The sequence below is a fragment of the Rhipicephalus sanguineus genome, chromosome 1, assembly GCF_013339695.2.
Source record: "Rhipicephalus sanguineus isolate Rsan-2018 chromosome 1, BIME_Rsan_1.4, whole genome shotgun sequence".
In the NCBI taxonomy this organism is placed as follows: domain Eukaryota; kingdom Metazoa; phylum Arthropoda; class Arachnida; order Ixodida; family Ixodidae; genus Rhipicephalus; species Rhipicephalus sanguineus.
In genome coordinates, this window is record NC_051176.1 from 70448200 (window position 1) to 70592378 (window position 144179).

The 144179-nt window shown below is 46.9% G+C and overlaps 2 protein-coding genes, 1 long non-coding RNA gene and 2 other non-coding genes across 6 annotated transcripts in view; 1 reads left to right on the plus strand and 4 right to left on the minus strand.

The window, feature by feature from the left end:
* Positions 1–444: 444 nt before the first annotated feature.
* On the minus strand, positions 445–63702 carry LOC119392863 (uncharacterized). 2 transcript variants are annotated; one of them, XM_049414684.1, is made up of 3 exons: positions 63391–63702; positions 1304–1652; positions 445–543 (listed from the first exon to the last, which is right to left on the minus strand). In XM_049414684.1, the coding sequence occupies exons 1-3, from the start codon at positions 63533–63535 to the stop codon at positions 474–476; spliced, it is 564 nt and encodes a 187-aa protein (XP_049270641.1). In that variant the 5' UTR covers positions 63536–63702; the 3' UTR covers positions 445–473. The 2 variants fall into 2 exon arrangements, with proteins under 2 accessions (XP_049270641.1, XP_037515728.1); XM_037659800.2 differs by lacking the exons at positions 445–543; positions 1304–1652 and adding exons at positions 54778–55410; positions 56393–56741.
* On the plus strand, positions 38984–39056 carry Trnaa-cgc (transfer RNA alanine (anticodon CGC)). The gene has a single exon. It is a non-coding gene; the product is annotated as a tRNA-Ala (tRNA).
* A 24899-nt stretch (positions 63703–88601) lies between the features above and the next one.
* Positions 88602–89738, minus strand: LOC119397216 (uncharacterized). Its single transcript, XM_037664679.1, has one exon. The coding sequence runs from the start codon at positions 89736–89738 to the stop codon at positions 88602–88604; it is 1137 nt and encodes a 378-aa protein (XP_037520607.1).
* A 26850-nt stretch (positions 89739–116588) lies between these two features.
* Positions 116589–116660, minus strand: Trnat-cgu (transfer RNA threonine (anticodon CGU)). The gene has a single exon. It is a non-coding gene; the product is annotated as a tRNA-Thr (tRNA).
* Positions 116661–124035: 7375 nt separating this feature from the next.
* The window catches only part of LOC119385758 (uncharacterized), a 22453-nt gene continuing 2309 nt past the window's right edge, over positions 124036–144179 (minus strand). Inside the window, exons 2-4 of the long non-coding RNA XR_007414978.1 lie at positions 143408–143502; positions 129451–129558; positions 124036–124433 (exon numbers count right to left, since the gene is read on the minus strand). This is a non-coding gene — a long non-coding RNA (uncharacterized LOC119385758). The remainder of the gene's footprint in view (positions 124434–129450; positions 129559–143407; positions 143503–144179) is intronic.

Below are 144179 nucleotides of genomic sequence, written 5' to 3' on the forward strand. Positions count from 1 at the left end.
CACTCAAGGTATACGAAGTTTCCGGCGCATCCTTTTTCAGGTATGTTTTTGTAGTGTCGTTCAAGGGACGTTGTGGGAACACAAGCATGGTGATGTTTACGTTTGTTGTTTGTCACGAACAATCTTCGAACATCTCTTTTGAACCACATCAGGCGCTGGTATCTTCGTCTCGCATGAGACGAGTTAGTTCAATATTATAAATGTATTCTGAACTAATAACTTCAACTAAGTACGGCAGCAAGTCGCGCGTAGAAACAGTCAATTCGCGACGGGCGCATAATCTAGGGAGCAAGGATGTGTCGATTTGATTACCACAAACATTTTGTTCCAAATCTGCGCACTGTAGCAAAGATGCGCAGTCTATGTCGACCTCGTATCTGAGCCTCCGACGTTCGCTGGAACCGGCGAAATTTATACGAAGCGCGATATCAGGGATGTCACCTGGTAGAGTTGCGGTGTTGTAGAGATCTATTTCAAACACACATAAAATGCTCATATCCATCGTTGCTTCCAAAATTGATGCGAACCTGTAAAGAGAGATTTCTGCGAATTTCAGTGGAAACCTGTGATTTGAACCATGTAATACGTAAATTTCTATATTAATTTATACAAAGCATTTGATGTAAATGAAATCCATAAAACGTTTTATCATTTAAAAGCGCGAAAAAAGGATAGACAAGGCACTAATCGCGTAAGTGAAAATTAGGTGGTCCTTTTATCGTTTCGACTGAGAAATGAGGGTAATAAATAAAACGAAAAATTGCAGAGCACATCTGGTATGACCAGAGCTAAGTATTTGCAGAAACATCCAGTATACTGCAATTCCTGCTGACACGCGTACTCTTCATTGAGAACGCGTTTCCCTAGCTAAAACACTTACACGTCTTATCACAAGGTACACGCCACTCCTGAACCAAATAGAACCTTCGGGAGTGTTGTCGAACGTTCTGATCAGATTCTGCGCACAATGCGTGTGCTTGAGTTCAATATAGGAGTTGCGTGAGGAGCTGCGATAACGCTGGAAGGTTTGCTAACGCTTGTATAAATGCCGGCGGTTTCACCCGCAGATCCGATTATAGTCGACCGGCGACCTTGCTCGACGCTAGCAGTGCATTGCAAGCGTTTCGTTTTCTGGGCGCAAGTTCACCTACTAAACGTCGCATTTTCACAGGTTGACTGTTGCATTCTTCACCGTCGCAACCGCGTGACTATACTTAGTCGAATTCTCCATGCAACTGTTGCTGAAAGATATAACCATGCACGTTGCTACTTGGTCACGAAGAAAGAACAAAGGAGAGGGTACCTGTTATCGTACAGTTGTGGTGAATCGTCCCTCCTCAGATGTTCTGTGCACAATTTCTCACGCGGATCGAGATGACCGTTCCCATTGATATTATAAACCTGTATTTCAGTCTGATCGGGATTTCTCAACCTACACAGATGACACATGAAGGGCAGCATAAAATCTCTGTACGGGTCAGTATATGCGGACACTTCAACATTGATCCGCGCGATTCCACTTTGCAAACTGATGCTCTGGTAGAAGTGCCGAGGTGGCCGTCTGACAGCTGATATGTGAAGATTCAGGACCAAAATGCAAGGGTGAAAGGTCAACAGGGCCCTCGTGAAAGTCTCCCATTCGGCAAGATGATCTGCGTGCAAAAGTGGCGCATCGTTATACATAGTATTGATATTGTGCTTTCCTACATACACGTGATTATTTTATAATCTCGCGAACCCTAAAAGACAGTTCTTTCATTGGCTACCAAAGACACGTAGTTTTTTTAATTCAGAAAAGTTATCCATGAATAGGGAGCAGTGAGCCTTGCCGATATATCATTTTGCTGTGTGTGGTCAAGAATCCTAAGGCAACTGAGGAAAATCATCCAAAGTATCGATCCAAAGGCATCGTGCTCCGTTATTTCACATAAACAGTGAAGAAATGTTGCATTGCTTGCTCGCACTCACGAGCATTGGTACTGCTTATAAAACATTGGCGATGGGCTAAATTTAAAACTACAATCTTAAGGGGCAATACGCTGTAAGTCTACGCAAGTTGACTAACGCTATGGCGACTCGAAATAGTTTGACCGTACAAATTCCAACGTCAAGCCAAGAGCAATGTCCACCTTTGTCAACACAGTTTTGCCTGGAGGGCTAGTTAGGAGAACAGCAGGACAAGGCAATTTTACGTGTGTGGTGGGCTCATACTTCACATAAAACAGTGTTAATGCGCACATACCACTGCTACTGAACACCTAACGCGTCGCTCGATCGATGAAGGCCCAATTCAGAATTGAGCAGGCATGTATAGGAGAATGAGGAGCTACTTTTGCCATATAAACAGCTATTTTCTAGAATACTGCACGTTGTCATTGTGATGAGGGACGTGCGCGAGTGTTCAAAGTGCGCGACATCACAAGGTCGAGTAGAAGTAGAGGATGACGAAACTGGCACGAGTGCTGGAAGATAAAATGACAAAGAAGAGAAAGACCCAATTAGAGAAGGCCACAGAGACCATGGAACGCAAAAATAAGATCGCCTGGAGACAGAAAATCGCCAATAGTGAAATACCACGGGATGCGCGAGGAAGAAAGGGCGAAGCGTTGGTGGCGAGAGGGGGCGGACGAGAGGCGCAGCGAAGAAAGCGGGCCATGCTCTCGGCTGTCGGGTTCCAGACCCGAGCCTTGGTGATCCGCTGAGCCCGGAGGGACCTGCCACGTACAAGCAGGCCATGGCGGCGCGTCTCTGACGTGTTTCTGCGTGACGTCCTGTCCCCGTTAACCCGCTGAGCTTTCGGGCTTCGGGCGCGAGCTCTGGCGTGGGTGTCTGGCCGGAACACGGCCACGGCGTCAGTGCCTCCTTTTCGACCAGCAGCCTTGGGAGGCTGTTTCGACCAGTGGTCTTCGCGCTCCACTCGACGGCTTGTCCACCATCAAGCACCTTGGTGAGACCAGCGTTTGTGACTCCTCTCTCCGATAGACGTAAGAACTCCTAATTTGGGACTGATTTCATGATTTAGTTGTATATTGTTATTTTGGGTTTCTGTCAGTGTGATGCGTGCTCGTTTTCAGTGTATATATTAAATTTTGTGTACAAACGGCCTCGTCCTTTCGTGGGTGTCTGTGGTGACGTCTCGGACACCCACTGAATAAGAACCTGCACGTTTGGAAAACCATAACTACAACGTAACAGTCATACTCCTTTCAGCAACAACTGTAATGTATTCAAGCCTTATTCATCCGAAATAATGAATTAGCAATTGCAGTCACACGACACATTCTTAGACACTGTTCATGGTTTGTGATTCATTGTTTGTTGTCTTATAGCAGGGCTTGAATTAACGAATTGATGCCCCTCTTAGAAGTGTCCACACCTTGTGCTTGCGGTATTGCACAAGTAATGGCGTGCTGAGCTAGCATCGGGGCAGAGAACACAGAGATGCTCCGAGCGCCGAGATGCAGGTTGTCTCTATTTTATTCACTGACTGTACTGCTGTTCAAAATGCATCGTGTGAAAAAATTCCTTTATCTCTTTCACAAGACGTGGCCTTGTGTTCTAGGTGCGGCGTAATAGATTATCTCTATAGAAATATTAGGTAACCCTTTCAATAATGTATTTAGATAGTATATATACTGTATAAAAATGGGTATAAAAAGGGAAGTCAAACTTATGTTGCTAAGAACCTCAAGTAAAACAACGTTAGGGCTTCTTCGAGTCATCGGCTGTCTCTAGGGGCTTAAATTTGCATAAAAAAATCACAGCATATCCACGTGGTGAATGATGATGAGTGGGGCGAAGCGACCTCGCGCTGCAGCACGGCGATGGCATTGGCGCGAGCGTGGTCCTTCTTGATGGAAGATATTGTGACTAGATTGTTTGAGAACCACAATCTGTTGCACACACCGCAACTATGGCAAACTGTTATCAAGGAAGTCCCGCTGGAAGCGCGCGTCGGCGCCTTCGGGCAGAGCCCGCCTGATGTGTTTTTCAGCCACTTCACCTGCTCGCACAGCCTCGGGCTCTGCCTGCCGGTGCGCGCGCTTTCTCGCCGCTTCACGGTCCTTCACATTTTGAAGATCCGATTCGCGCCGCAGCTGTGCAGCTTCGGCCTAGCGGGCTCGAACGGCGGGGTCTTCGCGCCGCAGCCGTGCAGCTTGTCGAGCAGCTTCGGCTTCGCGGGCTGGAACGGCGGAATCTGCTTCGCGGCGTCGACGTGCAGCTTCGGCCTCGCGGGCTCTCACCTCAGGATTCTGTCGGCGAGGGCGCGCTGCCGCCGCTTTCCGTGCCCTCCGTTCCGCAGCCTTGTCTTCCATCTGGCGACTCCGAGCTAAAGAGAAAGCGTGCCAAGAGGGAGCCTCATGGCGCGTCGTCTTCTTCTACTGCATACCAGAACGCGCGCTTCTCACGGGCTAGAGGTGGCTACTACAACGCTACAAACGGAGGATGGACAGACCCACGGCATAAGAACATTCGCCCCTAAAAGACAAAATACGGTGCTTCTGCATGCATCGTCGACAACTGCACGTAATGTCGAAGGGAGCCGTTGCCATGAATCGACGACGCCATTCACTGACTGCGCTGCCAGCTGCTTCTCCTCTATTCACCTCCGATCCAAATATTAGCAAATCGCCATCGCCTATACGCACAGAGAAACGACTGCGGTTACAACATTATACTTAGTTGAAAGCTAAGCCTTTAGGAATATGTGATACTACCGCCACCTTTGAGCTATGATGAACACAGAGCTACAGGGATTTTATTGCGTCACGTGCTTGCGCTACTCCACGACGGTATTGTCTTTTCCTTAACACTCTGCCCCAACATTGAACATTTATCAGCCATACATAATGTTTTATTGCGACAAAACATTAATTAGAACGAACAGACAACAAAGCTAAGCAAAGTATAGCGGAAGTCATTTGTACTAGTTATGAAGTAAATAGGAAGAAAGTACAGTGGACGAAAAGATAACTTTCCGCCGGCAGGGGCCGAATCTGCGCCCTTCGAATAACGCGTCCGATGCTCTACTACTGAGCTACCGTAGCCGCCGTAGCTCAGTGGTACAGCATCCGACACGTTATTCGAATGTTGAAAGTTCGGTCCTACATCACGGTATTACATCACTAATAAAATCCGGTGGGACGACGGAGGACAGCGACGTTAAAGCACGAGCAGCAACGACCGTTCCTCTGAGGAAGACGACGTTGGAGCGTCTGCTCTTGTGGTCTCTCAAAACAGACCTTGTTTTTCCTTCTCGCAACGTGGTCCTCTGCTCTGTCCTTACCGCGTTACGACATTTCTGGGGCGATAGCATCAGGCTTTGTTCATCAAAGCGCTCTAGGAGAAGGCGAAAGTGTCTCTCGAGCACTTTGTCTATGGTGCTTGCTCCGATAATGCCGTCTGACAAAAACTAACGGGCACATAGCATCGTCTATACACAATTGAAACATTTGTCAAGCCATAAGGCATGCAGACAAGATTCGCCAAATTTGGTTAAAATTTCTGTTTTCCGAATACGTTTCACTGCGCCCCACTGGATATCGGTGGTACGAGTATTGAATTTTCCGCGTTCTGTCTACTAGAAGAAGAAGACGAGCATTGTGCCAGCGAGCGCGTGAGATCGTTTAACCAAGTAACCAAGGAGCCATATTAAAGTTCTGGGCTCATGCGGACCCTAATAAACGTCTGTATGAGTTTCCTAAGCTCGTGTCAGCTGTTCTGTTTACCATTTATTTTACATTTGGTGCCGAAACCCGGGGACGAACCAGGGACATTTAAATGTTACGAAGACGCGTTAGACATGCTGAAAAGACGTTTCGGTGACAAAAAGCACTTGCAGCCAGAATTGACCGAAACGGCTGGAAAAAAATAGCGCTCATGATGTTTTAAGCCTGGCTTCATGCCAGTGAACCGTATGTCATAATAAACAATTTGGTGCCGTTAAACTCGAAAGGTGGCAGCTGGAAGCTGCCGTAAAGGTACATTGCTGGTAGCTACCGACTGGAAACAGCAGCGAATCACGGAGGCCTACAGATCAGCTGACCACCATGGACAAGCTCAAGTTGAGAAGGACCACGCGAAGGGCCCAAACAACAAACTAATTTAAGAGACAAGTGCGCCACTTGAGAATGATGACGCGACAGTGCGGCAGATCGAATCGATTTACGAGAGGCTAAAGAACAACGAGGAGCTGAAGAAGATTAACGATGAGATAGAGAGTCACATAAGTGACGAGGTATTCGAGGAAGGGTACGCTACCGTCGTTGATTATGAGAATAACGCGACCCGCATCTTCGCCGAGCGACAGAGCAAACGCCGCCAGCATAGCGAAACATCTGCAGTGTCATCGCCTATCGAAGTTCGCGACGTGCCGGCGGCTATGGGACCTGCTGAAAGGACAGGAGCCAAGTTACCGAAGCTGACAAATAATGCCTTCGCTGGTGACGTGCGCAAGTTGAATGAGTTCAGGGAGCAATTCGATCAGGTCATCACCACGAACAGAAATCCTACAACTAGCGACATATTTAACTACCTGAAGCTATTCTTGAAAGGAGACGCGGCGGCAGCTATAGCAGGTGTGAATAATGGAACAAGAATTTGTGAAGGACGACGAAGGTGCGGCGCCGGACGCTTGCGATTGGGAGCCAGGTCTGCGCGTGAGGCCAGCCAATCAGCTGATGACCTGTGAGGGTCCATAGAGGTGGTGTGCCACGATTGGGTCACGTGTGGAGGATACGTGGCTAAGTGCTTGGTGGCTGGCGACGAGCCGCAGCAGCGGCAGACGGAAGACAGCGGGCCGAAGCGTCGGACGCCGGCGATCCAGGTTCCAGCCAGGGAATGCGGCCGTCTGCGCTCCTGCCGCCGAACCACCACCTGAGGCGGCGTTGCCAGCACGTTGCCAGCACGAGTACTACATCTAGTAGCGTGGCCTGGCCTCCTGTTCTACCCCTTGCCGATAAAATCGCGGATCCCGGCGAGGCGTGCCCATGGTCTGCTGCTCAACCAAGAAACGAGCGTGGCCTGGCTAATAGCAGAGTCAGTCAATGCTCCTTATGGTCACGAAACCATAATAGTAATAGTAACTATAGTTTCATATAGAGCCAGCGGCCGCAGCCAGAGGCGCAGCTGTGCTTGAGAGGCGATGCGAACGTTGTTATCGCTGGGGTTGTGTGTGGGACAGCCTCGGTGTTTTAGCCTTCTAAACTTCCGCAACGGTCGCTTTGCTTTCACGCTTTTACTTTTAGCACTCAGCATGCATAAATACATCCCTGAACGCGTATTCTGTTTTAAAATGATCACTCGCGGGAGGAAAAAAAACCAGCATTGGACGCTTTATTCGAAGGTCGCAGGTTCGGTCCCTGCCGGCGGCAAGTTAGCTTTTCGTACACTTTACTTTCTTCACATTTATATCCCAATTATTACAAATAACATCCCCAATACTTTCGTTGGCATTACTGTCTGTTAGTTCTCATTAATATCGTGTCTAACAAAGAAAAACGAGCACTTAAAAGTAATTTTCTTTCTTCAGCTGAAGACATGCAGCTCGTGGTGGTATCAGCCGAAAAAATACGAACATTCGGGGATTAACGAAAGAATACCAAGATATAATTACGAACGCCATAGCGGGGGACTTCTGAATTATATTTGCCCCCTAGGGTCCTTTTAAATGTACCTAATTCTCAGCGCACTGGTGTTGTTGCATGTCGACCCCATCAAAATGTGGCCGCTGCGGCCTCGCAAGCTCCATTCGTCTCAACACTACGATAGGCACAGTTTTTAACATTTCCGTCAAATTAAACACCGTGCATTCGCAGCAAAGTGCCAGCGGTGCCCGTTGTAAACATAGGCAAAAATACGAGCTGTTACACGCCCATTCGTGTGGCTACGATGCGGTATAAACAGGGCGTCGGCGATGCTCGGAGCTCTTCACAGGACGACTCACGTGGTCGTTTGCATGGTGGTCGCATTGCCGATGAGCGAGATCGAGGTTTGCGCTTCGTGGAGATACGAAGGAAGTCCTTCAAAAATCCTTGGAACGGCATGAGCCTTCAGCGTTGGTTTGTCACATTTCAGGGACACGGAGTCGCCGTTGATGTTAAAGTCACACGCAGCGACAATGTCCGAGGCGTCGAAATGGTTCTCACATGCACGTGTATACTTCGACTCAAAGATAAAATCGCCACTTTCCTGCAGCGGTATGGCCCGCTTCCCTTCCTCGCGCTGCTGCTTGTCTAATGGTAAAGAAAACAATGACACCTTTCTCGTTCCCTTGTAGGCGGAACGGCACCCCGGCACGCAACATCTGTTAGGCATCCTAGTCCTGAGATAACGTTTTCGCTAACTTAAACATATCATATTCAGCAGCTTGTCTCGCACTGCGCGAGTATTTCAATACGCTGACGGCGCAGACGATCGCCTCTGTGGCGCAGCGGCGGCGCGTTGCGGCATTTTCGAGCAGCGTATGAAGCTCGCCCATAGCGTGACGGCGCAATTTCGTGGCCATAAAGAGAATTGAATGACTCTGCTAATAGTCACGGTTGTGCCGAGCAAAGCGACCCGAGCGCATGCTGTCCGCTGGGCAGGCGGACCATCCCTGCACGGAGCATCGCGTCTCCGATGTGGGTTGACTGCTGTCGTCATGGCTGTCGTAGTCGGACCCACGCTGCCAAGGTGCATCATCGCCGCAGCGTCGCACATCGAGACGCGCCCCGCTGTTCATCGCTTTTCGGCTGCCTCCTGTCCCTGCACCTCAGTGTCCGTCGTGCCGACCATCGCATCGTGAGGTTTTCGGTCTTCCATTTGTGAACTCTGATTAGTTTCCTAATATAGCTTAGTCTGTGTTTTTTCGTGTACCTTAGTGTTTATTGTAGCTTTTCTTCTGTGTTTTGTCATAAACGTCGCGTGTGTTTTGCCTCGTCGTCCCCGCGTCCATTTCCTCTTCGCACGGCACGCAGAACAAGCGTGACAAATGTTAACACTTACTTTACAGCGGTGCTGCCTACCACCGAAGCGTGTTACGCGGGCGCATTAGACATCCTGAAAAGACGTTTCCGTGACACAAAGCGCTTTGAGCAGGAGTATTTCTTAAGGCTTAGTCATGTGAGTTCTATGAACGAAGTGACCCAACTCCGCAGGTTGTACGACCTGCTAATTCACACGGAAGCGTTAGCAAGTCGTCTTTCTCGTCGCTGCTATGTGACGTTCTTCTGAGGGCATTGCCACATGACATCGTCGTAGCCTATCACAGGTCTTGCGCAACACAGGCTGCAATTTACACAAACAGAAACGTTCAGCACGTCAAGGAACTAGAGCGACTGCTTCACTTTGTCTTTATTGAAGTGGAGAGCCTTGAAAAGAGCAGATTCCGGGAACAGAAAGGATACGATGAGGCGACTCATTCTAGAGACAACGAGAGTCCTCACTTTCACAGTGTTGTCCCAACGTAAACAGTGCCGAGTCGCTTTAACTCCATCGAATTCGAGCTGCAATTTCTGTAAATCGACGCAGCATTTGACGGAGTCATGTAATATGAACTTACCGCTACCAGGGAAGAAGAGACTTCTTTCTGCCGATATGCGGTGCTTTCGATGTACCAGTAAAGGTCAGCGAGCAAGATATTGCAGGCGGAGAATTGCGTGCTTCGGTTGCAACGGTCAGCATGCGTCAAGTATGCCGGCATGCGTCCAGTGGTGAGAGAAGCTTCGGCAACTGAAGAAGGAGATTGAAAGGTAGAAGGCTGACTAAGGCACCTCAAAGACGCATCGAGGAAGCCGAAATCAACGCGTACGGAGATCTTTTGGAGAATGAAACACAGAAAGCGCCCAACCGTACTGACAAGAAACCACTGCGCGGCCGGGAATGTGTTCAGTTTCCCGCGTTCTGTCTACTTGAAGAAGAAGACGAGCTTCGTGCCAGTGTGCTCGTTCAACCAAGGAACCAAGGAATCATCTTGAAGTTCTGGGCTCATGCGGACGCTAATAAACGTCTGTTTGAGTTTCCTATGTTTGTATCGGCTGTCCTGTCCTGGACGAACAGGCAATGACAAAAAAAGGACAAACAACGCCAGACGAAGGCATGTATTCAAACTGACGCCGGGTGACTTCCAACAACTTCGCTTTAGGCCTCTATGGAGCGAGAGCGACAGAAAGACCGATGGAGGTGACATAATGCGGCACGCAGTGTTTCATCAGCAGCTGATTATTCCGAACATTCCTGTGTTGCGAATACTCAGCAATCGTCTTGTACTGCGCTTAGACCAGCCGGTATAGAGGTGCTTTTTTAGGAGCTTGCTCCTTATATACTACTTCTCATTGGTCCCGCCAGAGGCGCAGCTGCGCTCTCTCCGGTGATTTCAAGAATGCTCAATAGATGGCGCGCCGCCTCTAGTTTGGCGCTCGCGTTTGGCGCGCTTCCTTTCTCTTCGCCGGGAACTGTTATGCCAGGGCTCCCAACCCAAACTTCCTTGCTTCGACAAGGCATTCAAGCTGGTAGAACGTCCGACGCAACCAGCGTCAACACCCGCTGATGCAACGAGGCAGGAGTCTTACGCAATCCACGGCAACTCCGGCGATGCGGCTGACGCAACCAGCGTCAACACCAGCTGATGCAACGAGGCGGGAGTCTTACGCAATCCCCGGCAACTCCGGCGATGCGTCTGACGCAACCGAAGGAAATCTCTCCCGCAACGTGCGGCAAGCCCTCTCATCCGCGGATTCGGTTCGAGCCAGCGACCAACGGCGGTTCCTGATTGGAGGCTTCGAGCTCCTGGCTGATGCAAGCGATCGTCCAGGGCTATAAAAGAACCAAGCGGCGCGGAGAGAGAGAGACAGCGAGCGAAGAAATTCCCGGGTCGTCGTCGCACCTCTGTGCGAGCCCAATAAGCTGTCGGCCCCAGCGCCGAATATGTAACGCCTCTGTATGTATGTATATAAATTTGTCTTAACTCACCGTCGCGTTGATCGCTCCGTGTATCAGCTCTGCGCAGAAGCAGTCGCAAGCTGAGACACCTGTTACCCAACAGAACTCAGTGAACAGAGGGCTGCGCCTGGTTTGGCGCTCGCGCTTGGCGCGCTTCCTTTCTCTTCGCCGGGAGCTCACTCAGTGAATACTCTTCATTGCTGCTCCGCAGCATGCGGTGGGCTCGCAACGCAGCAGCAGCTCGGGCTCGCCGCCAAGACCCTGCGGTGAGAGCCCGGGAGGCCGAAGCGGAGAGGGCTAATGTATATATAACATTGTCTCGTCTATGTATGATGGTAGAGGAATGTGTAAGGTGGATTCGCGGGTAACCCGATCATCTCCGAGCAAGCTCCTCTAACGTCAATCACTTCGTGGATATGGCGGTGATTCTTTTAGATAATACAAATTGTTCATAAAAGTCCTATGACAGTAAAGACGATGCCTCGTTTTTCTTAGTTCGACACGATATTAATGAGAACTTACAGACAATAATGCCAAGGAAAGTATAGAGGATGTTATTTGTAATAATTAGGATAAAAATGTGAACAAAGTAAAGTGCACGAAAAGATAGCTGGCCGCCGACAGACTCATTTCGCTTTTGCACACGAACTCTACGTCGAGGTGGAAATACTTCGCCCCAGCTGAAATGAAACTATTGCGGTTATTTCCGAAAAAGGAGGTAATTAACTTTTTAATTATTAACTTCAGGGCAGTTGATTATATTAGAAAGTTGTAGTGCTTGACAATTTGTGGCATACCCATTTGTTAGAATTCACAAAAGTTGCGCGTAGTTCGAGATATTCATCATCGAATTTTAAGGGCGATATTGAAACCGATCGCGCCCAGCGCGCACGAAACGCGACCATTTTCGGTTCGAGTGAGAATCGAACCCAGTCCGTCTGCGTGTCAAACAGGCGCTCTACCACAGAGTCCCGTCATTGATTAAAGCAGCTTCGAAAAAAACACTATGAATGTCTTGTAGTGGGAGGTGTCTCCTTAACGAAGATAATATTGCGTGGCAGAAGCGTAAAATCGCTCCAGGGGTCAGAACATGTTAACTGCGCAATGAGTGGATGCTTTCAAGGCCCAGCCAATACAAAGCGCGCAGACATATTTAATCATTATCATCAGCAACAGCATCAACAAAGTGTGCAGCTGTGTTGGTTCGCGTGTTGCTTTCGGACTCTACGCTCATCCGAAAGGGAAGAATTATTGCTTAGTGTGCACTGCGCAACGGTGCTTTCAGTAGGCATTCTAGGGTAGTTTGCAACGACCAACGTTACGCGCACAGACGTTCGTTTCCGTACAACACGGTTCAGGCATCCACCAAGAACCGAAGCCCGGCTAGCAATTGAGGCGATGCGCACTTGGCCCGATTACGCTATCGCGTTCTACTCTTGAAGGCGAAGCTCAAGCGTCCTCCAAATGTTTTACATCAACTTGGGAGGCACAATTATTTCTCGTCTTCTTTTACGCCTGAATGATGCAGAGCGACAAGTGAATACTTCCCACCTACTTGAATAGAGACGTAAAGAATGTTTGCCTCAGCGAAGCAAACATATTGCTGCCGACGCAGCAGTGATAAGCACGATTAACGCGAGGCGTTATTTCGAGCAAAATCTGTCAATCGCTTCTTGTATAAATGAAACTGCTTACGTGGGTCTTCAACGGCATCCGGCGGAGCAGTGGCGCCTTGCTTGTTGGCACGCTGCAGATCGAGGCTGCAGACGTCTCTGATGACTTCTATATCAGAAGGAAGGTGCACAGTTCTGGTTGCTACTTCTCGATAGCCAACTCTCATCCTTCGTGCATATAATCCAACCACGCGTTGCAAAGTATCGCCGGTGGTATATGCGCGCACGTTCTCAGAAACCCCATGAGCGTCGCCTTCAGTTGTCTCCGGGGCAGAATGCTTCCGGCTGAACATTCCGGAAGCGCTGCTGGTTTCCTCCGCCTGTAGACCATCCGCACCCTAGAGAAGCAATGTGTTCGTTGTTTTGTGGTTACCAAGATGTGGTTAACAAGATTTCTTGACAGAAGCACAGTGTCTTTTGACATTGGCATTTAGTAATGTCGCTAGGGCGTTTAATGGCGGAGGACAGAGCTGCGACTCCAAGGCCGCGTGCAGGGCCCTAATTGATTTCATAGTTCTTCAATCATAGCAATTTAGAAAGTGCATTCCGAAAGCCGGACATGTCTATGAACAAAACTGCGAAAAGTAACGGACCGATGCGCTACCTCGAAGAAACGATAGAAAATACACGTCGTCGCGGCAGTCTTCGCTGTCATTGCGCTAGTTGCCAAGGCGAAAATTAGACGAAGTTCTTATAAGAAATCCAAAGTGTACTCAGGCCGTGTTTCGCCTGCGAAAAGCAAGCCGCAAACTTGAACACAATGCTGGTTGCATTAAGGTCGTGTCATAAAAAAACCAACAAAAAAAATTAAGGCAGCTTCGCATTATTGGTGCAAGCCTGAAGAAAATGCGGAACTTGGGGGCCTTCTTTGTTTGTGTTTATTTTTCTCTTTCTTTCTTTCTCCGTTTTTCTTTTAACACGAAAGTGTTTTATGCCGGGGTCCACTAAGTACATCCGTCACGGATATGACGTTGATAAAATGGACGCCAACGGGCGAGAAAGAAAAAAATCAAGAAAAATATCCCCCGCTGAGAACCGAACCCACGATCTTGCGGCCGCGACGGTAAGCACCCGACGCCCTACCGACTAAGCTAACTCGCCCGACGCTAGACACGGCGCGAACGCGCCTTATACCTTTCACACATTCTCCTTCGCACGGTGCTCCCTGTTGGCGGTGCAGGTAGGCGGCGCGGATCGGGGCGGTGCCGCCGTCTGTGAGAGGTGAAAAGAAGCAATGCTCACGATCGAAACTTACTAGCGCTTTCTCCGAGATTGCGCGAAATATCGAAGGTCATGGTTACAGCGTCTCGATACCAGCGAGGTACACTGGCCGCGCTGGCGTCACTGAGGCACCCTTGACGCAGTTACGTTGGTTACGTTCTTTCTTTGTCTTCCGCTTCGTGTTAGCGTGCGTCGGCTCATCGGAGTAGTGCAGCTTCCACATGCACCAACGGGATTTCTCCGCCGCCAACTGCTTCGATTGCGAGAGCACCGACTAACAAAACTGCTGCAATACGCGTTGCAGAAAGGACGCGATTTCGACGGGCGAATGTCGTGCCTTGGTGGAGCGAGACTAGCGCCTGCGAGACAGAGCACAGCGGGACGCACGCGTTTGCGGCTCAGGCTACGTTTGCGGCTCAGGCTACCTCTACATCCCGTGTTGCTGAAGCGTAGTGTGTGGTAGTGTATGCATGAGCGCAGGCGTCGGTCACCGAAAGCGCGCACCGTGCCGTTTCTCTCCTTAAAGGGGTGGTGCCATCAAATTTCGAGGCTAATACAAGCCTGTTGTTGGTTTCCTCTGTATGCAAGGACATTCCACACGAAGGGTCGGACACAGCAAACGTTTAGAATATATTTTAATTCACTGCCAAAGTGTACATAAATGCCCATTCTCCCGATCGAAACCCATCGCGAGCGCGCCTACACTGACGTAGATCTGTAGGATAGGCAACGAAAGTTGTAGTGACGTCACACCAAATCTGCTGTATTAACGTGAGTGGCCTCCGGACCTCCGCCACCTCCGCAATGTATGTACCGGCTGTAGTTAACTAGAATACATTCTAGTTCACTGTAGTACCGGCAAAGCATCGGTTGCTACATCACTCGCCGAGTTTCGATCGCTTCCTGGCTATGTGCGTCACAGCCTTGTGCGGTCACGTGACCACGCCTCCTACACTTCTACGTCACTGCCCAACCTCGGCGCCCAGAAACCGAAACCGAAAGTTGTCCGCATCAGAAGGCGATATCAAATTATTTAGCGAGAATACATGCATCTTGGTGCGTGCATCATGCTTCCTGGAGCTATAGCAAACGCCTACAGCAAAGAACTCGCAAGCCACAAATTTGGTGGCACCACCCCTTTAATTGACGACGCTTTGAAGAAGTGCATACCGGGTACCAATGTTGATTATGAGCTTGTTGATATCATCCTTACGCGGGATTCACGATTTGCTGCGTCCAAATATATGGTCACAAAGTCAGCTACCACAACGGTTTAATCATGATCATGGGCGTTAGTAGTCGCGATAGAGACATGCCGTCAACATGGGTGCACCCACGTGAAAACGGTGCTGTAGCTGCCAAACACGAATAGACATTGTACAAGCTCTCATATGTCACTGCACAATAAGCCCTACTTCTGCGAAGACACGTTTCACTTTCGTGTTATACCGATTCCTATAACGGAGGGATCAGCCATGATTTTTGTCTCATCTTTCTTTTTCCTGTCTTTTTTTTTTTTCTCTGCGTTTATTTATATATCGTTCTTGTTATGTATTTTTTGTCTTTCCCACTCTTTCTACCTTTCTCTTTCATGGCCTTCTTTCTCGCTCTCTCAATTTCTTGCTTCTTCTTTCGTTCTATGTATTTCTGTCTCCTACTTTCTCTTTACGTCTTCCCCTTCTTTCTCTCTTTCTTCCTCTCTATTTTTTCTTTCTTTCTATGCTATACTTTACTCTCTTCCCTCCTCCTCCCATTCACTTCTCTTCCCCTCCACCTTGCTATACTATACTACGCAAGGCTATGCTATGCTCTGCTAGCGTGCCTGGATAGCCGAGAGGTTAGGACGTTCGCCTTCGGACCATGGGTAGGCGGCTTCGAATCCTGCCTCGCCAAGAAATTTTTTTCGCCAAGAATTTCTTCTTTTCTTACTCTCCCTTTCTTTCTTTCTTTCTCTCTCTGTACTCGTTCTCTCACCCATCAGAGTTGTTCAATCCCGCTCCGGAGAAATTGGCGAACGTGTTTTTGGGGCGAAGCATAAGATGAAGAAGAGGACCGAGAGGAAGAAGGGGACGCAGTGCCGATTCATGATGACCATTGTCACTACCCGGCGCAACAAAAAGCTTTAAGGGCTCCACTCTTAAAGGTATCTTGGATTAGCGTGTTTCTCTGATGGCAGGTGGCGCTGCAATCAGCTCACATATGCTATTATTTTTCGCTTTTTTATTCTTTTTTGGCAAATCATGAGTGCCGTACCACCCCGTACAACGTCGCTAGTATCGTTGACCACGGGGTGAAGAGTATGCGGCAGTTTTAAGCCGTTGTAAATGTATGAAGGCTTGCGCAGGCGGCCGGAAAACGAGATTGCCGTGGCGCCCACCTTTGCGCTTTGTTCAGGTATTTTGGAGTTTTTTTTTTCACTTTTGTAGTCTTCTTTGGTAAGTCGCAAGTGCGGCGGGAACCACGTACAACGTTGCTAGTAATGTTGACCACGGGGTGAACAGTGTAGGCGGCAGTTTTGAACCGTAGTAGGTATAGGAAGGCTACCGGAGGCCGCAGGCAAGGAAGATTACCGTAGGGCTCACCGTTGGCCTTTGTTAAATATTTTGGCGTTTTTTTTATCAGTGGAGCTGTTTAAGCGGAGTGTTAGTCCGTCCGTCGTGGACCAAAAACCTCGCGGAGCGATGACATCACCTCGCATTGTCTAGCAACCCCTGCGCACCTGTGCATAGCTTCGCGCTTGCTTCGCTATCTCGCTATCTAGCCCTTGCGTGGCAAGGCCGGCTACTTGGCTCAAAAAAAGCTGGGCGTAGCGTGCACTAGTGGCGCAAGGCGGAGATGATCGGCACCTAGCTGGTTCTAAGCCGAAGCTGAGCGCTACTGGCTACCACCCGGAAACGCTGCACTCGTCTCTGATGCGGGGGCACCTACCGAGGCGGAAGGCTAGCTTAGAGTTATTCGCAATGCCCATAGACTGTCACGCCATCAAGCGGATGTTAGGAGGAGGGTTAGCAGACGACAAATCGGCAGCCACTCCCAGGTTCAGCTATGCTAGCCCGATTGTCAACGCGTTGGTTGGAAAGAAACACTATGACTTTGCATGCTTCGTGAATCCATGAACAAACCGGGCCGTCCATGACAAGATACATTTGATCCTTTCTTGCGACACGCGACGTTTTCGTGAAAGTACCTGGTGAAGCACCTTGGGGCAAGTCGTGGACACAGCGCACACATTTCAGCTCCGCGAAGTTTTGTGGCCACGCAGGTTAGGGAAATGTTAGTGTGTGTCTTTTTCTGTCGAAACTCGGGCTATTTTGCTTGTATATCATATCCGTCGGTGTGTTTATAGTGTATGTAACCCATAACATTATACGCGGCGCGTTGCGTGAGCTCGCGATATCCTCTTCTATAACTGAATAATATCAGGGCCTTCGCAATAATTAGGTGATGCACTAAACTAAAACGTTTTACATTTTGTCAGAAAAGAGCTGTATGAATCTTGCGAGCGACCATTCAGTCATTCGGGGCTGCGCTCGCTCCACGGCTATCGTTAGCTACGACCATGTACCGGCCGCGTGGCGGGCTCAATCTTCTCCTCAGCTAACGCATTCCGACGGAGATTAAAGAAGATTGATTGATGGAATATGTCTATATCCACGTTAGTGGACCCCAACTGGACAAATTTAATCGGCAGCCCCACTCTCAACGTCGTCCTTCATCCGTGTGTTGCTTTCATAGCCAGCGCTTCCCTGCATGTTTGTTACTTTGTTGATAGGTGGCAGCATACTGCAAGAAAAGTGTTCTCTCAGCCCACAACGCGGAGAACGCGAGGCAGCTCTCGGCGGAGGAAATTCTTTACATCGATTTTGACAGTGATGTTCAAAGAGACCGTGTACCGTGACGACGAGTATTTTTCACTGGGCATTGAAGGCTGTGAAAGTACCGATAGCGACAGCGTCGATGGAGATCCTGCAGGAGCGATTCTCTTTAACGTACTTTGCTAGTTAACCATCTGTACAGCAAGCTTTTCACAATCGTAGTCACTTTGAATGTATTTCATGTGTAATAGTGTTAAGATCAAAATGAAAGCATACTTTTTCTGATGCGATGCACGTAGCGCAACTTCTGTGGCCGCATGCTGCCACCAAGCTCGATGAGCGGAAGCGAAACGTGCAATCGCGACCACAAGCCGCGCCGCTGAGTTGTCAAATGAACTTGACCATTACCGTCCGAACGGCGTCGTTGTCTAGAAATTCTTCGACGTTGCGAAAAGCTTGTGTGTGTATTCGTTTCGAGGTGCTCATCAAACATGTGACATCCGATAGAAGTGAACTGTGCACTCCGCGTTCCTTGCCACACAAGTAATGATGACAGAGCAACATGTTTAAAAACCATTGTCACGCTAAACATGCGGTCATGTGCAGCAACGATGGCGTTACTCGCAAGCGGTCTCTTACTAAGGCAAATCCTACACGCAGGCACGGGATGTATAATTAGACTCCAGTTCAATTCATACGTTTTCTACAGCGCGCACAGGATTTCGTAAAGCATCGTTGATGCACTGTAACGGAGCCGAAATAGAACCTCTCACACCACGGTAAATAATGAGGTAGCAAGCATTTCGCGCTTCCCACGGTTTGGGCAAGTATTTTGGCCTGATATCCAATTCAGTGCAGTTCATGACCTCATCCGGTGAAAGTGGCATGGGCCGTACGTCCGTACGTCATATCTGTTCCTTTGCTAACAAACAGGTTGACCCTCCTCCGGACGCCACCTTGAATCGCACAGCATGCCACCTATAGTTCTTGCGCATTGCGAATAGAGTGGGACCTGGCGAGTCTGGGCATCACCTCAGAATACTTTGCAACACTTACGAAAAACTTAGCAATGCCTAGCAAAATTTAGTAAAACCAGAGTCATTCAGTTCTTTTTATGGTCGCGAAACTTCGCCGTCACGCTATCGGCGAGCTTCATACGCTGCTCCAAAATGCCGCAACGCGCCGCCGCTGCGCCACAGAGGCGATCGTCTGCGCCGTCCGCGTATTGAAATACGCAGTGCGAAACAAGCTGCTGGATACATAGAGTTTCCTACAATACTTACTAGAGGGAACTCTGGCGCTAGTGTCTATGGGAGCTGCAACGCATGACGCATCAGCCAGCATGAGAATGATGGGTAGTACACAAATTTGTCTAAACTTTGTACTTTAAGCTTCGTTTGGCTCCGCGTCGGCTGCATCCGCTTTGTCAAAAAACGAAGTTCAGCAAAAGTCAGCAGTTTCACTTCGCCACTTTAACTTCATTAGACTCAGCGATTCAAATCTGGTCACGAAGTTCACAACGATCCATTCTTTTATCCGAAAGAAAACCAAAACATAGCAATGAACAAAGCCACAAGTACGTTTGAAGTCGCAAGCACGAAGACTAGGCAAATTTGTGTACTACCCATCATTCCCATGGTAGCTGAACCATCGCAGCGCCAGAGTCCCCTCTAGTTAATTTTAGGAAACTCTATGGCTGGATATGATATGTTTAAGTTAGCGGAAACGTTGTCTCAGGACTAGGACGCCTAACAGATGTTGCGTGCCGGGGTGCCATTCCGGCTACAAGGGAACCAGAAAGGTGTCATTGTTTTCTTTACTGTTAGACAAGCAGCAGCGCGAGGAAGGGAAGCGGGCCATACCACTGCAGGAAAGTGGCGATTTTAACTTTGAGTCGAAGTATACACGTGCATGTGAGAACCATTTCGACGCCTCGGACATTGTCACTGCGTGCGACTTTAACATCAACGGCGACTCCGTGTCCCTGAAATGTGACAAACCAACGCTGAAGGCTCATGCCGTTCCAAGGATTTTTTAAGGACTTCCTTCGTATCTCACGAAGCGCAAACCTTAATAATAATATCTGGGGTTTAACGTCCCAAAACCATGATATGATTATGAGAGACGCCGTAGTGGAGGGCTCCGGAAATTTCGACCACCTGGGGTTCTTTAACGTGCACCTAAATCTAAGTACACGGGCCTCAGACATTTTCGCCTCCATCGAAAATGCAGCCGCCGCGGCCGGGATTCGATCCCGCGACCTTCGGGTCAGCAGTCGAGCGCCGTAACCACTAGACCACCGTGGCGGGGCGAAGCGCAAACCTTGATCTCGCTCATCGGCAATGCGACCACCATGCAAACGACCACGTGAGTCGTCCTGTGAAGAGCTCGGAGCATCGCCGAGGCCCTGTTTATACCGCATCGTAGCCACACGAATGGGCGTGTAACAGCCCGTATTTTTGCCTATGTTTACAACTGGCACCGCTGGCACTTCGCTGCGAATGCACGGTGTTTAATTTGACGGAAATGTTAAAGAGCTGTACCTACCGTAGTGTCGTAGTGTTGAGACGAAAAGCTTGCGAGGCCGCAGCGGCCGCATTTCGATGGGGGCGAAATGCAACAACACCAGTGCGCTCAGAATTAGGTACATTTAAAAGGACCCTAGGTGGCAAAAATCATTCAGAAGTCCGCCGCTATGGTGTTCGTAATTATATTTTGGTATTCTTTCGTTCATTCCCGAATGTTCGTATTTTTTCGGCTGATACCACCACGAGCTGTATGTCTTGAGCTGAAGGAACAGGATTACTTTTAAGTGCTCGTTTTTCTTTGTTAGACACAATATTAATGAGAACTAACAGACAGTGATGCCAACGAAAACATAGGAAATGTTATTTGTAATAATTGGGATATAAATGTGAAGAAAGTAAAGTGTACGAAAAGATAACTTGCCGCGGGCAGGAACCAAACCTGCGACCTTCGAATAACGCGTCCGATGCTGGCTTTTTTACTCCGGGGTGTTCATTTTAAAACAGAAAACGCGTTCAGGAATGTATTTATGCATGCTGAGTGCTAAAAGTAAAAGCGTGAAAGCAAAGTGACCGTTGCAGAAGTTTAGAAGGCTAAAACACCGAGGCTGTCCCACACACAAACCCAACAATAACAGCGTTCGCATCGCCTCTCAAGCACAGCTGCGCCTCTGGCGGCGGCCGCTGGCTCCATATGAAACTGACGCCGCAGTTTCGTGACCATAAGAAGCATTAAATGACTCTGCTATTGTAAAACATAGCATAACGTTGCAACACTTTGCAAAACTTCGCAATGCCCAGCCAAACATGGCAATGCCTAGCGAAACTTAGCAAAACATAGCATAAGCTCGCAAAATTTAGCAAAAACTCGAAAGGTGAAGACCAGCCAGGTACCGATCAGCTCCGCTGCGTCTTTAGCCTTGCGGCACTAGGGCAAGCTATGCCCAGCTCTTTCACGGCCAATCAGAATTAGACTTCCTTAAAGATGCCGGCACATTGAGAGTTATTTTTCAGCGAGGGTTGGGCGAGCGACGTATAGGCAAGCACAGACGGTAGTGATCTAGCGCAGTGCAACGAATGCAAACGCTGGTGCTATTTGGACGAGACAGACTTCGCGAGTTTAGCCGATGCTGAGAAGGCTAGCTTCGCGTGCAGACTGTGCGAAGGACTGAGGGCGGCTGCATGGAAAGGGGATACGCAGCTAGTGTTAATGAGCTGAGAGGGGAACTGCAAGTGGAGCGAGAACAAATGATTGGGCTCCAAACATAGATAGGAGAGTCGCTTGAGCTGAGGAGGCTAACGAGTACCTGCTAGAGAAAGTGGCGGTCGAGCTCCGGGAGGAACGGGAAAGGCGGGACGAGCTCGAAGAGCGTGTGAAGTCGCTATTGGCACGTGACCCCAGTTGCGAACCACGTGAGGCAAAGGGAAAGGACAGCACGGAAGCTCGTGCAGAGACAAGTAGGAAGGGACACCTAAAGGCCGTAGTAGCGCATACGGGAACTGGCGACAGCACGAGGGCTGCGCAAAGCTACCGTGATGCACAGCGGCAGTCTTTGGGCGGGGCGGTGCGGGGTGTAGCAGGCTCGTTGCCGCAAGTGAATGACGCACGGTGTGCCCAGGAGTCGCGAACCGGAGGGCAACAATCGCAAGCTGGAGGCGACCGCTTGGAGCATGGAAGGGTCCTAGGCGCTTCAAAATTTCGGAAACATCTCAACTACTTGAGTAAATAGAAAAATCTACAGAAGATGTATATAAATAAAGGTTATTGAACCAGGCTAGAAGTGGATAAGGCAGTGGAACATATGAAAACAACGAGAGTACGAAAGGGCAGAAAAGAGGGTTCCTATTAGCATCATCAACAAGTCCTTATGGCATCCCAATTATCCTAATAAGGAAATTGTACCCAAAATCTGAGCAAACACTAACAGAGGCAGTGAGCAAAACAATAAGGGATGGTGAAGCACACGATGGGGGGAGACTAAGCATGATGTCTATTATCTATAAGATAAAGGTGGATAGGGATGACGTGAACAACTAGTGCCCAGTAACAGTAAAATCAGTGGTTTACAGGTGGTGATGCAGTTTTTAGATGAAAGACTGCAGACATGGTTAGAGGATGAGGTGCTGCTGGGAGAACTACAAAATGGGTTTTGGAAACAAAGTAGGTTAGATGACAATCTATTTTCATGGACTCAGTGCGTCGAAACAGCAGAAAAGGCGCACAGACCTCTACGGCTGGCCATTCTATGTATTAAGGGAGCCTAATACAGTGTGATTCAAGAGGAATTGTGGGGAATACTGGATGCACCGGATATAGAAGATGGAATAACTAATATTTTAAAATGTCCCTATTGAAGTAAAACGGTAGGCATAAAATGTCAAAAACAGGTATCTGAGCCTATCGAGATAGAGCAGGGACTTAGATAAAGCTGTCCTCTGTCACCTTTGCTATTTATGCGTTACCTAAAAGTATTCGAGGACAAATTAGAAAGGAGAGGACGTCAACCTTTCTTTTGTCAAGCAAGAGAAATTCATTGAACAGTCATTACCAGCACTGATATATGCAGATAATATAGTATAATAGCCGACAACAAGTAAGATTTGCAAAGATTGATGGACACTTGCGGTCAAGAGGGAGTTGAGTTTAGTAACGAAATTGGCAGTCATGATTTTTAATAATAAAGACGGTGAGTACAGACACAGAAGGTCATGCTGGAGGTAGTGCAAAAATGCAAATATAGCTCGAAAGTGTTATTCCAACGTAATCAAGAAAATTAAAGTTTGTCGAAATTTCACATGAAACTGTCAGTTACGGCATTACATACTACGGCATCAACAAAGCATCTGGCATCATAGGTGGCTTAATAGTTAGCTATCCAGGACGACTAAGAAATCCCCCTGGTTAGTAACGGCATAATTTACTACCTTTACCAGCTCCTGGCTTGTCGAGGGATGTCGCGAATGTAGTAAAGTACTCTCGAAACTAATAGATACATGCGTTTACTAACTGTTTACTACTTTTTTTAAGGGTATGATGGCGTGCGCCGCTTCCATCATTCATGTAAGTCCGGGTTCAAAAATCAAGTAGAGGATTGAATGTCCAAAATATGCTAAATCTGCTGTTATCGCTTAACCAGAGCATCTGCCTAAAACGCGAATCGAAGAACCGTGTACTGTCGCGTGCAAAATTCTAGAGACCACGGGAGCGCGCTCCAAACTGCAGCGCTGCGCCTTCTGACGGCTCCACGGCTAAGTAAGAGAGTATGTAAAGCGCATGTGCGTCCTGTGGTCAGTCTGCTCATTAACTTGCTTCAAGCAAGTGCGCACCGGAACGTGGGACGCAGTGCATGGTGTCACTTTTGGATTCGCCAGAAAGTAATGCGGAAGCGAGGATATCGTGACCGAAATACCTCGTTTCACCAATAGTGACCTCCGCGATTAGCTCCGGCAACACGCCGTTGTTACGACCGTCCCATTCGGCGCGTTTCCAAGAGAAGAACTAATTTTGTCAGCGCTTTACACACCGCGAGGTCGTGACCTTAGGCCACACCTCACTCATAGCATCCATCCATATTAAAGATAGTTCTGGCATGCTCGCCTGGCTGTAACACCGCGTTCGGCCCTTACACTCACCCCGTGAGAAATGACGGCCGGGTTACAGGGTTGATGCGACGCGCGTCGCGTTTCCCTCTAGCCTGGCCGTGGCGTGGTTTGTTTTAGATGCGAAGCAGTTTTTGGTCCGGGGTTGTCCGTCCCTTGGCTACCGTACGCTTTCTACCACCTAGCATGGCCATCTGTAACATATTGAGCGCGCGCTCGCGCCAAGGAGAAGTCTTCTTACTCTTGTTCTCCGACCGCCTTGATAATGATACTTGCAGAGCAGTTTAGGGCCCGGGCTGCCGTATGCTGTCCTAGCTTGGCGTAACGCAGGCAAAACCGTGTGTGCTGGCACGCGCTAGCGCGTTCGGGCTTGTGTAAGGGGCTGGGTCAGCGCCCTCTAGAATATTTTCAGGCCTGCTCACTACTCCGGGCATGGCCTCTGACGTCAGTCATTTTTGACCTTCGTCTCCTGCCGAGTGGACGTGTGCATGCATGCTCACGCCGTTCGAGAGAGCAGGATTGCTAAGCCTGACGAAGCCTGCCATGGTATACTGGTGTTTCTTTTGGCGTCTGCTTGAAGACCGTGGTCTGCGTTTGTGAAGTGCTGCGTGGTGATGTGATGTGCTTCGTTGACGGAATGTTGTACAGCTGCAAGCTCTCCCAATGGAGCAGTGCTGTGGGCCCAAGTGTCGCCGATATTGGCGATGTACCGAAGGTTCCAGTGGTTTCATTCTCCCAAGGCGACCAAAAAGAGAAATGAGAGCGTGCCGTTCATTGGGATGACATCGATATGCATTCTCTCCGTGATTCAAAGGTATGTGTAGTCTATGCTACTTACTTTTCAGATGTTTTAAAGGCACCACCTCTAACACGTTCAGTTATTTCAATAAAATAATGTCGTGTGCACTTCTGACTTGTTAGCGTAAGCCTTGACATAAGGCACATTTAGCTGAGCGTGGCAGACGCTCACCCCCGCGATGATGTAGCGTCTCTAGAGAGTGCATAGATTTCCCGTTTTTGACGAGCGCGTCATGCCGAGACGCAGTGAGCTTGTCTGCAAAACGACGGCGAAACGAATTAGACGCACCTTCATGCTCCAATCAAACGATTTCACAAGCGGTGCGAGAGATGCGTTTTGCGTTCCGCTGTTCGCACCCCGAACTCATAAAAATTGAGCAATTTTTTTCCTTCAGGGTCGGTAAACATTTCGCTATTTGCGCGTAGCACCGCGGGCTTCTTATGACTGAGAAAAGCTAAGGAGTGTCGGTGCGTGGCGTCGTGCATCTGTTTTGTACATAGTATTTCTTACCGGTGCTCCGACCACTTTTTGCGGTATTTTAATTATGCGCCAGTCACGCCAACACCTTCGCCTAATTTGTTTCCTTGAAATGTGCACTGCTGCAAGTCAGCCGAATTGGGATGCCTGTAGACACCTCATAGAGTTTGTTTTGTAACTGAGCAAATAAGGAGCACAGTGGAGCGGAAAGCCTGTGATAAACCGCTTTCTTAAATGGTTTTCAGGTGTGTGAGCTCGATTTCAAGCCAGAACACTTAAGGACGACTACCAAGTACACCGGTCCAAGAGCCGGCAGGACAGAAGTAACTCCCACGGGGGCTACTCGGCTGACTCTGGACCTCTGGACGCAGTGCCGACAATTTTTCTCTGTTAACCAAATGAATAGGAAGAGTTTCTGCGCATCTTATGGACAGTGTGGCGTGAGTGCGTGTGTGTGTGTGTGTTTAAAGAATGAAGTATGAATCAGTTACCTTATTTATTTCGTCACTTTTCGGGGCCATCAACCTTCGCATTTAAAAAATCGATCACATTTTCGATAGCGCACAATCTTTTCTTATTTTTAAGTGGAATATTAAGTCGCTTACAGACCAATCACTAAAGACTCTAAAGCGTAACACATTCCTTAAGCCAGCGCCAATCCCGACGCAAAAGGCAAAATAAAGCTGTTACGCATGTAAATCTAGCCGCGAACGCTTTATAATTTCATAGGAGACGATAGTGGCAATGGCTTCACTAGCTCCCGCGCGTTCGCTCGCTCGGTCAAGACACGTGACGTCACGGCGGCAGTGAACAGGCCTGAATTTTTTTTCTAGGTGGCATTGGCTGGGTAAGACGCTGTGGCCTCTCCCCCTTACACTCTCTCAGCAATCACGTGATGGCGTCGGGGAACGAGATTCTGCTGTCGCGCGATGAACTCGCGTGGCGTGCTCCAACAAGAGTTCGGGACGAGTAACAGCAACAGCAACTACAGTGAATTCATGGTGTGCTCCATTTGCAAGGACGCGTTAACATCGGGCAAGGTGCTCATGAACGGAACTTTAAGTCGACCCATGCGCTGCTTCGCACCCCCGCATGGTTCCCTTTTGTGGGAGATGGTGTAATTTTTTATAACTTTTTAACTTGCCGCGGTTGGGGACCTTAGCCCAAGTTCTGCTTCCAATCAACGACGCTCTTCTGGCTGTCACACCGCTTTCTCTCATTACGCTCTTCCCGTGCGAATGGAATTGTCTGAGCAACGGCGGCTTGCCAGAGCTGATTGTCGAAGCCATACTAAAAAGTGAACTGTTTGCGTCACGATATCAGCGCTTCCACACCGACTGCAGAAGCGGCACATTGCGCTCCCTCCCGCGTTCGGATATGCGCGCTGTTGAAGCACGTGAAAGAGCAGACTGGCAGGAGCAAGACGCGCGTGCGCTGCACATGCTCCCCGACAGCGAGTGGAGCTGTCAGAAGGCGCAGCGCAGCAGTTTCGTAACGTGCTCCCGTGGTCTCTCGAACATTGCACGTCACTTTACGGCAACTCCGCAGATGCAGAACTATATGCGGTGTTCAGTGCGTCATAATAAAAAAATTGTGGCTTAGCTCGGCTATGCCCGGATATACGTAGCGCGAGCTAAGGTTCAGCTGATTATTCTTAGCTCTCCTGGTTGTCCTGGAGTAGCTTCATTATCATGCTTACTGCTGCTTCAATGACACACACATGGTGTACGCATTATGTGACACATGTATATTTATTTTTTGCTCAACGCTATTTCTCTACTGCCACAGAGACGGCTCGATGGTCAGTGTAGTAACACGCTGCCGTCTATTGGCCCCAACGCCCGTCGCAGCGCCGGCGTTGGGGCCATAAAGACGGCAGCGTCTCGTGCCCGGTCTCAACTCCCGGCGTAGCGCCGGCGCCGGGCGTTGGGACAGGGCAACGCTGCGACGGTTATGACGTCACTCCTCTGGAATGCGCAAATCGACGCGGCGGCTTCGGTGCACCAGCTGTGCGCCGTGTGAAGTCACTGCTCCTCGCGCATGCGCCGCACGGATCTTGTACGTGCACGCGAGACGGCTCCTGCTCGGTCAGTGTAGCTAACGCTACCAAACACTAATGTCGAGGCACTCTGACGCTGTAAGGTAGCAAATCTGGTGCAGCAAACGTCCACCTTCTCATCTTGCAACCTGAACTGCGAAGGTCTGTTTTGGCTGTGACCATCAGTAGCAAATTATTTTGTGTCGTTTGCTGAAACTGGTTATGCAACTACAGCATCGTGTCAACATCGCAGCGCGCGAAATACCGTCACTTATGTACCCAAGCAAACGCAGACAGACAGGGCGTATATGTTCCTTGAGCACGCTGCGATTTACACGCAAATGGTTACCATCTCTCCCGACTTTTTATTTTTACTGGAATTCGGCTTTGTGGCTTCGAAGGCTGTGCGATAACTTTCGTGAGTGGCGCGACTGCAAATTTTGCGCTTATAGTTCTCATGCTTGTCAAGATGTATTGGTCGTTATAATTCATTTTACATCTTTAAGACGTTGGACCGTGCAGGCAAAACGAAAACTTTTAGGTGCGGAGCACTTTAGGGGCCCGGATCACAGTAGAGCCGGGCCCCTCACAGTAGAGCGCTCAATACAAGCCACAAAAAGGCTAGCAATGCTTAAATACGGGTTAAAATTAAAGAACAAGGCCTAAAATAATATATTTAACAGAAATAACCAAGAAGTAATTGCAATAATTTACTTAAAATCACCAAAAAACGCTTCCGAATTATGCGCTTCGGAAACTCCTGTGCCGCGCAATACATGGCGCCACCGCCTCGCCAAAAGCACGATTGCTCTTTCCACTGGCGTTCTCCGGCGCATTGTCGGGGAAACAGCCTGACAGAACTCGCTGCATGCGACACGCATCTCAGTTGCCGTAACAAACAGGAAGTCGATAAAGGTAGCGCGTGTCGCACACCGTCTTTGCGAATCACCTTAAAAAGACTACTCGTGTCGGGGAAGCCCTATATGCCTACCTCAAAAACTGGCGTCATCGAAAGTTTGGTAAAAGGATCAGTGGGAACTCTACGAACCAGGGGCGTAGCCAGAAATTTTTTTCGGGGGGTTCAACCATACTTTATGTATGTTTGTGCGTGTGTTTGTTTGTGTGCGTGTATATATAGGCAATAAAATCGAAAAATTTCGGGGGGGGGGGTCTGCACCCCCCCCCAACCCCTCCCCCCTGGCTACGCCCCTGCTACGAGCGGAAATCGCTGAGTGCCCGTGCTATGTAGTTCTTCAGGTTTCACAGTAGTGGAGCTGCCATAATTTTTTTTCATAATTGCTTCCGATGCACGGTAAAAAGTAACAGTTTCACCACAAAGGCGAAGCAATGAATGAGATAGCAACAAATTGTAGTGTCATACGAAGTGAGGCTGGCAGTTAACTGTTTTGTATCCAGTCTCGCGTAACTACAAAACGCTGGTGTAAGAGAATACGGCCGCTCCAGTGAGAGATACTCTGTCCGCATAGTCGCTTCGCGTTGACAGCGCAGCACGTAGAAGGGCATACGAGCCGCCCGCTGTGATGGCTGTCGAGATGGCGCGCGCGCCAGCGATCGCAACCGCGCCGTTAGATTCGACGTTACTGCTCGCGCGACCACCCCCCCCCCTCCTCGCGCCTTTTCATGCTCAATAAAGACAGGCGGGGCGTTTCTTGTCTGCTTCGACGGCAGGCCTCCCGAGCGGGGTGATGTTATCGCATGCACCCTCCGAGCGACGGAAATGGGCCGGCTCGTTTGATCTCTGCTTCGGCCGCGTTCGTCGCCCCCGCACGCGTGCTTTTACCTGCGGTAGAACATACGATGCGCGGGGGGATCTTATCAATTTGGACTTCATACGGGACATAACGGGGACGGCAAAAACCCTTCGAGACTATCCATATAATTGCTTTCGCAATAATAAGAAAAACGGTAAAGCAGCAGGATCCTCAGTAAGAATAAAGAGAAGCTTGCACAAAAATCGCAGGATAGCGACCCGTACACTGAGCCAAATGAGCGTACTATCCGACATCTATGAGATAGCAAGGGGTAACAAATATAGACACTCGCCTGAGCATTTTCTAACCCTTCTGCGAGCTCACTGTGAACTGCTTGAAGGCGACCTTGTTCCATTGCGTTCCGTGATTCCCAGTCTGTAATAGTCGTTAGGGCAGGAGACACGCTTCCTTCAGTGCCCTAATAAAACTAGATACGTCGCTAGAAAGACTGCTACGGCGCACGCCTTAGAAGATGTCACGTGCCAGAGGAACTGTGACGATGCCTGAAAAGCCACGTGCGCGCTTGTTGTGAAGAACTGAAATAATATACCACTGTTCACGAATCTCTGATTCGGGTTTTGAAGCAACGTAATCTGTCACTGTCTTGGTGTTGACCAAGGCTCGGAATGTATACTGCGCTCGTGAGATTTTTTATCGCAGCTTATAGGCTTGCGTGCCCCATCCAACTGCGTTTTTGGGAATTTCGCGTGACAAAGGTGCGAAAACTACGAACAAAGACCGAGACTAATCTCGCAGGCCGTAGTTTACGTATAATCAATATTTTGTAATAGCTTAACAGATCACGTCGTCTTGGCAAACGTATTGGAGGATTAGCACGAAACCTAGCCGCGAGTGTGACGTCATATACGCTATCTCATTATATGTAGGAACTGACTTCGTTTTTGTGCGAACAAAACGCGTATTTGTTTGTGAGCATGATGACTGACACGGGGATTGACTGTACACCCGAATGAACGCCTTGATATATAACTTGTTTCTTTATTTGTACGTTCGGTAATTTCATTCAGTGTGTTGTTTTCTTTCCGTAAGCGCAACCCTAACGCTCCCGGCTTTCATCTGGCAGTTTGGTTATTGTTAAATATCTACACGGCGATTTTGTCAGGAACAAAACCAGGGATCGTGACACTTCTTGTTACCTGAAGAAATAAGTTCCTGTTCATTATGTTTTCTCCTGCTTCATAAGTATGCACCAGGGGTATCAGACACGCGGGCCGCATGCGGCCTGCGCACCTCTGTCTAGCGCTCCTGTACTGCCTTGAGGCACCCCATGGGGTCACCATGTGTTGAAACATAACCTTGCCACGAAAACTCCACATTTCTGCATTGGTGTCCAGATTTTAGTCATTCTGGACATCGGCATCGATATGTTTCTCGAGTACTGAGGTCCGATCACTTCCAGAAATGACCCATATATGGGATATGGGAGATGCTTTATTTAAAATGCCAACGTTAGCTCACATTTTCTCCAACTCTACCCTCCCTCTCAACCTTCTTCATTCTCCGGGCCCTAGCGGAACTATATTTCGTCAATGCGGCCCGCTAGCTGAGGTTAGTTTGAGACCCCTGGTATACACAATCTGGCTAGTCAATGCAATTCGAGGTAACAACGTTGTGCCATTGCGTATTGCATTTTCGTTTATGATGCGCTAAACCTGACTTGACGATGTACTCACGTGAATGCCTAACTAAATGACAACGCACGACGGGCGGCAAAGTGTATCAATGATATATTAACCCATATATGCCCAAACTCAGAAAAAATGACAAAACAAATATTTTTTTCACAAAAAGTGTACTTCTACCCTCAAAAGAAAGCACAAGCTTTTTATTTACTGCCAGGTAAAGGCAACACTGTTTTTCAAGCCGTCCTATACATATAGGCCACTGGGCATTAGGGGTGCTATATGCGGGTGTGGTAAGCCTTGAAACATTTCACGTGCACACCGACATTGCACTTATTTCTCTCCATGGGTGCTCTGCAGAATGGCCCGAGTTTGGCGAAACTCGGAATCTTTCCAAGCTCTGGCGACGCCCCCTTTTGAACCAGCTAACAGTAGGAGAAGGTGAAATCCATCCCTCAGCGCGCGCTCCGTTCCATTGGTTACGATGGAACGCGGCGTCACGTCAAGGGCGCTCGAGAAGGTTGAATGGTGTCTTCAAACTAGAGGCACCTCCTTTCATTTGTTTGTCGTTCCACTGAGTGCAGAAGTGCACCCATGCAAGAAAAGTGGCAGAAAGCTCTACTAACTATATTTTTGTGTGTGCGGGCCGTTTGAAATCACTTTCAAGCGTTTAACATCAGCACTAAGTATCCTTTAGAATAATTAGCCCCGTGCTCTCTGAGATTAGTTCCGACCGAGAGCCTTACAGCACAGCGGTTCGAGCTAATCGCCGAAGCCACGTGTATAATCAGCATGGTCGGCCTACACACTCTAGCACGTTGCTCGGCCGGCGCGCGCCCCTCTTCGTCCTCTTATTAATCGTCTGCTCGCTCCCCGAGCAGGTGCGCCCGGACGATTAGCTAATTGGCTGGGCGGTATACTTAGCTAAGTATGGACGTGCTGTGACGAAGGTGATTATGCCAAGTCATGCTGAGGCCGAGCTAATTAAGTCACGTCTTGCTAAGACAATGCTAATGAAGCCGTGTAAAGCTAAGAACAGATTAAGATCATGCTAATTAACAGGACTCTAATTAAGAGCGTGTAAAAAAACAAGATAATCAAGACCTTACTCACCGAGATCGTGTTAATTAGGATAGTGCTAATTAGGATTATGGTATTTACATCTCTACTATTCAGGTTCCTGCAAATTAAACATGAGTAATTATTGTCCTGGTAATTAGGACATTAACAATCAACACAGGACTATTCAATATCATGTTTGTCAAGACCCAGGTAATTAGGGTCATGCTAATTGACAGGACGCTAAGTAGAAGCGCGCCAATGCAAACTAAGCTAATTAAGAACTTCCTTACCAAGTACGCGGTAATTAGCATCACGCTAATTAGCAATATCTTAATTACCTTCGTGCTAATTAGGACATTGGTAATGAAATCTGAGTAATTGATGTCGTGTTAATTACAACTTTACCAATTAAGTCATAACTATTCATTGCCATGTTAATTGAGGCCTAGCTAATCAATAGTGCCAATGATGAGACCGAACTGAAACGGTCATTACTCCGAAGCAGACCGAACATACTCAGTACACGAGCCACGTAATAAGCTCGAAGAAGCTAGGTGACCACAAGCTCCTCCGATGGCCTCAGCCTTGTACGAGTAGTGCAAACTGACCAAATTATTTTATATGCAAAGAAGCTGCTGAGTGCTGTCCACCGCATGAAAAACTTGACAGGCACACCGGCACTATGACAGTCACGAGTTGAACTGGGGTCTTTTCAGAATCAAAGAGTTTGTGCCCGAGTTCGCTCGTCAATCTATTTGATTGACAGACGTCCGCGGCGACAATCGGGTTCGCCTACCGCGTTTGCCCTTGCCGAGGAGGAGTGTTCACGGCGCAACGCTAGCGAGCGGCACGATTCATCTATGAGCTGAATCGCACAGACTATGCGCACACGCACGAATAACTAAAGGTTATATTATCACGTCGCTACAATGTCTCGCATTCAATTTCACCGCGCGCACGACGTACTACTCACATTTTAAACTGTGATCACAGCGCAAAATAAGACACAAGACAGAGAGCAACGAAGACGAGCGCTGACTTCCAACTAAAATTTTATTTTGAAGAACAAGCAATTTATGAAAAACGACATGCGATAAAAACCGCATATGACAAATGACACCCCCTCCGAAACACGAAGCCAACATGATCAAGCACTCTAAAACAACAAAGCGGGAACAGCCTGTCAAAAAGAAACCTAGCGCATGTGTGTGTGCAAGAAAGCAAGTTCCTTATCAGTCAAAGCTATCGAAGGCTTACTAACAGAGCCACCTTCAGCGTTTGCTGCAGCCTCTGTGATGAGTCTTGTATTCTCGTTGGGATGCCTTGCTAGTATAGCCGTCTTTTCAAAGAACGGAATACAGCCGCATTGTGCGCAATGCACACCAAGAAAGCCCTCTCTCCCTCTCCTCACTTTGTTGTTGTGTTCCTGCAGTCGGATATTCAGGCATCTACCTGTCTGCCCTATGTAGGACAGACCACAAGACCGGGGTATCTTGTACGCTACCCCTTTTGAACAAGGAACGTACTTCTTGTTATGGTTAATACTACATGGACTACGCGCCTTGGCAACAGGATTAGTCCTAACACAAAGCTGTGAAAGTTTCTTAGGAGCCGAAAAGACCACGTCGACACCCACCTTTCTTTCTATTTTTTTCAGTTTGTGGGGTACGCCATGAATATACGGAAGAACGGTTATTTTTCTGCGGTCATGTACTGCAGGCTCGACGCTCTGGGGTCCATCACCTGACCTACTGCGCAGCTTTTCTGCGCCTGAAACCAGAAGCTTGTCAGGATACCCGGCCGCCTTCAACCGAGCGATTTGCGAACGGAAACTTAAATCAATTGAATGACAGGATTTTACCAAAGCATTATGCAAGCCGCCGTGACTTAAAGAAAGGGTTCCATGACGTACGCGACAAATAGGAAGTTTTAGCTTGTAACGTGTACTTCTTTACGTTACCGTTACCGGATTACGTTTACCGTTTTACCGGGACTCGAGTTTCAGTAAAGTTTTTTAGCTGCCCAAACGTAAACCTTTACGTGCGCACGTAATCCTTGACGTTTGCGCAAACCACTAAATGGCGATGATAACAGCATTTAAACTACATTTTTTAGATAATATTGAATTACGCTGCGGCAGAATCATAAGAGAGGTTTTTAGCGTGTGCAGTATTCCGGTATAAGCGAAGGGATGTAGCAATACCAGGTTACCGGTAAAGCCCCTTGATGTTGGAAAGTAGCGGCGCTCCTTTATCCACACCGCCTCACACTCGCCGCGCCGTCAACCTCCTCTTTTTTCACCCTCTCTTTCGCGGAGCCGGCGTATCCGCAACGCTGAATGGCTGAGACGCGCGATACCTTCCAGTCAGGTGACCCTGACGTCACGAGAAGCGAGCGTAAGCAAACTTCGCGCGCTTTCAGTTGCTGACCCACGCCATGAACCCTCCAGGCGGGTGTGTGCAGGTGTATGCGTGTTTGTATGTGTGCATATGTGCACCTGCGTTTGTATGTGCGTATGCGCACGTGTTAACGTGTGAGTGCATGTGCGTGCGTTTGTGTATGTGTCTCCGCGCGTGTTAGTGCGTATATGCACGTATGTGTGTTTTATGTGTGCGCCTGCGCGTGCGTGCGTTTGTGTGTATTCGCGCACGTGTATGTATTTGCGTGCGTGCCTGTATCGCGTGTGTATGTATGCGCGTGTGTGCATGTATCGCGTGTGTATGTATGTATGTATGTGCATACGTGTCTGTATCGCGTCTGCATGTATGTGCGTGCCTGTCTATATCGCGTGTGTATGCGCATGTTTATGTAAGTGCGTGCGTGTCTGTTCTGATATGTACGCACTTGTCTGTATCACGTGTGTACGCGTGTGTGTATGTATGTGCGTATCTATATCGCGTGTGTATATGCATGCGTATGATCGTGTGTATATTATGTACGTGCGTGTCTTTATCACGTGTGTATGAGTGTGTGTGTGTGTGCCTGTAGTGTGTGCGTGCGTGTCTGACAGCGGCATTGACACAAAAAGGCTTCGGGCCCACTCATTTGGCCCAATTCAGTTTAAGTAAACCACCACATTCCTTCTTGACTGCCTTCTTTGAGCTCATCAAGGCCACAATTATGAAAAAAATTCTCGCCTATACTTTATGCTGGATACATTAGATGCGCTTAATACACCCCCGCGTTACGGACAGCCGAGGCGGCGACGGAGAGGTAAACCGCTCAGCCGCCAGTTAGTATACTAATTTTTTTTCGAAGCGCTTATTTGTTTTTATCGAAGCGTCTTAAAAAATATATTTGTCACTTCGTTCTATCAGAAGCCCACTTTCGTGATTACTAAGCCCACTTTCATCATGACTATTGCTTAAGAGACAGGTTCTCATTTAATGCTTCAAGAGGCCGATTAAACAAACGCGCGCAGTGATTCTAATGCGGCTGCGGCGAGCCAGTGGAGGGTTCAGCGTGCCGTGCGCACCGCGCCGGCCAGGGGAGGGGAGAAATCCGAGGAGAATTGAGGAGGAAAACGCGCGCGCGGAGGAGAGTGTCGCTACTTTCTAGATCAAGGGGCTTTAGTTACCGGGCGATGGTGTCGACATCTTGTGACGCTTCTCGCAACCACAGTCATGGACACGTTTGTTTTCTCTTGGTGTTCTTGAGGGGAAAAATGATTAAAAAGGCAACTCAATTGTAATAATGCCGCTGCAAGGCATTCGCACCGGGAGTAGAATGCCCGATGTTTCTGCAATAACAATTTTGTGCTCGCCTGGTACACTTGCCCCGCTAGATGGCGCCACCTATCCAGCCTGTCAGCGTCTTTAGGCCTCTCACGTTTGCGGACTCGGTATTCTAGGTCGCTCTAGCCTCGGTAATCCGGCTGAAATAAGGTGATCGTAAGTGGCGCTCGCACTTCGGCTTATTTTGACTCGGCGGCTGGAGTCTCCGCGAAGCGAATATCGCGAGTAGCCACGAACGAAGGTGGATTTGCGAGATAGGGCCGTAAACGTAAAGCCTATCCGGCGAGTAGTTTACGTTCCGTAAAGGTTCGCGCATGCGCAGATTCCATCCGGTATCCGGTAGCACGGTAACGTAAAGAAGTATACGTTACAAGCTAAAACTCCATAATATCTCATGCTATTCTGCAAGCCTGTTCATCTTGTCCGCCATACACTAATGCCCTCCAATGCAAATTTTGGTGTCTTTGAAGTAAAGGAGACGATCACGAGAGCGCGCAGACGTAGGCGGCTAGATAGATAGACAGATACGTAGATAGAAACGGCCAAAGTGCCTTTGGTTCGCTAAGAAATGCCTCGCATTTAACAGCTTACAAACTTGAGTTTAATAAAGCGATTATGGCAGCTTCGCAATAGTGTTGCCAAGCTTGAAGGAAGAGCGGAAGCGCCCTTCCTTCCCTGTATTTTTTTTCCGTATACCATATCTTTCTCTTTCTCTGTGTTTCTTGTATCTATATTGTGCCTGTTGCTTTCTATTTCTTTCTTTCTCTTTCTCTTTGCTTCTTTCTTTTTCTTTCGGTCTTGCTCTCTCTTTTTTCTATCTCTTTTTCGTGTCTGTTTCTTTCTTTCTCTTTCTGTCTTTCTGTATTTTTATATCTTATTTCCCTTTATTTCTCTCTATTTTATTCTTTCTTTCAATCGCTTTCTTTCTCTCTCTATGTTCTCTTTCTCCTTCTTTCTATCTCACTCTTTCACGTGTTTCACGTGCTCCACTTCACCGAGTAGTTTTTGTTTAACGCTCGCACCTGCTGTACTCGGTAGTGGGGTTTGCTAAATCCTGTGGCGCATACCCACCTGTGGTTTTCTGCGGACACCAAACTTTTTACGGCCGGCTAAAACAGCTCCGCTGTTGAAATCCGATACAAACCAGTTCGAGCCAGTATCCAAGCCAGATATTGTATTCAAGTATCGATCAAGTATTGTATTCTAGCACAGAGCGACGCCACTGCTCGAAACTACTTTCCAAAAAAATGTTTGGCAAAGAGTCAAGTTAACAGATTTTATATTGCGTGGCAGAATCGTAGAATCGCACCCGGTGCCACACCAAGTGAATGGCGTATCGAGTTCGTGGTTTAAAGCTACTAACCCCTCACAAAGGGTTCAGCTGCAATTCGTCATAATCATTATCATCAGACAGTTCATCTACAACGTGTGTAGCCCCGCCACGGTGGTCTAGTGGTTATGGCGCTCGACGGCTGACCCGAAGGTCGCGGGATGGGATCCCGGACGCGGCGGCTGCATTTTCAATAGAGGCGAAAATGTTTGAGGCCCGTGTACTTAGATTTAGGTGCACGTTAAAGAACCCCAGGTGGTCGAAATTTCCGGAGCCCTCTACGGCGTCTCTCATAATCATATCGTGGTTTTGGGACGTTAAACCCCAAATATTATTATTATTATTAGTTACACTATTATCTCCGGAGCATGATCTCAATTGACCGCGGTGTCTGTGGATATATATAGAAGATGCGTTAAATATTCACCTTTCTTAACCTCCTGCAATGCTGGCAACCATCTATAGAACGAACACTAACAAAATACAGCTAGTAATCGAGGAACGCCGTGCTGCGCGAGCGAACTGTAAATAAAATGCAAAAGCCGAATCCCGCTGCTTGCGTCACCGGAGCCCTGTTCGCAGTGCCGCCACCGGTAGCTATAGAGTTAATATACTGACTCTAGAGAAAAAGCTGGGCCGCGAGACCTATAACCACAAGAACGCTGACATCTTGGAACGTTGTCATTCTTGCCATCACATATCAATCCTAAAGAAGCATCTGCACAATTAAAAACTTGCGGATATTGTTTTGTGTTTATTTTGAATACTTCTACGAAAGAATACGACGAATATTTATGCAATTTACTGCGCGCGGAAAGGAGCGTTTGCAGGGTGGTTAACTGGATGGCACCACCATATCAACACTCGCGAGTACGCGAGTGTGTGCTTGCGGCCGATTGCGCCGGTTTGCGCGTCGTGTTAAAGCCCCTGAAACTTCGTTCGCGTCGTGTATCTCGTAGTTGTCATAGTGTCCCGTTGTGTGCGTTTTCTGTCGCCGCATACCACTCAACTTCATGTGACAGCCCTTTTTTCTTTCAAGCTGGAACTTCAGTGCAAACCAGGACGGACGGCAAAGAAGAGATGAGACAAGCTCTGAAAAAAGTTATGAACCAACTAGGTGCAACCAAAGTTTTTTTTTACTCTTTTTAACGGCGATAAAGCTTCGTGGGCCGTATAACTTTCTTTCGATTGAAGCTTTCGGGTGATGTCTCACTCACATTCGCCGCTGCATGCTGCAATCGACATTGTTCTGCTTTATGGCACTCTGCGCTGAAGTACGGCAGCAATGAGCTGAAAACGAACGTGGATGCAGGTGTCTCGCCATTGCAAGTCGAATCAGCGCGCGACCACGGCCTACGGACTTCGCTTCGAGCTGCGAATCTGTCGAGTGACCTTTGTGCCAGCGAACGGAGAAACTTTGGTAGGGAGTGCCTAGTAAAAACCATGCACAAACAGGTGGAAATTTTAACTGTTATCAACCGGACCAGCTGTACAGACAACCGTACACTAACACACGGCTTCACGCATCAAAACACAGCTGATGTTCTCTGAACAGCGCGTAGCTAGCTTAGGTTGGTAGATTAAAACTGATTACAACCGTCAAATATAGCGAGCATCTCAGGGTCTGGCAACGCTGGCAACGATCGTTTTGTTCCATCATGGCGGAACCCATGCGGTTATAGGTTTCAATGCATGGGCCCTATGAGGAGCTTTTGCTCTAGAGTCAGTATATTAACTCTAGGCCGGTAGCACGCGAGGCGAACACCGTGGGAAATACGCGGAAGGATAAACGTGTTACCGATTCCGAGAAACACGCACGCGGTGAACGATGCGGAAAAGTGTGGGCAGAAGGCAAAGGCCCTCAGAACGGAAGCATCAAGGAAGTGGTGTACGTAGACGCCGCGAAATATCGAAATGCACGAAAAACCTCTGACGCAAACAAAGATGGTGAGGGAATTATAAACACCGGCGGCTCATTACAAACGCAGAGTGCAGAAACGGCAGAGGAATCACCAATCGCGTTGGCAATAGCTTCAACGTCGCCCTAACAAGTAATGTTAATGAGCACTAACAGACAATAATGCCAAGGAAAGTATAGGGGATGTTATTAGTAGTAAATGTAATGTAAATGTGAAGAAAGAAAAGTGGCCGAAAAGATAACTTGCCACGGGCAGGGACCGAACCAGCGACATTCGAATAACACGTCCGACGCTCCTGGTCAGCTGCCAGCTCCCAATAAGTTCACGTGCTATATGACGCCAACAGGGGGAAAAAGAGTGTCCCATACTCCCCATCATGGCCACTGGCGGCGCTTACTGACGCCCCCCCGTTTAAATGAACATATATACCCTATAAAGTGGACAGGGAGATGGCCGCCGCGGTAGCTCAGTTGGTAGAGCATCGGACGCGCTATTCGAAGGTCGCAGGTTCGGTCCTTGCCCGCGGCAAGTTATCTCCACTATTATTGAGGTAAACTCCACTATTATTGAGCTCACGCAATCCAACAACATGGCTTCTTATGGCGAAATATTTCAAAGCTTGTTGATGTGTCTCCAGTGAGAATAACAGGTCAGATCCTTAATTCAGAGCTACTGGTGTTGCCAGTTGGATAGATTGGCCAGACCAATTAGATTGGTTTGACCAATTAACCTAATTGGTCAAACCATTTGGATGATGTTTGTGCTAGCAATTGTTTAACTTGGTTAGGCCCACTGAACACAACTGAGAAATCTAGTTGGAACTGTATGCTTTTTCCAATGGTTGAACTGGGTTCACCTACTAGATTAACTGGTCAAACCATTTAGATTTTGATAGTGTAACCAATTAGTTATATTGGTCAGGCCTGCTTAAAACAAATGGGATGACCTATTGGACCCGCTGGAATTTTCCGATGGGTATCCCAAGACACAATTGGAAATTTCCAATTGGTTTGGACAACTTTTTCTTTGACGGGGATGTTTAGCTATGATTACGCATTAATGCCTTTCAGCAGTATCTTCGTCCCCATAAAGCCCCCGTGCTGCCCAACGTCGGTGACGCCTACACGCCAATCACAAGCGCGCCGACAACGCGTCCCTCGATCAGCGGACGTTTTCTTTATGCATAATGATTATGCATAAGGAAAACAAACTTCGGATATCAAATTACTGTGCAGTGTTCCACTGATTTTCAGAATTCACAATGTTGCACACTTAGTGAGACAGAATGTAGTTGCTGGTCAGCAGATATTAAAATGTATAGTACAGCATTTCTTCCGCTATCCCATAGCCATTTAGGACAACCTTTTGGGTGTCTAGCCACCAGTAGTGGGCGTCACATGCACAAGCACACACTGGCGACTGATGTCAGCTGAGCGCATATGCATGGCATTTAAACACAAGTAACAAGGCTTGAATGGTGGAATTTAACTTAGATGTGGGCATCTAGTGTTCAAGTCCAATGCTCATTCCACTTCTCCACAGGTGCATGCCACATCAGGTGAAACAGAGCGCCTTTAAAAGGAAACAATGAATCCGCTTAGACAGATAAATTATTATCTGAGCACGTTATCCTTGTTGATTCCGTTCGAATGTTTGTTCATTATTAAAAGAAAACATAAAGGTCGAAGTTTCAGTTCTAGATTACGAACTGAAGTATCTGCGCATGAATTTTAGCATGACGTCAAAGGATTCAAAGCGTGTTTTTTTTTATTTTAGGCACGTTCGCTACAAAATGCGCTGAAAGTTGACATGTCAAGTCTCTGTCCCCTTAAAAGGACAAAAAAGTGCGTATGCATATATAGGCTTCCTTGTAGCACAAATAAAAGACACGACAAATGTAGGCACACATGGACACAAAGGGCGCTGCAAGGAAGCCTACTGAATGTGTGTTACCAGCAAGGCCGCATCGCAACCCTCGTGAACTAAAGTGAAAGAATTAGATTAGGCTGATAAATTATACTTTCAAAATTCTAGTGTCATCAGTTTCACCAGCATAGGTTCATTAACAGATCAGAAACTGACTGTCAAAATTGTCATTTTTGTATATCCCGCAGATATCTCCGATGGTGACATCACTGATTTAAAAGTGTTTTTTCGTATTTTGGCCACATTGCTTCAACTAAATTTTCTGAAACTCGGCATGTTAAGTCTCTGGCTTCCTCAAAAGACAATGTACTTCATTTTTTACTGATTAGCAACTACGTAGGCCTTAGTAGACGGCGTCAGAATTTATGACGTCATGGCGACTGATGCGGGAACTTTATTGTGGCGTCGCCACCCGCACTCTTTTTTGCGCGTTTTCTCGCTTACCAAGCGTCTTCTCGCAGGAAGTGTGGTGTTTTCGGCAATGTGAAAGAGTAAATTACTAATACGATAAAAATTGTTTCTCTCTTTAGTGTACCGTTAAAGGACAATGTACTTCAATGTGATTATTTACAAACTCCGTAGGCCCTGGCAGGTGCCGTCAAATTCTAGGATGTCACGGTGAATTGGTGCGGGAGCTTCAATATGGCGTCGCCACCTGCATTTTCTTTTTGACTGCTTTTTCTCTTACCGATTGTCTTCTCGCTGAAAAAGTTATGGTTTTGGTATTGTGAAAGGGTGATTTACTAATACAAGAAAAATAGCTTTTTTTTTCCTTTGTGTCGATTTACTAATGATTTACTAAGCAGAGTTCTTTAATAGTTTACTAATATGAGCTAAATTGTTTCTTTTTAATTTAGTGCCGCTGAGAATGTCGTACATGCAAGCACATGTGCTGAAATGTCTGGAGCGCATTTTTACAATGCTTGCAGTATGTTGTTGAGTCACCATTCAAATGAATGTTGGTGCAGGTAAGCACTTTGAAACACTTCATCAACAATAGAGAGAGAAAGAAGGATAGACACATTTCACACCACACACACAGTGCCAAGTTTCGTAGGCGGTCGCTCAATGGAGTTGCTTTCAACTACCGCGGGAGGGCTCGTGTGGCTTTCTGGGCTGATGTGCTGCGCGACCAGGCTCCTAAGATCTTTCCTTCATTAAAGGGCCGATTATCGAGTCTATTCAAGGCCCACTGGAAAGTCCGGCGACCTTCATCAAATTGGGGACAGTGGCACAAGAGATGTTCAATAGTCTCTACACAGTTGCAGCTTTTGCACATGGATGAATCTGCCATGCCAATGCGATGGCTGAATGAGTTGGTAAACGCTACACCGATCCACAACCGGCACAGCATTGTAGCGTCACGTCTAGAAATCTTGGATGGCAGTTGTAGCTGGAGTAACGATTCAAGGTTCTGTGGGCGACGATTGGAGTTAAGCGGGGAATTCCAGTGCGCAAGCGTGGCATTATGCGCGATCTGACTCCCCCTCCCCATGGGTAGGGTAGAAAACTGGACGCATAGTCTAGTTAACCTCCCTACCTTTCCAACGTTCCTTCTCTCTCTCTCTCATCAACAATAATGTCATATGCATTGATGGTGACAATCACTCTTAGCAGTAGGTTTGCTCTGTTCTGTTGTTCAAGAACTAGTACCAATTAACTGTATCTACAAAATGAATTAGGCTAATATCGCAAGCTAGCCATCATACATGCTGTTCGTACAATGTCAATTATTGTGCAGTGTGATCACTTGTTTGGCCACAGAAACAGGTATAAAAATCAGCAATGTGCTTCTCAGGCACACCATAATGTCTCTGCGACATTAAAAGTGATGTAAGCGATCTTATGCAGCATTATTTAAGAATTACAACTTGTTTATCATGCCAAAAATGTTTCTTAGGTTCTATTTAACGTTCTTGCTTGCTACATTCACTGCTAACATATTTTCGCATATAGCCCGCGCAAAATATACAGGTTTTAACTCTAAGCAAATTTAAGTGCGCACTGTTTCATGGTAATGCAAGGAAGGCAGCTTCACGACAGTATGTGGGGTTCGTTTCGTTATTAGTTATTTTTTCTGCCGTTTGTGGTTGGGGTTGCGGGTAATGTGTAGGGGCGAAGTTAAGACGTGAAGTTAGGAAGACCACATGCTTATGAGACCCTTACGTCTGGGTCCTACATGCAGCAAAAAAAATCTCAATAATATCGTCTGCTGCCACACTAGTTACTTGATGATTGGAGGAGATACGACGGTTCATGTAAGATCAGGACTAAGAAACACAAGAAACACATGCAGCTTGTACACACCTGTACATATGTTTCGTTGTCCTGGCCTTATTTTGCACGTTAAACTTCTTCAAGTCATTACCACATAATAAAAGCACACTGTCATGGGGGACTCCAGAACTTTGGTTTCTTTAACAAGCCCAAATTTGCTACAGCAGACGAGGGGCACATGATCAGTTTGACATTAAATGCAGATGGCACGCCTTTATTTTCATCCAGCAACACATCAATTTGGCATATACAGTTATTGGTTAATGAGGTTCCCATTATGCAAAGAGCAGACAAACTTGTGTTGGCTGCTCTTTGGTTTGGAAAGAAAAAAACAGACATGGGAATCTTTCTAGATGCATTTGTTGCAAGAATGGAAGATTTATCACAGAATGGCTTTATTCTAGAGCACGAAGGGGAGTCAAAGCTATTCAAGACATATTGCATTTGCTGTGCAGTTGATTCGGTGGCAAGGGCCCCCACGCAAGCGGTCATGCAATTCAATGCCTATTATGGCTGCAACTGGTGCCTGCAGAGGGGGGAACGTATTGCACGCACTACCAGGTCCCCAGTAGAGAAAATTGAGCCACCAGAACGCACCGAAGATGAAATTCTGGAAGATGCAGAACTTGCATTGCAAAAACAGCATTCTGAAAGAGGAGTGAAAACTGTCTCTCCACTCATAAATTTGTCACAGTTTCATATAGTCTGGGGTTTTGTCCCCGATTATACGCATTGTATTTTGTTGGGAGTGGCCAGACAATTTTTGGAAATGTGGATGGGTGATGCAAAGTGTGACTGCTATATTGCGAAGCATCAAAAAACCATTGATGAAAGGCTGGTAGCACTTGCTCCCCCTAAAGAAGTGCGGCGGTTGCCCAGGGCAACAAAAGAAAAGAAGTGGTGGAAGGCAAAAGAATTTGAAAATTGGGTGCTCTTCTACAGTTTGCCAGTGCTGCATGGAATTTTGGATAAATCCTGCATCAGGCAATGGGCTTGCCTTGTTGAGGCATTGCACATACTGCTATCGCGTAGCATAGCTTCATCAGACCTTCTGCGAGCAGAAGAACTCCTTTTGGAGTTTCATGTCATGGCAGAAGTTATTTATGGAAAAAAATGCATGACGTTCAACATGCATCAACTTGTGCATATTGCAAAAAGCGTGAGGCACTGGGGCCCACTCAGCATTCCCGTTCGAAGCTGGCAATGGTGCACTAAAAGCAGTGGTAAAGGCTGCCAATGGAGTACCACATCAGATTTGTAGAGTGCGTCAAGTTGAGGGCTTGGTTGACCAGCTAGCGAGTATGACGACCGAAACAAAGGTGCTTGAATACTGCATATCTCTTGACAAAACTGTTGCACAGAAAAGTGTTTGTGTTGCAGAAGGCATCCGTCTCTTTGGTAGAGGTGTCCCGTATAGCACAAGTAACAATGGCGACGTTTCTATAGATCTTGTGCAATACTCTAGCATGTTCAGGAAAGGGACAATATACACAAGCCGTAGTTACTCGCCAAAAAGAAAGACGAACAGTCCACCATCCAGCTTGCTGACCAGTCATATGCAGTAATAGAAGCTATCCTTTGTAAACAAACTATTGAAGTATACGTTGCAGCCAGGCACCTCTATTGCTCAGCAGTTAAATATGACACCTTGGTAATGGACCACTTGGTGAAGGTCCAAAAAGAAGCAGCAACTACAACTCTTGTATCAGCTTCAGAAATTTTGAGTGTCTGTGCACACATTCAAGTAGGACCGAACGTGTTCATTTCTCCTGTGCCTAGCTCATTCACTTTGTAAATTTTCATATCTCGTGTGCAGTTTTATGTGTAGTGTAGTCTAGAGTTTTGTTGTTCATTGTATCCTTCCCTAGAATGCTATTTTCGTGCAGCATCGGCTCGTCAGCATCTTAAACGGCTCCATGGCAGGCATATCCTATGACCACTGAAATTTATGTTTGGCATCAAATATTCACAGAATTTTTCTGATGTGTAGTGCTCCATGTCTGCTTAGTATCTAGTCTAGCAGAGTACTTTTTCTCCACCACTAAGGAATTCAATGAAGCCTTCATAAAACGTTTTCTCGTTTTATATTTGTTTTGCACTGTAGAGACTCATTGCATTCATTTGGTTCAGATGGGTAATGGATGCTTACGATGAAATTGACATTAGATTGTACTGGTACCCCATCTTGGTGAAGTGCTTGTTCTTGCCACTTTTTCTGTGGAACTCAAGATGGAATAGGGCACTTTATGTTAGCCTTTGAGTTTTTCTTTATTAATGCTTGTATGCATATTGTCGCTATGTGATTGCAACATTGTAACTCTGTCATATCATGTGTACTTTTTTTTCAATACTCATTGTATAAGCACCGAAAAGAGAAATGAGTGTGTAGCCCAGTGGTAAGGAGATTCACTTTCGGAGCATGGGGGCTCTGGTTTAAACCGCAGTAATGGAGTGAAAATTTGTATTAGATGCGAAGCAGCTCTTTGACTAGCCTGTGTAGCGCTGTCCATCCGTGTCTCCGTTCCGCTCCCCTCGCCGCAGGTGTTGGAGTGGTGCCAAGTAGGTCACGCCCCCTCGCAGTGCGCGGTGACGTCGCTCTCTCCCTCGCCTGCCCCGTGCTCGCCGCGTGTCACCTCGCTCTCGCTTCACCCTCTCCACCGCTAGCAACGCTCGAGCCCACATCGAGTGAGCACTCTTTCGGCTCGTTTATCTGCGATGGAGAGGACGCCGGAAGTAGACGCTCCATCGCCCGCCGAAACGTGCGCCGAAGCGATTTGGCCTAACCCGGCCGTCGCCGGCGTTGCGAGGTTTAGCGAAGCCGATCGCGTTTTACGAATGGCGACGTCGCGCCTACAACACCGACAAGGCGCGAGCCAGGGAAGCCGAACGCAAGCATCGGCAGTGGAAGACCAACGGCACCGACGAGGTGCGAGTCAAGAACGCTGATCGCGTTCGAGAATAGAGACGGTCCTAATGCATTGTGCATTGTCCTTTAACAAAACTAGCGGTAATCACAATGAAGCAAAGACTTTTTTGCACTGCTCTCACTATCCTGAGGCATGCAAGCTGCACATTCACTTCGTTGTGGCGTGTGCATGGCAAAAAAGTATATTAAAGAGGGCCGTTCATCTCAAGTATAGTTCAAAGCACGCCACCTGCTCTACTTTGTCCTTGTGGCTTTCGCGTGACTTTATATGTTCTTAACAACTGCCATTAGCATTATTTAGCCTACTGATGGCTATGGATAAAGGCGGAAGGGGCACACGATGAGAGACCAGTGGATTTTGGGGTGGACCAAAGAGGTACATGCAGTGCCAGAGTTGGCTAAACAAGCACAAAATGAGACGGAAGCCAAATGGCTTGACGGATTCTGACATGGCATTTGTCTTTATATGCATCGTCAGTAAAGCTTTCGCGTCTTCAGATTGGCTTAGCAATAGATATAATACACCCTTGGAATTGAAAAGAAACAGTTAAACTTGGCTCAAGTTTGTTGACCAAACTGTGCGCACCGATTTCCAGTGGAAGCATATAGCCTGATTGAAAGCAACTGTTTCTAGTTGAACCATTTGACAATTCCAGATTTTCATTGGCCCAATTGGAAACCCCAATTGGGAGTAAGCATCCATTTGCCAATTCCATTTGTTCCAAATGGGCCAGGTGGAGATTCCATTTGGCCCAATTGGAAATCACTATTCCCATTTGGACCCGTTGATGTTCCCAAACGGTTCCAATTGTTCTTTTTTTACTGGGGCCTGTCAAGTCGATATCATAAAAAGAGACTGCAAGCATGACGCGAGAGCCGAAAAAACGAGGCGAGCAGTTCATCTTGCTTCACAGTGGTAAAAGCTCAGCTAGCTGCCTCGCGTCTTAATCGGTTGGTGATTCTCCAGCGGCAAGGAGGACTTGACTCTAACCTTCTCAGGAAGCAGTGCCATGGCCGTATAATCTTGTTTTCGCACGCCGCAAACGTTTGTTCACGAAAGTACACGGCTGCTACTGTAAGCATGCCATATCAAAACAACTATCATATGATTCGTAGTCCACGCCGCAGAACATCGATAGCGTGTACGGCTTCATTTCGGAGTGCATGTGGACCATTATTCATCTTTAACATGACAGAATGAGACTTACCTCGAGGTATACGTCCTACACGGTGTAATCGCGACTTGGGAAATGCATTTCGCTTTGAGTCGGGCGTCGTTGTCGTCGATCGTCTGCTCTTCACCATTAACGTGATTGAGGAGCCTTTCTCATTTTATCAAGTTCGCTTTTCGGAAGTGGCAGTCAGGCTTGAAAATCCTTTTGAAGCCGCACTGCAAGCGGTACATTGTGAGGCGCCGCAAGTGCACCGCGAGAGCTCTGCACGTGCACAGAAGCGAGCGGCAACGCGGTGGAGAGAAGGGAAAACGCGCGCTGCTTACACCCCAGTTTCTCTTTCTCTGCCAGAGATGGCGCTGCCTGTCAAGAGCAGCAGCGCTGCTAAGCGTTGCTTGGGAAGCCTATATACAAATATTGGTATGGCATGACATGAGTGCGTGACGAGCATAACTGACAGGTGATATATCGTATGTGCCAGAATATACGTTTCATTAGCATGGTATATACCATATTATACATGCACGCATGCATGGTTGGCAAATATGCGATATAGTGGACTAGATATCATAACATGAATGACTTCATTTGCCTCAAAACAAGTAAGGCGATGTATGCAGATCTTTTCTGGCTGCTTCACATTACATAGATTCCCAAAGTTAGTGGGATCTGCCGGATTTTTAGATCTAAGATTGTTTTTATCAAATGACCATGTATGTTGGCAGTACGAGCCTCGTGCAAACAAACCTCTGCTACCTTTTAGTTCGTCCCACTCTAAGCTCGTCCAACATGTGCCTGCTGAATGCTTTTAAGAGGTCCTGCCCACACAGAGCAACAGTTAGTTTCCGCAAGCAGGTTGACCGCCTAAACGAGGCAGGCTACCCGCAGGCCATTCTGGTGTCTGTTGCAGAAAATATGTTGAAGTCGCGAAACTGCCAAATGGACGAAGCGCCGCCTCAAGAGAATGTAAAGCTAGCCGTGATTCCCTATGTGCAGCGCGTGTCCCATAATTTTAAAAAGACCGCTAAACATGCTGATGTAAAGGTGGTCTTCTCTACACCGTTAAAGCTTTCCAGGCTCTGTAGGATGACCAACCCGTGTCTCCGAAGAGCTGTGGCTTGCGTCGTAAATCACAAAAACAAGTACGCCAGGTGTCAGATGGGTATGGCCTACGAGATCCCCTTATCGGTGTGGGGGGAAGTACGTAGGCAAAACCGAGCAATGCCTGACCGATAGTCTGAGACAGCATAACAACAAGGTTAGAAATGGCAGAGAAGGCCACCTCGCAATTCATTGCCGTGATTGTCGATGTAGTCCTGACTTTCGCGCCTGCTCTGCTGTCGCCAGAAGCCACGATAAATGGACAAGGTTAATAATTGAGGCGAAGAAAATCATCGAAGGCGGCGATAAGTGTGTTAGCGTGGCTTCAATCGCACTATCATCAAAGCAGTTGTTTTACTTGAATGCGACTGCGCATTAATGATTAGTGACAGCGCATGGTGTGTATGCATATATATTGTGCTGATTTCGTAATAAACACTCTTGGAAGTGGCGCTCCGTCCGTGTGTACTCTCTCTTTTGTCCGTTGCCATCGTCGCGCCTTACACTTCAGATATGACGTGACTAATAACAGTCACACGACAAATGCCATCGCTGAGCATGCGCACCAACATAATCATATCATTGACTGGGATAATGCCACTGTCGTCGCCAAGGAAAAGAACGTGTCGTTCCGCCGGCTTCTAGAATCACTAATCAATCAGTCGACGCCAGCTACAATGAATAGGAACACAGGGACTATGTCTGCCGTTTAGGCACGCTCGTTGCGTCACCTCCTGGCTACATAATTGACAACGACTTCCAGTCCAGCTCAGTGAACAAGGAACCCGTAAGTGGTTCCCAAACGTCAAGTAACTTCAACAGACTTGGTCAGTGACCGTGTTTCATCTCATGCAATGCCTGTCCAGACAAACGTTCGTCAAACTCTTGACTATGTTCTTTTAACCGATATATAGTAACTACAGACCGGGTTTTAGGCAAATGCCTATTGTGTTCATTGCGCTTCTGTTGCCCCACTTTGACATAGGAGTATATATTTGAGTTGAAGAAGGGCTTCTATAGTATTTTTAGTGCCTATAAATGCCTATTTCAACGTGTGTGCCTACAGATGGCTATCAACGCCAATTTTCAATATCGGCGCCTACATGAAGGCTATTTAGTCTCAAGTAATGCGTTTGCGAGCAGTTTGCGACCGTGATTCATGTTACGGGGCAACATTGACTGTTCGGAACTCCATGTGGTTCAGCCTAGTCCTCTGGTTCAACCAACTTCGGGAAACAACCGCTAGCAGCAGTGAAATACGACGCGCCGGACAGCGTACGCCGCCGCGCTGACAAGGCGCGAGTGGTTGGCGAATGCGGAATCTCAGCGAGCCGGCAGAGAAAGGAGAGTGAAGGGCAAAATAAGAAAGAAAAATGTGGTGTGAATGCTGCGTTTTAAGGTATTCATGGCCAGGGAAGAAGTTGGCTGTACGCCATTCGACCAGAGGAGGTATCCCTCCATTCTGATCTTTTAGCGGTCTGGATATCTGCTCCTAACCTGCACTTCTCACTCATGCCGAAAAGAAAGGCACGCAGGAGAGTGTTGATTGGACAGTGGACACTTCACTCACCACGCTACAGGTTAAACGGAGAGACCATGTTCAGTGAACCGTGCGGGACAAAGGACAACTGCGCGGCTATGTTCAACTGCTGGCACCTTTGCGCCATTACAAACATTTTCTTTGTTTTCCTCTCGCAGATCGCGGTCGCGCACGCCTTCGTTCGAAATTATTTGAATTTATGTAAAAAATTATTTCGCCTAAATTTCCGATGTTGGAGGCCTAAAACGTTGTTCTGCATGCTTATTTTTTGGCGCATAAAGTGAGCTTTTTTAAAGGAGTGGTGACACAAAAATTCAGATACAATTTGACTGTTGAATCACACTAATGGGTGCATATAGGTGCCATCTGTACAATATCAGCCACAAATACAGCCTAAAAAGTATTTTAATTGAGTTTCGAAGTTCGTGAAAGTGCCGAATTAGAAATAGAAGCAAAAGACGATGAGGTCATCGAGCGGATACCACGTATGTCACAAGTGTTCGCCGGGTTACCGGAGGCGTGTACGAGGCGGACAACGCTGGTAGCGACACCTGATGATGCATAGCCTAACCAGAGACCTACAATATAACATCGCAGCGACTTACCCACTTACTGATTCTGTGTAAAGCATTAGCAGTGAGATAGTTAGCAACTCACAGTATTCTCACTGCTTCTTTTTCCCGACAAGAACAGCAACGCGACGGAAAAAATAGAAAACAAAATATTGTAGTTAGACAAAACGCCACAAGATGTCGCTACGGGCTCCGCAGTTGCTGCTACTGCTGCAGCCGTCCACAGCTCCGGTAACCAGGTACCCGCAAACCTTAGGAAGTCTACAGACGAACTAAAGCTCTCTGCTGCCGGGTACACATTGCGTAGTGGACAGATAACTGCTTCGGCCCTCCGACGTGCGTACGTGGGATTGGTATGCCTTGAGAACGCGGCGTGGCCCGATATAAATACGAGTCAGTAAAGCGTACATCACGTCACTTGTATGTTACGCATAAACACTGTTACAGAGCGCCAATGTTGTGATTTCACTGCTTCCTTCGTCACTTCTCATCCAGCTACTTTAAGAATGATCGGAGCGAAAATATTTCAGCACGTCTAATGCTGCGGCTACTCCAAGCCTGGCGGAAAACGTCGCCTCAGTTGGACGACGACGACAAGAACAATATCGCAGCTACCGGCGAGATTCGCAAAGAGAATCGAGCTTTTCTTACTGATTTTTACACTCCTCCCAGCTCTTTCGTCCATCGCCGCACTAGATGAGCAACGTAGTTTGACGATCGAGGAAACAAGCATTCGCAACACTCAACACCTGCTCAACATAGCAGACGAAACAGCAGCGCTGACAACGTGGCAGAAGCTGGCCAGTGACGTCACTGACTCTCGCGGTCACCTGATCGAGTAGGCCGGCTACGTCACGAGGCCCCCGAGTGCTCTTCGAAATCGAAACTGCCTCCGCTCTTAAAATACCAGCATGTAATTAAACATTCGTCTCGCGCTGGGGCAAATGAGTTTCGTTGCCGCTATAATCGAGTCAGTAGACATTGATTAAGAGCAAACAAACAGAGGTTCACAGATTTTCTGTCACCACTCCTTTAGTGCCTAAAAATCCCGCCTGTAAACAACTGGCACTCATTCAAGAATACACATCCGCATCCACGCTACAAGAGATGATACCCTGTTACAACATTTTGAACTATTGCAGCGGCTACTGGTACAGCCGACATTTCTCAAATAACTACCAAAATAAAAGATAGTGCTGAAAGGGAGTGACAATTCGGCAATTTTAGGGCACCTATTTTTTTTTAGCGCAACGGACAGCTAACTGGTCAGAGTGTCTAGCCATAGAATGTTGACGTGGAAAATGCCGTGAAACATTCTTAATCAGAACTTTTTTCATTTGCGGCGAATATGAAGTCTTATAAACACTTGACAACACATGCTTCAAACAGTGAGCGCGAGAGCGGTTCGTGTTCGAGCGCGGCGGCTTGCTGCGCATGCGTGCACTCCGTGCGCACGCGCCGCGGCTCGATATGGGCCACTGGCGGCCGCAAATAATAATAATATCTGGGGTTTAACGTCCCAAAACCACGATATGATTATGAGAGACGCCGTAGTGGAGGGCTCCGGAAATTTCGACCACCTGGGGTTCTTTAACGTGCACTAAAGCTAAGTGCACAGCCCTCAGACATTTTCGCCTGCATCGAAAATGCAGCCGCCACGGCCGGGATTCGATCCCGCGACCTTCGGGTCAGCAGTCGAGCGCCATAACCACTAGACCACCGAGGCGGGGCTGCGGCCGCAAAGGCAGCGCCGCTTTGTCACCGTGCAGGTCAGAACAGAGCGTTCTTAGATAATAATATACATACTCTAACTTTCAGGACCAATTATGGCGTGCATGACAGCATCAGACTACGTGACTACGTACAGTAAAGTGACCGACTTCATAATCCAGCTTCAAGGCTCTTCCGCTAGGCTGCGGGACCTACCGGTTTTTCTTACTTTTAGGCACGATTTAAAAATATAAATCCTACTCACAACGCGAAATGAATGCTGGAATCTGTCACTATAGTTTACGGTGTTTTCATTTCTACCAGCATCTAATCACACGTTCTGCCCAGTTGTCGGTCCCTTTAACGCTAAGTGGTCACTATTTTACGAATAATTTCGCTGCGTACTATTCGATTCAGAGCGCTAATGTTTTCGACCACGAGAAGGCCTAATTGATTTAAACATTGCTGAAATTGTCAAGGAATGACCCGAAACAGTTTTGGGATACTAGTAATGGAAATACGATTAAACTGTATCTTCAAAACAACTACGAGGGGCGTTCAATAAAGATTTCCCCTGACTAACTTCCATTTATTGCAGGATGCTGAAACTGCGCATGTGTAATGACATAAGTCACTGTAGGTTACGTGCCAATTTGCAACTCTAAACTAATAACGGTCTTTCTTTTAGAGGTGCTGAAGTGGTGTGAGGTGTGATAATGGATGCAGTGGAATACAGAGCAGCAGTCAAGTTCCCGTACTTGAAAGGCCACACTCCAAGGAAGACGTTCGATGAGATAAAAGAGGTTTATGGGGAGGATTCCCCATCATATGATGTAGTGAATAACTGGCATCGCCAATTCAAATATGGTCTGATTTCCCTGGAAGCGGCTCCGATTGCAGGGCGACCCCACTACGCTGTCAATGAACACACCATCCAGCAAGTGAAGGCCGCCATTTTGGAAAATCGCCGCATTAGCGTTCGAGACTTAGCCCAACATGTCAAGATTAGTGTGGGGTCCATGGAAAAAATCATTCAGGACCATCTTCATATGCGTAATGTACCGATCGCTGGGTTCGCCGGCTGCTCACACCTTTCCAAAAGCAGGTACGAGTCGAATGCTCCCAGGCTCTTTGGACCATGTGCCATGGAAACCAGCAGGACTTTTTCAACAGACTGATTACACAAGATGAATGCTGGGTCCATCACTATGATCCGGAGACTAAAGTCCAGTCGATGCAATGGAAGCACTTGGACTCACCGCCTCCAAAGAAAGCACGCACCCAGCCCTCGACGGGCAAGGTCATGCTCACAGTCTTTTGGGACCAGCACGGAGTAGTCTTGATGGATGGATTTCCTAGCAAAGGGTGCCACGATTACTGGGGCATGCTATGCTTCACTGCTGCGGAAATTGCGAGAGACCATCAAAAACAAGAGGCGTGGCATGCTCAACAAAGGCGTCCGCCTTCTGCGAGACCATACCCCAGTTCACAACTCACATGTTGCCCAGACGGAAGCACGCTCCTGCAGCTTTGAAATTCTACCGCATTCCCCTTATTCACCCGACCTCGCACCATCGGACTTCCACCTCGTTCCAACATTGAAGTCATATTTGAAGGGCAAGCATTTTCCAGATGATGAGACTCTGATTTCTGAAGTTACAACATGGCTTTTGGAGTAACCTGTCGACTTCTACAAGTGAGGTGTTTATAGTTGCATAAAAAGATGGGAGAAGTGTGTGTCCCGGGGTGTCACCTATGTAGAGAAGGACTAATAAATCTGCAAAGTTTCGTTGCTCTCCGTCCACAGGAAGTGGGTCAGGGGAAATCTTTATTGAACGCCCCTCGTAAGCATGCTTACGTGTTGCTATGCTCCTCTCAACCACATTACCAATAAAGCATTTGCACCTTCCGTGAGCATCGAGTCCTAACAAAAATACAGCACACGTTATTAGAAAAGCAAACGTAAAAATTATATTGCTTCTCCAGCGCACGGTGATACATCAACTCACGTGTGTTGCAGAAGATTTCGCGCTGATAAGGTAAGGCATGCACCAGTAATATTTACTCAGGCTTCTCCATAGTTTTTCCTTTTCCACGGTGGGGGAGAAAAACGAGAAGGATTCAAGAAAGGCAGAAAAGCTAACCAGGGATGATCCTGGTTCGCTATCCTACACTTGAGAAGGGGAAAAAGTTTGTGAAGAATGAATGGTCACCATTGTCCTTAGGGCCGCTGAACATTTAATTATCACCAATAGGCTGACAACTGACTCTCGAGGACAGAGCTCCCTCAGTTTCTTTTTTTACCTTTATGAGTTTATACGCATGTCGTCATTAAAATAATAAGCGTGCAATAGCGAAAAATTATTTAGGAAATCCGGTACGACTGCATTCTGTACCGCACTCATTCGGTACCACACATTCGGTACTGCACTTGATCTAAAGCACAATAAAAATCGGGCAGAAAAAGAGCCGCTGACAATACAGCGTGGATTTTCTAGGCAAACGCAAGCGTTTATTGTCACTTATCGCTGTACAAACATAGAACACCTACAGTAGAGCTGTGATCTGGATCAGTTAGTACATATTCTTGAAGATTGGAAACAGCCAAAAAAACGAAGCACAGAGGAAAGAAGTGGCTCGCATCATGACTGGAGTAAAAACTGTTAGTCCAGTCGTTGTGCTCAGTGCAATAGTAGGTCTCTCTGCTGTGCTTCGCGTTTTGGCTGGTTCAAATTATCAAGAATAGATATATAAAACGGAAGCGCGATGATTTCAGTTACAAGCACATTTTATGACGAGATAACCATGTACAGAAATTAACCAATAAAAATGGCTAGGTGTGTTGAAAGTGTTCAGTATATGTAAGCAGAGCACACGAAAATGATATTGGATGGCAGGCGAGGTTTCGCGCGCACTAATACAATGAGGTAGATAAAGCAATCAAGGTATAGATTCAGGCCTATATGTTCTGATCACAGTATATTTTACAGGTCACACAAGGAGCGCCAATAAAATAAATATCGTCCTTATCAATATCAGTAATATTCCTTGTGGTGTACTACATCGTCTCTATAAAATCTACTAGACTGCATAATCCGTGACTGAAGCGATACAAATGTACACTATATAACCACTCAAACTACGCGGCCTTTCCGGCGCATCCTTTTTCAGGTATGTTCTTGTAGTGTCGTTCAAGGGACGTTGTGGGAACACAAGCATGCTGATGTTTACATTTGTTGTTTGTCACGAACAATCTTCGAACATCTCTTTTGAACCACGTCAGCCGCTGGCATCTTCGTCTCGCATGATTGAAATTAATACTAAATTATAAACGTAATCTGAGCTATTAACTTCAACTAAGTACGGCACCAAGTCGCGCGTAGAACCAGTTAATTCGCGACGGGCGCTTAATCTAGGGAGCAAGGATGTGTCGATTTGATTACCACAAGCGCTTTGTTCCAAATGCGCGCACTGTAGCAAAGATGCGCAGTCTATGTCGACCTCGTATCTGAGCCTCCGAAGTTCGCTGGAACCACTGGAAGACACTCGAAGCGCGATATCGGGTAAGTCACCTGGCACAGTTACGGTGTTGTGGAGATCTATTTCAAACACAAGTAGAGAGGGCATATCCATCGTTGCTTCCATTATTGGTCCAAACCTGTAAAGAGACATTTCCGCCAATTTCAGTGGAAACACTGTGATTCGAACCTTGTAATACATAAATTTGTAAGAATGGCAGACTGGGCATGTTGGTTTAACATATTTGAAGTTATAGGGCGCGAATAAGACACGGACGAAGAATAGGAACACGCACACACGGAGCGCCACTTCCAACATAGACATCTATGTTGGAAGTGGCGCTCCGTGTGTGCGTGTTCCTATTCGTCGTCCGTGTCTTATTCGCGCCTTATAACTTCACATAAATTTGTATATGAATTCATAACAAAGCATGTAATGCAAATAAAATCAATGAAACCTTTTATCATTTAGACGTGCGAAAAAAAAAGAATAGAGAAGGCATCAATCATGTAAGTGAGAATTAGGTGGTCCTTGTATCGTTTTCCACTGAAAAGTCAAAAGAATAAATAAAACGAAAAATTGCAGAGCACATTTGGTATGACCAGAGCTAAGTATTTGCAGAAACATCCAGTATACTGCAATTCCTGCTGACACGCGTACTCTTCATTGAGAACGAGTTTCCTTAGCTAAAATTTTCACACGTGTTATCACAAGGTACAGGCTGCTCCTGAACCAAATGGAACCATCGCGACTGTTTGCGAACGTTCTGATCAGATTGTGCTCACAATGCGTGTGGCTGAGTTCATTATAGGAGTTGCGTGAGGAGCAGCGATAACGCTGGAAGGTTTTCTGACACTTGTATAAATGCCGGTGGTTTCACCCGCAGGGCCAATCATAGTCGACCGAAGACCGTGTTCGACGCTATCAGTGCACTGCGAGCGTTTCGTTTTCTGGGCGCAGGTTCACCTACTAAATGTTGAATTTTCATAGGTTCACTGTTGCATTCTTCACCATCGCAACCGTATGACTACATTTGTGGAATTCTTCATGCAACTCTTGCTGAAAGATATAACCACGCACTTTCCTACTTGGTCACGATGAAAGAACAGAGGAGAGGGTACCTGTTATCGTTCAGTTGTGGTGAATCGTCCCTCTTCAGATGTTCTGTGCACAATTTCTCACGCGGGTAGAGATCATCGTGCCCACGGATATCATAAACCTGCACTTCAGTCCGATCGGGATTTCTCAATCTAAACAGATGACACATGAAGGGCAGCATAAAATCTCTGTACGGGTCAGTATATGCGGACACTTCAACATTGATCTGCGCAATCCCACTTTGCAAACTGATGCTCTGGTAGAACTGCCGAGGTGGCCGTCTGACAGCCGATACGTGAAGGGTCAGGTCGAAAATGCAAGTGTGAAAGGTCAACAGCACCCTCGTGAAAGTCTCCCATTCGGCCAGATGATCTGCATGCAAAAGTGGAGCATCGTTATACATACTAATGATAGTGTTTTCTTATATACACGTGATTATTTTAGAATCTCGCGAACCCTGAAAGAAAGTTTTTTCGTTGGTTAGCGAAGGCACGTAGATTTTTGCGTTCAGAAAAGAAAAGCTATCCATGAATAGGGAGCAGTGAGCCGTGTCGATATAGCATTTGTGTGTCGTCATTATTCCTAAGGAAACTGAGAAAAATGTTCGAAGGACTCGATGCAAAGACATGGCTCTCCATTATTCCACAGAAACAGTGAAGAAAGCTTCCATTGTTTGCTAGCACTAACGGGCGTTGGTACTGCTTATAAAACAGAAGCGAAGGGCTAAATATAAATGTACCATTTTCAGATGCAACAAGCTGCAAGTCTATACAAGATGACTAAAGCTATGGCCACTCGAAATCAAAAGTACAAAAGAGCAAAAAAGATGGTTGATTCCTCCGTCATAGGAATCACAATAACACGAAAGTAAAGCGTGCCCTTACAGAAGTAACTGAACGTTTACTGTACATTGATATAGGAGAGTTTGCACAATGTATATTGATGTCTGGCAGCTATAGCACCGTTTAACGTGGATGCACCCACTTTGATGATTGGTGGTACATCACCATCCCGACAAGTAACGTTTATGTTAAATGATTAAACACACCCTTGTGGTAGCTATAGTAGTTACCGGTGAAAGCGTAATCAGAGAACGAGGTGTGATAGCCAGAAGAGCGTCGCATATTGAACGCAGAACTTGGTCGCCATCCCGCGGCATGTTAAAATGTGACTGAACACAACAACCGGACTAGAGGGAAACGCAAAGCGCGTCGTGCCACCCCCCGGCCGCGATTTTTCTCGGGGCGAGCGCGTGAGCGGGGAACGCGGTGTAACAGCCAGGTGAGGCAGGCGCGCGTCGCAGAGCTATTTTTGGTTTGGATTAGCGTGATGCTATGAGCGAGGCCGACGCTTTTACGACGCTTGCGCTAAGATCACCACGTCGCGGTGTGTTAAGGCATTGACAAAATTGAACTTCTATTGAAAACGCGTCGAATGGGATTGACGTGTAACGCGTTACAGGTGTTAATCGCGGAGGCCACAGTAATGACGAGTTACTTCACTTTACCGCTCCCAGGGCCAACACCACCCGCCGACCGGGAGAGTGATAGATATAAAAGGCGCGTTTGTAAAGCCTCTAGAGTCTGTGATCGTGGCGCAGTGGATAGCGTGCCCGTCATCTGTTGTTGCGGACCGAGCCGTCATGGGTTCGACGCCCGATGCCGGAACGTTTTTTCTTTGCCATCTGATCGTGTAAATTTTTCCACGTCATTTCCCTGACGGAAATACGTCACTGAAGCCTTGGTGGACCCCGGCATAAAACGCTTTCGTGTTAAAATAAATCAGAAGAAAAAAAGTTTCCAAAGCGCGGCACCGGGATTGGAACCTTCGACCCCGCGCTCCGCAGCGCGCTGCTTTAAACAACTCGGCCACGCACCAGCCGCTGTTCAGCATAACAACGGCGAGCTATTTATATACACCATTTAACGCTAACGGCACGCAGAGCTCGGATGTGTTTCAGTATGTGTAGTATCACCCGCGAGATTGCCTGGAAGGTGCGCTTTAAAGCAACGCTTCTACATTTTTCCTTCAGACTCGCGACAAAAAATTGGCCCATTTCTGTACCTACTGACGATGTGGAACGCCCAGTAAATGATGCGTCGACCGCCACTGCACGGCAACAGACACAGAGGGGTCACTCCACGCGCAGCATTATTAAAGAAAAAGAAGTCAAAGAGCGTTGGGTTGTAGCGCGCTGCTCAAACAGAAGTAACAACCGTAACACTTAGTTCGCGCTCGTCCTGTGTGTACCTGTGCGCTCTCTTCGAATGTAATAATAATATCTGGGGTTTAACGTCCCAAAACCACGATATGATTATGAGAGACGCTGTAGTGGAGGGCTCCGGAAATTTCGACCACCTGAGGTTCTTTAACGTGCACCTAAATCTAAGTACACGGGCATCACACATTTTCGCCTCCATCTAAAATGCAGCCGCCGCGGCCGGGATTCGATTCCGCGACCTTCGGGTCAGCGGTCGAGCGCCATAACCACTAGACCACCGTGGCGGGGCTCTTTTCGAATGTCCTTCCTTGTGTTTGAGCAGTGCGCTGTAAGTGTCGAGCTGTGACCGTTGTTAGTTCCCTGTCGTCCTGTGTGTGTTCTTTTCGCCAGTCCTTTGCGCTCGAGCAGCGCGTTGCAAGTTTTGAGCTGCTTGCCGTTCTTCGTGTGACATTCTAATTTGTTGCTATCGCATTCATTGCTTCGCCACTACGGCGAAATTGTGACTTTTAGGGGCGAAGCTCCTAAAACCGTGGGTCTGTCCATCCCTTGTGTCTCGTTTTGGTACGTAGCCACGCATAGTGGGATGTATCCACTTCATGTGATAAAGATGACGATGACGACTGATGACCATGAAGAATAAGCGCGTTCCAGTATAGTGGAATGCACCCACAGCAAGGCCGAGTGGGATATGCGCTTTTGCGCAGCGCAAACCTACAGGACCAAATCCTGGCCGTCCAGTGCGCCCGCGACAGGGCCGTTAGGCTAAACCTGCCGGTCCCAACGTGGGGGTAGCCGAGTGGCGCAGGGCAACCTCTGCGTCTGCACTGGACTCTTAATAAAGTTGTACTCTCTCTCTCTCTACACGTGATAACGATGACGATGACGCTGATGACCCTGAAGTATAAGCGCGTTCCAGACCACACATTCTCTTTCTGCCATGAATGAAAACGATCGTGAACGCGCTCTCGCCCTCGAAATGCAAAACGGCAACGCCGACAACAAACGTTCCCCTGAGCTTAAAGGGACCGACAAGTGATTTTTCGCGACCCAGTTTTTTACGGCGCGACAGGAAGCTCACCCTTCGTAGTGTTTGTAGCTGCAGTGGTTTATCCGAAAAGCACGTCTTTAGATTTGCCCCAGCGTCACGAACTATATTCTCATCTCCCTACCTTACCATCGTCACTCATCACTCTTTCGCTCCCCTGTCCCCCCTCCCCAGTGTACAGTAGCAGGCCAGAGCGAACTATAGCTCAGGCCGACCTCTCTGCCTTTCTGTAAATAAATTCTCTCTCTCTCTCTCTTATAACCAGTATTTTTCGATCTGAAAGCCTCCAAACACGCATGGAGGCTTGCTCCAGACACCCTGATAATTGATAGCGATGCCGCTAGCCCTTGTGAAAGCTGTCGTTGTTCTGCTTTCGCAGGAGTTACTGTAACTATGCTTAATCACCTTTATTTTGAGCTTTCCAACCATTTTTGAAAATAGCAAGCTGTTACAATGAGATGTGTGGCTTTATACACCTTCCCGGTATTTGTACAGCGTTCTGTGCGCCTGCGCCCAAGCTTGCCTGTGCCTGTGTCTTGGATGGCTTGTCCCGGCGTCGTTACTCTCTCTATACGCGAGCCAAGCCAAGTAATCGAAAACGTAACTGTGCATATGCACGGCCGCACCGAGTAGCAGCGCGCGTCGTTTCTGAGAGAAAGTATAGGTAGCAAAACTATGTCGCTCCAAAATCTTAGCGACCTGGAAACTGCGTGCACGGTTGCATGAGCACGCTGAAAAGTTGCTCAAGACGCGCTGACGAGCGTGGGATCATTATGTCACGCGAAGGCAGCGCCACTTTAATGCATACTACTAACGTAGGCATATGTGTACATTTTTATGGAGTAGTACCTTTTAATATAAAGAAACGAACAATATTTCAGTACTAACAAAAAAATCGTCGACCGCGTACAGTAATCAACGGTCACGTGGCCGTCTTCGTCGGATCGCTCATGTTTTTGCCACCAGAGGCGCCACAGGTCATTTTTTGCTACTTTCATTTAAGAAATAAAAATATAAATCCATCTCTCACGAAAAAAACAGGGTTGGTTTGAGTCAGTGCGACGGACAATCTTTACATCAGTGGAGTTAACTCATTTCATATTCTGGGCAGTTGTCGGTCCCTTTAACGTCATATATGAGGACCCCCACGTTTGTGTGTCAGGTCTTTGTATGATGATCGAGTGGGCAAAATTTACGGGGATTGACGGTTTACCAGAATACCTCCGGAGCTTCGCCCACTCATCATTATTCACTTCGTGGATATGGCGTGATTTTTTTTCATGTACTTTAGTGTTGATTGCAGCTTTTCTTCTGTGTTGTGCCATAAACGTCGTGTGGGTTTTGCCACGTCGTCTCCGCGTCCATTTCCTCTTCGCACGGCACGCACAACAGGCGTGAATAAGGTCGACATTTTCTTTACAGCGGGGCTGCCTACCACCGAAGCGTGTTTCGCACACGCATAAGACACCCTGAAGAGACGTTTCGGCGAAAAAAAGCGCTTTGAGCAGGAGTATTTCTCAAGGCTTCGAAGGCTTGCTCCTGTGAGTTCTTCTAACGAAGTAACCAAACTTCGGAAGGTGTACGACCAAGTGCTAATTAACACGAGCGGATTGGAGGCGCTTCGCGTTAGCAAGTCGTCTTCCTCGTCGGTGCTATGTGACGTTCTTCTGAGGGCATTGCGACATGACATCGTCGTAGCCTATCACAGATCTTGCGCAACACAGGCCGCAAGTTTCACCAACGAAAACGTTCAGCACGTCACGGAACTAGAGCGCCTGCTTCACTTTGTCTCTATTGAAGTGGAGAGCCCCGAAAAGAGCGAATTCCGGGAACAGAAAGGATACGATGAGGCCGCTCATTCTGAAAACAACGAGATTCTTCACTTTCACAGTGTTGTTCCAACGTAAACAGTGCTTCACTGCCAAGTCGCTATAACTCCAACGAATTCGAGCAGCAATTTCTGTAAATCGACGCAGCATTTGACGGAGTCATGCAGTATGGACTTACCGCTACCAAAGAAGAAGAGACTTCTTTCTACCGACATACGGTGCTTTCGATGTACCAATAAAGATCAGCGAGCAAGATATTGCAGGCGGAGAATTGCGTGCTTCAGTTGCAACGGTCGGCACGCGTCCAGTATGCTGACATGCGTCCAGTGGCGCGAGAAGCTTCAGCAACTGAAGGAGGAGATTGAAAGGTAGAAGGCTGACAAGGCACCTCAAGGACGCATCGGGGAAGCGGAAATCAACGCATACGGAGGTCTTTTGGAGAATGAAACACAGAAAGCGCCCAAATGTACAGACAAGACACCACAGCGCGGCTGGGAATGTGTTCAATTTCCCGCGTTCTGTCTACTAGCAGAACACGACGAGCTTCGTGCCAGTGAGCGCGTGAGCTCGTTCGACCAAGGAACCAAGGAGTCATATTGAAATTCTGGGCTCATGCGGACGCTAATAACCGTCTGTTTGAGCGAGTGTGATAGTTACGTTTTCTTTACGGGGGGGGGGGGGGGGGAGAGAAACGGTGACCATAACTAAACCTCGGTAATTACCACATGGACGCCAATCGACATGTCGTGCTTTGGTAGAGGACGAACAGGTAATGACAAAAAAGAGACAAAGAACGCCGGGCGAAGGCATGTGTTCAAACTCACGCCGGCTGACTTCCTAAAACTTCGCTCTGAGCCTCCATGGAATGAGAGCGACAGGAAGAACGATCGAGGTGACAATGCGTCGTGCAGTGTTTTATCAGCAGCTAATTATTCCGAATATTTGTGTGTTGAAAATACTCAGCAATCGTCTTGCACTGCGTTTAGACCAGCCGGTGCAGCGGTGTTTTTTTTAAAGAATTCAGATTTTTCATAAAAATTCTATATGAAAGTAAAGGAAAGAAGATGACTAAGGGCTCGTTTTCTTAGTTCGACATAATAATAATGATAACTAACAGAAAACAGTGCCAAGGAAAGTATAGATGATGTTATTTGTAGTAATTAGGGTATAAATGTGAACAAAGTAAAGTGCACGAAAAGATAACATGCCGCCGATACACTCCTGTCGCTTTTGCACACGACCTCTACATCGAGGCGGCAATACTTTGCCCCAGCTGAAATGAAACCATTGCGGTAAATTAACAAAAGTGTGGTAATTAACTTTTTCATTATTAACTTGAGGGCCGTTGTTTATATTAGAAAGTTGTAGTGCTTGACAAAATGTGACATACTCATTTGTTAGAATTCACAAAAGTTGCGCGTATTTCGATCTATTCATCATCGAATTTTAATGGCGATATTGAAACTGATCGCACCCGGCGCGCACGAAACGCCACCATTTTCGGTTCGAGTGAGAATCGAACACAGGCCGTCTGCGTGGCAAGCAGGTGTTCAACCACAGAGTCACGCCATTGCTTGAAGCAGCTTGGAAAAAAAAAACAGTATAAGAATGTCTTCTAGTGGGAGGAGTGTCTTTAACGAATGTAATGTTGCGTGGCAGAAGCGTAAAACCGCTCAAGCAAGACAAACGAGCGTTTGTCTTGCTTTTCTTCGTGTCCCGTCCTTTGCGCAGTTCGACCAGAATGAACTCGTACCAACTAGCCCAACTCTCCACACTTGCCACCTACTTGAATAGAGGCGTAAGAAATATTTTCCTCGGCGAAGCAAACACATTGCTGCCGATGCAGCAGTGATAAGCACGATAAACGCGAGGCATTATTTTGAGCAAAATCTGTCAACCGCTTCTTGTATAAATGAAACTGCTTACGTGGGTCTTCAACGGCACCCGGAGGAGCAATGGCGCCTTGCTTGTTGGCACGCTTCAGGTCGAGGCTGCAGACGTCTTTGATGACTTCTAGGTCAGAAGGAACGTGCACAGTTCTGGTTGCTACTTCTCGATAGCCAACTCTCATCCTTCGTGCATATAATGCAACCACGCGTTGCAAAGTATCGCCTGTGGTATATGCGCGCGCGTTCTCAGAAACCCTATGAGCGTCGTCTTCAGGTGTATCCGAGGCAGAATTCTTCCGGCTGAAAATTCCGGAAGAGCTGCTGGTGTCCTCCGCCTGAAGACCATCCGCACCCTAGAGAAGCAATGCGTTCGTTGTTTTTACTCTTAACGGAAAAGTTGTTGGCGCTCAAAAGAGACAGCAAGATGTGGTTAACAGGATTTGTTGACAGAAGCACAGTGTCTTTTGACATTGGTAATTAATGATGTCGTCAGCGCGCTTAATGGCGGAGGGCGGAGTTGCGACTCCAAGGCCGCGTGCATGCCCTAATTGTTTTCATAGTTCTTCAACGATAGAAATTTAGAAACCCCATTTCGAAATTCGCACATGTCTACGAACAAAACTATGAGATATAACGAACCGATGCGCTACCTCGAAGAAACGGTAGAATATAGACCGCGTCGCGGCAGTGTTCGCTGTCATTGCGCTAGTTACCAAGACGAAGATTAGTCGAAGTTCTTTTAAGAAATTCAAAGAGTACTAAGGCCATGCTTCGCCTGCGAAAAGCAAACCGCAAACTTGAACACAATGCTGGCTTAATTAAGGTCGTGTTAAAAAAACAGCAAAAAACATTAAGGCAACTTCGCGCTAGTGGTGCAAGCCTGAAGAAAGTGCGGAGCTAGGGGGCCTTCTTTGTTTCTGTTCATTTTTCTCTTTATTTCTTCCTCCGTTTCTCTCTTTCTCTTATCTCCCTTTTCCCTATCTTTTTTTTCTCTGTGTTTATTTCTATTTCGTTCTTTCTTTCTATGTATTCTTTGTCGTTCCAGCTCTTTCTATCTTTGTCCTTCATGGCCTTTTTTCTCGCTCTCCTTTTCTTGCTTCCTCTTTCTTTGTATCTCTTTCTGTCTCTTACTTTCTCTTTACGTCTTCCCTTTCTTCTTCTCTATCTCTCTTTCTTTCCATGCTATGCTTTACACTCTCCCCTCCTCTTTCCTCTGCTCATCCCTCTCACTTGCCTTCCCCGCCACCTTGCTATGCTATACTACACAAGCCTATGCTATGCTCTGCTAATGTGCCTGGATAGCCGAATGCTCAGGACGTTCGCCTTCGGATCGTGGGTAGGCGGCTTCGAATCCTGCCTCGCCAAGAAATTTTTTGCCCCAAGACTTTCTTCCTTTCCTACTCTTTCTTTCTCTCTCTCTCTCTGTACTCGTTCTCTCACCCATCACAGTTGTTCCATCCCGCTCCGGATAAATCGGCGCACCTGTTTTTGGAGCGAAGCAGAAGATGAAGAAGAGGACTGAGATAAAGAAGGGGACGAAGAGAGCGCGTGTCGATTTATGACGACCATTTTTTTTCTGTTCGCACTACCCGGCGCAACAAAAAGCTTAAAAATCTCCGCTCTTAAAGGTATCTTGGATTAACGTGTTTCTCCGATGGCAGGTGGCGCTGCAATCAGCTCGCATATACTATTATTTTTCACTTTTTTTAGTCTTTTTTGGTAAATCATGAGTGCCGTACCACCCCGTACAACGTCGCTAGTAACGTTGACCACGGGGTGAAGAGTATGCGGCAGTTTGAGACCGTTGTAGGTGTAGCAAGGCTTGCGCAGGCGGCCAGAAAACGAGATTGTCTCGGCGCTCACCGTTGGGTTTTGTTCAGGTATTTTGGCATTTTTTTCACTTTTGTAGTCTTTTTTTGGTAAGTCGCAAGTGCGGCGGGAACCACGTACAACGTTGCTAGTAACGTTGACCACGAGGTGAACAGTGTAGGTGGCAGTTTTGAACCATAGTAGGTATAGAAAGGCTACCGCAGGCCGCCGGCATGGCAGATACCGTAGGCCTCACCGTTGGGCTTTGTTAAATATTTTGGCGTTTTTTTTTTTATCAGTGGAGCTGTTTAAGCGGAGTGTTAGTCCGCCCGTCGTGGACCAAAAACCTCGCGGAGCGATGACATCACCTCGCATTGTCTAGCAACCCCTGCGCACCTGTGCAAAGCTTCGCGCTTGCTTCGCTATCTCGCTATCTAGCCCTTGCGTGGCAAGGCCGGCTACCTGGCTCAAAAAAGCTGGGCGTAGCGTGCACTAGTGGCCCAAGGCTGAGATGATCGGCACCTAGCTGGTTCTGGGCCGAATCTGAGCGCTACTGGCTACCAACCGGAAACGCTGCACTCGTCTCCGATGTGGGGGCACCTACCGAGGCGGAAGGCTAGCTTAGAGTTATTCGCAATGCCCATAGACTGTCACGCCATCAAGCGGATGTCAGGGGGGCGGGGCGTTAGCAGATGACAAATCGGCATCCGCTCCTAGGTTCGGCTATGCTAGCCCGATTGTCAACGCGTTGGTTGGAAAGAAACACTATGACTTTGCATGTTTCGTGAATCCATGAACAAACCGGGCCGTCCATGACAAGATAAATTTGATCCTTTCTTGCGACACGCGACGTTTTCGTGAAAGTACGTGGTGAGTCACCTTGGGGCAAGTCGTGGACAGAGCGCACACATTTCAACTCCGCGAAGTTTTGTGGCCACGCAGGTTAGTGAAATGTTAGTGTGTGTCTTTTTCTGTCGAAACTCGGGCTATTTCGCTTGTATATCATATCCGTCGGTGTATTTATAGTGTATGTAACCCATAACATTATACGCGGCGCGTTACGTGAGCTCGCGATATCCTCTTCTATAACTGAATAATATCAGGGCCTTCGCAATAAATAGGTGATACACTAAACTAAAACGCCTTACATTTTGTCAGAAAAGAGCTGTATGAATCTTGCGACCGACCATTTAGTCATTCGGCGCTGCGCTCGCTCCACGGCTATCGTTAGCTACGACCAAGTACCGGCCGCGTTGCGGGCTCAATCTTCTCCTCAGCTAACGCATTCCGACGGAGATTAAAGGTGATTGATTGATTGATTGATTGATTGATTGATTGATTGATTGATTGATTGATTGATTGATTGATTGATTGATTGATTGATTGATTGATTGATTGATTGATTGATTGATTGATTGATTGATTGAATATGTCTATATCCACGTTAGTGGACCCCAGCTGGACAAATTTAATCGGCAGCCCCACTCTCAACGTCGTCCTTCATCCGTGTGTTGCTTTCATAGCCAGCGCTTCCCTGCATGTTTGTTACTTTGTTGATAGGTGGCAGCATACTGCAAGAAAAGTGTTCTCTCAGCCCAGAACGCGGAGAACGCGAGGCAGCTCTCGGCGGAGGAAATTCTTTACATCGATTTTGACAGTCATGTTCAAAGAGACCATGTACCGTGACGACGAGTATTTTTCACTGGACATTGAAGGCTGTGAAAGTACCGATAGCGACAGCGTCGATGGAGATCCTGCAGGAGCGATTCTCTTTAACGTACTTTGCTGGTTAACCATCTGTACAGCAAGCTTTTCACAATCGTAGTCACTTTGAATGTATTTCATGTGTAATATAGTGTTAAGATCAAAATGAAAGCATACTTTTTCTGATGCGATGCACGTAGCGCAACTTTTGTGGCCGCATGCTGCCACCAAGCTCGATGAGCGGAAGCGAAACGTGCAATCGCGACCACAAGCCGCGCCGCTGAGTTGCCAAATGAACTTGACCATTACCGTCCGAACGGCGTCGTTGTCTAGAAATTCTTCGACGTTGCGAAAAGCTTGTGTGTGTATTCGTTTCGAGGTGCTCATCAAACATGTGACATCCGATAGAAGTGAACTGTGCACTCCGCGTTCCTTGCCACACAAGTAATGATAACAGAGCAACATGTATAGAAACCATTGTCACGCTAAACATGCGGTCATGTGCAGCAACGATGGCGTTACTCGCAAGCGGTCTATTACTACGGCGAATCCTACACGCAGGCACAGGATGTATAATTAGACTGACGTTCAGTTCATACGTTTTCTACAGCGCGCAGAGGATTTCGTAGAGCATCGTTGATGCACGGTAACGGAGCCGAAACATATCCTCTCACACCACGGTATATAATGAGGTTGCGAGCATTTCGCGCTTCCCAGGGTTTGGGCAAGTATTTTGGCCTGATATCCACTTCAGTGCAGTTCATGACCTCATCCGGTGAAAGTGGCATGGGCCGTACGTCCGGACGTCCTAACTGTTCCTATGCTAACAAATGGGTTGACCCTCCTCCGGGCGCCATCTTGAATCGCACAGCATGCCACCTATAGTTCGTGCGCATTGCGAATAGAGGGGGAATTGGCGAGTCTGGGCATCGCCTCGGAACACTTTGCGACACTTACGAAAAACTTAGCAATGCCTAGCAAAATTTAGTAAAACATAGCCTAACATCGCAACGCTTTGCAAAACTTCGCAATGCCCAGTCAAACATGGCAATGCCTAGCAAAACCTAGCATGACCTCGAATATTTTAGCAAAAACTGGCAAGGTGAAGACCAGCAAGGTAGCGGTAGCGATCAGCTCCGCTGCGTCTTTAGCTTTGCGGCACTAGGGCAACCTATGCCCAGCTCTTTCGCGGTCAATCGGTATTGGACTTCCTTAAAGATGCCGGCACATTGAGAGTTATTTGTAGCGATGGTTGGGCGGGCGACGTCGAGGCAAGCACAGAGGGTAGTGATCCAGCGCAGTGCAGTGAATGCAAACGCTGGTGCTATTTGGACGAGACAGACTTCGCGAGTTTAGCCGACGCTGAGAAGGCTAGCTTAGCGTGCAGACTGTGCGGAGGACTGAGGGCGGCTGAGCCGCACATGGAAAGGGAATACGCAGCTAGTAATAATGAGCTGAGAGGGGAACTGCAATGGAGCGAGAACAAATGATTGGGCTCCAAACATAGATAGGAGAGTCGCTTGAGCTGAGGAGGCTAAGGAGTACCTGCTAGAGAAAGTGGCGGTCGAGCTGCGGGAGGAACGGGAGAGGCGGGACGAGCTCGAAGAGCGTGTGAAGTCGCTATTGGCACGTGACCCCGGTTTCGAACCACGTGAGGCAAAGGGAAAGGACAGCACGGAAGCTCGGGCAGAGACAAGTAGGAAGAGACACCTAAAGGCCGTGTAGCGTATACGGGAACTGGCGACAGCACGAGGGCTGCGCAAAGCTACAGTGATGCACAGCGGCAGTCTTTCGGCGGGGCGCTGCAGGGCTCGTTGCAGCAAGTCAATGACGCACGGTGTGCCCAGAAGGCGCGAACCAGAAGGCAACAATCGCAAGCTGGAGGCGAACGCTTGGAGCATGGAAGGGTCCTAGGAGCTTCAATTTTTGGAAAAATTTCAACTCACTGAGTGACAAGAAAGTCTACAGAAGAGGTTTATATATACAGTACAATGAGTCAGGCTAGAAGTGGATGAGGCAGTGGATTATATAAGAACAACGAGAGTAGGAAAGCGCAGAGAAGAGGGTTCCTATTAGCACATCAACAAGTCCTTATAGTATCCCAATTATCCTAATAAGGAAATTGTACCCAAAATCTGAGCAAACACTAACAGAGGCAGTGAGCAAAACAATAAGGGATGGTGAAGCCCACGATGGGGGGAGACTAAGCATGATGACCATTATCTATAAGGCGAAGATGGATAGGGATGACGTAAACAACTACTGCCCAGTAACAGTGAAATCAGTGGTTTACAGGTGGTGATGCAGATTTCAGATGAAAGACTGATGAGGTGCTGCTGCGAGAACTACAAAATGGGTTTTGGAAACAAAGTAGGTTAGATGACAATCTATTTTCATGGACTCAGTGCATCGAAACAGCAGAAAAGGCGCACAGACCTCTACGGCTGGCCATTCTATGTATTAAGGGAGCCTAATACAGTGTGATTCAAGAGGAATTGAGGGAAGTACTGGATGCACCGGATATAGAAGATGGAATAAATAATATTTTAAAATATCTCTATTGAAGAAAAACTGTAGGTATAAAATGTCAAAAACGGGTATCCGAGCCTATCGAGACACAGCGGGGACATAAAGCCGTCCTCTGTCACTTTTTCTATTTATGCATTACCTACAAGTATTCGACGCCAAATTATAAAGGAGCAGACTTCACTTCAACCTTTCTTTTGTCAAGCAAGGGAAATTCATAGACAGTCATTACCAGCACTGATGTATGCAGATAATATAGTATAATGGACGACAACAAGGAAGATTTGCAAAGATTGATGGACACTTGCGGTCATGAGGGAGATGAGTTAGGTTTAAAGTTTAGTAGCGAAATGGGCAATCATGATTTTTAATTATAAAGGCGGCGAGTACAGGTACAGAAGGTCATGCTGGAGGTAGTGCACAAATACAAATATATGGGCGTGGGAACAAAGGGGCACAGTACCTTTGGGAACACGAAATATACGCAACGACTTAAGGTAACAGGAATGCCGCTGTATTGAAAAATAGGGCACCGTGGAATTACAATAGGTACGAGGTGGTGAGAGGGATTTAGAAATGGGTAATGGTTCTTGGATTGAAGTTCGGCAATGCGGTCTTGTGTATGAGATCAGAGGTACAAGCAAGGTTGGAAATTAAGCAACGCCACGCAAGTAGGCTTGCTTTGGGAGCTCAGGGGAATACACCAAATAAGGTGGTACAAGGTGACATGGGAAAGACATCATTCAAGGGCAGTGAAGCTAGCAGCAAGACAGAATTTGACGAGCGATTCACAGAAATGGGGGAGGAGTGGCGGGTTAGGAAAGTCTTCAGTTACTTGTACATGAGGATTGTCGATACAAAATGGAGGAAGCGAATCAGAAAATCGTCACGGCAACAATCCCGGACACCATCCCTCGACCACCGCAACCACCGCCAGCTCCAACAACCGTCGAGGCCGCCGTCGCTGTCCTTCGCTCGGCCCGTCCGGACCTCCTGGCGCAGAGTGCTCTTCCTTAAGCCAGAGCGAAGGGCAATACCCACACTACTTAAACAACAGTGGGAGACCAAGAGAAAAAGAGTAATCGGTTAAGAAAAATGTCAAAGAAACGGGGAGCCTGCGAAAAATAGCGATGCTTACAAAATCAGCACTGCAAAAGTAGAAAACTTTCAAGCAGGAAATTGCCGATCTACAATAGCTGTCAGGGTAGCTCTATGTTGTTTGAAGCCAGGACGGGAGTACTGCGGACTAAGACGCACCGAGCCAAGTGCGAAGGCATAGACGTGCTTTGCGGTGCGTGCTGATAGGAAGAGGAAACGGACGAACACTTGATACTTTTTCTGTAAATTACTTCACCTCATAGTCCAAGGCAATGGGGCTGAATTTTTGAAAACGTTTGGGGTCTGGGGACAGTGCAGGCAGGCAGAAATAACCAAGAGGATGTCATCTCATTGGTGGCTAAAATAAAGGAAGGAGCGAAATTTCGTCTTTCACTTTGTATAGTTAGCACTTCTCTGTAAGTTACGGCTAGGGGGCGTGCGCTGCCGCCCGATCAAAGGAGTACAGCCCCATCCATTTATGCTCCGCCGTATTGGGGGATGCAGCGTCCGCATTCTGATACTTGGGACCTACGGGAAGTTTCCAAGATGTGCATGATTCAAGAATTCTGAACTGGCTCGAGGTGTAGTACTGCACATTAGTCGCTACGTAACGAGTTAGCGTCCCGCACGCATGTTTCTGACTGTTTTTCACGGTTCGCCTTGAGGAAACACCAACTTATTATTGAGCTGTATACCGCAAGCCTGCGCTCGCGAAAATGTTTACGTGTTCGTGGCGGATGAATGCGAGTAGTCGTTATATCAAACTAGCACCTTGTAAATATATGCGACACCAAATATACACTCTTAAAAAGAGGTCGGCATAGTCACTAACTAAATACTAACAGTTTACTTGTCACAAAAATCACTAGCCTCTCAGTAAGTCGAAATGGTTAAATGTAGGTTAGTGAAATGCGCTACCTGTTTATTGAGTGATTAGTACTACCTCGAACGGTTAGACCGTTACTAAATTGTTTGCAAACGCTCTAGAAACTTAAGCAAACGTACTGAATCTAGTGAACTACAATTACCCAACTATGGATGTTTGCCTATTTTGTTTTTATGTGCGTAAGCATTGCCATATCAAGTTGACTATTACAAAAGCCCATATAACATCAAATAAAATACAAACGAAATTACACGGCTTCGTCTCTTACACTAATTAATAACCGCTAATTACTTCAAGTACTTACCATGGTAAGTACACATCACAGCAACGTACCTAGAGGCATAAACGGACCACAAACGAGAACACACATTCACGCACACACAGAATACTAAAACTTCTAAGTACCCGAATAGGCTACTCTAACAGCACCTTGAAAGCTGTCTATGTTCTTACTTTGGGATAGCGCAACGTTTACCGGTTAGTAGTCATAGAATTTATAAGAATAATCGACGTTTTCTACCCGCTATCTTGTACTCTGCTATTTGAATGTATCCGCGACACCACGTAGCTCAAAACTTATTCCAACGTAATCAAGAAAATTAAAGTTTGTCGAAATTTCACATAAAACTGTCACAGTTACGGCATTATATACTACGGCATCAACAAAGCATCTGGAAACATAGGTGGCTTAATAGTTAGCGAGCCAGAAAGACTAAGAAAGCCCCGCTGGTTATTAACAGCATAATTTACTAATTTACTAACTTTACCAGCTCCTGGCTTGTCAAGGGATGACGCGAAGGTAGTAAAGTACTCTCGAAACTAATAGATACATGCGTTTACTTACTGTTTACTACTTTTTTAATTGTATGATGGCGTGCGCCGCTTCCACCATTCATGTAAGCCCGGGATAAAAGATCAATAGAGGATCGAATGTTCAAATTATGTTAAAGCGAGCTGTTATTGCTTAACCAGAGCATCTGCCTAAAACGCGAATCGAAGAATCGTGTACTGTCGCGTGCAAAATTCTAGAGACCACGGGAGCGCGCTCCGAACTGCAGCGCTGCGCCTTCTAACGGCTAAGTAAGAGAGCATGTACAGCGGATGTGCGTCCTATTGCCAGTCTGCTCATTAACTCGCTTCAAGCAAGTGCGCACCGGAACGTGGGACGCAGTGCAAGGTCTCACTTTTGCATTCGCCGGAAAATTATCTGGAAGCGAGGATATCGTGACCGAAATACCTCGTTCCACCAATAGTGACCTCCGCGATTAGCAACGGCAACACGCCGTTGTTACGACCGTCCCATTCGGCGCATTTCCAAGAGAAGAACTAATTTTGTCAGCGCTTAACACACCGCGAGGTCGCGACCTTAGCATCCATCCATATTTAAGACAGCTCTGGCATGCTTGCCTGGCTGTAACATCGTGTTCGCCCCTTACGCTCACCCCGTGAGAAATGACGGCCGGGTTACAGGGGTGATACGACGCGCGCCGTGTTTCCCTCTAGCCCGGCCGTCGCGTGGTTTGTTTTAGATGCGAAGCAGATTTTGCTCGGGACTGTGTCCGTCACTTGGCGACCGTCCGCTTTCTACCACCTAGCATAGCCATCTGTAACATATTGAGCGCGCGCTCGCGCCAAGGAGAAGTCTTTTTCCTCTTGTTCTTCAACCGCCTTGCTGATGATACCTGCAGAGCACTTTAGGGCCCGTGCTGCCGTATGCTGCCCTAGCTTGGCGTAACGCAGGCAAAACTATGTGTGCTGGCACGCACAAGCGCGTTCGGGCCTGTGTAAGGGGCTGGGTAAGACGCTGTGGCCTCTCCCCTTTACACTCTCTCAGCAATCATGTGATGGCGTCGGGAACGAGATTCTGCAGACGCGCGATGAACCCGCGTGGCGCGCTCCAACAAGAGGTCGGGACGGGTAACTGCAACAGCAACTACAGTGAGTTCATGATGTGCTCCACTTGCAAAGACCCGTTAACATCGGGCAAGGTGCCCGTGGTGACCCATGCGCTGCTTCGCATCCCCACATGGTTCCCGTGTAAATTTTAATAACTCTTTAACCTGCCGCGGATGGGGACTTTAGCACAAGTTCTGCGTCCAATCAACGACGCTATTCTGGCTGTCACACCGCTTCCTCTCATTACGCTCTTCCCGTGCGAATGGAATTGCCTGAGCAACGGCGCCTTGCCGGAGCTGATCGCGAAGGCCATATTAAAAAGTGAAGTGTTTGCGTCACGATATCAGCGCTTTCACATCGACTGCAGAAGCGGCACACTGCGCTCCCTCCCGTTCGGATATGCGCTCTTTAAGCAAGTGAAAGAGCAGACTGGCAGGAGCAAGACGCGCGTGCGCTGTGCATGCTCCCTGACAGCGAGTGGAGCTGTGAGAAGGCGCAGCGAAGCAGTTTCGTAACGCGCTCCCATGGTCTCTCGAACATTGCACGTCACTTGATGGCAACTGCGCAGATGCAGAACTATATGCGGTCTTCAGTGCGTCATAATAAAAAAAATTGTAGTGGCTTAGCTCGGCTATGCTAGGATATACGTAGCGTGAGCTAAGGTTCAGCTGATTATTCTTAGCTCTCCTGGTTGTCTCGGAATAGCTTCATTATCATGCTTACTGCTGCTTCAATGACACACACATGGTGTACGCTCATTGTGACATGTATATTTATTTTTTGCTCAACGCCATTTCTCTATTGCCACAAAGACGGCTCGGTCGTCAGTGTAGTAACACGCTGCCGTCTCAGCAAAATACGCAAAATAAATTGCTTCTGATGATCAAAGCCAAAACAGACCTTCGCAGTTCAGGTTGCAAGATGAGAAGGTCGACGTTTGTTGCACCAGATTTGCTGCCTTGCAGCGTCAGGGTGCCTCGATATTTGTGTTTTGTAGCGTCAGCTACACTGGCCGAGCCGGAGCGGTTTCGCGTGCACGTACAAGAGCCGTGCTGCGCATGAGCGAGGAGCAGTGAAGTCACACGGCGCACAGGTGGTGCACCCATAGAGGAAAAGCTCCCCATAGGGCCCATGCATCGAAACCTATAACCGCATGGGTTCCGCCATGATGGAACAAAATGAACGTTGCCAGATACTGAGACGCTCGCTATATCTGACGGTAGTAATCAGTTTTAATCTACCCACCTAAGCCAGCGACGCGCTGTTCAGGGAACATCAGCTGTGTTTTGATGCGTGAAGCCGTGCGTTAGCGTAGCGTTGTCTGCACAGCTGGCCCGATTGATAACAGTTAACATTTCCACCTCTTCGGGCATGGTTTTTACTAGGCACGCCCTACGAGTAATGCATAACGAATAAAATTTCTCCGTTCGCTGACACAAGGGTCACTCGACAGATTCGCAGCTCGAAGCAAAGTGCGTAGGCCGTGGTCGCGCGGTGCTTCGGCTTGCAATGACGAGACACCTGTATCCACGTTCTTGTTCAGGTCATTGCTGCCGTACTTCAGCGCAGAGAGCCATAAAGCAGAATAATGTCGATTGCAGCATGCAGCGGCTAATGTGAGTGAGACGTCACCCGAAAGCTTCAATCAAAACTAAAGATACACGGCACACGACATTTTATCGCCGTTAAAAAGACTAAAAAAACCCGCATTTCCCCGAAGGGGAGTATGAGGAAGTGCGAAGCACGGGGTGACGCTATGAGGGGGCGCGCGCGACTAAACTGCAGAGCCGAGCGAAGGAGACGGCAGCGAGAGAGCACGCGCCAGCCGACCCACGGAGGTCTGGCCGTTTTTAAGTGCAAAGCACTTTTACTGATGATGATGATCTGTCTTCCGAACTCGTTCCAAAGATCCCGCAACGCGTTCAACTTGTTGGCGGCGTTGCGCACGCCCGAGATGGGGCTCAGGTTGTTGTCGAACCACAGTCGATCGCACACCGCGCAGCTATATCCGAAGCTGCGGTCCAGGAAGTCTCGCTTGAAGTGCGCGTCCGCCCGATCGAATTCGAGGGCCCGCGCTCGCTCACGCATCGCGCGTCCCCGCGCCAGATCGGCTTCGGGGTGCTCGGCTCGCTTCGCACGCTTTCGTTCGGCGTCTCGCCGACGGCCTTCATCACCACAATATGCGCGGGGCGCGCGCGGCCACGGACCGGAGGGCGGAGCGCGCGCAGTCACGTGGGGCGTGACGTCGCTGCGCCGTTGCTACAGACGCTCCTCTCCGCTCCTCGCGCCGTTGCTATGGGACGGCGGATTCAGGGTCGCTTATAAAGTGCATTCGCACTTAAAAAGAACTGCGGTTGCGCCTGGTTGGTACATAACTTTAAGTGCTTGTCTCATCTCTTCTTTGCCGTCCGTCCTGGCTTGCACTGAAGTTTTCAGCTTGAAAGAAAAAAGGGCTGTCACATGAAGTCGAGTGGTACGTGGCAACAGAAAACACACACAACGGGACACTATGACAACTACGAGATACACGACGTAAACGAAGTTTTCAACACGACGCGCACACTGGCGCAATCTGCCGCAAGCGCACTCTTGAGTGTTGAGATGGTGGCGCCATCTAGTAAACCAGCCTGCAAACGCTCCTTTCCGCGCACAGTAAATTGCATAAATGGCGGTCGTATTTTTTCGTAAAAGTATTTAAAATAAACACAAAACAATATCCACGAGTTTTTAATTGTGAAAATGTTTCTTTAGGATTGATATGTGATGGCAATAATGACAACGTTCCAAGATGTCAGCGTTCTTGTGGTTAGCGGTCTCGCGGCCCAGCTTTTCCTCTAGAGTCGGTACATTAACTCTAATGGGTGCACCGGAGCAATGCCTCCTCTAGAAAGATGCCTGCGACGTAAGCCGAAGAGCTGGTTCCCGGCCCTTTCCTGTTCTCTCCTCCTCCGCTCCCCCAAACAGTGTCGGCTGCGAGCGCTTGCTGCGGTGGCCGCTTTAAACCTTGTAGCCTCTGAGATTAAAGCACTGCCTACGGCCATCCCGGAGGCAACGCTTGCCGAAGCGGCCAAGCGGTTGTGCCGCCGGCTGCGATGGCGTCACTTCCGAATCCAGCGGAAGTAGTAGTGTCAGCTGCGAGCGCTCCTTGCGGAGAAAGCACTGAAATACGAGGAACCTCCCATCCCCATGGGAAAGCGTGCGACGTCGCAGGCATCTTTCTATAGGAGGCGCTGACCGGAGCCGCCGCGCGCGGCTCGCCGATCTGCGCATTCCAGAGGAGTGACGTCATAGCCGTCGCAGCGTTGCCCGGTCCCAACGCCGGCGCTGTGCCGGGCGTTGGGACCGGGCACGAGACGCTGCCATAGAGACGCTGCCGTCTTTATGGCCACAACGCCGGCGCTGCGGCGGGCGTTGGGGCCATGGAGACGGGAGCGTCTCGTGCCCGGTCCCAACGCCCGGCACAGCGCCGGCGTTGGGACCGGGCAACGCTGCGACGGCTATGACGTCACTCCTCTGGAATGCGCAGATCGGCGAGCCGCGCGCGGCGGCTCCGATGCACCAGCTGTGCGCCGTGTGACGTCACTGCTCCTCGCTCATGCGCAGCACGGCTCTTGTACGTGCACGCGAAACCGCTCCGGCTCGGCCACTTTAGCTGACGCTACAAAACACAAATATCGAGGCACTCTGACGCTGCAAGGCAGCAAATCTGGTGCAGCAAACGTCGACCTTCTCATCTTGCAACATGAACTGCGAAGGTCTGTTTTGGCTTTATTCATCAGAAGCAAATTATTTTGTGTCTTTTGCTGAAACTGGTTATGCAACTACAGCAACGTGTCAACATCGCAGCGCGCGCGAAATACCGACACTTATGTACCCAAACAAACGCAGATAAGGGCGTATATGTTCCTTGTGCACGCTGCGATTTGCACGCAAATGGTTACCATCTCTTCCGACTTCTTATTTTACTGGAATTCGGCTTTGCGGCTTCGGAGGCTGTACGTGCCATAAATTTCGTGAGTGACGCGACTGCAAATTTTGCGCTAATAGTTCTTATGTTTGTCAAGATGTATAGGTCGTTCTAATACATTTTACATCTTTAAGACGTTGAACATTGCAGGCAAAGCGAAAACTATTTTAAGTGCGGAGCACTTCAGGGGCCCGGCTCACAGAAGAACCGGTCCTAGGCACTCTAGCCGGTCCCCTCACAGTAGAGCGCTCAGTACAAGCCATAACAAGGCTAGCAATGCTCAAAATTTGGTTAAAATTAAACAAGGCCTAGAGTATTCACAATTAACAGAAATAACTAAGAAGTAATTACAATAAATAACTTAAAATCGCCAAAAATGTTTCCGAATTATGCGCTTCGGAAACTCCTGTGCCGCGCAATACATGGCGCCACCGACTCGCCAAAAGCACGATTGCTCTTTCCACTGGCGTTCTCTGGCGCATTGTCGGGGAAACAGCCTGACAGAACTCGCTGCATACGACAAGCATCTCAGTTGCCGTAACAAACAGGAAATCAATAAAGGTAGCGCGTGTCGCACACCGTCTTTGCGAATCACCTTAACAAGACTACTCGTGTCGGGGAAGCCCTATATGCCTACCTCAAAAACTGGCGTCATCGACAGTTTGGTAAAAGGATCAGTGGGAACTCTACGAACGGAAATCGCTGAGTGCCCGTGCTACGTAGTTCCTCAAGTTTCACAGTAGTGAAGCTGCCATAATTTTTTTTATTGCTTCCGATGCACGATAAAAAGTAACAGTTTCACCGCAAGGGCGAAGCAGTGAATGCGATAGCAACAAATTGTAGTATTATACGAAGTGAGGCTGGCAGTTAACTGTTTTGTATCCAGTCTCGCGTAACTACAAAACGCTGGTGTAAGAGAATACGGCCGCTCCAGGTAGAGATCCTCTGTCCGCATAGTCGGTTCGCGTTGACAGCGCAGCACGTAGAAGGGTATATGAGCCGCCCGCTGTGAAGGCTGTCGAGATGGCGCGCGCGCCAGCGATCGCAACCGCGCCCTTAGATTCAACGTTACTGCTCGCGCGACACCCCCTCCTCGCGCCTTTTCACGCTCAGTAAAGACGGGCGAGTCGTTTCCTGTCTGCTTCGACGGCAGGCCTCCCGAGCGGGGTGATGTTATCGCATGCACCCTCCGAGCGACGGAAATGGGCCGGCTCGTTTGATCTCTGCTTCGGCCGCGTTCGTCGCCCCCGCACGCGTGCTTTTACCCTGCGGTAAAACATACGATGCGCGGGGGGATCTTATCAATTTGGACTTCATACGGGACATAACGGCGACGGCAAAATACCCGTCGAGCCTGTCCATATAATTGCTTTCGCAATAATAAGAAAAACGGTAAAGCAGCAGGATCCTCAGTAAGATTAAAGAGAAGCTTGCACAACAATCGCGGGATAGCGACCCGTACACTGAGCCAAATGAGCGTACTATCCGACATTGATGAGATAGCAAGGGGTAACAAATATAGACACTCGCCTGAGCATTTTCTAACCCTTCTGCGAGCTCACTGTGAACTGCTTGAAGGCGACCTTGTTCCATTGCGTTCCGTGGTTCCCAGGCTGTAATAGTCGTTAGGGCCGGAGACACGGTTCCTTCAGTGCCCGAATAAAACTAGATATCTCGCTAGAAAGACTGCTACGGCGCACGCCTTGGAAGATGTCACGTGCCAGAGGAACTGTGACGATGCCTGAAAAGCCACGAGCGCGCGTGTCGTGAAGAAGTGAAATAATATACCACAGTTCACGAATCTCTGATTCGGGTTTTGAAGCAATAGTAATCTGTCACTGTCTTGGTGTTAACCAAGACTCGGAATGTATACTGCGCTCGTGAGATTTTTTATCGCAGCGTATAGGTTTGCGTGCCCCATCTAAGAATGCAACTGCGTTTTTGGGAATTTCGCGTGACAAAGGTGCGAAAACTACGTACAAAGACCGAGACTAAGCTCGCAGGCCGTAGTTTACGTATTATCAATATTCTTTTGTAATAGCTTTACAGATCACGTCGTCTTGGCAAACGTATTGGAGGATTAGCACAAAAACTAGCCGCGAGTGTGACGTCATATACGCTATCTCATTATATGTAGGAAGTGACTTCGTTTGTGCGAACAAAACGCGTACTTGTTTGTGAGCATGATGACTGACACGGGGATTGACTTTACACCCAAATGAACGCCTTGATATAGAACTTCTTTCTTTATTTGTACGTTCGTTAATTTCATTCTGTGTGTTGTCTTCTTTCCGTAAGTGAAATCCTAACGCTCCCGGCTTTCATCTGGCAGTTTGATTATTGTAAAATATCTACGCGGCGACTTCGTCAGGAACAAAACCAGGGATCGTGACACTTCTTGTTACCTGAAGAAATAAGTTCCTGTCGATTATGTTTTCTCCTGCTTCATTAGTATACACCTGGGGTATCAGACACGCGGGCCGAATGCGGCCCGCGCACCTCTGGCTAGCGCTCCGGTACTACCTTGAGGCACCCCATAGGGTCACCATGTGTTGAAACATAACCTTGCCACGAAAACTCCGCATTTCAGCATTGGTGTCCAGATTTTAGTCATTCTGGACATCGGCATCGATATATTTCTCGAGTACTGAGGTCCGATCACTTTCAGAAATGACCCATATGTGTGATATGGGAGATGCTTTATTTAAAATGCCAACGTTAGCTCACATTTTTTCCAACTCCCCACTCCCCTCAACCTTCTTCATTCTCCGGGCCCTAGCGGAACTAAATTTCGTCAATGTGGCCCGCTAGCTGAAGTTAGTTTGAGACCCCGCGTATACGCAATCTGGCTAGTCAATGCAATTCGAGGTAAAAACGTTGTGCCATCACGTATTGCATTTTCGTTTATGATGCGTTAAACCTGCCTTGACGATGTACTCTCGTGAACAACTAACTACATGACAACGCACAACGGGCGGCAGTGTATCAATGGTATATTAAAGTCAGCGTGCTTTGGCTTGCAAGTTTTTAAGATATTGCAGTGTGTGTCGTCACCTAATAGTACGGACTAGAATGACCATTCACATTTCTCTACGTGTTGCGCTCTTCGATAAGGGGACCCATTTATTTCAACAGCCAAATACATGCTCTTTTTTCTCTACATAGTCCCATTTCTCGATTTGAAAACGAGCAGCGTTGTCGACGTTAAACAATGTCCTTATCTCTCAGGCTGCTATGAGCCGACGAAGGCGCCGAAGTGGACAGGGTCTTATTAGTACAGGGAACTCGAAGCGGAATCTTAATATCGGAGATGACGATTAAGCCTGAGTATCCGGTCTGTGCGCTTCCTGATTATTAGTCGCACGAGCACCTAGTGACACTCTTTTTTTCTATTCCTGGCACCTTCGATCGAACACTTATTTCAGTTTTCGCAATATACAAAAAAGTCTTCTAAAAAATAAATCTGGCACGAAATCGATGGTTGTGGTTGATGTAAAGAGTTATATTGGATACATGTGATAAGGGAGCATATGTATACTTGAAAAAGGGCCAATCAGCTGTGAGGGGAATTAATGAAAACTAATTGAACGAGTTCATTGAAACAGCAGACTATCTTCTTGTGAGCAGCTGGGATCGTTGCGGCACCTGGCGGAGCAGATCTCGACAAGGCACTTCTTTCTACGTGGCCTCAGAGATCAGCTTCGGCAGCGCGGCGAAACACGAAGTCAACCCAAGGAATATATGCACCAGGGCACACGAATGCCGACGTGCACGTGCCACGACCAGACGCCTAAGTCAAGAATTAGGGTCCCCTGCAAATTATTTTCACTCACTGGCAATGATTGCGGCTGCTTCCAACCAGGCGTTAAAAACAACGTGCCTTCAGCGAAGAGTTCCCGCAGCTATTTTGTATATGAGGACAAGCGGCAGGACAGCGTTTTAAAAACGCACAGAGTAATTATTATATGCAGATAAATCCGTCCACGTCGGCATTTGTTGTTCCAGTGTTAGAAGCATGCGCAGGCTGCGGTGTTCGATTTCCTTCTTAGCGGAGCAGCTCCTGTTTATTCCGAAATTGCATAATGTGGCGCGGTTTGTTGGACCCAAGTCACTTTGAAATGGCGAGTTCTCACAGATTTAAGACGCCGTGTAACAAAAGTGACGTTGCCGCGGCAAGATTTCTGACCAATATTATGTTCATGGATAATGTGGAAATATACAATCAGAAAAATTCGGCAGATCCCACTCAATCTGGTCTGCCAATGTCATGCGAAGCACTAGGTGAGTAGTGGCCTATACCTCTCGTTTTTTATTGCTTTGAGTCAAGCGTTGAGAGTTGGACCGACTCAAGAACTTCGTGAATTTTGAGTAGTTATGGGTATATCTTGGGCAGACCCGCGGTAGCGAGAAATTTTTTCTGAAGGTTGGAGGGAAACACTTTCTGAAGGCCTTACCTATTGAGGAAAGCACCAAAAGTAAGTCCAACTCGAAACGCAAAGTACCTATATGAGGAAGCAACAAATTGGGGGAGAAGGGAGAAGGGAGGGGGCTAGGAGCCCCACCCCCTCCTCCTCCATCCAAATTGTTGCCTTCCTCATATAGGTACTTTGCGTTTCGAGTTGGACTTACTCCTTCGTGCATTTTGAGTAGGAAGCAACAAGCTACAGGGATTCATCGTGGGCTTACCAGGCACCTCGACTACACTGACGCCCAAAGCGTATCCTATGGTACGAAGTAACGTCGGTAATCACGTTGGAGCACAGATGTCAGTTTTATCGAAATGAACTGCACGCTAACTGTGCGATGATGTGCATATTGCCACGTGCGTACTACGAGAAAGACGACGACGACAGCGCAAAGGCTCATACGCTTTATACAGGAGGCAGAAAGAAGAAAGAACTCGCTGGCGCGCGGTATATAAAGACCGACCTGCTGCTCTTCTCTCCATCTTGGCGCAGCGACCTCTCTCTTGACGTCGCGACAATATCATAACAAGCGGTTTTCGCCCTATTCCTCCGGGTTGACCATAGGTTGCCCTATGGTCAACCCGGAGGAATAGGTTGACCATAGCTTGCCGAGTCATGGGAAGTAATATGTAATGTTCATTACATTGTTATAAAATTGGGACGTTAAACCCCAGATAATATTACATTTTTATAAAAGCCGATAGCGAACACTGCAACCACAGTTGACGTCACCGCAATATGACGCCATTATAGCGTCTTTTTCGTAAGCACTATCAAGCACTGGCGCAGCTCTGTGGCAGAATACGTGATTGCCACGTATAATGACCGGGTTCGATTCTAGCTCTAACCCTGATTTTCAATATTTCCGCACCTCCGATTTTTTCCCTCACCGACAACGCTGTCGACGTTTGCCCCGCATTGTTACGCGTTCGCGTAAAGGTTTATGACAATCTGTGATCGGGCTTGCCTGGGTTGATACAAACTGGGAATCACCTGTGGTTCTACCGCAGTGCCGCACCCATCCTCAAGATTGGGCCGTCCAGCGGGCTGGGGCCGTCGTTGAGGACCTCGGAAGATGTTCCTCGAACGGTGGATACCCGGCAGCCTAGCCCCGGGCACAGTAACAACCGTTGGGCAAGTAAAGTTTATTGGTTCATACCCGCATTCCTTGGGCCGTGGTGTACGTGTATGTGCCACACGTGACTGAAGGAAAGGGTTCCATGACGTAGGCGACAAATATCTCGTGCTATTCCGTAAACATGTTCATCGTGTTCGCCATACACAAATGCCCTCCAATGCAAATGTTGGTGTGCTTGAGGTAAAGGAGACGACCACGAGAGCACGCAGACGTAGGCGGCTAGATAGATAGATAGATAGATAGATAGATAGATAGATAGATAGATAGATAGATAGATAGATAGATAGATAGATAGATAGATAGATAGATAGATAGATAGATAGATAGATAGATAGATAGATAGATAGATAGATAGAAACAGCCAAAGTGCATTTGGTTCGCTAAGAAATGCCTCGCATTTAACAGCTTACAAACTTGAGTTTAATAAAGAAATTATGTTAAACCCCAGCTATTATTATTAAAGAAATTATGGCAGCTTCGTAATAGTGTTGCCAAGCCTGAAGGAAGAGCGGAAGTGGGTGGCCTTCCGCCCACCTCCGCCCTTCCTTCCCTATATTTTTTTCTTATTCCCTATCTTTCTCTTTCTCTGTGTTTCTTGTGTCTATATTGTGCCTGTTGCTTTCTATTTCTTTCTTTCTCTTTTTCTTTGCTTCTTTCTTTCTCTTTCGGGCGTGCTCTCTTTTTTTTCTATCTCTTTTTCGTGTCTGTTTCTTTCTTTCTCTTTCTGTCTTTCTATATTTTTATATCTTAATTGCCTTTATTTCTCTATTTTATTCTTTCTTTCAATCGCTTTCTTTCTCTCTCTATGTTCTCTTTCTCCTTCTTTCTATCTCACTCTTTCACGCGTTTGACGTGCTCCACTTCACCGAGTAGTTTTTGTTTAACGCTCACACCTGCCGTACTCGGTAGTGGGGTTTGCTAAATCCTGTGGCGCATACCCACCTGTGGTTTTCTGCGGACACCAAACTTTTTACGGCCGGCTAAAACAGCTCCGCTGGTAAAATCCGATACAAACTTCAGTTCGAGCCGGTATCCAAGCCAGATATTGTATTCAAGTATCGATCAAGTATTGTATTCTAGCACAGAGCCACGCCACTGCTCGAAACTACTTTCGGAAAAAATGTTACGCAAGGAGTCACGTTAACAGATTTTATATTGCGAGGCAGAATCGTAGAATCGCACCCGGTGCCACACCAAGTGAATGGCGTAACGAGTTCGTGGTTTAAAGCTACTAACCCCTCACAGAGGGTTCAGCTGCAATTCTTCATAATCATCATCATCAGACAGTTAATCTACAACGTGTGTAGCCCCGCCACGGTGGTCTAGTGGTTTCGTGGGATCGGATCCCGGCCGCGGCGGCTGCATTTCAATGGAGGCGAAAATGTTTGAGGCCCGTGTACTTAGATTTAGGTGCACGTTAAAGAATCCCAGGTGGTCTAAATTCCCGGAGCCCTCCACTACGCTGTCCCTCATAATCCTATCGTGGTTTTGGGGCATTAAACCCCAGATATTATTATTATTATTACAATGTGTGCAGCTACACACGTGACCTCTGAAGCTCTGACGATGATGCTGATAATCGTGATATGACCACACCGGGTGGCTTTAGCCTTCGAGTAGATCATCTTAGGCGAATGCATAAGGGATCGTGTGAGTCGCCCTCTTGTCTCCCTGCAGGGGCATCTGCATGAGCAGGCATTTGGTGAGATAACGCCATCACAGATCCGAACTAACGAGGCAGGCAGGCAGGCAGGCAAAGAACTTTATTATTATCCGGAGGCGGCGCTCGACCCCCTTTAGGGGGTGACACCGGTGGGCCACTCCCACGACGGGACGGGGAGGTTAAACTCCACGGCCATGTCGCGGGCCCTCTGGATGGCCCTAAGCTGGTCTCCTTTGTCTTGGCTAGTGAGCAGATGGTTCCAGTCCGCCTCCGTAGAGGGAGACTCGCTGCTCCCGCGCAACGCAGGGCATTGCCACAGCATGTGTTGTAAAGTGCATTTGGGGTGGCCACAGCGCGGGCACCCCGGCTCTATGCCATCCATGTACTTGGAACATTTTAAAGGCGATGCATACGCCTCCGTCTGTAACAAACGTAAAGTGATTGATTGAGCCCTGTTTAAGTGTGGGTGCGGGAGTGGGTACCTCCGCCTCTCCAACTGGTAATGTTTGCAGATTTCATTAAATGTTAACAACGGATCTCTGAAGTACCAAGTAACGTCCTCAGCCTCCGATTGGTTCTCCCCGACGTGGAATGTGAGACCTCGCGCCCGGGAGTGAGCCAATTCGTTGGCATTGAGGATGGTTCCGTGTACGTGTCGGCCAACGTGTGCCGGGAACCAGATGATGTGCTTTTTGTCTGACCAATTGGCAGCAGAGAGAACGCGCGCTGCTTCCCGACAAACCGAGCCCGTCATGAAAGCCCGTGCGGCTACGCGCGAATCTGTGTAAATGGCGGTGCGGTCGGTGGCAGCGAGAGCTAGTGCCACAGCGACCTGCTCGGCGCGATCAGCGTTTGAATTAATAAAGTCAAAGACGACAAGTGTTCGCCTTTGAGTGTTGTGACTACCGAGACAAAGTGGTCCGTATAGCCGTATTGCGCTGCGTCTACGAAGGCCACGTTACCCTCCATAGCGGCTGCGGTACCGAGTAGGGCTCGCGCCCGTGCCTGACGTCTCCCCACATTATGTGTGGGATGCATGTTACGGGGTATCGGGGATACTGTAAATTTCGCGCGCAGCTCTTCGGGGAGCTGTCGCGGGTTTTCTGGGGTTACGGGAGATTTGAGCCCGAGGTGTGCTAGTAAACGTCGCCCAGCTGCAGTGGAAGACAGCCTTACAATTTGAGAGACTTTTTGAGCTTCTACGATTTCGTTGAATGTGTTGTGAATGCCTAGTTCGTTGAGCTTGGTCGTGCGGGTGCTGCCCGGTAACCCGAGCACCTGTTTAACGCACCGGCGGATGATCACGTCCAGACGGCGTACGTCTCCTTTTTGCCACAGGTGGGCGGGAGCCACATAGTTGATGTGGCTCATGAGAAACGCGTGGAACAGTCTGCGGAGATTCTCCTCAGACAGTCCCCCGCGCTTGTTAGCTACTCGATTAATTAATTTAGCCATAGCTTCGGCCTTCTTGGAAATGTGAGTGATACTGACGTCGTTATGGCCGTTGGCCTGAATGACCATGCCTAGAATGCGGACTTGGTCCACCGTGGGGATCGGTCTACCGTCCGCCGTCAGGACGTTGATCTCCGCGTATGCGTCTCTGCGCGCCTTGTATTTCGGGCGGTAGAGTAGTAATTCTGATTTCTCGGCCGATAGCGAGAGGCCGGCCTGCCGTAAGAACGTTTCTACCGTGTTTACCGCTTCTTGCAATCGCTCCTCGATATGGCCGTCGCTGCCGCTCGTACACCAGACGGTGATGTCGTCTGCGTAGAGGGCGTGACCGATGCCGTCGATCTGTGAGAGTTGTCGCGACAGAGCGCGCATGGATAGGTTGAACAGAAACGGTGAGATCACGGCCCCTTGGGGTGTGCCCCTCGGTCCCAGGTTGAACTGCTTCGAGCCCATCGAGCCGAGTTGGATTGTAGCTGTCCTGTCACGTAGGAACGAGCTAACGTAATTGTAGAAACGCGTGCCTAATCCTGCCTCGCGAATCGAGTCAAGGATGTGAGAGTGGTTTACGCGGTCGAATGCCTTCTCGAGGTCGAGCGCTAGGATGGCTCTAGTGTCTCTGGTGGTCTTATCTATGAGCTCGTAGTGGAGCATCAGCATTACGTCTTGCGTGGACATGGACGGGCGAAAACCAATTTGATTGATCGGTAGAATCTGACGCTCCTCTACGAATTTCGTGACTCGCTTGAGGATTACGTGTTCGGCCACCTTACCCACGCAGGACGTGAGCGAGATAGGACGAAGTGAGCCTAGCGCTAAGGGTTTACCTGGCTTAGGGATAAGTATGACGGTTGCCTCGCGCCATTCAGGCGGGACGTTACCTGTCTCCCAGATTTTGTTAATGTGTTCGGTAAGAAGTTCTATGTCCTCTTCGGCGAAATTTTTAAGAAGTTTATTCTGTATGCCGTCGGGGCCCGGGGCCGAGCGGCAGTTTAGTTCGGAGAGGACCGCCTTAACCTCGGCGCAAGTGAAGGGGGATCCTAGTGGATCCTCCTCCGTAGCGTCAGGGGGAGGCGGGTAATCGGATGGGGAGCTAAGTTCGGTACATAGGTAACGCGCAGCTAGCTCGTCGGTGATTTGAGTGTCGGTCTTACCCGAGACTTTGAGTTTGTGGATTAGTCTGTCTATCGTGAGTTGTTGGGATGCTTTCGACGGTTTGTCGCCTAGTAAGTGTTTTAACAGGTTCCATTTGGCCCCGTTTCTCATTTGACCATCAACCGAGTTACACACTTCGTCCCAGTGCTGGCGCTCTAGGTTACGGCAATGTTCCTCGATTTGACGATTGAGTTCAGCTATCTTTTTACGAAGGTTACGATTGAGCTTTTGCGTGCGCCATTTCGCGTGTAGTGATTTCTTAGCTTCGAGTAGGTGAGCTAGCCGGCTATCCATGCGCTCGACCTCCAGTTCGGATTCAACGTCCTTAGTCGAATTTGCAACGTCCTCTTTAAGTCGTGCGAGGAGTGCTGGTAGGGTTTCGTAGCGAGTGTCGTCGCGTTTCCTGAGCTCTCGAAAATGATCCCAGTCCGTTATGCGAAACTGTCTGATTTTGTTTGTTGAAACGTTTACGATCGTCTGTATAATGTAATGATCACTGCCCAGATTCTCACCTAGGTTAGTCCACGTGGGTTGTCCCGCGTGCCTAACCATCGTGAGGTCCGGGGCGCTATCGCGCGTAACCGAGTTACCTGCCCGTGTGGCTGAAGCGGGATCTGTTAGGAGCGTGAGTCTATGTGTGTGCATTTGTGATACCAGGGCAGTGCCCTTACGGGAAGAGCCGCGGTACCCAAAGTCCGGATGCGTGGCATTAAAGTCTCCCGCGATTATGAGCATGTGGTCCCCTGCAATTTTGTTCGCTCGCTGAAAGAGGACCTGAAATGTGGTTTGCGTGTGTTTCGGTGAACTATATACGTTGAGAATAAAGACTGACTGTTTAAGCTCCGAGTTTGGAATTAACTCTATCATAATGTGTTCGTCTTTGAGATCGGGGCGGACCTCGTGGCGAACATATGCGTACTTCTTGGAGATGAGCGTCGCTATCCCTCGCGTTCCCGTTCGATGGTCCGCTTCGGTGCGATAGGCACGCAAAACGGGGTCGGCAGTTAGCGTTTCTTGTAAGAGAATTACGGCAGGCCGATTGGCGCTAGATTTAATGAATTGTTGCAAAGCTGCCTTCCGCTTCGGAAAGCTGAAGCAATTCCATTGCCAAATTACAAGATTGCTTGTGGTAGCCATGATTACTGCATAGAGGTTGGCGCACGAACCGCCGTGTGCTGTCCTTCTAATATTTGCAACCGCGCGTGGAGCTCGGTGAGCTGGAGGGTGTGTGGGTCATATCGGCAGCTCGGTCTGCCGCAATGTCTGCGCGGAGGCGGGCAAGTGCCTCCATGAGCTTAGACATAGTAACAGGCTCGTCAGGCGGGTCCTCGGCCGCGCGACGCTTCGCGGCGCGACTGGCGTTCGACGAGGTAGTTGGTGCGGGTTCAACGACCGGAGCGGCGGGCGTCGGTGCCTCGACAACGCGTTCGCTCGGCTGCTGCAGGTTTCTAATGAGTGCTTTGAATTCTGCGTTTTCTTTGCGCAGTAACGCTAGCTCGCGTTTGAGCTCTGAATCTCATCTTTTTCATGCTGTGGCAAGTTACCCGACTGCGCCGAACCGCGAGTCTCACCTTTACCGGCGACTCGGTCGGCCCAAGTGGGTGTTGCAGTCGGACTCTTGGTGGTGGTAGGCAGGTGCTTCGTCGGTGGACTCGGGGTTGGTTGCTTGGGCGTCGGCTGTTGCTTTGCCGAGCCTCCTTGGGTCTGTTGGTTGTTGTTGCGCCGGCGTCTGCGGCGGCGTCGACGTCGAACGACGTAAGGAATTTGATAGCGATTTGGGCATGTGCGGTCGCCTGTAATGTGGGCCTGACCGCACAACGCGCACTTGGGAGTCACACACACATGGTCAGGTCCTGTGGGTTTGATACCGCAGTGTTCACAGACTTTCTCAGATGGGGTAGGGCAGACGTCTTGTCGATGCCCGACTCGGCCGCAGTTGCGGCAGGTGTCGATCTGTCGCTTGTAGAGGGTGCAACGCAGCAGAAGCATGCCGCAGCGCACATAGTTGGGGACTTTAAGTCCGTCGAAGAGAAGGATGATGGTGGTAGTATCCTTGATTCGTCGTACCCCCATTAACGTGGGGTTGTGTGATGAGACGAACAAGCGTTGTAGCTCTGAGTCCGGAAGGTCAGCGTCGACCCCTCGGACTACGCCTCGGCTGGTCGTGCCAGAGGCGACTACGTAAGCGGATACTGGATGTGCTCGCTCCATGAGAACAATTGCTCGTACTTTAGCGTACGCTTCGGCCGTTTGTAAGCTCGGCGTGCTGATCACAAAGATATTCTGTGTGTCGTTAGTGCAGACGATATCTTCCTCTGCCGCCGCTGGCGGGAGTCGTGCAGCGAATAGCAGAGCTTGTAAGAACTTAAGCTTGTTGCACTTACGCACATCCAGTCCACCTCCGGGGCGGACGATGACACGGTGATGATCCGTTGGCAGCGGGGGGAGCCGGCTGGCGGCTGCAACCCTCGACGCAGCTCCGGTTCGCAGGGCACCAACGCTGGCGCCGGCTGGCTTGCTGGTCGTAGTAGTTGAAGATGTTGCTCGACGTCGAATTGCGTCGATCCAGCCAGGCGCGCTGGCTTCCTCGTGAGTGATTGGTTCTCCCTCCACCATGGCCTCAGGCATGACGGCGGCGTAGCGGCGGGACGCGCCGGCACAGGGGTACGTAGTCGTGGTAAGCCTGCTCGAGGCTTAGCGAGTGAAGGCGAAACGTTGGTTGAAAAAGAAAGAAAATTTGGGTGGCCCGGGTAAAAATTGTTATCCGGGTGTTCCCCTAGACTTAGCGAAAACGTGGGCGATAAAATTAAGGAAGATTTAACACAGTAGACCGGTAAAAAGCATAACAGAAGGCGGAGCCGATGCGGAGACGCCCGCTCATCTCGACGCCCCCTCACGGTCGAACTAACGAGGGGCGAGGAAGGAACTTTTTCTCAGCAATATCGTTGATGCGCCGTCGTAATGACCTCGTGAGATGAAGATAGGTACATCAGTTATGTTAGAAAGGCAGGACCCCATACCTCCCATAGGAATGGTGAAGAGTGCCCTCATGTAATATTCTGTTATACAAACACTAGCGCGCGAGAGAACAGAGTGTAATGGTAGGAACATGGAATATTGTCATTAGTGTAGTTAGCGAGACAGACACAACATCTGTTCTTCCGGCAAGCTGTTCTAATCTGCCCCTCGTCTTTCTCTACTTCGCGCTAGCTGCCTGCGCTCCCGTACCTCAGCGTCGTTCTTGGTCATCACACGGGACCATGACTGCGAGCGCGTGGAGCTGCCGACAGTGGCTCTGGTGGGCGGCACTGGCTGCATCGCTGTGGGCGGCCCCGGCCGCTCTGTGACTCTGCTTGGGGATCTGCCTCTGAGTTTTCTGGCGAGCGGAATTGGCTCTGTCGCTTTGGTCGGCCTCTTCCATAGTGCGACGTCTTGTGAAAATTTGCCGGCGATCGCTCTGGCGAGCGGACCTGACTGCTTCCAGATTGCCGCAGGTCCACTTGACGCTTGTGCCGCCGCAGTTCTAAAAGCAGGGCAAAACACTGCGCATTCGCAAGTGCTGAATTTCGCACCGCGTGGACTTGGCCGTGCTGTTCGCGGTGGGTCGAGCTGCGTCGGTGTGCTCTCCCACTCATGTGTGACGAAGTGAGTACGAGTTTCTGAGCTGATTTTCGATGCAGCTTGTGCTCTTGCGGCAATGCTGCCGTCGTGTCCGCCGGGGTGCCCGAGGTGGCGGTCCATGACAAAGTGCCGCAAGCATTTGAGCCATATCGGTAAGAATTCATGTCACCAGCGGGGAACTGGGGCTTCAAGTCCTCGATGGCACTGACAACAACCGTGACTGGCACGTCGGCTTCTTGCACGGAGGTAACAAAGATAGCGGAACGCAAACCTATATTTTTATTCAAAAAAAAAAGCTCATGTGAGTCAGAAGTGCACTAAGGATTTGATGCAATACTCGAACTCACTTATGACTAATGAGGGCTAATGTGACTTATTTTCGTGTTTGCCTTTTCTTGCTGTTCCTCTTTGGATATTTCTGCGCATGTTCTACGTTATTTCACCTTAATTCTCGAACGCGTTGAAAAGATAATGTTTCAAACACCGTCATAAGTGCGGTGCAAGGCCTTTAGGCAGGGTTACCCAGTTTGTTCTGATTCTATAGCACACAAATGATTGGGTATCGCTTCATTCTAAGTTTTGTGAAATGCGAAACATTATTCATCTCAGCTTCCCACGACAGGAGCATGTCTAGCCTGCTTGATTGCGAGGAAGGCGGCTAAGTCACGTGACTTTTTAAAACCGCATCGAAACAGTCATCCTGACACCAGTAGCATAGGACTTGTTAAGATACGACTACGTGAGCGCACAGCCGTTCGACCGGACAGTATTAACCACAAACCCAAGATCGAAACTGTGGAACCGGCGCTATGGAAAGAGATCGCGAAGAGCAAGTCGCAATTGCCGACAACGATACAGCCCTAGAAGCAACGGCGCTAGCGACTACGCTGGTGAGTGCCGCCACTTCGTTACACAGGTCTCTCGGGATGCTTTATAATTTCATTCAAGCGATATTACTTCAATCATTCCTCTCGCGATATTGTACTAGCATGAAATATACGAGTCAAGAACACCACCTACATTTACTTACCCTAGCTCATAATTACGATTCCTATTACACAACAAATAACTGTTGGAGTTTTACGCGCCAAAACCACGATATGATTACGATGCACGGCGTAGTGTGGAACTGCGGGTTAATTTCGACCGTCTGGGGTTCTTTAAAGTGCTCCTAAATTGAAGCACGCGGGTGCTCTTTGCATTTCGCCCCCATCGAAATGCGGTCGCCGTGGCCGGAAATGGAACCCGCGCACTCAGCAACACAGCACCTTACGCTAAGCTACCATAACTGGTATTACAGAAGTAAAGCTGTCCGTCTCTTTAATCTCCTGCTACTTAATGTATAGCGAATTTAACGTGGTGGCTTTCATAATGTTCAGCAGTTAATGCGACAGGGGAACAAAATGTATTTCGTGGTCGTCCAGCTTGCTTAGAATACCGCCAAGTCGAGTGCTCTAGCCGCTCGCTTAAATAGCTCCTAAGAAAAATTCTATTCGCCGTATCGTGAATTAACCAACATTCAAGGCTTCGTCACCGGAATTACGTGGTTGCTAGAGTAACAGAAAGCTGAGCTAGTTTGTGGGGATTCATGTTGAAAGACGGGGCGTGCAAACACGGACACGTGTGTTGTCCCGATTTCCCTCTGGTGTCCGTGATTGCACGCCCCGTCGTTTAACATGGTACTAGGCCGTCGGCAAGCGCGAGCGGCAAATACGACAGCGCAAGAGGCACTTCTTGCGCTGAGCGACACTGTCATATGCATACCATTAATTAAAAAAAAGGCCCTGCGCAAAGGTCAAACAATGTGAGCGTGGAGATACGCTGAGCTGAGGACATCGTGGACGCTATATTTTGAGGACTTGCGCAGTGAAGTGTCTTTCGATAACCCAAAGAGCGCAACAGCAGAACTGCCACTCGTCGTCACATGCAGGAGTGTCTACAACAGCTCGTGTTCTCGTGACCTGAGCAGGAACACCAATTGTGACGTCACTGGTAGAGCGGCACGTCGCTGTCCGCTCTGGTTCTGGCAGTAGCGATGCCGGCGATGCTGGCAAACTAGTGAGAACCGCGAAGCAGCACGGCGCAGGTTACTGGTCCCCAAGTGACACGTCCATTCACTATACGCCAGGTAGAACCTTTCGCTGTTGTTTTACGGCAGTGGTATGACGTCATATATGAAGTCTCTGCTCATGTCTTGTCGCCACCAGCTAATAATAATTTATGGAGTTTTACGTGCCAACGCAACGATATGATTGAGGCACGCTGTAGTGGAGGGCTATGGAAATCTCGACCATCTGGGGTTTTTTTCACGTGTACCTAAGTCTAAGCACACGGGCATCTAGCATTCTGCCTCTATCAAAATGCGACCACTGCTGCCGGAATTGAACTCGTCTTTCGGATCAGCAGTCCAGCAGCATAATCAGTGTACCACCGCGGCAGCACGTGACCGCGAGATGTTGTAGGCTCTGCTGTATGTGATGGTGGCCGGTAGTTTCGCTATTGGGCTCATTAGGACATGAAAACACGCCGAAGTTAGAGGCACGATTGGTGACGTTAAGTGAAAACTGCGCATTGAAAATTTGCACGTGACACCATGGGCAGGGTTTCTTAAAGTGCTAGCGCAACAAGATGGCCACTACGAAGACGTTAGTGCAGCATATTCACTGCTACATTTAGCATGCTTCAGTGCGATAAACACATGACGAGAAAGTTATATCTTTGCCAGAATTATGATGGAACATACGTGTAAAACGCTGTCAGCGATTACGTGACGTCACGAATCTAGCTTCCCACTTGCACGTTCTCCAACATGGCAGCTTCGATAGATGAACGCAGTTTCACGTCGCTGAAAATAACTATCCTAGAAAAGAGAATGTTGTCATTGCTCCATGCAAAATTCTCTCAGAAAGTCTCACTGTAAAGGAGGTTGGATCATTTGTATTTTCACTTTACTGATTCTATTCTACCATGCAAGAGTCCATGTTTCTGTTATTTTAAATTTCGATGGGCGTATTTCTTGCCGACAAAGCAGTGGTAGTGGTACGAACATCGCAAACATTGTCTTCCTAATTTTAAAAGGGCCTCTAGACCAACTCCAATATTTTTTTTCGTTTCAAGCAAAAACGCGCATCGAGTTCAGAACCCCGTCACTATCTACAGCACCAAACATGATAGCTATACTCGCCGCAGGCTCTCCACAATATATATATATATATATATATATATATATATATATATATATATATATATATATATATATATATATATATATATATATATATATATATATATATATATATATGGGTCATTCCACGCCAACTGTCCCAGCCGGGGCGCTCGACAAAAATATATTTCTCTAAAAAAATCTCAGATAATTACGTACATATAGACATTAGTTCTGCAGTATTTCCCCCAAAATATTTTGAGCGGCAAAAATTTTTCGGGCACATGAGCGCCATTTGAACTTCTCGATATTGTGGGAAATCAGGTACGAAAGAAAAATTCCCTATAAATGCACCGTTTCACACATACATCCGAAACTTTCTTTTTTGTGTTTTTAGAGCATTGCGCTTTTATTCTAGGACACTTGCTTAGAGTAGCTTTATATCTTTCACTCCTTAGCGCTTAGGTAAAATTGAGTAAATTTCAGCGTTTTCGGGAATTCTTTTACAAAAGACGATTGTAGACCAAATACATCAATTAGTTTTATAGAACTCTCCATAAAACGTACGATCTCCTAAAGTTTTTGTTTTGCCTGTGTACGGCGCACAGGCCCTAAAATGAAATCCTGAACTTGGAAAAAACGCTACATTGTCCTATGTTAAGACGTCTGTAGCACCCTAATATGTTCCAAGAAAAAATAAGCAGAAAAGCGCATACGATTGAAAATCATAACAACTTCGTCCAAAGAAAGTTTTATCGAAGTAGTTTTTGTTTTAGTCAAGAAAAAATTTTTTGAAGTTTAGTCCCAACATTGCATTATTTTGCTATGGGGGCAATAGAAACCGACTGAATTTACTGCATAAAAAAAGAGGTAGTGTATTCGTAGCACATGGTTTTCAGTTCCTTTTGTTAGTACTTTATAATGTGTATTACATATCAAGGACATAATAAACACAGGTAAAAATATAACAATACCATTTGCTTAGATGCCCAAATTCCCCAATAATGAATCGCGTTACTTATTGCATTGTTTACGCACACCGGAGGCGGCGGCGCCGCCGCCGGACAACTGCGCCACAAAAATGGGCTGTTGTGATCTTGTAACAGCTGTAAAACAGTGCATGTTACTAGACAGGCAAATTCTACTCTAACCAAAATCTGCTGCCTGCAACCATCCAAATAATGATGTGAAAAATAGCTTGGCATATCCCGTGCGTAGTGTCGCGGACGACGGACGCGCTGCGTGAATACACGGCGCGTCGTCACATTATGCGCCGTTCGTTGCGGAATACATAGATGAACTTCATTTGGATCCGCTATAAATGGCCACGCTCACGCCTCCTTTCTCCGGTTTACATGAACTTTGAGACCTAACTTATTTTGACGTCAATTTATTTTCTGAGCCACATGCAATAAGTAACGCGATTCATTATTGGGGAATTTGGGCATCTAAGCCAATAGTATTGTTATATTTTACCTCTTTTTTTATCTCCCCGAGATGTAATATACATTATAAAGTACTAACAAAAGGAACTGAAAACCATGTGCTACGAATACACTACCTCTTTTTTTATGCAGTAAATTCAGTCGGTTTGCATTGCCCCCATAGCAAAATAATGCAATGGTGGGACTAAACTTCAAAAATTTTTTTCTTGCCTAAAACAAAAACTACTTCAATTAAACTTTCTGTAGACGAAGTTTTTTATGATTTTCAATCGTATGCGCTTTTCTACTTATTTCTTTCTTGGACCACCTTAGGATGCTACAGACGTGTATGCGCCCGCACGAAAAAGTTATCTTTGAGAGGAAGGGTGATAATAAAAGTTCAGTTGTTGTTTGGGACGCGAGTTGTTCACTTGCGCAGCTCTGCCGAGCGACGCGTCTCAACAGTAGCGTTTTTTTTCCAAGTTCAGGATTTTATCTTAGGGCCTGTGCGCCGCAAACAGACAAAAAAAAAATTTTAGAAGATATTACCTTTTATGGAGAGACCTATAAAAATAATTGATGTACTTGGTCTACAATCGTCTTTTGTAAAAAAATTCCCGAAAACGCTGCAATTTACTCAATTTTACCTAAGCGCTAAGGAGTGAAAAATATAAAAGTACTCTAAGCAACTGTCTTATAATAAAAGGGCGATGCTATAAAAACACAAAAAAAAAACAAGTTTCGAATGAATGCGTGAAACGGTCCATTTATAGCGAATGTTTCTTTCGTACCTGCTTTTCCACCATATCGAGAAATTGAAATGGCCCTCACGTGCCCGAAAAATTTGCCGCTCAAAATATTTTGGGAAAATACTGTAGAACTAATGTCTATATGTGAGTAATTTTCTCAGATTTTTTTTCGAGAAATTGATTTTTGTCGACTGGGAGAGTTGGCGTGGAATGATCCATATATATGAGGCAGCTTAGCACTAGGGGTACCACGACTGCAGGAAGTGCGGAGCTGGCGAGCCTTCTTTGTTTCTTTTCGGTTGTCTCCTTCTTTCCTCCTCTCTTTATATATTTTTCAGCCTTTTTTCTTTTTTTCTCTCGTTGCATCTATTTTTTTCTTCCTTTCTATGTCTATTTATTTCCCTTTCCTGCTTTTTTTAGTTTTTTTATCTGCCTATTTTTTCCTTTTTTTTTTGTTTTTGCCTGCGTTACGGCAAGTGACGACAGCATACGACAGGCTCGTCCCCTAAAGTGCTCCCCACGTAAAACAATCCCGTTCTCCTCTCCAGCACTTTCGGCATTCCTAGAGGTGGTCGTGACGTCACCAAGAAAATCTCGTCCTGTCAGCAGGAGAAAAATTCTCTAGGTACACTGTATGCTGCAGGCTCCCTGCATTTTCTCCTCGTGCCGTGAGTAGGAACACTCTGCGAGGGGGAGAGACGAGCCAACGAACGAAGCGTAGCGAAGGAAAGAGCCAAACGATCCTGAGACGCGTGTGTAACTCCGCTATTACTGCAAAGTTTAGAAAAATCCCGTATCTACGTGTTCGTTGTAGACTCGTGCACCAGTGCAACACCAAAACTAAATTTTCACATCTTGGTGGTTAGGGGCCTCTTAAAGAACAAATGTAATGAGCTGCACATACATGCAATTATCACCGTTTATGAACCCTAGTGAAATGAGTTCGTTTGCCAGTCTCCGCAAACGCTGTCAGCAAGTGTAAATCTTGAAAATATTATTTTTGCTTCCCAGCGCAACATGTTTCTCGAAATCTTTCTGGAATTCCTCGCTGTGGTCGTCTATAACATTCAGCGTACATAATCGGTGCCGAAAGACAATTTCAACACAGCTTTCAATTCAATTCAATTCTATTCAATTCAATGCTTTGAAAGCAATTAAAATCCGAGCACCCCTTTGCGCTTAATATGAATTGCGTATACGCGAAAGCGTTCACGTCCCATTTTGTGTTGCTGAGCGGTTTTTACACTTTTTCTTGCGCTGCTAGTAATGGGAAGTTTTCGAACAGGGGTTCCATATATTTTGGGGCCCCGAAGAACTAGTGTGGAGACCGCTGCGCATGGGCTATACCAAAAGAGCGTGCGGGTTTTGCGTCGATCACATTTTTCTCGCATTCAGCAATGAGCCAAAACACTTGCCCCAAAAGCTTTGCGCCAGAACCATGGCGGCGCCAATCAAAGGGACGGCTCTCGGCGAAAACCTTACTGACCCAATTTCTGGGTAACTGAAGACGTTGTGAATGCATAAATGCTGGTATAGGCTTTCTCGTATGGCACGCGTACAGCAAGGAGGAGCCAAAATATAGCCCATGTTTTAAGATCAGACTTTGACTGGAGAGCTCACAGGCTTAACACAGCTGGTGACCCAAATTTGGATTCTGTTGGCTCACGACAGCAAAGAATGCGGACTCACACAAAGGATGGTGATTACCAGAGAATTTGTAACCACGACACCTTCTAAACAAAACTTTTAGAGCATACTTCTATCAAAAGCAAATTCACATGTCATCTATTATTATTCACTGTAACTTCTTTCCGCCGGGGCGCTGCAAGCGCAAGACGCATCTGCGAGAAGTGGCACCGGCGCGCGCTGGTGTGCCGTTGCGTCCAATTATCCTGGCGCCTTGGCCTCCTCGTGCGCACCGGTGCGATTTCTCGAAGGTGCCTTAAGATTATATTCGAAAACTCGTACAGAAAACTCGTATTCGTTCCCGTACACGCTTGTCAGGAACTGTGGAGTGTCGCGCTCGGGGTTGCACGGGTGACATCTGCAGATAACATGTGGTTTGACATGTGCCACATGTGAGCATGCGCAGCGCCCAAGACGCGTCTGTCTTGCATTTTGGCTTGTTATTTATCGCCTCGGCTACAACTCTTCTGGCCATCAGAAGCCATGTCGTTGGTGTAGCGCCTCAGAAAAACCAAAATGTGGTAAGCTTGTACTAAGTCGCGCTAGGCTGGGTGAAAGCGGAGCTGTTGATCTAGCCAGTCCCGGCTTTGCGAAGTTGTTGCTACACAACTCTCGCCCTGCCCACGTGTTGCTCCGGCTAGGGCGCTTGTGCCGAGAAGAGGTGACTGGGCTGGAGAGAGCTGCAGCTGCATGAAGTGTTCACGCAAATAACTTGGCTCGGCATCCAAGAGTTTTGGCAGGAAGATATGGCGGGACCTGGCATCGTTGTAAGCTTCGCGATGACATGTCTGAGCTTCGCAATAGTTTTGGCGGGAAAGGGTTAAGTGTCTTACTTCGCACGGAAACCCAACAAAGGCAGAAGTTCGGGGGAAGATGGAAGCTGAAGAGATGAAAAATTCGTGAACACAGGATGTCACTGGAGCCGACGTTTCGACAAGTGGACTTGTCTTCTTCATGGCTGCAATCTTTTTTTTTTCGGAATTTTCTTTCTTTAATGTAGCTAGAGCATTTCATCAAATGCATTATGTAGTTTGTTTGTTTTGCAGCGAGTTTACGGGATTGGAGGAAAGAACGAGGTTTACTGCTGCCTGTACTGCCCTTTGCGTTTGTTAGTCATTTGTGTTTGAGTCGGGCAGGCCGTTTTCAGGTAGTGTTTTCTTGCTACTCTTTGTGTAAGTGGGAAGGTCCTACCCGATGTGCGTTTGTGTATCTGTTTGTTTGCTAGCGTTTGCAGGTGTCTCGGTAAGGGAAGTGGGTGTATATGTTGTCTCTGCTTGTTGTGCGTGTTCTGTTAGTGGTGTTATTATCACATCCACCGTCTGAGTAAATGCTTCTTATGTCTTGGTTCATGGGACGGTCCGTTAGATTTTGTTATTGGCTCTATCTGTTTATATTCACTCCTGATTCTGTATTTCATGTTCCTGCAATTCACTTCCACGCCTGAAAAGTTATGAAGTCCGTCCCGAGGGATCGGAATGTCAGGGTCCTGGTGAATTTCCGCGTGATGGATGCCATGAACGTTTTCGCGGCCGTGTCCAGAAGATATTCGTTAACTTTACGCGATCGTCGTGCAGGAGCTAGGAGTGAGCGTGATTGTGCAATGAGTGGTCGGAGTTTGTTTGCCATCCTCGGCAGAACTGTTGTAAGGGTGAATTTTGCGTCTGGTCCGTTGACAATAGTCTTCAGGGCCTCCACAGTGACGTCGCCGTTGTTGTATGTACAGTCGTTAGTGTCGCAGTGAATGATCAATTGTGTTATGTACCGTGGTGCAGCGGCGATAAAATCATGAATGTCCTGTGCCGTGGCGCCACTTTCAAATGTAATGTATGGTGCATCTAAGTGGCTGCGGCAACACAAGTCCGCTTGTCGAAACGTCGGCTCCAGCGCCACCCTGTGTTCACGGTTTTTCATCTCTTCTAATTTCACACGGGTTTGTCAGTGATGCTCTGGTCGGGTCAATCCGGATTAGCTTACTGCATGCAGTCGAGTCTAATCTATCTCACGGCTAGGCCCTCTCATCTCAATCCGCATTAGCGTAATCGGACATAATCCACAACAATATGCTTAATTCAGCTTTATTGGTGTCTATCAGTATTGGTTGCTATCGACTAGTGTTGATTGGCTTGTCCAAGCTTACTTAGGCCGGGATATAGTGGCTTAACTAGGCTTTTTCTAAGCTTAACTTGGCTTAATCCGGCGGCTTAATTCGTATCGATTAGTATCGATCAGTATTGATTTGTATCGACTAGTACTGATTGGCTTGACTAAGCTTCTTTAGCCTGAGCTGTGATTAACTTGTCTTGTAGGCTTATCAAAGCTTAAGTAGGCATAGACAAGCTGGGCTGTGTTTCTGTTCACTCCGCACGGCCTAACGAAAAGCTTAACAGCTCTGCTGTAAAAATGTGGGCTGATTGCACTAGTGGTGCAAGGTTGGACTATAAGCAGACCTTGTGGCCGACTTAGCTTCTGTCGGCTTCTACAAGGTCGACTAAGTGGCTGCTAGGTTTGGCTGGACATTGCAAGGCTTGGCTATGTGGGGCGTAGAACTATATTGCTTGGAGAAGTGTCGTCGTGGCTACGTGAAGTGAACGATTAATTAGTATGTTCCTAATTATCTTGGTCTTAATTAGACCGGTATTAACTAGCATGGTCTTAATTAACATGACCTTCGTTATTAAGAGTTTCATTAACAACTATAATTGATTAGCAATGTCTTAAGAAGATGAGGACAAAGAGAAGGCGCGCAGGCCGAGCAACTAGAAGTTAGAGGCCGATCATGATGATGATAGCTTTGTGTAAACTCTGCACGGCCTGACCTCGAGCTTAAACAGCTCCACTGCAAAAGAAAAAGTAAAGCGCGGCGAATCGGTCGGCTCAGCGTCCGATGGAAGCTATGCTGGAAGATTATCCTCGGTTAGGGGGTGTCATCATTCCGGTAGTCCCTCGCGCATATCTCGTGCGTTTTGCTTTGTGTGTGTGTGTGTGTGTGTGTGTGTGTGTGTTCTGCGGTGCTGCATCACGGACAGCGCTTCTGGCAGCCAAAACAGCTGTAGCTGCGGCGATAAACGAGGAGAGAAAATGCAAGGCAGGCGCGTCATTGGGGGCCGCGCACGTTCAGACGTGGCGCATCGCAAAGCACGTGTTATCTGTATATGTCTCCCGGGCAGCCCCGAGCGCGATGCTCCGGCGTTCCAGACAAGCGCGTTGACTGCTGTACCTCCTGCGTGACCCAAAACAAGCACACGCGAAGCGATTTGGAGGCCCAAACATTTTTGGGACACTATTCGAAAACTCCCTAATGTCACTGATGTCCTGTACGACGAGAGACCGTGAAAGCAGCAGCAACACCATAGGCCCGCTGCGCATATGCAGGTTGTCGCGCAGCGCGCAAGGCCTTCTAAAAATTCGCCGGTCATTTAAATATGTGAAGTAGGTTGACTAGCGAAGCTATGTACATGACCCAGAGATGACACAGAACTTTGATGAAAGTTACACACATTTTATTGTCTCAAGCGGTGGCGGCGGTCATTGCTACGAAAAGCGCGCACCCACACACACGCACGCGAACACACAAGCACGCACAAACACACACACAGGCTTTACTACTGATTGGTGGTCATTGCGTGTCTTGATCGGCGCATTGCTACTCGGTGGTGCGCGCTGCACGCGGCCTCTCTATACGACGAGAGAAGTGAAATTCAAAAATGGAGAACGGCACCTTCTCTGTGTGTTGAACCATCGCGCATGCAACTGAGACAAATACGAAAGGAAGAACGACGCACAAGGCACTGACTGCATCCGCAGACGGCTTCGGCCGTCTCTCCTTCGCTGAGCACTCAGGAAACCCTCCTGCATCCCGGCCGCGGCGGCTCCATTTTCGATGGAGACGAAAATGTTTCAGGCCCATTTAGGTGCACGTTAAAGAATCCCAGGTGGTCGAAATTTCCGGAGCCCACCACTACGGCGTCTCTCAAAATCATATCGTGGTTTTGGGACGTTAAAGCCCAGATATTAATTATTATCCCCCTCTCGAAGCTCGCTCCGGCCGTGAGAAAGATTGCCTCGGCCGTGAGATGGGTTGCCTCTTTCCTACTTCGCTCTAGCTCCGACTTCTTGGGCACATACTCCACCGAGAAACCCCGGATCTTAGTCATATGCAGTTTCACCGTAAAAGCAGTTCTGTGCACTCAACGGCATAGTTTCCTACAATATTTACTAGAGCCTTAATGAACACCAACAGATAATGAAGCCAAGGAATCTGTTGGTTTTCATTAAGGTTGTATCAAAAAAGAAACTAGCCCTTAAAATACTCTTCTATGTCTATTTCTATAGACATACATCAGGGAAGCGTACATGCTAGGCATATGTTAGACAAAAGTAATCGGGGGAAAATAAACAGTAATTTCCTTCAAATTACTCGCTTGAAGTAAATCATTGCACGACTAAGCTACCAGGCAACAAAACTATTTCACTGCATAACTAATTACAGCAAAAAGTATTTAATTACTGTAATTTCATTACTGTGCTTTCTTTACAGCCAGGTCTGGTGAGCGACCTCTCCGAAAAGTTAAGCGGAGAGCCTTCTACACAGCGGGTGCCCGAAGAATGTCCTCGTGAGTTCGCCAGGAGCGAACATGCACGAACCAAAGGCAAGAGTTTGGAACGCTTGGTTGGCTTACATGCACAAAGGATAAGACTCGTCCAACGAGGTGAACCGTCAATACGAGTCCACATTCCACCAGATTTCGAAACCTTGGATCAAGGCACCTGCCTCCTCGCTTTCATGCTTCGCGAAGAAGAGGAATCCAGCGAAGAAGAGGAATCCCCTCCAGCTGCCTCTTGTACAGAGGAACAAACACGTAAGCAGTTATTTTTTAAATGCGAAGCATTTCTTAGCGAACTTCTGTGACTTTGAGCGTATCTATCTATCTATCTATCTATCTATCTATCTATCTATCTATCTATCTATCTATCTATCTATCTATCTATCTATCTATCTATCTATCTATCTATCTATCTATCTATCTATCTATCTATCTATCTATCTAGCCGCCTACGATTTTGTGCTTTCTTAGCCGTTTCGTTAATGGGATGTATACCATTATAGGTATGGCATAACATGATTGTATGCTGAACATAAATGACAGGCCATAACATGAAAATCATGTCATGCCTGTCATTAACGGCATGATTTACATGCCACGGTGTTGGAGCTCTTGCAGCCGTTTCGTTAACTTTATATATACCCAAATTTGTACGGCGTGACAACAGTGCATGACAAACATAAGTGACAGGTCCTGTCGTGGAAATCATGATATACATGTCATGTACAGCATGATTTACATGACATGGTCTCGGGCACTCGCGGCTGTTTAGTTCGATGGATATATACCAAAACTGGGATGACGAGACATTTCTGTATGGCGAACATAAATTACAGGTGGTAACATGAAAAGCATGACATGCATGCCATGTACCCCATGACATACATGCCCGACTCATGCTGCGCTTGCAGCCGTTTCGCTATCTTGACATGTACCAAATTTGGTATTGCATGACGTGACTGCATGAAGAACGTAAGTCACAGGTTGTAACATGAAAATCGTGACATGCATGCCATCTACAGCATATGATGTACATGCCACGTTCATGGTGTCCTCGCGGACGTTTGGCTAGCATGATATACACCAAAATCGGTATTGCCTGACGTGACTGTACGATGAACACAAATGGCAGGTGCTAACATGACAATCACGACATGCATTTCATGTGGACCATGATTTACATCATGCCACGCTCATGGTGCGCTCGTGGCCGGTTCGCTAGCTTGGTATACACCAAAATTTGTATTTCGTGACGTGACTATTACGAACATAAATGACAGGTGGTAACATAAAATTGATGACATGCATTTTTATTATATATATATATATATATATATATATATATATATATATATATATATATATATATATATATATATATATATATACATGCCCCTAGCAAAAATTCCCAATAAAAAACCAATAGCCTATTGGGTTATTGACACCTATTGGTCTATTGGTTCTATAGGTCTATTGGAACTGTATTTGGCTATTGGTCTATTGGTTCTATATCAGCCTACTGGACCTATATTGGTGTATTGGTTCTCTATTAGCCAATTGGAATTATATTGGCCTATTGGTTCTGTATTGCCTGCTGGCATTGTATTAGCTTTGTATTTGCCCACTTCTCAGCCCCATTAGAATTAGTCTTGCGCAAGTGTTTTATGGGTGTCTTGTCGTCATGCAGAAGGCCCACACTGTGGCAGCGCCCCTGCAATGATAATCACAGTGGATGAATGAGACATATGTTCAAATATATTCTCATAATCAAAACTACAAGTGCTTCTTCTGGCCCTTGATGATGTTGGCGATCTTGCGGGCCTCATCCGCACTCGAGGAAGTGCCTGAAAGATTCTGTAAATAAACAGAGCCATGAAATCAGAAAACAGTAACACATGTTTATTAAAGTTTACCTTCAAAGCAATGTATAGAAAGTAGACGGCACAGTGAGAAATTATCTAGACCTTAATTCACTGCACATGTTCACAATGTTGGGAGCTGAACTATAGCAAAAACTGAGTGAAATATTACACACCCAACTGTGGCTTATTGCGTGGAAGAAAACAGTATATCGGCAAAATTTTGCGGCAAAAAAGGAAGGAAAAGAAAGGGGCAAAATTTTTTTTTAAATTAAGCAGCACCTTATCCCGTTTACACGCTTGCGTCCTGTGTTTTTTGAGCTGTACCCAAGAATGAACTGCAAACTCGTCCTTAAATTACAGCAAACTCAATAATCACTTACTATCTGTGACGTGCTCTTTTTCACGATGGTGGTGCGACTATCATACTAGAGCATGCCACTAAATCTCAACTTAAAGATGGCATGAAATAAATTAAGCTAGGGTAGATTCACGATGAGGCAACGGTAATATGTAAGACAGTAGTAAAGGCAGCCTAGATTCCATATCGTTGCAAGCCCAACACAGCAGTCAGGCTGCAATGAGCTGGATATAACACACGTGCTGCATGTTACGTGCTTATGCAATTAAGCCAACAACATTAATAAACCCACTCCTGCGATAGCCTTAATTGGGCTGCAGTATGTAAAAAATAAAAAAATATGAAATAAAAAATCGCACCAGTGCAGTACATATGCTATGCACATTTTGTATAATGAATTATCATGTGGCCTTCTGTGGTTCTTGTGACATTATGTCGAACAAGTATGATAAGCCGATTGGCGCGCACTACAACAGACAAACAGCATCGACTAGAGCGTTTTACTATGAGGCGATAAACGCGTTTTCGGCTTAACACGCACGTTGTAAATACTTACAAAGGGCTTGCGAGACTCCAACTACACTCACGAGCAGGGCGCCTGTCCTTTACCTCTAATCTATGCTACGTTTTTTTGTGCATACTGACAAACACAAAAACAAACTGCAATAATATATGCGCTCAATCATTCAACTTCTGAGAGCGTGTGGACTTGCAATCGAGGCGTTGCTGGTCTCGCTGTCATCAAATACCGGAGACAAAGGACGAGGGACTTCTTTCCCCGACCTTTCAGCTTCGTCCCAAGTTTGAATACAAAAAAAAGGTGATATCAAATAAATACTAAATAGGAGTAACTACCATGCCCACTCAACTCACCAAACAATCGGAGCACATGGGCCTTGTTGCTCGTCTTGCCATTATTCTTGGTGCCACTTTGTAGAGTCGAAATCGGTCGAAATCGGTCGAAATCCAAGACATTTATGGCTCAGAACGTCTCCATCTGGTGCACGCTGAACACAGCCTTCACGTTATCGTCGCGGAAGCACACTAAAGCAAACATCGTGTAAGCAGGCTTACGTGAAGCATCGAGATCACACAAAGCGCGCGCTATGGCGACAGACACAACGTTTTGGCTTAGCTTGGCCGCAGGCTGGGCTTGTCTTCGTATCGGCCGAGCGCGGATGGCGCGCCAAACGCACGGTCGGTCGCGTTTGCAGATCCACAATTCTTTCTCCTGTATCTTTACAGCACTACTTATATTGCTTAGCATAAATCCAAAGCTTATCTTAAAGCTTAGCACATTGCTTAGCCTGCTTAACCAAGGAACGTGTAAAAAAAATGTTCACACATGCAGCGTCGCCACGCCGCGCACCGTCTCACTTTTTTTTTTTTTGTTCGTCAACTGGCTGGTTCTATGCCGGCTGTGATCTCATGGCGGTTTCTTTATTATTATTCTGTGGTGTCTCTGTTGTCGATTCCTTCGCAAGTTCTTCTTTAGCGTGTTTTACTATAGTGCCCGTTTACCGCACGGCATGTACGGAGACACCGTACCGCCGTGGTCGACACGCAGCCTTTTTATATAACTCTTTTAGTCGCGTGAGTTGCTAACTGCACACGGTGTCTCACGGTGTACGATTAAGCTCAATCGGGATCAGACTTATCAAAAGTGAATTGATCCCGTCTGCAGCTTGCGTATAGCCAATCATGATCAAGAAATTTGATCGGGATCGGGTCCGACGCGCTCAATCAGTCATAAGATGTTATAAACAGCTACCAATAGGCGGTAGCTGTTTGAACAATAAAACTCCTGTTTGCCTTATACATCTTCTGTTAGTACATTAAGAAACCAATAGGAGTACTTATTTGACCAATACAACTCCTATTGGCCCAATAAGTCACCGATAGGCAGCACCGATTTGACCAATACAACTCCTATTGGTCCAATAAGACACCAAAAGGCAGCCCCTATTTGACCAATACAACTTCTATTGGTCTAATAAGACACCAATAGGTGGTGGCTGTTGGTGTCTATTGGTACCCATAGAAGTCTTATACAACCAATACAGCTCCAATAGATGTCCTATAGAACCAATAGTGATTTCCTATTGGACCAATAGGAAATCCTATTGGCATTTTTGCATATATTGTCACGTGCCCGTGACGTTTACGAAGGCAGCAGTCAGGGTGTTCAAGACTAAACTTTATATTTGGGCGCACCTGTGCCCGGAAAACGAAAGTACAACGTGCAAGCGATTCACGATGTAAGCCGATAGCGGCGTGAACAATCGTCGGCCATCGAGTAATCTGATCCACGGCATTTATACATGCGGCATGAAACATTCGAGCTTTATCGCTGGTGGCCGCGTTAGTTCGAGAATAAACTCAGCTGTTCGCGTTTGCGAGGTCAAGCCAGGGAATGCCGCTGGAGAGAATGTTTCGGCAAGTTGACTTGTCTTCGTCAGGGCCGCAGCATGGCCTTGACGGAGAAAAGCCCACTATAGTCAAAACATTGGCTCCAGCGACATTCCCTGTTAAACGATTTCTTAAAGCATGAGTGAGTCCATTACATGTATTTCATTGGCAGTATTAGAAGTAAAGGCCCACAATGGTTTAAACTGATTACATGCATTTGCATGAACAGGAACGAACTACATGCCAAAAGTAAAAGATCAACAAACTGCGTAGCCCAACCAACACGTATTCAAGCCTTAAAAAAACGTATTTTGCCGGCAGCAGGCAGGCGGTCGTCATTAGGAATTAGTCTAGCGACACTGCATTACGTCAGTCCAGTGAGGCTTGCAGAGAACTGGGTTTACTCATGTTCTCACGTAAAATAAGTACCTCCTCAAATAATGGACCGAAATACTTGTGCTCACCCTTTGTCACTAGGAAACCTGAAAAACCTTCGCGGAAGTGGAAATCCCTGGGTCAACATACCACAGAGCCGCAAACATCTGATGCCCCGATTTAGCCATCTTCGTCTAATGCATGGTTGACCTCGTCGTCGTGGCTTACTGCGGCTTCCGTTCGCTGCACGCCACATCAAATGTCTTATATTTCTCGTATTCATATTTGGCACGCCAACCGAGCGAGAGAATCGAGCGCGATCCAACTTGGGATATCGCTGAGCGAGTGCCAATGGTGGGCGGAGGCAAGCACTATGAACACAAGTCGACCAGTTCCCGCGCTTCGCCCGATTTAAAATTCGCAAAATAAAAATTAAAAGACAAATAAGCAAAAAAAAGTTCTTTACAGTTCAATCAAATTTATTCGTAAAACTCGTGAAAGAAAATAATTGCGAACATCCACATCAACCTCACTTCGTTCAGGCAGATCTTAGGATGCCTGGCAACCGCTACGAGCGCGCATGTTCCTTGAAAACAAAACTGGCGCTCAGTTTCCGGGGCCTGGTGTCATCTATACCTGTTTCAGATTGATTTCTTTACCGTCAAGAACACGTCGCAATTTACAATGTCCACGAACTATCATTGGCGAGCTGTCCAATTCAAGATGGTTGCCGGAGGAGTGTCAACCCGCCTGCTAGCATGGGGACAGATAGGACGTGCGGATGTACGCCCGGTGCCTCTTTCCCCGGAGCACACGAAATGAGCTGCACTGAAGTGTATATCAGAACAAAAATATCGACCAAATGGACCTTTTCCAGGAGAGTAGTCTGCGCATGCGCAGCGGTGGTGACGTGATGCGCGCCGTGTTTTTTAGCGGTCACAGCGCGGTGGCATGAGCGAATTGAGCGGCACCTGGTGTCTCACATTTGCAAATGGTCCCGAAAACTACCAGGCATTCGAGATTGTCTAATGGCTCGTGGCGCAGAAGTTCGGAGGCCACGGACCCCCAGTTTCGATTTCGGCGATCTCCATTGGAGGCGCTGTGCCGAACTGAAAATTTCCATTATGGGAAGTGCCAAATGCTCGCAACCTCATTTTTTGAAGTGGTGTGAATGGTTATATTTCAGCTCCGTGCGGACATACATCTCCATCTTGTGTCAACAAGGCCAAACAACAAGAAAACTGCTTGCAGTAGGTTGGTACCTATCAACAATGCAAAAAAAACAAAAAAAAACAAGCGATTTCGAGGCGGCCCGCACCGCCCTGGATGTAAAAGCAACGTAAAGGTTATGAAAGCTAGGCTGCGTAGAAACTGACTACCCATGATATTTAGACAGCTGGGATGCACTAACGTAGACATAAACGGATTCCATCGGTCTGTCACGTTAAATCTCCACGGAAGTTTGGCTGCTGATGACCCCATTGACCCCGCGACGCGGCACCGGTCGTACTTCACGATAGCAGTGGAGCGCACGCAGCCCCAAATGACTGAATGGTCGCTCGTGCGATTCTCCTTTCAAAATATCACGTATGCGTTACGAAGGCTCCGCTATTGTTCAGTTTTTGGGTATTGGGCTTGCTGCGTCCCGTCCGTAGTCGAAATGCAGGCGGAGGCCTCACAAACAAGGGAACAACAATTTAACACCGACGAGCCATTCACTCACGCCGAAGAGCCGCGGCAGCGTCAGCCGTGATCAACACGGGAACATGACGGCAACACAGCACAGTCCCGGGCAGGCGACCAGCAACAATCATGCTGACAGGCACGGCAGCGTTCTAGCATCCATGGCAGCGAAAATTCAAGTCCCCCGGGCAGCGCGCAGGCTGCCGTTCATGAAGCGTACGAGTGGGGCACGCGCACCGCCACTGCGCACTTGTTGGTGCTATCTCCCGATAGCCGGCGCGCGTAGCTCGCACAAGTTACCCACGAGTAATCAAATAGGACATCGCCAGCTCACACGACTCCCCGCGTACACTTTTATGAGTTTCGTGCACTACAAAACACCTATGGACGTTATGTACAAGCAAAACAGCGTGATTTGCAACAGAACTAAAATTATTAGACAGTAACACTTCACTAACCTACCTGGGCACAGAAAACATCGCGAAGCTTAAATGTGTACGCTCTGGGCCGTCATTGGCAGCGTGACATGCTCAGGGTTCTTCACTACGTAATTTCACGAAAACTTCATGTCTCGCAAGAAATAATCAGATTTATCTTGTCATGGAGGGCCCGCTTTGTTGACTGATGCACGAAGCGTAAAAAGTCGCACTATTTCTTTCTTGCCAGTGCGTTAACAGTCAGGCTAGCACATCTGAAGAAGGGAGCGGCTACGTTTTGCTGTCTGCTAACCCTCCTCCTCGGGTTTCTCCTCACATCCGCTTGGTGTCGTGACAGTATATGGACATTGCGAATAAACATTCGACAAGGTGCGGGACACCGACCATAACGCAAGTGTGCACTGATCAATAAATAAAAAGACTACGCATTTACCCAAAATTCACGTTTCCATGACTACCGACATGGCTTCCTGCAATTGTTCTGCTGTGAGTGCTCGTTTTTCTTAACCTAAGTTTACCAAATAAAGCGGCGAAGCTGCAAATAGCGCTCTGGCTGCTGTAGGCCTTGGGTGTGCTTAAAGGCCAACTCCGGCGATTTTTCCAGGTCGATGGATCTCCATGAAATTCGCTGGGTACATTCCTTTGCACGTTTACGTCATTTATGCCAAATTACAGGCTTGATACATGCGCAGCTTGTTTGCAAATGAATTTTAAAGATTGTCTGCAAACGCCGTCCTAGCTTCCCACAATTATTGGCAACATTGCGTCTGTGACGTCAGTATTGGGAAGGCGGCGGAATTGACGCAGCCGAGGGCACCGCTAACTTCGGCGCTTCGGCCGCTACAGCGAGCGTCTGCTGTGCACAAGACGACAGACAGCGTTGGTTTGGCCGGCGCTTCGCTGGTCGTGCCGGCTGTCGCAGTTTTCGTACTCCGCGCCGGAGTGACCGGCATGCCTTACACGACTTCCGGTTCGTTCGTAACAACGTCTACGTCACACGTAGACAGTACACTCGGTTGGGTTTCGGTTTCGGTGTTGCGCTTTTTTGCTTATTTAAAATTATTCTCCAATTTGCCGAGTGTTTCTGCTATCGGGCCCGTAACAGGAGCGTCTCCGGAATATAAAAGCACCATTACTTTGACATGGCCAAAAAATCGCCGGAGTTGGCCTTTAAGGTTAAGTGGGAGCCGAGCAGAGAATTTTTTTTTTCGCGCTGATATTTTTTACCGTAGTCCGTGCATCAGGCAACAAACGTTCCATCGGCCCTGCGTAAAGTCTACCGTGTAATAATGTTGTGCAGCATGCGGTGAATTTCTCTTTTCGCTGACGCTACGCCCCCTAACAATGTGAGACGATGTGCTCACCTGTTATAGAGCACTCATTGGCGGGCAGCAGAATGATGTATTGACTTACTCTATGTTCGATGACTAGAGGAATATATCTACTCAGCCATTTAAGCAATACTCAGCCTCAAACAAGAAAAGCCTTTGGTGGCTGACTACAGGTTCGTGCAAGACATGAAAGCTTTGCTGAGATGCTTATAGAATACCCGGTCTCAGACATGAGACCCCTGCATTAGACAGACTGTATTCCATCAATACCCGGAAATTTTCCTACGAAGCGTTCTGTAAGGAAGAAAAGTGATTCCTTGGTAAAAACGCAAACGTCTCCTTTAGTATTGTATTCTGCCGTTAATAATTACTGTGTTGAGAACAACTGTGTTCTCGTGATGCAAAACTCAAGTGGCTTGGCTGTTCACAGATCATATCGCCCAATGGGAGACCTTGGTGGGGGCACTTTTGAGCGTTCACTGCTGCATTGAACGCCTGCACCTGACCATCTCGGCTGTTTCCCAAGCCACAACGCATTTCTACCAGACCTTTAATTTGGAAAATGGGACCGCAGCGATCGACGTCGAAATCTCTACATTTCACAACCCATCCGAGGATATTGTGTTGTCCTTCTTGCGTCACCTGTTGGAAGTAAGGAATCCTGAAAACGTTGCAATACAGGTGCCGGTGATGACTCCGCAACTTCGCAGTGCGCTTGAATCGATGTGCCGTGGAGCTAAACATGGCGTTGGACCTCAAGAATTCCCCAATACCGGGTACAGTATCGTCCTTTCGTTTTGTCAGACCAAGCAGATATAGAAGTGCCTGCGGCTTCGTTCGCATGATAAAATAGAATGTTCTAAGGAAGTATAGCAAGCGGAAAATTGTACTTGTTTCGACGAATCGTTCTACTCTGTCTTTAAGGGGAAAAAAAAAAATATATATATATATATATATATATATATATATATATATATATATATATATATATATATATATATATATATATATAATTCGGCGGTAAAAGAAAATGTTGGCCTCTTCGGTTTCGGCCGTAATCCCAGTAATCCTTTGTGTCCTCCGCTGTGTGAATCGTTCGCTCGTGGCAGAAGCCATCGCGGGCACCAGCGCCCACGCCCTGCGTTCCCCGAGCTGCGCGACGCGCTCGCTGTCTTTCACCCATCCGCTGTGCCGATCTTCCGCTATATTACGCACTAGGGCGGCGCGAAACCTACGAAAGTGCGCGTAAAAGCATCATGTGATTAACTCTATCGTCTTTCAACAGAACTCTAAATAGAAGAGTGCGTGACGTTCGCTGAAGGTACATAGCTTTAAAGCCTGCGTTTCCAGAATGTCACTGCGAACGCTTACTGCTGGCGTTGCGTGTTTTCGCGGTGTTTGATGAATAAGTGTTGATATTACAGACTGGTGGGCAGCATAACTCGAACAATCGAACAAAAAACAGACTGCAAGGGAATCTAATGTAGGCTTACTTTCGCCACTGTGTGTGGGCGCCTTTATGTATCAATCACACATGCAAGAATCTGCCAATATCATAAGCCACGTGTCGCGAAACCATGCATCTTACTGCTATTTGCAACTCCTCCTATCACAAATAAGATTGACGCCACCTTGATTACTAAATTTCACGAGACCGTTTTGTGCTTCTGTTCATGTCCCTGACCCATTCGCGCTGTTTTATGTTTAGTTCAAAATGGACATACACGCCCAAATCTACTTGTTGCACCGAATCGGCGTGTTTTGTTTCCTAATGCATTGTACAGTCTCAACGGAAAAAGATTGGCACAAGTGACCGACTGCAGGAGCGGCGGTTTTTCCAGAGTACGCCGATATCGAGAGTGCCAAGCACATTCCATTTTCCAATGCAGGGGTGGCTAGCGGAAAGCACTCCAACAAACCGCTTTCTCGGGGCAACTGCGATAAGGATATGGTTGCTCGCAACCTCAGCGAAAAGACAAACAAAAGTGAAGATAAAGAAGAAAACATGTGCATAGCCACATCTGCCGATAAGCAATGAACAAGCGTTTCTTTAAGATATGGGCTTTCGTATGGGCCAACAGCAAGACTGACTGCATTCCGCCGGCCACCCCTGCCTTGTAAAATGGAATGTGCTTGGCAGTCTCGCTATCAGCGTGCTCGTGAGCAATAGCGCATCGTGTCGCAATTTTGCGGCTCTGGCCAAGAGTCACTTGTGGTAATCTTTTTTCCGTTGCGACTGTACTTAGACATTTTATTATGTATTATTGACGTTACATTGTGCTTTAACATATAACCGGTCACAAGCAGCGAGATATCATGTTTGCCTACGATGATCTTCGCAGGTTTTCACACATATTGAATTCAACAATGGAAATGCCCTTTCTGCGGAAGATCGACATAAACCTCCGCATCTCGGGTACTGGGCCACACTATCCAGACGAAATATTGGCATGCTTGACACACAGTAGCTCCGGTGAAGCCCGAAGATTTACCTACGAAGTGGACATAAATAACGCGTACTTACTATGCTGCGGCTGCGCCAATAACCCCGGAGTCAGCACAACAGTTGGCATTGACACAGCCGTGCCGTTCCATAAACACATCGCGCGTCGAGAAATTACAAGTTTTATGGGAGACTTAGTTTCATTTACAGTTGAACAACATCCGTTGCCTTGCGATTACGATCTTTTTGTCCATATGATAGTATGCGGGAGCGATGATGATTAACTTGCTTCACCGTGATATTACAAATGAAATTGTGAAGGTAATATTTGTTAAACGACAAAATGTGAACCGCGCAGCAGTTAGTGGTATCACGTTCCTTGAGAAACACTTGAATCAATTACGCGAAATTAGGCGCGTTGGAAATGTTCTCGTTACAATTTTTATACGCAATGACGGCCATTGTTTGGTATGCTTTTTTTAGAAATTTTAAAAATGACACTTCAGATGTATAAAACTGAGCATGTATTGGCGCCCGGAGCTGAACACTGACACTGATATAGAGAACATTTGCCTGCACATTAAAACGCCTGCTACGGTAACGCATGATTGACTTTCATTTTCAACAACTCTACGTATTTTAGTGAGCGACATGTGACTTTAGAGAATCCGTTCAATAGCGTGTATTGGCGTGGTGGTGCTTCGTTGAAATTTAATTGTACGTTCAGTAATACCCCAAGTATATTGAAATTCTCTGCGAACTTAGCGGCAAGCCTCACATTACAAATACCGTTGCCGTTTTTGGATTTACGTTGAGGACCTTCCAATATGCGAGTATCTTGACCGTTGCTTTCTGAGCTGCGAAGACGAAAACATATTTTAACAAAATGCAGAAATCACGACTGGCGGTTCCATATCACCACAATTTTGGTGCGTTATGCCTAACCTAAGCAAAGTTATAGTTTCAACGTCTGAGCATGACTTCGAAAAAGAGGCAAAATATTCCCCACTCAATGGCCGCTATTGCATAAGCCACACATAGTGATGTGGAAGTAAAGTTATCGAAGGTGCGCGGTATTTAAACCGTAGATATGCCTGTCCTCCCGGACGTTTTTGCTCGTACATTTTGGTGGACACAGTCCAGCGCCGCTTAGTTAAGAGAATACAAAGTTATTTAAAAATATTTTATGGAATAAGTCCTTTTAAGCATTTCCATTGTGACAGTTCATCATGAACAAGAAACAAACCGCCTTATGATAAAAAAATGAGCGGGTTAGTGTGCATTCATGCTGAAGGTTGTGCGCCATTCACAAACAAATGTAGGAAAAGTGCGCGGGACATTCACTCAATGTCTCTCTTCTAGGTCTACGTGTGTGTGAGAGCAACCTTTAACACGAGGAACAAGAAGCGTTACTGTGTTCCTAAAATTATTTTTTATCACTAGTCATTCTACTGCGAAGACATCTTCGATCAATTCCAATATCATTTCATACTGACATCTGTCAAGGGTATTATTTACGTCAGCCAATGTGCTTGCTTGTTAGGCCACTGTGCTATATATCTGTAAGCACAACCAATAAAATATTTCTACAGAAAAGCTGTTTATTGCTTATGTCATGAATAAATATTCATGTGCGTCCACGTCCGGGCAAAGATGGTAGATTCTGTAGTTTCTTCAGTGAGCGAAAAGTTTGAATTAAAGCGAGGAGGGCTGAACGTTACTAAAGAATTCCCTGAGAAGGATGGAATACAATTTCTAGACATTTCCTTACCGTTTTACCACAACCAGTGTATGCGGGCAGTATTCTCCTAGATCCTCAAAACTGCTGCTAAACGTCTCGTCGAAACATTCCAAGGTTGTAGAGACGGCATAGCCATGCCATGCCTTAATTCTTCTCTCACCAAGTCGTCTGAGCACAAAATGAGTGCCGGCTTTAACGCAGAGGTTACGCGTCTTTTAGGTGTAGGTTATTCTCGCGTTGCATTCCCCACTGTTGATGAACGTTTGAAAAAGTCTGTTTTTTTTTTTTCTAAACCAAGCATGGTTGCAGAACGCAATAGTAACAAGCGTTTCGTAGGTATTCCTCACATTCATTGCGTATCTCACAGGCTAAAGAAAGTGGGAGGTAGATACGGCGTTAACGTTGTTTTTACGGCTGCCAATAAGCTAGGCAAGATATGTGCCGCCGTGCAGAGAAATGTTGAGTGGATAATAGACAAGCAATGGATTGACATTTGTTTCGTAAGACATACCAACTAATTCACTGATTGCCGTACTGGCATGGTGTATAAAATTCCGTTTCGCTGCGACCGCTTCTACGTAGGAGAGACGGGTCGCTGTCTTAACCAGAGATTAATGGGACATCAGAACTCGCTAAGCGGAGGCTCACCATGTACTCTGTCCTTACATTGTCGAGAGTAAATCTACGCCTAATTCGATGAATGCGCAGTCTATTACAGGCAGAGGAATGAAGAAACGCGTGTAATGGTTGGGGCGTGGCATATCGATGATAGTGGCAGTGTATGCGATAGCCAACTGTCGCTTAACTTGCATAAAGAAGTCAAATGCCAGAACAGTTATCTCTCACGTAGAAAACCACTCGTTCGCGACTGATTCGTATCGCCCCTTGCCTGGGTTATGCGCAGATAAGTTTTGTGTCTACCTTATTTTCCGCCGCTGTGCGCCTTTTCAAGTGTTAGTAGGCGTTTGTGGTGTATTTACTTATCTTTAGTGTCCGTGTTTGCACGCCGTCTTTTCAACATGAGCCAGCATAGGCAGCCTCAGCCAGAGATGGGAGAGAAGGACATGGTTAGTTATAATGAAATCAAGTGTTATAGATTGGCCAGAGCCTGGTATCCGCCTGTTCACCCGACACTCAATCAGAAGCATAGGGTGGCCTGGCGCCTCCTCCTAATCAGCACCTATCCTTATCCGGTGGTCTACAGTCGTTATTACTCTGACCAATATGATGGTAAATGCCACTTATGTGGGAAACGCCTGGATATGAAACACATCCTGTGGGCTTGCCCTCAGGTAACTCGACAGGGCCGTAATATACATGAGGAGCAGTATTAATGACAACTAACAGACAATAATGCCAAGGAAAGTATAGGGGGTGTTATTTGTAGTGTCAAGACGTTTTATTAGCGGGCACTCGGCGACGACGACAGTCAAAGCGGGGCCGACTCTCTGCACGAGGGGGCGTGCTCTCAGAGAGGAGGCGACCCACTAGAAGGCGCTCGAGAGGACGACCCATTACCGACTACGAACGCTTCGCTACAGTAGTAATTAGAATATAAATGTGAAGAAAGTAAAGTGGACGAAAAGATAACTTGCCGCCGGCAGGGACCGAACCTGCGACCTTCGAATAACGAGTCCGATGCCCTACCACTGAGCTACGGCGGCGGTCATCCCCTCGTCCACTTTATGAAATATATATGTGCATCTGGAAGACCAAGTCTGGGTCGTCCAGCTGGTTGAGAACGCCACCAGGGATCTAGGGCTACTGGCTGCCATTTACGGGACCGGATAAAATGTCCAATTTAACCGAATGCCAAATTATCAAAAGTATGAAAACAATATAGAAGAGTACATACAAGAATGCATTTTCATTTTCTTGGTGAATACGTAAGTCCAGTACAGTAAAACCTCGTTAATTCGGAAACTCGGATAATTCGGGCGTGTTCCACGGTCCCGGCCAGCATACGCATTGTTTAATGGCACCAAACTCTCGTTAATTCGGTCATACTTGGCAGCAACCCGGTTGATTAGAACGTTCCTTGGAGCGCACGGAGCGCGAAGCGCAGCAGATGCACGACGCAAAAGAGCGAAAATGGCGTCCGCAGACAACCGAAATGAGGCGACGCTGTCCGCATCACCACCTTCATCATGTAGTGACCACGGTTTTGTCCACATGCGGATCCGGCATTAAGCAGCTTCATTTTAACTTGATGCAATACGTGCGCAATGTCACAAAACTCAAACATAGCAGACGTTGCTCAAGGGGAAGAGCTTTCAGCCGCGGTCGGCATGCTGGCAAAGCACACGTCTGTTATATCGCTATGGACAAACTACCAGTAGCCGACCATTGCACTTGTGAAAGAACTATCGTAGCGTGCACGTCATGGTGTTGCCGGCGGTGTTACACGTAATAAGGGACGGGAGCACAGCATGTTTGGGGATAATTAAACGCGGAAGTCTACCGTGGTCACATGGTGGACGAAGTCGCAGGATGACAATAATTGCGGCTTCTACACTGCTTTTATGCTAAATAAACACTAATTTACGTATTCATCAAGAAAATGAAAGTGTATTGACGTAACACACATTTCTTTATTGTTTTCTTGATACTTCCGATAATTCGGCATTCGGTTAAGCAGTTGTCCGGTAAGCTGTAAATGTGAGGACTAAATGTTAGTCCACTGAGGTGATCTGTGGGTACTAAATGTTAGACCTAGTGCAGTTAGTCCTTAAATGGATTAATGTTTGTGGCATCCCCATTAGTCCCCAAAGGGACGAAGCACACACCCTTTTGCCTTAGAGTGTAGCTGTATCATGATTGTTTCTAAGCAACGCAGCTTCGCCGCGCAAATCTGCCTGAACAATGCAATATGGTCATTCGGCCTCCGAGTCTTCATTGCTCGAGCAATGAACGAGTACCCGGGTAAACGTGTTTTCCCCACCTGTAGAGTAAGATCAGGCGGTGTCAAACTCCCCAGTTTCCGTTTGACGTTAAACAAAACACTATCATGCCCGCAATGGGTTTCAAAACAATTTCAGACTGCAGCACTACATGACAGCATGAGGCGGTCAATTTCATCGTGGTGTTAGACTGTCAACCATAAAAAATAACATATCCCAGTGAAAAAAAACATTGACACTCGTAGGGAATTCCAATTGGTCTCAATTGGCCCAATTTGGTGTGACCCATTGTCCACAAAGGGTTCGAATTAGATGGTCTCAAATGTCCATTTTTAATGCTAACCTGTTCGCTCTACTCCAGTTGGTTCTCCAACACAGCGGCCCTCAATTGGAATGAATTAAACCAATTGGAACCTCGCACTTGAAAGGTATATTCCAATTGGAATTGGCAGTTCAAAATGGCCATGACAATCGGTCGAAATTTTCCAGTCGGCAACCCCACTGGAATGTGAGTAGTCGAGATGATTGCGCACTTAACATTGGGTTAAAATCGGGGTCAACCCATACTGGAACATTTCACTTCCCATCGGAATGTTTGAACATCATATTACACGAGCTCATTTGGTATTAGGCATTTGGTATTAGGCAATTTGACGTTGTTAAATGGGACCAAGTGGAGATTATGAGTCCAATAAGTGCTCCATAGGACAGTTCCTGGTGAGCATCGTTACACGCCTAATTGGTATTAGTTACATATCATATCCGCTCGAGAGATATGTATGAGGGGTCAGGTTGATGGAATGATTGGTCGAGTTTCATAGCGAAATTTATAAATACGAACGGGTTAAGGACGCGCTTGTCTGTCTTCTTACTTGTGTCCCTGCGTAGTTACGCGCTCGTATTTCAAGTATCATGGATCACCAACTAGCACAGTCAGCCATTCTAACGGGTTAAGGACCTCCCAGACCAGAATTCTAATGGGAATTCAACCAACTGGTTCCAATTGGGCTTCACCGATATGGGAATTGGTTTCAAGTACGTGCATCTTACAGAAATTAGTAAAGCTGTGAAACAAGAAAATACCGTATTTACTCGAATCTAGGCCGGCCCCGATTCTAAGCCGACCCCCAAAATTCGCAAGGCCAGAAAAAAAAAACTTAATCATTGTACTAGAATCTAAGCCGACCCTCCCCCCCCCCCCCCCCCCACTTTTGCACATCGTGTTTTCGAAAAAAAAACATCGGCTTAGATTCGAATAAATACGGTAGCTCATAGACAAATCAATACACCGTGAGTCCTGAAATATATATTTGTACCGCCGGAGGGTCTTGCTGGCGCGCTCGTAGTCGGCCAGCCACTTTTCGACGTACACGTTGTCATTTCCGCAGAAGGTACCAGGGTCTCGGAGATGGGTCACAACGACGTGGCTGGGGTTCAGTTGGCGTAGCGGCGGGGGCTGGATCAACGGGCCTGCCTGTCGACATGATGGATTGCCCAAGGAGACGCCCGCTGTGGAGTTCCGTGATGTGCTTCTGATATACCCCGCACCTCCACCAAAGATGTTACGGCGAGACGACAGAAGAAGGCTGTAATTACAATATTCACACAATCGCAGTGATCGGGGTAACAACCAAGATGGCGAAACAGCAACGAACCTGTCCTCCTCTTCTTCGTCATCTGTGTAAGCGGCACATAACAATATGTCATGAAGTGTAGCATTTATTTCATCTTTGCATTAGAGTCTTCTACAAAACTTACCCATTTGTTGTGAACACCTGGCACAACTTACTTGGCCGGAATTCGTGGCATTGTGAGCGAGGTTACGTTTAGTCAAATGAATTAGACATCCATGGGGAATTTTCGGTCTGAAATTTTGTCCACAGGTAAACTACACTATTGTTGAGTTCATGCAATCCAACAACATGGCTTCTCATGGCAAAATATTTCAAAGCTTGTATATGTGTCTCCAATGAGAATAACAGGTCAGATCCTTAATTCGGAGCTACTAGTGTTGCCAGTTGGATAGATTGGCCAGACCAATTAGATTGGTTTGACCAATTAACCTAATTGGTCAAACCATTTGGATGATGTTTGAGCTAGAAATTGTTTAAGCTGGTTAGGCTCATTGAACATAACTGAGAAATGTAGTTGGAACTGTATGCTTTTTCCAATGGTTGAACTGGTTTCACCTACTAGTTTAACTGGTCAAACCATTGAGATTTTGATTGTGTAACCAATTAGTTATATTGGTCAGGCCTATTTAAAACAAATGGGGTGACCTATTGGACCCGCTGGAATTTTCCAATGGGCGTCCCAAAACACAATTGGAAAATTCCGATTGGTTTGGGCAACTTTTTCTTTGACTGGGATGTTTAACTAGGATTACGCATTAATGCCTTTCAGCAGTATCTTCGTCCCCATAAAGCCCCCGCGCTGCCCAACGTCAGTGATGCCTACAAGCCAATCACAAGCGCGTCGACAATGCGTCCCTCGATCAGCGGAAGTTTTCTTTATGCATAATGATTATGCATCAGGAAAACAAACTTCGGATATCAAATTACTGTGCAGTGTTCCACTGACATTCAGAATCCACAATGCTGCCCACTTCGTGAGACAGAATGTAGTTGCTGGTCAGCAGATATTAAAATGTATAGTACAGCATTTCTTCCGCTATCCCATAGCCATTTAGGACAACCTTTTGGGTGTCTAGCCACCAATAGTGGGCGTCACATGCACAACCACACACTGGCGACTGATGTCAGCTGAGTGCATACGCATGGCATTTAAACACAAGTAACAATGCTTGAATGGTGGGATTTAACTTAGATGTGGGCATCTAGTATGCAAGCCCAATGGTCATACCACTACTCCACAGGTGCATGCCACATCAGGTGAAACAGAGCGCCTTTAAAGGGAAACAATGAATCAGTTTAGACTGATAAATTATTCTCTGAGCACTTTATCCTTGTTGATTCCGCTCGCATGTTTGTTCATTATTAAAAGAAAACATAAAGGTCAAAGTTTCAATTCTAAATTACGAACTGAAGTATCTGCACATGAATGTTAGCATGACGTCAAAGGATTCAAAGCGTGTTTTTTTGTATTTTAGCCACGTTCGCTACAAAATTCCCTGAAAGTTGACATGTCAAGTCTCTGTCCCCTTAAAGGGACAATAAAGTGCGTATGCAAAGGCTTCTTTGTAGCACAAATAAAAGACAGGACAAATGTAGGCACGCATGAACACACAGGGCGCTGCAAGGAAGCCTGCTGAATGTGTATTACCAGCAAGCCCACATCGCAACCCTCGTGAACTAAAGTGAGACAATTAGACTAGGCTGCTAAATTATACTTTGAAAACTCTAGTGTCATCAATTTCACCACCATAGGTTCATTAACAGATCAGAAACTGACTGTCAAAAGTGTCACTTTTAAATATCCCGCAGATATCTCCGATGGTGATATGACTAATTTAAGTGTTTTTTCGTATTTTGGCCACATTACTACAACTAAATTTTCTAAGTGTCTGGCTTCCTCAAAAGACAATGTACTTCATTTTTTACCGATTAGGAACAACGTAGGCCTTAGTAGACGGCGTCAGAATTTATGACGTTATGGCGACTGATGCGGGAACTTTATTGTGGCGTCGCCACCCGCACTCTTTTTTTGCGCGTTTTCTCGCTTACCAAGCGTCTTCTCGCAGGAAGTGTGATGTTTTCGGCAATGTGAAAGAGTAAACTACTAATACGAGAAAAATTGTTTCTCTCTTTAGTGTACCTTTAAAGGACATTGTACTTAAATGTAATTATTTACAAACTCCGTAGACCATGGCAGGTGCCGTCAAAATCAAAGATGTCACGGTGAATTTGTGCGGGAACTACAAGATGGCGTCGCCACCTGCATTTTCTTCTTGCTTGTTTTTTCTCTTACCGATTGTCTTCTCGCTGAAAAAGTTATGCTTTTGGTATTGTGAAAGGGTGATTTACTAATACGAGAAAAATAGCTTTCTTCCTTTGTGTCGCTTTTACTAATGATTTACTAAGCAGAGTTCTTTAATAGTTTACTAATACGAACTAAATTGTTTTTTTTTAATTTAGTGTCGCTGAGAATGTCGTACATCCAAGCACATGTGCTGATATGTCTGGAGCGCACTTTTACAATGCTTGCAGTATCTTGTTGAGTCACCATTCAAATGAATGTTGGTGCAGGTAAGCACTTTGAAACACTTCATCAACAATAAAGAGAGAGAAAAGGATAGACACATTTCACACCACACACATAGTGCCCAGTTTCGTAGGCGGTCGCTCAATGAAGTTGCTTTCAAGTACCGCAGGAGGGCTCGTGTGGCTTTCTGGGCTGATGTGCTGCGCGACCAGGCTCCTAAGATCTTTCCTTCATTAAAGGGCCGATTATCGAGTCTATTCAAGACACACTGGAGAGTCCGGCGATCTTCATCAAATTGGGGTACAGTGGCACAAGAGATGTTCAATAGTCTCTACGCAGTTGCAGCTTTCGCACATTGATGAATCTGCCATGCCAATGTGATGGCTGAATGAGTTGGTAAACGCTACACCGAACCACAACCGGTACAGCATTGTAGCGTCACGTCGAGAAATCTTGGATGGCAGTTGTAGCTGGAGTAACGATTCAAGGTTCTGTGGGCGACGATTGGAGTTAAGCGGGGAATTACAGCGCGCAAGCGTGGCATTATGCGCGATGTGACTCCCCCTCCCCATGTGTAGGGTAGCAAACTGGACGCATAGTCTAGTTAACCTCCCTACCTTTCCTACATTCCTTCTCTCTCTCTCACCAACACTAATGTCATAATGCATTGATGGTGACAATCACTTCTTAGCAGTACGTTTGCTCTGTTCTGTTCAAGAACTAGTACCAATTAACTGTATCTACATAAATGAATTAGGCTAATATCGCAAGCTAGCCATCATACATGCTGTTCGTACAATGTCAGTTACTTGTGCAGTGTGATTCACTTGTTTGGCCACAGAAACAGGTATAAAAATCGGCAATGTGCTTCTCAGGCAAACTATAATGTCTCTGCAACATTAAAAGAGATGTAAGCGATCTTATGCAGCATTATTTAACAATTACAACTTGTTTATCATGCCACAAATGTTTCCCAGGTTCTATTTAACATTCTTGCTTGCTACATTCACTGCTAACATATTCTCGCATATAGCCCGCTCAAAATATACAGGTTATATCTCTAAGCAAATTTAAGTGCGCACTGTTTCATGGTAATGCAGGGAAGACAGCTTCACGACAATATGTGGGGTTCGTTTTGTTATTAGTTATTTTTTCTGCCGTTTGTGGCTGGGGTTGCGGGTAATGTGTAGGGGCGAAGTTAAGACGTGAAGTTAGGAAGGCCACATGCTTGAGTATGAGACCCTTACATCTGGGTCCTACATGCAGCAAAAAAAGAATCTCAATAATATCGTCTGCTGCCACACTAGTTACTTGATGATTGGAGGAGATACGGACGGTTCATGTAAGATCAGAAGTAAGAAACACAAGAAACATATGCAGCTTGTACACACCTGTACATATGTTTCGTTGTCCTGGCCTTATTTTGCACGTTAAGCTTCTTCAAGTCATTACCAGATAATAAAAGCACACTGTCATGGGGGACTCCAGAACTTTGGTTTCTTTAACAAGCCCACAAAGCACAGGACATGAGCGTTTTTTTTTCCTTCCAATCCCACTGATATGGAGCTGCTGTGGCCAAGATTGAAATAATGAGCTCATGCTCAGCATTACAACACCATATACATTACATTACATTATCATTGTGTATCATTAGAAAAAAAAGATCTGCTGAAATCTTTCAAAGCCCCATTTAACGACATGTGGCAATTCATTGTAGCTATGCTTTGTGGACTGCACTCATGTTGATGAAATTTATAAGTGAGTAACTGCCTGCGCATGCACCATTTCTGTACAATAATGCCTTGGGCTATGGGTTATCGTTTGTCGAAATACAAATACTCAAACAAATGCATAAAAAATCTACATGAAATTAGATGTGGAAGAGAAGGAAGAGCAATGGTGCATCAGTGTGCTTGCTCTACAATGAGTGACACGTGCCAGAGCCCAAGATTCCAAACAATAGACAAACTTTTTTAATCAGAAAGATGCATCAGGCAGCCTTAACTGCTGGGAGCAACTGTCACAAAATATCAGTGTCATACAGCACTTTTCCTCGTGTTGACAGAAAATATAACCAAGCACATAAAATGCAGGCACTGGCAAGGCAAATGTAAAGGTTAAAATGGTTAAAATGAGAGCACATATTTCTTCAATTTAATAATGTTCACCTAGCTTGGTGCGAAACAATACCCAAATTCATTTCAGGTCGTTAAGTAAGTGAATTTAACTGGACATAAATGAAGCAAGCGCCTCACACTGAGTGAGATCGCTCGCATCTGGACAGTCACTGGTGGTGGCCTCACTAGGGGACAGAAGTTGTCGAAGTTGTCCTTGAACGTCCTTGCTGAGCCTAGTGCTGTACGCTCCAGATAGCAGCTGCGAACAGAATAAAAGGGTTGTTGCGCACACAAAAACCTCAGCCTTGAGAAAAAATTCACTAGATTCCACATCAACTGGAACAAAATGGTGAGTTCATGATGTTTTTTGTTATTGAAGTAAATGTGACAAATGATTTCAAGGTCAAAGTTATGCTTCAAGAACTTACGGGTAGTACTGAAAAAGTTGACAACTTAGCAGTCTGATTATGCAGCCCTCAGCATCTGTACTGTTGCTTCTTACAGTGGACTACCAACTAGCCCATTCTGAACCTTTAAAGCATTTGTAGAAGACATTTGAAAAAAAAAAAGCTGTTGCAGCTCTTTTTAGTTGTTAATAGAATAAGTGAAACAAGGCCGTGCAAGTCTTGATAATATTTATGCTTGACTATCCAATCTAATTCATTAGATTGCACGGACAGCCTGATTCTGCCTATGTTGTTATATTGTATGTTTTGCAGTGTATCTGCTAGTGGCTTCAGGACCACTGGTTTAGCCATATGTAAGCGCGAAACATTGTACTTTCACAAAAACACGACATCAAGTTGTCAAGCTTTCACTAAGGTACTCTTGGTTGAACCTCGTTATTGCTACATTCATGTCATTCAGTTCCTTGTAGATTGGCAAACCCTTCCAGCCGACTGTCTCCATCCCCAGTGAAGGTAATATGAAGCAAAACGAAAAAGCGAGCTAGTTGGCACTGGTTCATACTTACAGATTAAAAGAGCTAACACGACAGAGACAAGAAAGGGCACAAAACGAGCGCTGACTCACAACTGAAGGCTTTATAGGGGATATTCATAATGCTTGGTGCTCCGGCAACACTGGGCGCATCCGCCATTTTTTGTTCGGCGCCGTCGCAGAATTGTCTACTAGCGTCTTCATAAGGGCAGCCCACAGAGAGGCTGAGCCGCTGTCGTTGGCGAAGCTTTCGGACCAAGAAAATGTGGCTGTTTCTATCGTCATCCAGCGCCGAACAGTCAGCGGACCTCCCTGTGCTGCCACAAATCGACAAGAACTCAATATCGGAGCTCTGCGCGCTCAAAAACTCATCCGGACGGCAGCTCCAAGAAGCGCACCGCTTCGCAAAGCCGAACTGCTGTTCTCTAGTGGCGTGCGCTTCCTATCTGAGGTAGGCGTTCAAGAAAAGGGTTCGTTGCAAAGGAGGTGTGACAGTCAAACTTCTAAGATAACCTTACACTGCAATAAACCTCCATTGTCCACTCACTTTATAGACGCATCATAAACACTTGTCAGAGATTGACACCACGTTGTTTCTGCGCGACCTGTGCAACACTGTGCTGCTTTCCTCGACTCATTTCTTTAGCCACAAGTATCTATACACCCTCCTCAGGAGCATGTGTTGTAGTTTTTATTGCGATAGCAATTATATGGACAGTCTCGGCTGGTTTTTGTCCGTCCCCGTCGCCGCCGCCATCATTTACCGTATATGTATAAGTATGTAGATATATATAAAAGTCCCACAGAAAAATACTTCCGAAGTGCGGAATCGAACCAGGGACCTGTCGCTCCGCAGCCCGTGGCGCTAGCCACTACGCCACGAAACGCCGATCCTCTAGGAAGCTAACGGCGAGCGTTATATACACACCCTTTACCGCTGGCCGGACTCAGAGACTGCAGGCGTTTATAAGCGTTCCTTCATTACGAGAGAGATATGGCGCGATGAGCGCAACGAAGGTGACTTCGCTCGCTACAGAGGCCGCGTTTGCGAAAGGAGCGCGCTGTTCAAACAGAAATAAGTAACAACTGCGACATTTAGTTCGCGCTCGTCCTGTGTGTACCTGTTCGTTCGTTTCGTGCGTCCTGCTTATGTTTCAGCAGTGCGCTTCAAGTATCGAGCTGTGACGCATGATAGTTTGCGCTCATCCTGAGTGCGTTCTTTTCGTGCGTTCTTTGCGCTCGAGCGACGCGCTGGCAATTTCGAGCTGCTTTCCGTTCTTCGCGTTACATTCCACTTTGTTGCCATCGCATTCATTGCTTCGCCGTTGTGGCGAAACTGTGACTTTTTTTTAGAAATAAAACAAGGCATGGACGTTGGCATGAGTGGTGCGCCGCAAACCAAGCAAAAATGCTGATCGCGCTTTTCCACTGTATACAGAGAGAGCGGCCCGAGTAATGCTCTTTTACTGCACACTGGTTTTTTATAATGTCTTGTGGTCTTAGTCTATCGCGCGGATTTAGTATTGTCGTTTTGGTTTTTCTTGAACGCTATACGTGTGCGTTCATTGACATATCTTTTTAAAATATTGCGTTCTTTGCTTTCGCATGCGACGGAGGCGTGCATAATCGCGCCTCCGTGGTTACGCACGAAGGCGCGCGGGGACACGCGATCAGCGGAAAGATGAGTGCAATGATCTACCGACCAAACGGCTCCCTAACTCTTTGCTCTGTGTTCGCAGCGCACGCAGACCGAAGAAAGCAAAAGAAAATAAAAGGGGAGAGACAAGGGGGTGTAAAGCGAAGGGAAGACGCGGCTTGCGCACTACGTACTTCGGCGCGCACTGCCTTGCGAAGCTTGCAAAGAGATGCCTGTTGGAATCGTGTAGGCGGCATTGATTTACCGCGGATGCGCGCTGCAGCGTCTGTGACACTGCCCACAAACGTTTATATACGTAAATCATTGCTTTCCTCGATCTGCAGCACCGACAAGCTAACGTTGATCAATAATGCTGTCTCGCGCGTGTGTGACGCCGGCCGTCTCTTTTAAAATGCATCTATCATAATGTATTGTTCTGCAAGCCTAGCTTATGTTGCTAGCGAAAATTTCACGGAGAAATAAGAACTGAAGTTCTTATTTCCTGAGGCCTGGGACCCGGCCACTAAGGTAAATATTGATGCTTTGGAGCGCATTCAGAAAACCTGCCGCCCGGTTTGTGACGGGTAATTACAACTTCACCAGAAGGTCAAGTGAAATTGTCAGCGCTCTTGGATGGCCATTACTGTCTTCAAGGCGTAAATATATCAAACTATGTCTTTTCTACAACATAGTAAATAACAATACCGGTATCGATAAAAATATATACATCAAACCACCAACCTACATCTCATCACGACGGGACCATTCTTTAAAAGTACGCGAATACAAATGCCGAACAAGTGCTTTTGCAAATACATTTTTTGCAAAAACTATACATGAATGGAATGGTCTTCCGTCAAGTATTGTTACCGCGCCCAACACAGCGTTCCCTTCACTTCTAAAAAAGCATGTTGTTACCTAATGTCACTTTTCGTCTTTTGTCAACATTTTTTCATTTAGCAAAGGCGGAAATGTCCAGCCCATTTATTTTGTGCGTATTGTGTATGCTGGGATTTACCTATTTTGATTTGTGTTGTTTTGTACTGAGCAATTTCTTTTCTTTGACGTGTATGTACTTTTGATTTGTAAACCCCCCTACAACAATGCCCCTTGAGGGCGCTGTAGGTACATGTATAAATAAATAAATAAATAAATAAATAAAAGAGCGCTTTTGCGCGCGCCGGTCATTTCCGAACCAAAGCACACTGCCGATCTTGTTGACGAAACACGTTCGCGTCGGTACGTTATTTTTCTTCGTTCAGGTAACTGATAAATTCATTAAATATAATGTTACTTTGTTCCCGGCATTGTCAGGTCTTCCTCGTTGCTGAACAACGCAATAAGCATTGGGAAGTCATCGCAGAACGAAGATAAAAAACCAGCAGCTAGCACCTGAAAGGCTGCGATATGCGACTGGTTTAATTTTCGCGCCCAACAAGACATGGCCGACTGAGTTTATGGGACTGCCGACAAATGGCGCTGTACATCTTGAATATCCCCTATTGCATCATAACAAAAATGTATAGCCAATCCCGCTCCTCGCGTACTACCCGCGCATGCGCACCGTTAGTTAATCCAAACACAGAAGAGACATCGGCATGCGCCCCCCCCCCCCTCTCCAATATCCCCCCTTTTGAGCAGTGACACTGCTTTGGCTGATATGGCCAAAGATGGGTACTGACGCAGATGAATGCCCTAGTGTTTATATGTAAAGCTTCTGCAAGTCCACATGTCGTGCGACTCGATATTTGAACAAAATTTCTCTATGCGTGAGGTCGATGTGTGAATATACGTCTTGGGAGCACCAGTATTCCTCGCACGGAAGACCATTAACACACTGGGCCATGCTCTGTGCTGAGTGCCGATGCAAAGTGCGTTTTCCCGAGACAGATATTTTGTTCAAACACTGAGATCGCGCCACACGTGAAGTCGATAACTACTCAACTGCAGCATTAATATCAGCCGTATGACGGCTCACGTTGATACTTCTACTCACAGATATTTCAACGCACTAGCATTCATACGCCAGCTCAATATTTACTTAAAACCTGTCTTGACCCCCGCCCCCCTCCCCCGCAAAACTTTACAAGGAAAGTTCTTGATAAAAATAGCTCGTGTGAGTCATATCTTTCAATAAAATTGTCCTTAGTGGATTGCAATCACTGATAACTCATGTGTGAAGATACGGGATCAAGATCCGTATCGTAGAGCCCCGATTATGCAAGATATTGGCGTTTAAGTGCGTAGACACCCTGATCGAAAACGCTAATTATACGCTAACGGACTCATGAGTCGACTCACTCAGACTCCGATCGAGCCGTCAGTCTGAGTCTAAGTGAGTCCGAGTGAGTAATATTTAGGTGAGTCCGAGTCCGAGTGAGTCCAGTTCAGGAAAAGTTTGGTGAGTCTGAGCCCGAGTGAGCCCTAAGGGCAAAATATATTCCATGAGTGAGTCTGAGTGAGCTCCACATTTTTTGCCGACCTATGACGTGAACTTGCTAAAGCTTTTCATATAGACAATAGGGCGTCCTTTTGTATCAGCCACCCATCTTTGGCCATATCTGCCAAAGAAGTGTCACTGAACAAGGAGAGGGCATAGTTGAAGGAGGGGGGTACCAACTGAAGATTTGACTGTAGGTGCTGTTTTGCCTCTAAAATGTCTTGCTTTGCCTAATAAAAGATAGTGAGATGGTGTTGTTACCTTGGCAGCAACAGCCTTCGCCTGGCTGCTGCCGTCCTGGCACAGCCTTTCAGCAATCAGTGGCAGGTGGCTGGCCAGCAACTCACTCACAATGTCACCCTGCAGCAACTGTTGCAACACAAGAGTTTACGCAGCATTACACAAGTGTAGGGCTTGTTACTTGCGCATATTTAGGGAAAAAGCACTAAATAATTTACACAACTGCAAAACACGCAAGAGTTCCATCAAGTGCTTCACCAAAACTTCAAGTTATGCTTCACAAGAAGTTTCCATATCTGAGCACAACATTACGTTTTATTCACCTTTGCAGTTTTTTATCTGTTAAAGCACAATACAAACACTTTCTCTGATACTTTTGGGCTATATTCACCTGCACTGCCACATTCAAAATATCTGAAGGGGGCAAAAAGTTTTTAGAAAGGTGTTTTATTTAAAGCATAAGATGTGTCATCAAACGCCAAAATTGACCGGCGTCCCCAGTCGGCGCCGTCAACACGAGTGATGCAAAAATCTTCACGTGGTGGCGCCATCATGACGCCACAAAAGACAAAAATTGTGACGTCATTATGACGTCACGTGACGTAAAGTCACATGATGATGTCATGATATGACATCGCAGCTCGGTCAAAAGTGGGCCGGTCACGGAGCCAGTGCAAAACCAGGTAAGTTGCCTCCGATGCTAGAGGAAGTGAAAAACCACGCTAGCTGCAGAAAGCAGGGGTGTGACAATATGCGGGTTTTGAATTCGAATCGAATAATACCTAATCGAATATTTCGATTCGACTTTCGAATAGCTAGCATTCGAAGTTTCGAATAATTAACAGGACTAATACCTAAAACATGACGAAGGGTGGGGTAGATAAAACAAAAGCTAATGTCGTTACAGTAGGCCTTTCGTTAAAACGTTCACTCATACCCTGATTCAAAAGCAAGCACGTGTTTATTTTAAAGAAGATTGTCATTTTCGCACGTAAAAAAAACACATGAGAGAAACGTCAAGCCCTTATTCACAACTTCACTTCCGAAACGAAGGCACGGACTTCCGTCCTTCGGTCGCGTACGCAGCAAGCGCCGAAAAAACATCCCGACTTTGGCTCGCGAAACCCTAGGTGATTGGCTCCACTTGTGGAAACTTGTCCACGCTGTGCAGTCGCCACTCGTTCAGAAACTCCAATTGTTCCGGCACGCAGTTCAAACGCTGCTGCGAACGGGCGCCCGAAGTTTTTTGGGTCCTAAGCACGATGAAGCAAACATTACCGTAGTCAGATGAGCCGTAAACACCGTACCATCACGGTGAGACAGCCTGAAGCAAGATCATGTGGTACAGCTTGTGTTTCTGCATGATAATTCGTAGCCTTTTGGTAGCAGTCACGCAATGCGTGCTCGAGGACATAGCCGATTTCGTTTGTTTGTTCTTTCTTTCAACTTTTAGTAAGATCTCTTGCATTCGATATTCGATTCGAATGCGATTCGAGATAAAATTTCACTATTCACACAGCCCTAGCGGAAAGCTTTCGGAGGGCGGCGGGGAAGGCTCAATACATGGACTGAGAAGAAAAAGAAGACGGCTTTCGCCTTCCAGTCATCTAAGGTGAGTGCATAAGGGACCCTGTGAGTTTTTTTTTTTTAGTTACGATGATAAAAACTTCGGTGATTATGTATTTTCCGGCACTCACATGTAATAAGGGCTCAGTTTTTATGTACACCATAGCTTGTGTAAAATTTATATATTTATGGCAACTATATTTGATCGCATTTTTAATGAAGTGGCTGCTTAAATCCTGATGAAGGAAATGTCAATGGATTGCACAGATATGAGAGTGCAAGAAGGGTAATTTAATGGTTCTAGCTTTCTTAGAAGAAAAGTTATGAAGCCTCAACTTTCTCATTCGACTTACTCAGAAAAAAACTTTTTTTTTTAATTTCAGCCTTTCTAAAAAGTTACAGCTTTCCAAAGTAACATTTGTCACCTTACTGCACTCAATAAACACTCGGCTGTTCAGCAAGACAAAAATGATCAAGACTGAGTGTGCCAAAGCTGAAGAAAGTTGCTCAGAATATTGTAAGGTTACGAATAAACGAAAAAGGGAAAATAGCAATGAATAAAACGCCATCTGTTGTTACGTGATGTAAAATGCTGTTATGTCTAAAATAATTGCATAAAAATTGGTGAGGTTATGCATCGGTACTGGCAGTACCCAAAAATAGCCATTCCAAAAAATAAATTTATTGCCAATTTTTGGTCATCAAAAGCAGCTTTCTCCCTTAATTAGCTCTTACCACCAAAGGCATGCAGTTTTTTTTAGCTGGAACACAGAGGCTGGCTTTTTCCTAATGAACTTCGGCTGTCCTAATTAACAGTCAGCAATCCATCGAGAAGTAGCATGTGCCAAATCTGTTATGGCAGTCCACTACATTGTTTTGCATACCTGAGATCAATCGCTTTCAACAAGCCAGTTCAGGAATGTGCTATGCACTTGACATACCAAGTCACCTCTCTTATTTGAACTAGCCAGCTAGTTTAATGCACCTCACATGCACATGACATATCCAGAATAAGCACAGAGATGCTACATGGCTTCAGATCAGTTGCCTGGTCTGGTCCATCCCTCTCATTGGCACATGCATATAAAGTGTACAAAGCAGATTCGGAGTGGCATAAAATGCACCAGTCTGCCCTGTCACCTCTGTAATCTAAAGAACACTACTTTAAGAAAGTGGCTTCAGCTTTCATGCAAGAGGAGGCATGGCATCCTTTTAGGCTTTGCACCAAATACCTTGGGGGCATCCATCGTCATGGAGTTGGCGAACTGTTCTATTTTAGCGCGATAGCGTTAAAGAGCTTGTTTCGGAGAAATTCCAGTGTCGGTGGCGGCGTCTTTGGTTGTGAGCGAAAAATCAGCGTTGTCCGTGAGCGAATATTAGAGGCAGATGCAAATAAAAAAGAGTTTTGAAAAATCTTCGGTTTGAGGGGGACCGGGGATTCGAAGTGCAACCCCTCCGTCCGTGGCGCGATGCGTTTAGCCGCTCGGCCACCAGGCATACATCCCCTAGCACACTAACAGCGAGCTATTTATATACACCATTTATCGCTGGTGGTACAAACATTTCGGAGGTTCGTCAGCGGCTTGACTATCACCCGCGAGATGGCGCAAAGGGCCAACGGACACGCTTTTAAACGGTATCGAAACCGTGGCCGTGTTTCGTGGCGCCGCTTGCATGGATGTTGGAGCCGGAGGGCGTCCGCACTTCGACTTTCCTTGCTGCACGATTTAGGTCTCCACCGAGAAGCGAAGCAAGGCTAGCGATTGGGAAGGCGATACGAACACGGTTCGATTACGCTATAGCGTTCTACTCTTGAAAGTGAAGCTCAATCGTTCTCCAAGTTTTTCAATGCACTGGATGAGGGTTTGTGGCGACACAGTCTGGCGACACAGTCTTTATTGTCAAAAGAAGGAAGCTTTGCCAGCAAACACCTTTCACCACGATGAATCAGTTTGTCCAGGAAACGCAGGACATAGTGCATACTCATCTGTGAATGTCAATGGCTGGTAGTTGGCAGCTGCACTTGCTATTGATGAGGTTATATATTATAAATAAAACGTGTGAGAAATGAACAACTGCTATGGCCAAAGTAAGTGCTAAAACAGCTTAACTATACAGCATTGTGAAGATGCTGTCAAGCTTTATTTGTGTTCTGAAAAACAAAAGTGAAACGAAAGATTTGGACCAATCAAACACTCACCACAAGCATCTCGGGGAAAACTACTATCCTCACTCCATAGCCATATTACCACCTACCGCATTTTGGTGCGTATAATTCACACCTGCATATATGCTGCATTCCCAACTACAACAAACAGAAGAAAAATCCCCACGTATTATCCACGCGTTTCAACCGCGTAATGTACACCAGTCAGCAAAAGTTTACGGGACGCAGGGCCCACTACAAATGCGAATTTCTGCTCTGTTATTGCGCAACACTTCTACTAGAGCTGGCGACTGCATTGGTTGCAATACGAACTACAGGCTCGTGTATTTATTAGGATTTCATGTTCCCAGATAAAGCGGATATATAACTTTTTCGAAAATTTCGCGTCCAGCAAACTTTTGTTGACGGGTGTGCTTGAGTAGAAACATGGACGAGTTGGTTTTGGTTTATGACGGCGTATAGGGCGCGAGGCCCACCACTGCAAAAGCTGGCGCCACCGTCGGCGTGACGTCCTACGCAAGATCAGCGGCGGCGTCGTGTGCTTTGGAAGCACCAACACGCGCAAAAAAACGAAATGTTAGAATGCCACATTTGCTTTCATACTGATTAAATTGGGAGCATTCTAGCTTCGGCTTTGCAATATACAGTCGCTGTTTTTGAAGGCGTCTTATACGGTATGCCAGTACTCGGTGCTGCAGTGCTGGGCGTACGCAACGGAGCCCGGTGTCAGCCTTCAAACGTGTCGGCAGGGCAAGAAGCTGCGTAAAGCTTGGATTTTTAAACTTGGAATTTGTAAACAGCCATTGGCTACAACACGCGCGTGCAGCCAGCACTTCCGCGAGGAAGGTTTCTGCTTCGGGGTGGGGCTGCGATGTTCGATAAGTAGCAGAAAGCGCTCGCTGAGACGCTCACCCGTGCACGATGGCCGGCTGACAACTTTTTCCTACAAGCTGGCCCATATGTTGCCGACCTCCATATTGACTCCAATATTAGGTTCACTCCCAAATTCCAGTGCATCTCTATTGCGATCTGATAATAATATATTACATTCTTGAACTTGTGTAATTATACTACATGTACTTGTATTGAAGTGATTTGAAGCCGATACAGTACATCTTTATACCGTTATGATATTAATATAATCTCTCAATACCTTTGTAAGAGCCGGTGGAGTTAGGGAGGAGCCGGGGTAGTAAATAAAAGTCATAAAAAAAGAAAAAAACCCATAACTAACCTGTATTCAATAAAATCCTGTTCAGTCACTTATCAGTTTGACGAGTTTTACAGTAGGCCTCAAAAGGACATACTGGAGGACAAGCTCAACACGGACCCATCTCTCCAGCAGTGTGACCCAACAAAGAGAGGAATGGAAAGCCTACACAAGAGAGACAACAGGAAAAGAAAAGAATAGAAGACTTGTTAGTCAAGACGAGCTCATCGGAGATCCATTGTATCAAAACAGTTCTAAGTCAAGATGAAGAGAAACCGTAGTATGTAATCTAGAGAATTATGCCCTTGGAGGTGGCTTCGCTAGGTGGTGGGATCAAACTGTTACGTTTTCATTTTCTATTTTTTCTTTTAATAGAAATTTTAGTACATTTTGTTCTTTTATCTAATTTATCGATTTTGGCCTGCGATACTTAGGTGGTGCAGGCAGGGCATAGTTTTTTTAATTTATATTTCATTTATTTTCGCCCAACTCCACTTTAAAGTAAAGTTGGCCCATCGCAGTTTTATATGTTTTCTACGGAGCCATACGTGTAGATTCTTGTCGGAAAGGTGCCACGCCTTTTCCGTTATAGACACGATTTTGCCAGAAAAATTGCTGGAGAAGTTACCAAAAAATGTTGCGCATTATAACTTTACATTGCGGTCTACACCTTGCTTTTACCACGCTTTGCAGCTACGTGGTGCAATAACTTCTCTCTTTTTAACTCCAATTACCGGCGGATACCTGTTGCGGCTGTTCGACACACTTTCGCTGTCTGTGCTGATGTCCGATGAGTCAAATGATGCGACGAGTCAAACGATGATGCCCCGGGCTGCCATATGCTGTCCTAGCTTGGCGTAACGCAGACAAAACCATGTGTGCTGGCTCGCGCTAGCGCGTTCGGGCCTGTGTAGGGGCTGGGTAAGACGCTGTGGCCTCTTCCCCTTACACTCTCTCAGCAATTACGTGATGGCGTCGGGGAACGAGATTCTGCAGACGTGCGATGAACCCGCGTGGCGTGCTCCAACAAGAGTTCGGGACGAGTAACAGCAACAGCAACTACAGGGAATTCATGGTGTGCTCCACTTACAGGACGCGTTAACATCGGGCAAGGTGCCCGTGATGAACAGAACTTTAAGTCGACCCATGCGCTGCTTCGCATCGCCACATGGTTCCCTTTAGAGGGAGATGGTGAAATTTTTTATTCCGCTCAAGCGGCCAAATCACTACAGCCACGTTCGAAATGGCTTTAATGCCTCCCAGTACACTTATCAGGCATTTTGATGCACACCCAGGCTCTCGTAAATCCATTCGGTACCTGCTTTCGCTCGTGAAGGCAAAGCGTCTGTGCGGCGCACTTAGCAGTCTCGTACAAGGAGGTAGCACGAACGGCGGCACGGCGCGTTCGGGTTATACGCATGCCACTGCGCTAGGCCACATGCACTTCTGAGCAGTTACCTGAAGATGTTTATCATAACGGTTGGGCATGTTTGCCGCCTGCCGCCATCACACCTCCGTGCATTTTCGGTGCTTACCCGTAAAGATATCGCCGCACTGCGCCGCGACAGTGGGCCCTTCAGATTTTTGATATGCTTCACCCCATTACACTCTGGCAATGCGAAAAAAAGCTGCCTTTCGAACTCTGCTACGGCCGCAAACCGATTGACTTACGAAAGCACTGGTTCGAACCTACGAGATTATCGACAAACGCGGCAGAGGTGGGGGCTTTAAATAATGCCGTTTCGGACCTGAAATATGGGCAGAAAGTCCGAAAAATCAGACGCCGTAGAGTTTCAGCATCTGAAATTTCAGATTTGCTCATACATTCACGTCTGTGGCGCAGATTAGCAAACTCCGGACTGGAACGGAGCGCGCCCTTGTCCCCCACATCAGTTGGGCGCGCCAGCAGAAGTTGAAGGAGGAGGAGAGGTTGAGGACATAGCGTCTTTTCCTTTCGCATGTAAAGTGATGTCGTCAGCACATTGGGAGCACCAAATCATGTAAATAAATACAATTCGGCCTCTGCATTGCCTTATTCTTGATATGACAACTAAGGAATACCACCCCTCCAGCGCTTCACCAACCTAGCCAAAATAAACGCTTTCATGTCGGTGTCTCATAAGAATATGCTTAGGAACCCTCTGCAACATTTTTTTTTCTGTAATTTCCCTTCCAAATATTAAAAAAATATTCGACAAATATTCGACAACTATTCGAAAAATATTTTATTCGATTCGCACTCACATTTTATTATTCGAATTCGCTTCGCACTCAAAATTGTGCTATTCGCACAGCTCTAGTCAAAATCAACTTCCGAGTCTTCGCTGCTGCCGCCACCAAAAATTAGAAATAACACTCGTCGCAATCCGCCGAAATTTGCCGTTTCCGAGAGGCAAATGCGCGCGATGTCCACGCCATTTTTGAAGCTACGAGGGTTCAACCTTCTCGACAAAAAATGCGCTTCAATGTTACCCATGCAGTGGAAAAGGTAAACGAAAAAGCGAGACTAGAAAAATAGTACTTGCTTTATACGATGGATACCGTTAGCTGTCCGGCAGCGCTTCTAGCACGGCAAAATTTGAAGTTGAAAACCATCGATAGCGGGCTATCAATGGGTATAGGCGCGTATAGGAAAGTGTTAAGACGTCAGTGTTTCGTAGTGACATGAAAATATCAAAAGTAAATCCGGTGTATAAAAAAGGAGACGCCACCTCATTAGCAAACTACAGGCCTATATCTATTTTGCCGAGTTTTAGTACAGTTGTTCAAAAACTGATGAAAAACGTGTTTATAATTATTTGGATAAGTATAAACTACTAACGCCAAGACAATTTGGTTTTCGTGCCGTATATTCCACTAGCTTAGCTTTAATCGCACTTGTTGACAATATCAAAGCATAAATTGACCGGGGCAGATTCGTGGGATCTGTTTTTTACCGATTACTCAAAAGCATTCGATTACCTTAATCACAGCATTTACTTCGCTAAACTCGACGCTTACGGCATAACAGGTCCATATTTGGAGCTTCTGCGCAGTTACCTACACGATCGACAGCAACAGGTTTGCATTTCAGGAGACTATCTTACACAAAACTAATTAACACTGGTGTACCACAGGGGTCCATACTCGGACTCCTGCTATTCCTCATGTACATGAGTGATTTTGCGAACTGCCGCACTTCCACAGCATCTCTTCAGTACGCGGATGATACCAATGTTTACACTTCCGGTAACGACATAAACGCACTAACAGACAGATTGAAAAATTAACTAAATAGTATCAACCGTTGGCGTCAAGACATAAGTTGCTCATGAACCCACAGAAGACAAAATTTAAGGTTTTCAGTTCACACAATAAAAACCGACCTAATATTCTTCCACTGTACCTAGGATTCCACGCCATACCAGTATGTAACGAATGTTCATTTCCAGGTTTTCAACTTGATTCATTTTTGAAATTTAACATTAACATCAGCTTCTAAAAAAGAAGATCGCTTACGGCATCAGGGTGTTTTTAAAGGCTAGACACTACTTTCAATGGCACACTCTTTTCACATTTTACAATGCCTTAATCTTCAGTCATACAAATTATTGTATAACATCATGGGGCTTCACATATCTCTGTCATATAGCCCCTTTGCAACATATCCAAAATAATGCTGTCCGTATGATCACTTCGGCTCCGCATAACGCTCATGCTACCTCCATTTTCACCGAGTTAAACCTACTTACAATAAATAAGCTTATCTCCGACAATCACGGCATTGTCATTTATCGCATGCCTAAGAATGCACCATTACACTATGTCACTGGTCGACACAGTCTTACTAATCTAAATAATACTAGGCTCTCTTCACAAAATATTATTTTACGTCCGAAGTCACGAAGCAACTACGGAAAACTTACTGTTGGTTTTGCAAGCGTGCAGCTATGGAGCAATCTACCAGTTCACGTAAAATCCTCACCTACACAGTCATCACACCAACGATCACTAAAAGCTTACATGACTTCATTGTGAACACTACCTGTCCATTCATTTTTGTAAACTTTTTGACTACCTTCGTCATTATTTCTTTGTAAAAAACTCTACCCTTTCAGTGTATTTTTTATTGTGCTACCATATGTTTCTTTATCATTGTAAGGAATATGTAACTTTTGTATATTTTTCTGCGTTCAACCGACGCATATCTTGTTTTGTTGTGTAATTAATAACAAAAGGTCCCGCTACAGTTCTTAACTGTCGGACCTCTTTCTGTATAAATTCTTCTGTTATGGAATACTTTGAGAGACAATAACCTTGAACTTGAACTCTCGATACGCGACGTTAGGCACCCGTCGCCCTACCGACTATGCCGCCGACACACATGCACAAAGTTCGACAAAGGCGCCTTATATCGCTCACAGATTCCCTCTAGCACGGTTCTCTCTGTTGGCGGGGCTCGGCGGGGTGGGGCGGTGCCGCCATCTGTAAGCGGTGAAGTGAAGTACTGCGTCATGACGCTAACGAGTGCCGATAGGGAGCGTATCGATTTCAGCGAGCAACGCTGGCCGCGCTAGCATCGAGGAATCGCCCTAAACGCAATTACGTTCTTTGCCTTTCGCTTCGTGTTAGCGTGTGACGGCTCGTTGTCGGAGTAATGCAGCTTCCACATGCACCAACGGTGTTTCTCCGCCGCCTACTGCTTCGAGTGTGACAGCACCGACTAATAAACCAGCTGCAATAAGCGCCGCAGAAAGGCAACGATGTCGACGAGCGAATGTCGTGCCTTCGTGGAGCGAGACAGAGGCCAGCGGGACGAGGAACGCCTTCGTCTGTTCGCAGCTCAAGCTACGAATCTCTGCCTCCCGTGTTGCTGAAGCGCAGTGCGGTACTGTATGCATGAGCATAGGCGTAGGTTACCCTATTACTCGGGAGCGCACACCGTGCCTTTGCGCGGGATTCACGATATGCTGTGTCCAGGTATATCTTAACAACTTCAGCTACCACGACGGTTAAATCATTATCATGAGGGTTAGTCGTCGCGATGGAGATGTGCGACTAGGCGTCAACGTGGGTGCATCCACGTCAAACGGTGCTATAGCTGCCAAACACCAATAGACATTGTACAAGCTCTCACAGATCAAAGCAAAAAAAAAAAATAATCAACTACTTCCATGAAGACACGTTTCACTTTCGTGTTATACCGATTCCTATGACGAAGGAATCAGCCATGCTTTTTTTTAAAAAAGGAAGCAGTGGAAAATTGCTCGCTGAGGAGACCGATAAACGTAGAGTGCGACGCTTTCTTGAGTAATTATGATAATGACACATCGAAGAACTTTGAAGAAAGAAACTGAATCTCGCTGAGGGCCCGCACAAGTCGCCGTAGGCGCCAATTTCCTTAAGGTTTTCAAGGAATTAGTTTCAAAAAGCTTTGATAACGTCCAAGCAACAACGGTCACTTGTGTATACAGTTACAAATGCTGATGTATACCGCGGCCGCGCGATCGCTTAATCAGGCTTCATTCTGGCATGCCCCATTTATTTACATAGACAGATAACAGTGCGTCACATAGTTCGCCTTCAGAGATTGCCTGCCTTTCACGCAAGAAGCTTGTCCCGAGAGACCGCATCGCGGCGACCGCATGCAATGCCCGCTTACTGAACATATGCTGAGGCTTCAACGCAAACTTTGCGATGAGAGCACAACACATATAAAGGTATGCGTCGTCTAATGATCCACAACCGTGGGGCAACCGCACGCTGTTATTCAATGTACGCATTTCCTCCCGGAAGCATGCAGCCCTCCCTCAGGCTCCTATGTGCGAGTGCATTTGCGACGATAGATGGGCGGAGCATTTCGTCTCTGCTTGAGGAGTGAGCAACGCCAGCCCTCGCATGCGCCTTTGGTGATGGAGATGGCCGGCTCAATTCCTTCATCTCTGCTTCAGCCGCGTTCGTTGGTAGCGTTGGCGCGCTTTCAATTGCACGTAGAACGTACAACGCTCGGGGCAATGTTATTGATTTGAACTTTATCTAGAACATGACGGTGACAAAAAAACTCGCTGAGAGTGTCGCTATAATTGCTATCACAATAATAACTTAGGTTCTTAGGTCTAGTGCTGTGTCTAATCATATGTTTAATGATGCACTCTAGTTTAAAAACAAGTAGACCAGGTCCCTACAACCGATACCAACTACGCTAAAAAGGAATAAATTTTCAACTAGTTACGGTTATTACCAAAATCTCAGCAAATGATAATTTTGGTTTTCATTGAAATTATTTGGAAAAAGATATTACGCAATATCTCATTGATTCTGGGCTCTGTTTTGTATAATGCTGTTTTCATTATTGTGAGCTCAGAATCCGCTTAATGTAGTACGTGCAAGTGCAGCTGATTTTGTATTTATATTTTTATGTTTTCTTATATGTTTTTTGACGTCCAACTGTACAAGGGAGCCGAGGCCTACGTCAGGCTTTTATGCCTTTAGCCGTGACTTTGCTCATTGCCTAGCGTGTTACTGTTTTTTTTATTTTTTAGGGTTAATCATATGCCAGACTGATGGAGTTATTAGAATAAAATCTCCCGCTTTAGAAGAAAGTTTACCTCTACTGAATGCTTATAAAGGAGAATTCTTATTTAGAGCTTTAAACTGAATGTGAGATCTGAAGAAAATATGCGGGTCAAAAACAGTAACAACTTTACAGCTAACTCCACATTAAATAGAGACATCGCTATTCTTTAGACTGTATAAATTAGACTATTCCTTTGTCAATTTCAAGAGGTCCCATTTTCATGAACTAAACAGAAGTTCACACTCACTAAACATAAGTGTGTCATGCGTAATGATGGAGCTCAATATGCAAATCAATTCTCATGCAAAATGAAATATGCTGCACACAAACATTTTCATCCCGTCTTGCTTTGTGAATGCTTTGTCTGTAAAAAATATCATGAAACGGTTATAAGTACTGTTTTTCCTAACAAGAGCAATTTCCTTATGTTATACTGAACTTTCTTGTTACTTTTCTGTGAATGTGAAGTTTTTACATTAGATCTTGGCTTACGCAAGGAGAGGCAATGACACCAATGTTCATGGCCTGATCAACCAACACAGAAAAAACTTTAACCAGGGGCTTCTCAGATATCATATATGTGTGATGACAAAATAAAATTGAATAGAAATACCTGGGATATTTTATGGTGATGCCAGTTGTGTCAATTTCACCCTGATTAACTGTTCTGACTTGCACAGTTAAAAAGTTCTCTGTTGTTATTGTAGATTAAAAGAGCCACAGACTTTGTGCAAATGTCTGCAATTTTCTCATTATTTAATCATTCTTATAAAATTATCATAAACAAAAATGGCACTTCAAACAATAATTATAGCTCAAGTAATTGTTTTAGGTGCCAGAAAATTTCCATAAGTTATAATTTCCGCATTCCCCATGCATGCTTGAAGGTATGCAATGTTAAATTTTTAATTCATACACTCAGTCGAAGTATTCGTACACTCAGCCTCCTGTATTCAATGCATTTTCATGCATTGAATACAGGAGGCAGCACAGGCATAGGCATACTGCACCAAGAAAGCCACTGCACTAATGTTCGCAATGTCTGCGACTCTGCGGACAACTTTTTCTGCCATTAATAATCAGTCAAGTCTTCTGGCCTAAATGGGAGCTGTGAATCTTAAACTCTATTTTTCTGATTACAGTCAACTGCCGATTTTTCGGACGCCCGATTTTCCGGAAATGCTCGAAAATTCGGACACTATCGCGGCACCGTCACCAGCCCCATAGACATCAATGTATAAGAACGTCCAAAATTTCGGACGCTGAAACTCTTCGGTGTCCGATTTTTCGGACTTTCTGCCCGAATTGCAGGTGCGCAAGGCATTATTTGAAGCCCCCACCTCTGCCGCGTCTATCATCTCGTAGGTTCGAATCAGCGCTATTGCGAGTCGATCTGTTTGAGACAGTAGCAGAGTCCGAAAGTCAGCTTTGCCGCAATGCCGGAGCGTTATGGGGTGAAGCAGACCAGAAATTCAAAGGGGCCGCTATCGCGGCGCCGTGCGGCGATGTTACGGATAAGCAGCGGAAATGCACGGAGGCGTGATGGCGGCAGCTGGCAAACGCGCCGGTACGACTTAATCGCTGACAACCCTTACGATAAGCATCTTCAGTTAACTGCTCGGTAGTGCACGTGGCCTAGCGCAGTTGCATGCGTACTGCACGCATTTAATAGGCGAGAGCCCAAATGCGCCGCGCCGCCATTCCTGCTGCCTCTTTGTGCGAGACCGCTAAGTGCGCCGCATAGACGCGTTGCCTTCGCGGACGAAACCAGCTCGCCATTGCCGCGCCCGTGTGCGGTCAAGAACTAAGTGCGCATCACGAACCCTTTCATGATAAATGCGTGCGTACGATACAGCAACAGTAAAGTGACGGTGTCAGTTTAGTTGGCGATGTACTGCACACAACTAGAAACGATCGGCTTGATACGGCAGCAAATGCTGCGTATCAGCGGCGATGTGTGTGCGCATATGCGCACACGCATCGGGGAATGCCAGACGAGTCGTCCGCTCTTCCGCCACAGTCTTTGTGTTCCGCGTCATCGTTTAGAAACGCTTCATGCGAGATAGCCGTAATCTATTCCGCGCTTTGCTGTTATCAGCGGCGCTCATCACGAGATGTAAAAGTGGCGGTTGGCACGTACGTAGTTAAGCGGGGTTCGCGGCAGGTACCGAATGTATTTGCGAGAGCCTGGGCGCGCACTGAAATGCCTGATAATTGTACTGGGAGGCATTAAAGCTATTTCGGACGTGGCTGTGGCGATTTGACCACTTAAGCGGAATAAAAAAGCATGAATTTGTTTTTTCGGACTGCCCGATTTTTCGGACGATTTCGCGGTCCCTAGGGAGTCCGAAAAATCGGCAGTTGACTGTAGTTCTATTGTGCTTCTAAGGTGAAGTGACTAATAAAACGTACCCTTCTTTGAACCTGTGAGATCTGATTTCAAAATGCATTTTTCTGAAATATGCATTGTAGTGCTCACCACATTCAGAATCGTGGCGCAGTCTTCATCCGAACAGCTGAGCAGTAGCACACGGCTTAGCCATGGGTGGGCGTAGAGGCGGTTCAGGTAACCTTCTGAAAACATTCCGTGAGTGGAACAGTGTTTAGTTGGCAGCAACTGCTGGTTCAAAGGACAGCACTTTTACTTAAATAGCTGATGAGCAACAAGCAATTATGTAGTTACAGATATCACATTAGACATGGATAAGTCATTTTTCATCATTTGAAGGAAATAAAAACTGGCAAAGCTTGCACTAAGCCGCGCAAGGCTGGACACAGCGAAACTAGAAGATTCTGAAGACTAATCTGATTGCTTCTAGGTTGTTTCTAGGCATTAGGTGAGGGTTCTTTCTAGGTTGTTTCTCGGTCGCTTCTAGGCCTTAGCTAGGTGATGCAAGGTAGTTTCTACGTTGATTCTCAGTGCAGAGAGGTTCGACTTAAACCGCAAACAGTCACAGACATGACACGGATGTCCAAACTCCAGAGACAGAAACTACGCGCTGAAACCAAGTGTTCGCCGCTCTCATAGATCTGCCGGCATGCCGTGGTTGGCGTAGGCGTTCCACCGCTTCTGGGTCTTCTTGCAGCCGCCGTTGCCTTTCCCATTACCTTGTGTTGTGCTAACTGTTGCCAATTTCTGTGGCACATACCCGTTTGTTGGGCTAACTGTTGTGTTCTTCGTTTTTAGTGGACCAGTGGTGAGCAGTTGGAGTTACTCAATTCCTGTGGCACATACGTGATAGGCCACACAG

What these genes read in the sequence shown, in the direction of transcription:
- LOC119392863 (XM_037659800.2), bottom strand. Translation starts at nt 63,535, where the DNA reads ATGAGAGTTGGCTATCGAGAAGTAGCAACCAGAACTGTGCACGTTCCT. An exon ending in GGGTGCCGTTGAAGACCCAC is followed by an intron (nt 56,742 to 63,390) that starts GTAAGCAGTTTC and finishes TTTTGCATGCAG; the next exon opens with ATCATCTGGCCGAATGGGAG. An exon ending in CCACAACTGAACGATAACAG is followed by an intron (nt 55,411 to 56,392) that starts GTACCCTCTCCT and finishes GTCTCTTTACAG; the next exon opens with GTTTGGACCAATAATGGAAG.
- LOC119397216 (XM_037664679.1), bottom strand. Translation starts at nt 89,738, where the DNA reads ATGCCTGAGGCCATGGTGGAGGGAGAACCAATCACTCACGAGGAAGCC.